The sequence below is a fragment of the Salmo salar genome, chromosome 06 (assembly GCF_965601325.2).
Source record: "Salmo salar chromosome 06, fSalSal1, whole genome shotgun sequence".
NCBI classification, from domain to species: Eukaryota; Metazoa; Chordata; class Actinopteri; order Salmoniformes; family Salmonidae; genus Salmo; species Salmo salar.
In genome coordinates this window covers 42428115-42572293 of record NC_138296.1, presented here as the reverse complement: position 1 = coordinate 42572293, position 144179 = coordinate 42428115, and the positions used below count along the sequence as shown (strand labels likewise).

Genomic DNA, 144179 nt, shown 5'->3' with positions numbered 1-144179 from the left:
GAATTGAAATGTATGCATTCACTACTGTAAGTCGCTCTGGATAAGAGCGTCTGCTAAATGACTAAAATGTAGACCTTACATTGAAATGCTTACTTATGACCCCCTAACCAACAATGCAGTTAAAAAAATACAAATAAGAATAAAAGTAACATGGAATTAAAGAGCAGCAGTAAAATAACAATAGCGAGACTATATACAGGGGGGTACTGGTACAGAGTCAATGTGCAGGAGCACCGGTTAGTTGAGGTGACTATGCATAGATGATAACAACAGAGAGTAGCAGTGGTGTAAAGGGGGGGGCAATGCAAATAGTCTGGGTAGCCATTTCATTAGATGTTCAGGAGTCTTATGGCTTGGGGTAGAAGCTGTTTAGAAGTCTCTTGGACCTAGATTTGGTGCTCCGGTACCGCTTGCCGTGCGGTAGCAGAGAGAACGGTCTATGACTAGGATGGCTGGAGTCTTTGACAATTTTTAGGGCCTTCCTCTGACACCGCCTGGTATAGAGGTCCTGGATGGCAGGAAGCTTGGCCCCAGTGATATACTGGGCCGTACGCACGACACTCTGTAGTGCCTTGCAGTCGGAGGCCGAGCAGTTGCCATACCAGGCAGTGATGCAACCAGTCAGGATGCTCTCGATGGTGCAACTGTAGAACCTTTTGAGGATCTGAGGACCCATGCCAAATATTTTCAGTCTCCTGAGGGGGAATAGGTTTTGTTGTGTCCTCTTCATGACTGTCTTGGTGTGCTTGGACCATGTTAGTTTGTTGGGGATGTGGACACCAAGGAACTTGAAGCTCTCAACCTGCTCCCCTACAGCCCCGTCGATGCAAATGGGGGCGTGCTCGGGTCCTCTTTTTCCTGTAGTCCACAATCATCTCCTTTGTCTTGATCACGTTGAGGGAGAAGTGGTTGTCCTGGCACCACACCGACAAGTCTCTGACCTCCTCCCTATAGGCTGTCTCGTCGTTGTCGGTGATCAGGCCTACCACTGTTGTGTCATCGCCATACTTAATGATGGTGTTGGAGTTGTGCCTGGCCGTGCAGTCATCAGTGAAGAGGGAGTACAGGAGGGGACTCACATCGGCTGCGGAGAGCCTGATCACACAGTCTTCCAGAACAGCTGGTGCTTCCATGCATGTTTCAGTGTTATTTGCCTCGAAGCGAGCATAGAAGTAGTTTAGCTCGTCTGGTAGGCTCGTGTCACTGGGCAGCTCTCGGCTGTGCTTCCCTTTGTAGTCTGTAATGGGTTGCAAGCCCTACCACATCCGACGAGCGTCAGAGCCGGTGTAGTACGATCTTAGTCCTTTATTGACGCTTTGGCTGTTTGATGGTTTGTCGGAGGGCATAGCGGGATTTCTTATCAGCTTCCAGGTTAGAGTCCCGCTCCTTGAAAGTGGCAGCTCTACCCTTTAACTCAGTGTGGATGTTGCCTGTAATCCATGGCTTCTGGTTGGGGTATGTACGTACGGTCACTGTGGGGACAATGTCATCAATGCACTTATTGATGAAGCCAATGACTGATGTGGTGTACTCCTCAATGCCATCGGAGGAATCCCGGAACATATTCCAGTCTGTCCTAGCGAACGGTCCTGTAGCTTAGCATCTGCTTCATCTGACCACCTTTTTATTGATCGAGTCACTGGTGCTTCCTGCTTTAATTTTTGCTTGTTAGCAGGAATCAGGAGGATAGAATTATGGTCAGATTTGCCGTATGGAGGGCGAGGCAGATTTTTGTATGTGTCTCTGTGTGTGGAGTAAAGGTGGTCCAGAGTTTTTTTTCCCTCTGGTTGCACATTTAACATGCTAATAGAAATTTGGTAAGGCAGATTTAAGTTTCCCTGCATTAAAGTCCTGTTTGCTTATGGCGGAATACAGCTCATTCAGTGCGGTCTTAGTGCCAGCGTCTGTCTGTGGTGGTATGTAGACAGCTACTGTATGGAAAATACAGATGAAAACTCTCTAGGTACATAGTGTGGACTACAGCTTATCATGAGATACTCTACCTCAGGCGAGCAAAATCTCGAGACTTCCTTAGATATTGTGCACCAGCTGTTATTTACAAAAATACATAGTCCACCGCCCCTTGTCTTACCAGAAGCCGCTCTTCTATCCTGCCGATACAGCGTATAACCAGCCAGCCACGACTCCATGAAACATAAGATATTACAGTTTTAAATGTCCCGTTGGTAGTTTAATCTTCCGCGTAGGTCATCGATTTTATTTTCCAAAGATTGCATGTTTGCGAGCAGAATGGAAGGAAGTGGGGGTTTATTCGATCGCCTACGAATTCTCAGAAGGCAGCCCGCCCCTTTTTCTTCGACTTCTCTTCACGCAAATGACGGGGATCTGGGCCTGTTCCCAGGAAAGCAGTATATCATTTACGTCAGGCTCGTTAATGGAAAAAAAAGGATTCTGACCGTCCGTAGTGAGTAATCGCAGTTCTGATGTCCAGAAGTTATTTTCGGTCATAAGAGATGGTAGCAGCAACATTATGTACAAAATAAGTCAAAATATAAGTTACAAACAACGCAAAATGACCAAAAAACACAATTGGTTAGGAATACGTAAAACGTCCGCCTTGTTCTCCGGCACCATCATGTACCAAGATATTAGCATAATACTTAGGTGCTGATACGTTATGTATTGCGATTCTCACGATTCTATATGTATTGCAATTCGTTGTTCCAAACATATTGTTCACCATATGTCTGCTGTAGAGGAACAAGTGAGAACCATGAGAAAACACGTTTTGATATCAGATATGGAAATTAAAGTGCTGAAAATTGCCCCCTATTTAAAAATAATATGCAGAACAAGCTATGAAGGAAAAATACTGGAGTTTTGATGCAGGTACAGCCAACTAGCACAAAAATAATACTGCGAAATTATCAAAACGATACCATATGATATATCGTCCCCAAAATAATATCCCGATATGTAACTATCTATTTTTTCCCCCCCATCACTAGTGCACAGCAGCCTTTCTAATGGCATCTTGATTAAAGGCATTCATCACTGGGTTTAATCAGATGCGTATCTACACTAAATAGAAAGCAGGAGGCTATGGGACCTAAGCTATGAGTCTGAGCTCTCTGAAATATATATCTTATACCATGTGTGGTTTGATCTAACATGAAAAATGAAGCCCCCCCCTGTGAAATGCTGTAAGCTATATTATGTTATTTACCTCATTGTCATCGTCATTTCATAACGTTCTGTATCTATATGTGTGGAAGCTAATCTTAAGCGGAGATGGTGAATTAAAAGGAGGTCTATTCTAATTTCATATAATAAAAGAGAAACAAAACAGACTATGCATGCACTGCTCCACATTCTGAATCTCATCCAACCCGGCCTCTTCAGGGCTTCGAGAATGTCTCAGAGTATTCAATTAAAAACCAAAAGTCATTAAAAATGTAGCCACCTTGAGACTGTTCAGTAGTGAACTGCTTTGGATTCGCTGGTCGTTTCAGGGTACTCCCAGGGCCGCAGATAACACTTGAATTGTCTACATTTGAAATTAAGATTTAGAGGTGCCATAAAACAAAACAATTCTGTGTGAATATTACGCTGAGGAAAATTGAGGAGAGAGATCAAAATGCTGGAGACACTGCCAAAGAAACGACGACACAATTGCCTTCAAACAGTTGCATATGGGTCAATGCTGACAACTGAAAGGACTGAAAGGGCAACATGAATCTAGTGAAAGTACATTATATAATTGTTGTGGTGAGTTGAGAAATATTAGATTCCCTTGGTAAAGGTTCCATTTTGATAAACATTTCACCTAGAATAATCATCTATTTTGATAAAACTGTATTTTTTTTACATTAAAACCACTTAAAAGGGGCAGGATTGGAATAAATTATGTTGTGTTTTTAATATTGCTGGAGTCAAATCTACCTTGCAATAATGCATCCTATGATAAATGTGCATACTTAAAAACAGGTATACTTGTACTTGACTGCTTTGTACGCAAAACAATAGCGAAGCTGTCCATCTTTGTAAATCATTTAACCTGTTGGGTCTAGGGGGCAGCATTTGCACGTCTGGATAAAAAAAATGTACCCGATTTAATCTGGTTACTAATCCTACCCAGTAACTAGAATATGCATATACTTATTATATATGGATAGAAAACACTCTAAAGTTTCCAAAACTGTTTGAATGGTGTCTGTGAGTATAACAGAACTCATTTGGCAGGCAAAACCCTGAGACATTTTCTGACAGGAAGTGGATACCTGATGTGTTGTATTGACTTTAAAGCTATCCCATTGAAAAACACAGGGGTTTAGGAATATTTTGGCACTTCCTATTGCTTCCACTAGATGTCACCAGCCTTTACAAAGTGTTTTGAGTCTTCTGGAGGGAGATCTGACCGAACAAGAGCCATGGAACGGTGATGTCCCATTAGACACCTGGCGCGCTACTTCATGTTGGGTACCCTCGTTCCAATACGTTATAAAAGGCTATGCATTCGTCCACCTTGAATATTATTCATGTTCTGGTTAAAAAAGGCCCTAATGATTTATGCTATACAACGTTTGACATGTTTGAACGAACGGAAATATATTTTTTCCCCTCGTTCATGACGAGAAGTCCGGCTGGCTTACATCATGTGCTAACGAGACGGAGATTTTTGGACATAAATGATGAGCTTTTTTGAACAAAACTACATTCGTTATGGACCTGTGATACCTGGAAGTGACATCTGATGAAGAGAATCAAAGGTAATGGATTATTTACATAGTATTTTCGATTTTAGATCTCCCCAACATGACGTCTAGTCTGTATCGCAACGCGTATTTTTCTGGGCACAGTGCTCAGATTATTGCAAAGTGTGATTTCCCAGTAAGGTTATTTTTAAATCTGGCAAGTTGATTGCGTTCAAAAGATGTAAATCTATAATTCTTTAAATGACAATATAATATTTTACCAATGTTTTCTAATTTTAATTATTTAATTTGTGACGCTGACTTGACTGCCGGTTATTGGAGGGAAACGATTTCCTCAACATCAATGCCATAGTAAAACGCTGTTTTTGTATATAAATATGAACTTGATAGAACTAAAAATGCATGCATTGTCTAACATAATGTCCTAGGAGTGTCATCTGATGGAGATTGTAAAAGGTTAGTGTATCATTTTAGCTGGTTTTATGGTTTTGGTGACCCTGTCTTTGACTTGACAAAACATTACACACAACTCTTGTAAATGTACTGTCCTAACATACTCTAAATTTATGCTTTCGCCGTAAAACCTTTTTGAAATCGTAAAACGTGGTTAGATTAAGGAGATGTTTATCTTTCAAATGGTGTAACATAGTTGTATTTTTGAAAAATTTGAATTTTGACATTTATTTGGATTCAAATTTGCCGCTCTTGAAATGCACCTGCTGTTGATGGAGTGCACCACAGGTGGCACGCTAGCGTCCCACCTAGCCCCAAGAGGTTTTAAACAGGTTATTAATGAATCAATAATGAACTATATAGAAGCTTTGCAGGTAACTTAATGTCTGATATTAATTGCTGTGAATAGTCAATGATATTTCAATGTATCAACTAAAGCATTAATAATTCCTTGGAGCAATTTGCATTTAATGAGGTGCTGCATCATAAACCAGAAAGACACTCAACGGCACAAACTAATAAAGTTATTCAAATTAATCAGGTATTACAGATATCTCCAAGACTTTAAACAATACCAAAGGGCATACTACTTTGGTGTAATTTACATACATATGTCAAGAGGTATTTGAAATACATTACAGTTAATGAACTCATCAACCAAATGTATTCAACTATTTAGGTCCTGTCATAGTAACTAATTAATTTCTCCTTACTGCGATGGAACTGACATTGATGCCATCTCATGGTAACTGTGTTTTCATAATTGCACAGGCTCTCACCCTGCAAAGCAAATAGAGGCAGCAGTTAACCGAGATAAGAGGTAGCAGAGGCCTGTTACGATGATTAACTGGGAGACACACAAGGTTGCAAACCCAGCTCTAATGCACAATGTGAGCAGTATGGAAATGTTCACGATATGTTCTGTAACAAGGAAATGGGCCTATGTGTACAATGATCCATTGAATAAATAGTAGCCTCGAAATATAAGCAAGTCAAAATAATGTGTGGAGCGAGGCTGGCTGTCACTTCACACTGGCAGAGCTGTTCCACATTGGAAACAGGATCTTGGTAATAGGGGTATTTCTCTTTGTCCAAATCAAGATGATGAGGGGTGTCATTACCAGCAGACAGTGCACTGAGGTGCACACACCTCAATAACTGGGCAACTAATGGGCCTAGACATCTGCATGGTGATCGGGGGCAAGACATTATTGCCCAGGAATACCGTGTGCAAGTCAAATACAGAATGTTAACCATTCAAATACAGAATGTTAATCATTCTCATTTTCATGGTAACACCATTGAAGAACATACTGTAAGTGCCTAGGGGATTGTAATTGCATAACAGCACACCAGGCAACCTGGCTTGCTGCACCGAAATGGAAAATATTTTATTCTCCATCCAAGCTGCAACCCTTTACATACAGTATACCTGTACTTGTGAGAATGTACAGTCTATCGCATGTCAACAGAAATTAATTTAGTTAAAAGAAAACACAATGACTTCATGTTTTGCCACCACTTAGCTCCTAAAGGGAAATAGACTATATTCCGGTACTGTCAGTAGTTAACATGTTCATTTGCCGAATCCCCTGGAATTTAACATTCTCTCTCCTTGGCTCTGAGGATGTATGGTCTGCAGTGAAACAATCTTGTATGTGCATTTTTGTGGGAAGAAGCACTTTATTTAAAAAGAAAACGGGACAGGCTAACCATCTGAGAGGGAGGGAGAGACTCAGCCTTCTCTCCTCTCCATCCTCCTCTCCTCTCCTCCCCTCCTCTCCTCTTCTCTTCTCCCTTTCTTAGTCAGCCCCTCCTCGGTGGGTCCACACAGCAACAGCAGAGAGAGACTGGCCAAACTCATGGCTGATTCACAAACCTCAGTTTAATTACTCAGTTAACGATAGAGCTCTATACACCAGAGACTTTAGGGCTGACACTGACATTGACACTAATTTTCCTTCATCACAAGTACAGTCCAACAAAGATGTGCGGTTTTGCAAATTGCGCATCAATTGTGGTGAAGCAGATTCGTTTTTTTGATTCTGCCAAGAAATATTACTATCCCTGACACCAAAACACCAGCCACAATTAGAATAAAAGTACTCAGTACCATGGCTCAGAATAACTACAACAAATAAATAATGGGGAATAAAATTTTACCCACTCTTAACCTACTGTATATTGATGAAGGTAATCCCAGTCCCTGCTCAGTAGTCCAGGTAATAGTGCTGTAAATAAGGCTAGTATATGTGCTAACCGGTGCTTAGAGGCTTATACAAACCAATGTACATGACAGAGGGCAGCCAATTAAAAAGAAGCCCATGCATTCCGCAGCAAAGTCCTCAAGAGTTTTGCTTTCAGCAATCATCCAGTCTGGTGTTACAAACACCATGCTCCAACCAACTGAGCTATTGGAATCACGTCTAAATGTATTTTTGTGTGAATTATTTGGAAACCCAGAATACCAGGTTTCATAGAATACAGACCATAGTCATTGAGTTTGGTCTATTGTTAAGATAGACAAGTAGCCTCAGGTCTATCAGCAATACAGCACAGCACTCTAGTGGTCACAAGGGGAATGTGTGTGTGTGTGAGAGAGAGAGAGAGAGAGAGAGAGGCGAGAGATTTATTCTATTGCTGTGTTTTTCAATACTGTGATGTGAAGGTACACTCCATTTCCACCCCATACATTTCCATGAATTAATCTTTGACGTTTGTCAATGGTGTGCGAACTGGGAGAGGAGTAAGGTGCAGGAGAGCAGAGAGTTGTGAACAGGCGCGCACTTTATTTAGGCAGGAGAAACCAACAGACGGACGTCACTGCGTCGAAACCTCCATCCAATATGAAAAGTGCAAAAACGCGCAAACAGTCACAATAATAAAGTACAAACAAATAAACATACCTCGTGAATAAAAACACGGAATAAACGCACACCAGAATTAGCGCGTCAAAAATGACACGTAACACGAAACAATCACACATAAAGACATGAGGCGGAACAGAGGAATAAATACGTGTAGTGTGATTGGGGAATGAAAACCAGGTGTGCAGGGAACAAGACAAAATGAATGGATAAATGAAAAATGGAGCGGTGATGGCTAGAAAGCCGGTGACGTCGACCGCCAAACGCCGCCCGAACAAGGAGAGGAGCCGACTTTGGCGGAAGTCGTGACAGTACCCTCCCCTCGACGCGCGGCTCCAGCAGTTCAGGGCGACGGTGGAATTCCCGCAGCAGTTCAGGGTCCAACACATCCGCCACCGGAACCCAGCACCTCTCCTCCAGACTGTACCCCTCCCACTCCACGAGGTTCTGAAGGCCCCTCGCCGACGCCTCGAATCCAGGATGGAACGGACGGAGTACGCCGGGGCCCCCTCGATGTCCAGAGGGGGCGGAGGAACCTCCCGCACCTCAGACTCCTGGAGCGGACCAGCCACCACCGGCCTGAGGAGAGACACATGGAACGAAGGGTTAGTATGGTAATCGGGGGAAAGCTGTAACTTGTAACATACCTCGTTCAGTCTCCACAGGACTTTAAATGGCCCCACAAACCGCGGGCGCAGCTTCCGGCAGGGCAGGCGGAGGGGCAGGTTTCGGGTTGAGAGCCAGACCCTGTCCCCCGGTGCAAACACCGGGGCCTCACTGTGGTGACGGTCCGCGCTGGTCTTTTGGCGCAGCTTGGCCTGCTGGAGGTGACCATGGGCGGCTTCCCATGTCTCCTCCGCGCGCCTGAACCAATCGTCCACCGCAGGAGCCTCGGTCTGATTCTGATGCCACAGTGCCAGAACCGGCTGGTACCCCAGTACACACTGAAAGGGGGAGAGGTTAGTGGAGGAGTGGCGGAGCGAGTTCTGCGCCATCTCTGCCCAGGGCACGAACGCCGCCCACACCCCCGGCCAGTCCTGGCAATAGGACCACAGAAACCTGCCCACATCCTGGTTCACTCTTTCCACCTGCCCATTACTCTCGGGGTGGAAACCTGAGGTGAGGCTGATCAAGACCCGCAGACGTTCCATGAACACCCTCCAAACTCTTGAAGTGAACTGGGGACCTCGATCAGACACTATATCCTCAGGCACCCCGTAGTGCAGGAAGACGTGTGTAAACAGGGCCTCCGCAGTTTGCAGGGCCGTAGGGAGAACGATGAGGGAGACAGGACTTAGAGAAATGATCCACAATAACCAGGATCGTGGCGTTTCCCTGTAAGGGAGGAAGATCCTTTAGAAAATCCACCGACAGGTGTGACCAAGGCCGTTGTGGAACGGGTAAGGGATGTAGCTTACCTCTGGGCAGGTGTCTAGGAGCATTACACTGGGCGTACACCGAGCAGGAGGAAACATAAACTCTCACGTCCCGAGCCAAGGTGGGCCACCAGTACTTCCCAGTCAGACAGCGCACCGTCCGACCGATCCCTGGATGACCAGAGAAGAGTGATGTGTGGGCCCAACAGATCAACTGGTCACGGACAGCAGACGGAACGTACTGACGCCCGACGGGACACTGGAGTGGAGTGGGCTCTGTACGCAACACCTGCTCAATGTCCGCATCCAGCTCCCACACGACCGGCGCTACCAGGCAGGAGGCCGGGAGAATGGGAGTCTGATCCATGGGCCGCTCCTCTGTGTCATACAGCGCGTCTGCCTTCACATTCTGGGAACCTGGTCTGTAGGACAGGGTAAACACAAAATGGGTAAAGAACATGGCCCACCTTGCCTGACGAGGATTCAGTCTCCTAGCTGCCCGGATGTACTCCAGGTTGTGGTGGTCAGTCCAGATGAGGAAAGGGTGTTTAGCCCCCTCAAGCCAATGTTGCCACGCCTTCAAAGCCTTAACCACAGCCAACAGCTCCCGGCCCCCACATCATAGTTCCGCTCCGCCAGGCTGAGCTTCTTCAAGAAGAAAGCACAGGGGCGGAGCTTCGGTGGCATGCCCGAGTACTGAGAGAGCACGGCTCCTATCCCAGCCTCGGATGCGTCCACCTCCACTATGAACGCCAAAGAGGGATCCGGATGGGCCAGCACGGGAGCCGAGGTAAGCAGAGCTCTTAGGTGCCCAAAAGCCTTGTCCGCCTCAACCGACTATGCAGACATACAGGACCCCCCTTCAGCAGTGAGGTAATGGCCAAAACCCCGGATAAATCTCCGGTAGTAATTGGCAAACCCTAAAAATCACTGGCACCGAGATGATGCAGCATTGCTGAGTGTTCCTGGACGCGCTCCTCGACTCCTCTGACCGGGGTACCTGCTCCTGCTGACCCATGGTGGGTGTGTGATTCTGTCAATGGTGTGCGTACTGGGAGCGGAGTCAGGTGCAGGAGAGCAGAGAGTTGTGAACAGGCACGCACTTTATTTAGGCAGGAGAAACCAACAGACGGACGTCACTGCGTCGAAACCTCCATCCAATATGCCAAAGTGCAAAAACGTGCAAACAGTCACAATAATAAAGTACAAACAAATAAACATACCTCGTGAATAAAAACATGGAATAAACACACACCAGAAATAGCGCGTCAAAAATGACACGTAACAATCACACACAAAGACATGAGGGGGAACAGAGGAATAAATACATGTAGTGTGATTGGGGAATGAAAACCAGGTGTGCAGGGAACAAGACAAAACAAATGGATAAATGAAAAATGGAGCGGCGATGGCTAGAAAGCCGGTAACGTCGACCGCCGAACGCCGCCGGAACAAGGAGAGGAGCCGACTTTGGCGGAAGTTGTGACAACGTTAGACTCCAGATGTTAGGACAGCAATTTCAATTAAACATATTGTTAAGCACCATATTACATTTTGAATCTGTGTTTTACAGATAATAGTAAATGAATCACACATCACATAATATTCAGGCAGGTGTCATTCAAAGATATGCAAAGAAAGAACACATAATATCCATTCATACAGTATCGAAGAGACTTGATGAGGCTATACATAGAAGAAACACATTTGAATACATTTGAAATGCAGTGTAGTGATGGGAGGGAAGGAAGTGACTTCTGCAATTAGGAGATAATTACTCACAGTTAAGATGACATTTTGACACTGCAAGCTTTTATCTGCATATGAGTGTGTGTGTGTGTGTGTGTGTGTAAGAGAGAGAGAGAGAGAGCCCTGTGTGTCCCTGAGCCCTGTGTATCCCTGAGCTCTACTGTATGTGTGGGTAGAAGGGTGTTTGCAATCTCAATCTCTATGTAATCTGTGAGGTAGGTGACCCATCAAGGCTCCTATTAACCCGAACAGAGCTCATTTTGCACCATGCCAAAACAAGGATGCCATGACCCCTCCATAGCCTTTGCTTATTGAATGAAAGAGTTACATCAGAGGGCCAAGTCACTTCTCTTAGTTACTGGGACGACTATTAGGTGTAAGGCTGTGCTTATTTAGCCAGCAGCCTGCATTAAAGTGAGAAAGATTATTGTGCCGGCTAGGGCACTAGCCAAATGATGAGGTGACAACCAGGTTTTAGCAATAGGGTGCTTTTCGGGTTCTCTATTAATATAATGGCAACAAACAACTTCCAGTTAATGTGAATATTTGATGTGTATTGTTTACCATCAATATACAGTACTTCATTAAATTGACCGGGAAGAGAGATAGGACCTCAATGATGTACTTAGATTGCACCAACAAAAATGTCTGCCGGAAGAACTTCAACGCTGGCTAACGGCTGAATAAATACTAGCAAAAAGTAACTTGCATTAGTGAGCAGTCCATGTTATGCAGTAGGCCTATCAAAACATGTCAGCTAAAAAAAGGAAATAGAACTCTGTTAAATATTTCATGACTTTTTATGAGTGCAGTAAAATGAATAGCCAACTCCTCTCTTCAATTAAATGATTCCTGACTCTGTCAGTAGGCCTAGTACAGTACACTATTGAATGTGAATAGCTGCTAAAAATGTCCAGCTATAGCAATTAAGAAAGACAATCACACTTTAATTACCCTGGTCTTAAGTATCCTCGCTATTAAAATGGAGTCATTCAATGGATTTAATACGTCAATCATGGCTATATAATCCCTGTCTCATTAGAAACCAGCTTTAAAATAAAATGAATATGAGAAAATGCAGTTGAGAATGGGAACAAAAGAGGGCTAGGTATGTGCTGAAATGTAGGAGTTAACACTGGGGATGAAATGTACTTTTAATTAAATCCTGCCAGAGTCACACAATCACGCTTATCTCCCCTATGTGGGGGCGCATAAAGAGTCAAAATTCCATACACAGTTTTACAAGAACATAAAACAGATATTAAAATGGTAGTGCTTTACCTCCAGAGGTATTCATGAACAATGAATGAGCTTGTTCTTTCTTTTTAATTTGCATGATCGGCCTCTCCTATGCTTTTCTCTCGCTGTCTTTCTGGCACAAAACTAAAATCTATAATGTCCTAATTGGAAAGGTTATGTACAGTATCTGTGCAGTGTGCAATGATTAATCATTTTTTCAGCAAGTCTACTGCATGAGTGCATGAATACAAATGGCTTTGCAATTTGTTAGAAGAAACATTTGGACTTAAAAGTAGACTCAGCGATATGACATAGAAGCAGAAAGTAAACAGCAAAGTGGCTTCATTTCCGCAACAACTAAGAATGTTGAAACGCGAGGCTCAACTTCTCCGCTGTTTTGGTCCCGTGGCTACCACGCTGTAACAGCGTGAAGCAAAACCGTGCACAATCAGACACTGTGTGTGAGTCATACGTCTCGTCATCTGTGGCGCTGTTCATGGCAACCCCATTTCGCGGAGTCTACCTTTAAAAAGCCTGTAATGTCAGTTTCACTGCATCTGTTTCATTTGCCATTCAGTACCATTCATTCAGTGTTACATATGAATCAGCCAGATTAGACGTGACATAGCAAATGTAGATCCAGGCCTTCAAATTATTAGGATATGTTAGGTTTGATTACATAAAACAAAAGGAGGTTGGAGGTTAGTTGGTTGGTTGGTTGGTCAGGGTGGATGGGTGGGCGTATAACACGAACGTCTAGCAACCCAAAGGTTGCGTATTCAAATCTCATCACGGACAATTTTAGATAGTTTGCAACTTTCTACTTTTTAGCTACAGTGGGGGGGAAAATTATTTGATCCCCTGCTGATTTTGTACATTTGCCCACTTACAAAGAAATTATCAGTCTATAATTTTAATGGTAGGTTTATATGAACAGTGAGAGACAGAATAACAACAACATAAAATCCAGAAAAACGCATGTCAAAAATATTATAAATTGATTTGCATTTTAATGAGGGAAATAAGTATTTGACCCCTCTGCAAAACATGACTTAGTACTTGGTGGAAAAACCCTTGTTGGCAATCACAGAGGTCAGACATTTCTTGTAGTTGGCCACCAGGTTTGCACACATCTCAGGAGGGATTTTGTCCCACTCCTCTTTGCAGATCTTCTCCAAGTCAATAAGGTTTCGAGGCTGACGTTTGGCAACTCGAAACTTCAGCTCCCTCCACAGATTTTCTATGGGATTAAGGTGTCTGGAGACTAGCTAGGCCACTCCAGGACCTTAATGTGCTTCTTCTTGAGCCACTCCTTTGTTGCCTTGGCTGTGTGTTTTGGGTCATTGTCATGCTGGAATACCCATCCACGACCCATTTTCAATGCCCTGGCTGAGGGAAGGAGGTTCTCACCCAAGATTTGACAGTACATGGCCCCGTCAAATGATGCGGTGAAGTTGTCCTGTCCCCTTAGCAGAAAAACAACCCCAAAGCATAATGTTTCCACCTCCATGTTTGATGGTGGAGATGGTGTTCTTGGGGTCATAGGCAGCATTCCTCCTCCTCTAAACACGGCGAGTTGAGTTGATGCCAAAGAGCTCCATTTTGGTCTCATCTGACCACAACACTTTCACCAGTTGTCCTCTGAATCATTCAGATGTTCATTGGCAAACTTCAGACCGGCATGTATATGTATTCTTCAGCAGGGGGACCTTGCGGGCGCTGCAGGATTTCAGTCCTTCACGGCGTAATGTGTTACCAATTGTTTTCTTGGTGACTATGATCCCAGCTGCCTTGAGATCATTGACAAGATCCTCCCGTGTAGTTCTGGGCTGATTCCTCACCGTTCTCATGATCATTGCAACTCCACGAGGTGAGATCTTGCATGGAGCCCCAGGCCGAGGGAGATTAACCGTTCTTTTGTGTTTCTTCCATTTGCGAATAATCGCACCAAATGTTGTCACCTTCTCACCAAGCTGCTTGGCGATGGTCTTGTAGCCCATTCCAGCCTTGTGTAGGTCTACAATCTTGTCCCTGACATCCTTGGAGAGCTCTTTGGTCTTGGCTATGGTGGAGAGTTTGGAATCTGATTGATTGATTGATTGCTTCTGTGGACAGGTGTCTTTTATACAGGTAACAAGCTGCGGTTAGGAGCACTCCCTTTTAGAGTGTGCTCCTAATCTCAGCTCGTTACCTGTATGAAAGTCACCTGGGAGCCAGAAATCTTTCTGATTGAGAGGGGGTCAAATACTTATTGCCCTCATTAAAATGGAAATCAATTTATAACATTTTTGACATGCGTTTTTCTCGATATTTTTGTTGTTATTCTGTCTCTCACTGTTCAAATAAACCTAACATTAAAATTATAGACTGATCATTTCTTTGTCAGTGGGCAAACATAGAAAATCAGCAGGGGATCAATACTTTTTTCCCCCAGTGTACTTTGCAACTACTTAGCATATTAGCTAACCCTTCCCCTAACTCTAACCCTAACCTTAACCCTTTTAGTTAACTCTAACCTTAACCCTTTTAGCTAACCCTAACCTTAACCCTTTAACCTAACTTCTAACCATAACCCTAACCTTAACCCTAACACCTAACTCCTAGCCCAGCAAACGTTAGCGTTAGCCATCTAGTTAATGTTAGCAACAATAAATTAGAATTCGCAACATATCATACGTTTTTCCAATTCGTAACATATTGTACGAATTGCAATTTGTAACATATCATACAAAATGGATGATGGAAATCCCTAAATTAATGCATACCATACTGTCACGTATACTCCCTCTCCGGCGCTCGAGGTCACCAGGCTGCTCATTATTACGCACAACTATCATCATTGTTACGCGCACTAGCGCCTCATCAGACTCATCTGGACTCCATCACCTGCCTGATTACCTTCCCAATATATGTCACTATATATGCCTGATTACCTTCCCTATATATGTCAACTTCCCTATAAATTTCACTCTTTTGCCTAGGTGTTATTGTTTCTGTTCCACTGTTCATGGCTGTACGCTACCTGTGTGTTTTGGTCTATGTTCATTTAGTTATTAAATACACTCCTTGAACTTGCTTCCCAACGTGCTCGTTACAGAATAACGCCTCACCAAAGGGAAGCATCAGGGAGTGTTTTTATTTTTTTTGTTAGTGTAAGTGACTGGCTCATCAGGCTCCCGCGCTTCAGCCTAGCTCGTCAGGCTCCCGCGCTTCAGCCTAGCTCGTCAGGCTCCCGCGCCTCAGCCTGGCTCGTCAGGCTCCCGCGCCTCAGCCTGGCTCGTCAGGCTCCCGCGCCTCAGCCTGGCTCGTCAGGCTCCCGCGCCTCAGCCTGGCTCGTCAGGCTCCCGCGCCTCAGCCTGGCTCGTCAGGCTCCCGCACCTCAGCCTGGCTCGTCAGGCTCCCGCGCCTCAGCTGGCTCGTCAGGCTCCCGCGCCTCAGCAGAAGTGACCGGCCCGTTCCTGGTCCCCTGGTCAACGTCCTGAGGCTGGAGCCACGCATCAGGGAGGGGATACTGTCAGGTATACTCCCTCTCCGGCAATCGAGGTCACCAGGCTGCTCATTATTATGCATACCTGTCACCATCGTTACGCCCACCAATGCCTCATCAGACTCACCTGGACTCCATCACCTGCCTGATTACCTTCCCTATATATGTCACTCCTTTGGTTCTTTCCCTAGGTGTTACTGTTCCAGTGTTCATGTCTGTACGCTACCCGTGTTTCTGCTTTTGTTCTATGTTCATTTAGTTATTAAATACACTCCCTGAACTTGGTTCCTGACTCCCAGCGTACACGTTACACATACGAAATTTAACATACAGTATCATATTCCAAATGAAGTGTGTCGGATTTATATACAGAATAATATGAAATGCTGTGAGAGGGGGTTGTGTGAATCTACGTCACACCTTGGAATGGAGATTGGAGATCCAACACAGCAGGGCTAGACTAATTCTGTTCTTGAAAACCAGACCAAACGTTGTAGGCTATAAAGTAGGCAAACATCTTAATTGTTGAGGGGATTTTAAAAAATGGCTCTGTCATGTAGCAACAGCTAATCATTAATATGCATCAACAGCAAGCAGAGCTACTACACCCCCAATATTTGCCACATCCATATGGTCTACAAGGTGACAGCTGCTCCTTCAGTCAGGAAGAGATGAGTGAAGAGAGGGGCCTGCCTATGTTAGTCAAATGAAAGGGAACGTAGTCCCGGTGACAAAAAATGCAAGCTTTGCAAATTTTTTCAGGTGGAAGCGATGCAGTGAGACTCCCCTGAAGTCTGCCAGTGCAGCGCCAGAATGATGCACAAAGAGTCATCTCTGTGAACATGACACAAAATGTCAAATAGACCAGGCTCAGCGGAATTGTTATGTGCTCTCCTGAGGGACGCTCAGACTGAGGACGAAGATAACATGAAAAGAGAGTTCTTCGTGGAGGTTTAACCTTATCAAGCACCCCTCAGTCGAGTGTCCTTGAGTCCCGCTACCTGGGGTTTCACTTTCAGATAGCAGGCCTTAGCAGAAAAAAAACACCTTGTTGTTTGAAAGGGAGAGGGTCCAACTCTGATGTAAATAAATAAAAACATAGGGTACAAAGGTGTATGGTGTGAGATTATCAGCATGGCTACCAAATTCTCCAAGTAGAAGTATTTCATCAAAGTTCACTAAGAATAAGAAATCAGAAAGGTCACACACAGACAGGGTTGGTTGTTAGTCTACAATTTCCATTTCAGGTTTATCTTTCTTTTTGTCTGTTTAAGACAGTCTTAGAAAGTTAGCTGGATAACTTTATATGCGATGTTGTCATATTTGATGACAGACCTTGACAAGAAGGATGGTTCCCTCCCTTGTGTTATGTAGCCTACACAACTGCACGAATGCGCAAGGTGCACAAGACCTAGATTAAACACTATATATGCAAATGTAGGTGGACACCCCTTCAAATTAGTGGATTTGACTATTTCAGCCACACCCATTGATGACAGGTGTATAAGCAATCTCCATAGACAAACATTGGCAGTGGAATGTCCTTACTGAAGTGCTCATTGACTTTCAACGTGGCACCGTCATAGGATGCCACCTTTCCAACAAGTCAGTTCATCAAATTTCTGCCTTGCTAGAGCTGCCATTGTCAAGAACAAGATCACAGAACTGGAGCGGGACCACCGAGTATGCTTGTAAAAACGATCTGTCCTCGGTTGCAACACTGACTACCGAGTTCCAAACTGCCTCTGGAAGCAAGATCAGCACAAGAGCTGTTCATGAACTGGGTTTCCATGGCCGAGCAGCCGCACACAAGCCTAAGATCACCATGCGCAATGCCAAGTATCTGGAATAATGAATCATGATTCATCATCTGGCAGTCTGATGGACGAATCTTGTTTTGGCGGATGGCAGGAGAACGCTACCTGCCCCAATCCATAGTGCCAAATGTAAAGTTGGATGGAGAAGGAATAACGGTCTTGGGCTGTTTTTCATGGTTCAGGCTGTGCTGCTGGACACTCCTGATATCCATCCAAATCCGACGCATTGTGAAAACTGAGTGCAAGTAGGTCTATGTCCGGCTTATTTTATGAAACATTTATAACAATGGCCACATCCCAACGGTACAACAGATTTTGCTATCAACTCAATGAATCAAATCAGACTCACCAAAATTAAAAACTCAGTTTTAGTTTCTTCTCCTTTATTTTGCAGTGACGTAGGCCTAGGATGTGGTCCAAACACTTAAAAGACACACCCTCGTCCACTTAACCTCCCTCGCCTTATGCCCTTGGGGGAATCCCTGTCGCCATCGTGGAGGGCAGTCCAAATTATTAGCCAAACAAGGGAAGTTTGCAACGTAAGCCTCACAGCCCTCGTTTTTAAGTCGGCTTTGCGAGTGTACAATTATATTCACTCCGTGGCCTAAAACTCCCCATAATTCAATTTGCGACGATTGTACATCCGCTAAGAAAAGTCTGCGAAAACTTAAAAACAACCTCAATTGAGAAGTCAACATACAAGTGTAAGTAAAAACAAATGCAAATAAGTTTGAAAATGTGCTACTAGTGCACATGATGGCACAAACACGTCTTGTAAATACTAAATATGTTTTTGTTTGGTTATCTTTTGGAAATTGTAGAAATAAAACATTTTCCTTCTTCAGAAGTTCCAGCTAGGCAGGCTAACGTTAGTTAGCTAATTAATTTGCTAGCTATCAAACAGTAGGCGTATATATTAATAATTATATATTTAATATAAGTACACATGCACTCATAGTTGACTGTAGCGCATATAAAGCACCTACAAGCTACCGGTGGCTGAAAACACAATCATCACGGGATGAACAAGTGACGAATTTCTGACCAAGGGTGGTCCATTTGAAAATCATTCCTTCCTCCATCACCCCTTGCCCTGCAAGTGTTAACTCAAATCAAATCAAATCAAATTGTATTTGTCACATACACATGGTTAGCAGGTGTTAATGCAAGTGTAGCGAAATGCTTGTGCTTCTAGTTCCGACCATGCAGTAATATCTAACAAGTAATATAACCTAACAATTCACAACAACTACTTTATACACACAAGTGTAAAGGAATGAATACGAATATGTACATAAAAATATATATGAGTGATGGCCGAACGGCATAGGCAAGATGCAGTAGATGGTATAGGGTACAGTATATACATATGAGATGAGTAATGTAGGGTATGAAAACATACAAAGCGGCATTGTCATGATACATCATCAGAAGTGTCCACTTAATTTGAGAGTTGAGGGAATAGGGTGTCTTTTAAGTGTTTGGACCGCACCCTAGGCTACTTTTCCTTTCCCCACCACAAGAGGAGCATTTGAGATTACCTTCTAAACATTGTGGCAGAGTGTAGTGCGGCCTAAACCGAAAACAATATGCTATGCTGGTTTAATATAAATACGCCTACTTTAACACACAAAATGAACGATTTTTCAAACTTTCAGTGGGAAAACAGGTAAACCCACAGCTGCAGCTGCTTCTCTATAGTATTTCCCACCCTTTGAATACAGGTAATTATCATTGTTTCCACTCCTTGTACTCCGTGTCATATGCCAGACTGGCCTTTCAGTAATTTCAACTTTCAATATGCAGTTTGACAATGTGGAAACAGACTGATACCCAGACTAGAATTCATACTCCGAAGATGGAATATGCCATTGCCATACCTTTAGTTTAGACACATCCAAAATCAGTTTTTATCACAATCATGATTGTGTTTACAAATGTAAAAACCAATGCACACAGGCTCAATATGGCTGATCTCAGATCTGCCCTTAGAAGCGACAGGACCTGTAGCGTGATTTCATTCTTCAGTGGCAGTGCGCATGTGCGAAATTTAGAGAGGGACGCTTGAGAAACTGAAGCTGCAGACGATATCTATGCTTATAATTAACAGCCTTCAATAAAGGTTAGTATTGAAGTTCACGGCAAACGGATCCCAAGAGGCACACGGTGTGAAATATTTCACCACTATTTAGAAAATCTATAGGTATCTGACTTTTTTAACGAACAACGGTAGCAATAGCAGAATCCTGTCGATGTTTCAGTGCGGCCGCGGCCTCGGCATATCCTAGATCTGCTTGCCGATATGAAATGCCACAGCAGCGGGGCGAAACTTTGGCTCTTCAGCCTGCATTAGCCCAATAGATGTCTGAGATTCTGGTTGTTGTAATAGAGAGCTTGGTCAAAATTGTCGAATTAAAGCTTGGTCAAAATGTTCTTGCACTTTCATTAGCGATATATGCTTGAGAATACTCTTTGAAAATTATGTTTATTTTGCAATAGAATAATCATGTGGCGTAATGTTTACTTTTCTCAATGTGTTGCTTACATGTCTTTTTTTTTGTTTCAGGACAGAAAGAAAACCATGTCAACTCAGCCTCTCATCAGATCAAAGCAGACCGAGAAATCAATCAATGGAATATCCACACAGGTTGTTTGCACAGAATTCAGTAACTACATATTTATAGTTCTCACACAGTATGGAAAGATTGGCACTTTAGTATCAATCACACCTGACTCCAGATCAGGTGATATCAGCACTGCCATGTTCACCACCAAAGTATTGCTGGGAAAAGAAGAGGTAAGCAGCTAGACACCACTGGAATTTTTCTTAATATTAGTAGCATTGTATTACCGTAATTGACTACTATGAGTATGAGTATGGCTGGCTACACTGTTCCTCACACACGGTCTTGTTTTATTTCTCTCTGCAGGCTTTGACACATGTCTGTGCCAAAAACTTGGCAACATTTGTGTCACAAGAGGCAGGCAACAGGCCTGTTCTACTGGGTTTGGCACTCAAGGACAGTTCCATAGAAGCAATAAAGGCCATGAAAGATGTCATCAAAAGTTGTCAAGTCTGGTAACTACTGGTACAGGGAACGAGCAACAGAATAGCTTACCTGGAAAGACAATTTAAGAATTTAATTTAACACGTTTTTTCCTCAATGTTTTCCCATCCTTTAAAAATGTATTTTGTTATCTGTTGTTACTTCTAAGCATGATGTGGTAATAAATGCCATATAAATGGGAAGGTTATGTATTATAAATGCCTATGGAATTTTGGGGATTGAGTGGGAGCCAATGGCCACAAACTGATTCTGTTTGAGACAACCATCTCGATTTTAAAGCCACACTCTAAATACTGTTAGTGCACAACTAACACAAATATAAATAAAGGAGCGAATGCATCTCATTCCCATGAAATTCACATGCAAAATAGCATTTGATTGCTATGATATAAAAGTTTGGGGTCACTTAGAAATGTCCTTCTTTTTGAGAGAAAAAAAAAGTGTCCATTAAAATAACATAAAATTAATCAGAAATACAGTATAGATATTGTTAATGTTGTAAATTACTATTGTAGCTGGAGATGGCAGATTTTTTATGGCATACAGAGGCCCATTATCAGCAACCATCACTCCTGTGTTCCAATGGCACGTTGTGTTAGCTATTCCAAGTTTATCATTTTAAAAGGCTAATTGATCATTAGAAAACCATTTTGCAATTATGTTAGCACAGCTGAAAACTGTTGTCAAAGACGCAATAAAACTGACCTTCTTTAGGCTTGTTGAGTATCTGTAGCATCAGCATTTGTGGGTTTGATTACAGGCTTAAAATGGCCAGAAACAAAGAACTTTCTTCTGAAACTCATTAGTCTATTCTTGTTCTGAGAAATGAAGGCTATTCCATGTGAGAAATTGCCAAGAAACTGCAGCTCTGGTACAACGCTGTGTACTACTCCCTTCACAGAACAGCGCAAACTGGCTCTAACCAGAATAGAAAGAGGAGTGTGAGGTGCACAACTGAGCAAGACGACAAGTACATTAGAGTGTCTAGGTTGAGAAACAGACGCCTCACAAGTCCTCAATTGGAAAACTTCATTAAATAGTACCCGCAAAACACCAGTCTCAACGTCAACAGTGAAGACGTGACTCCAGGATGCTGGCCTTCTAGGCAGAGTTCCTCTGTCCAGTGTCTGTGTTCTTTTGCCCATCTTAATCTTTTTCTTTTTATTGGCCAGTCTGAGATATGGCTTTTTCTTTGCAACTCTGCCTAGAAGGCCAGCATTCCGGATGTCCCCTCTTCACTGTTGAGACTGGTGTTTTGCAGGTACTATTTAATGAAGCTGCCAGTTGAGGACTCGTGAGGCATATATATATATATATATATATATATATATATATATACAGTTGAAGTTGGAAGTTTACATACACCTTAGCCAAATACATTTAAACTCCGTTTTTCCCAATTCCTGACATTTAATTATAGTAAAGAATTCCCTGTCTTAGGTCAGTTAGGATCCCCACTTTATTCTAAGAATGTGAAATGTCAGAATAATATTTGAGAGAATTGTTTATTTCAGCTTTTATTTCTTTCATCACAGTTGGGTGAATTTTGGCCCATTCCTCCTGACAGAGCTGGTGTAACTGAGTCGGGTTTCTAGGCCTCCTTGCTCGCACACTCTTTACCTTCAAACTCAGTGTCTCTGCTTGACATCATGGGAAAATCAAAGAAATCAGCCAAGACCTCAGAAAGAAAATGGTAGTCCTCCACAAGTCTGGTTCATCCTTGGGAGTAATTTCCAAATGCATGAAGGTACCACGTTCATCTGTACAAACAGTAGTACGCAAGCATAAACACCATGGGACCATGCAGCCATCATACCGCTCCGGAAGGAGACACGTTCTGTCTCCTAGAGATGAACGTACTTTGGTGCGAAAAGTGCAAATCAATCTCAGAACAACAGCATAGGACCTTGTGAAGATGCTGGAGGACACAGGTACAAAAGTATATCCACAGTAAAACGAGTCCTATATAGACAACCTGAAAGGCTGCTCAGCAAGGAAGAAGCCACTGCTCCAAAACCGCCACAAAAAAGCCAGACTACAGTTTGCAACTGCACATGGGGACAAAGATTGTACTTCTTGGAGAAATGTCCTCTGGTCTGATGAAACAAAAATAGAACTGTTTGGCCATAATGACCATCGTTATATTTGGAGGAAAAAGGGGGAGGCTTCCAAGCCGAAGAACACCATCCCAACCATGAAGCACGGGGGTGGCAGCATCATGTTGTTTGGGTGCTTTGCTGCAGGAGGGTCTGGTGCATTTCACAAAATAGATGGCATCATGTGGATATATTGAAGCAACATCTAAAGACATCAGTCAGGAACTTAAAGCTTGGTAGCAAATGGGTCTTCCAAATGGACAATGACCCCAAGCATACTTCCAAAGATGTGGAAAAATGGCTTAAGGACAACAAAGGTATTGGAGTGGCCATCACAAAGCCCTGACCTCAATCACATAGAAAATTTGTGGGCAGAACTGAAAAAGCGTGTGCGAGTACGGAGGCCTACAAACCTGACTCAGTTACACCAGCTCTGTCAGGAGTAATGGGCCAAAATTCACCCAACTTATTGTGGGAAGCTTGTGGAAGGCTACCCGAAACATTTGACCCAAGTTAAACAATTTAAATGCAATGCTACCAAATACTAATTGAGTGTATGTGAACTTCTGACCCACTGGGAATGTGATGAATGAAATAAAAGCTGAAATAAATAATTCTCTCTACTATTGTTCTGACATTTCACATTCTTAAAATGGAGTGGTGATCCTAACTGACCTAAAACTTTGGAATTGTTACTTGGATTAAATGTCAGGACTTGTGAAATACTGAGTTTAAATGTATTTGGCTAAGGTGTATTTAAACTTCCGACTTGAACTGTATGTAAATAAGGTATTTCTGTTTATTTTTAATACATTTGCAAAATTTCTAAACTGTTTTTGATTTGTCGTTATGGGGTATTGTGTGTAGATTGCGTGTAGAGGATTTTTTTATTTTTTTAATCCATTTTAGAATAAGGCTGTAATCTAACAAAATGTGGAAAAAGTCAAGGGGTCTGAATACTTTCCAAAGGCACTGTAAAAAAAAAAAAAAAAAGTTCATATTTTTATTTCATCCTTATTTAACTAGGTAAGTCAGTTAAGAATAAATTATTTTTCACAATGACATCCAAACCCGGGCTACGCTGGGCCAATTGTGCGCCACCCTATGGGACTCCCAATCACGGCTGGATGTGATACAACCTGGATTCAAACCAGGGACTGTAGTGTTGCCTCTTGCGCTGAGATGTGGTGCCTTAGACCCCTGTACCACTCGGGAGGCTCATTTACACTGATGTCCCCAATTCTGATCTTTTGCCCAATTATTGGCAAAATAATAATTGTTGCAAAGATCAGAATTGGCTAAGTGTGTAAACACAACCTAGCTGTAAGGAGTTCACACTTGACTTGATTCTACAGTGAAGGCTAATGCAACACTAGAATAAACACTATGCACATAATAAATATATATATATATATATATATATAATATATATATAGAACAAAAATATCAACACAACATTCAACAATTTCAAAGATTTTACTGAGTTACAGTTCATAGAAGGAAATCAGTCAATTGAAAGAAATGTATTAGGCCCTAATCTATGGATTTCACATGACTGGGCAGGGATGTAGCCATGTGTGGGCCTGGGAGGGCATAGGCCCACCCACTTGGGAGCCAGGCACAGCCAATAAAAATGAGTTTTTCCCCACAAAAGGCTTTATTACAGACAGAAATAGTCCTCAGCAACTCCCCCACCTCTCCTCAGACGATCCTGCAGGTGAAGGTCCTGGGCTGGCGTGGTTACACGTGGTCTGCGGTTGTGAGCCCAGTTGGACATACTGACAAATTCTCTAAAATGACATTGGAGGCAGTTTATAGTAGAGAAATTAACATTCAATTCTCTGGCAACATCTCTGGTGGACATTCCTGCTGTCAACATGCCAATTGCACACTCCCTCAACTTGAGACATCTGTTGCATTGTGTTGTGTGCACATTTTAAAGTGGCCTTTTATTGTCCCCGGCACAAGGTGCACCTGTGTAATGATTATATTGTTTAATCATCTTCTTGATTTGTCACACTTTGGCAAAGGAGAAATGCTCAATAACAGGGTTGTGCCCAAAATTTAAGAGAAATAAGCTTTTTGTGGGTATGGAGCATTTCTGGGATTTATTTTTTCACCTCCTTAAACATGGTACCAACACATTACATGTTGCGTTAATATATTCTTTCAGTGTAAAGTGTTGTTTCATGAGCTGAAATGTAAAAAAATCCAGAGAATTTGGTATGTCCAACTGGCCTCAAAACCACAGACCACGTAGTTCTCACTTATTACATACACACACGACTAGATGGACATGCAAAGGGTGTATATGCCACTAGGCCTATGGTTATGTCACATGACGATGACCGCGTCTACGTCCATGTTCCACCTGGGTGTTTACCTGGGGTGTATTCATTAGTCTGGTAACGGAAACCGTTTACCGTTTAAGAACCAAACTGAAGCAAACAGAGCGAACGGAACGAAACTGGGAGGGACCTATCTGAATTTGTCCAATTGAAACTCGTTTTCGTTGCAAAACCTTTTCCTTTGGCTTAAAACGGTTTATGTTGCGACGAAACGTTTTGAAACAGAAACAGCGCAATGAATAAATCCTTGATGTTGCAGTTTATTGAGAAGGGACAACAGTCCAAAGAGGATATATTCGGTATTATCTGTGTCGCTTTTATTAGAACATGAATTAAAACATAGGCCCATATCCTCCTTTATTCGAATAACCTACACTGACTGAGTCACCGGCTCTGTGGACTTCGAACTCGCATTACACCTGTCTTCACAACAAGGAAGTATTGAATCCTTCGTTCGTACCTTTTGAAAGGAAGCCATTTCTCATAGCAAGCTCACTGGTAATGGTATTCGATAACATCAGCTAAATCGTCTTTATTTCTTAATTGTTCCAGTCTAATTTATTTTTGAGAAACGGCACGATTTTCACCTACCCCGTTCCATTTGAAGTCTATTTCGCTCAATGTGGATATACCAGTAACGTTAGGTCAAGGCCATCGAGTCTACAGACCGCTAAGGTAAACCTCAGTATTTTACCTATGTAGCCTACATATAACTAAGTCATTACAAATATTTGTTTGGACAAAATGTGTGTAGGCTATGACTTGCCCATGCAACAGGTTTCTCAGACAGATTATTAAAGCTGTGGATGTTTTTGTCTTGATAATTCACATAGGCCTATCACAGGGATTATCAACTACTGTAGATTCAGCCGCGGGACGATTTTTTCCTTGAGCGGGTGTTCATGGGCGGGTGTTGTGCCGAAAATCCCCCCTCTGCCAGAACACCGGAACATAATTACAAATCATTTGTAGATAGCAAATAGACCGCAAGAAGACTAAAACATAATCATTTCAACCCTTGCCCACATTTTGTATACAATTCAATATATATCTCTATTATGCGTGGGAATATTTTGGAACAGAGTTCCCAAATTAAAATCACATGGAGCTGATCTGCTAGTGTTTTTAATGGTATTTTATACTGGAGTTGTGATCTTATAGTTTTTGTTTCGTTATTAAGAAGTTCGCAGCTCATAGAACCTGCGCTTTTTCATAAACCAGCAGCCCTGATTCAGTCATGCAAATGTTTAGGAAATGTAAAATATGTTTTCCTATATGTATGTAGCCTAGACAGTGGTGTAAAAATACTTTAAAGTACAATTTAAGTAGTGTTTTGGGGGGTGCCTTCTGGTTTGCTTAATAGAAGTAATTTGAAATGATTTATACTTTTATACTTTTACTCAAGTAGTATTTTACTGGGTGACTTTTACTTGAGTCATTTTTTATTGAGGTATATTTACTTTTACTCAAGTATGATAATCGCATACTTTTTCCACAACTGCGCCTAGAGCAGGGTTCCCCAACTGGCGACCTGCTGGCCAAATTATTTATTTGGCCCCCCACGTTTTCTGAGCTCTATCTGTCTACGCTGAACAAAAATATAAATGCAACAATTTCAGTTTATAAAAGGAAATCAGTCAGTTGAAATAAATTCATTAGGCCCTAATCTATTGGTCACAGATACCTTTAAAAAATGGTAGGGGCATGGATCAGAAAACCATACAGTGTGACACATCTCCTTTGCATAGAATTGATTGTGGCCTGTGGAATGTTGTCCCACTCCTCTTCAATGGCTGTGCGAAGTTGCTGGATATTGGCGGGAACTGGAACACGCTGTCGTGCACACCCATTCAGAGCATCCCAAACATGCTCAATGGGTGACATGTCTGGTGAGTATGCAGGCCATAGAAGAACTGGGGACATTTTCAGCTTCCAGGAGTTGTGTACAGATCTTTGCGACATGGGGCCGTGAATTATCATGCTGAAACATGAGGTGATGGCGGCGGATGAATGGCACGACAATGGGCCTCAGGATCTTGTCACGGTATCGCTTTGCATTCAAATTGCCATCGATAAAATGCAATTGTGTTCGTTGTCTGTATCAAAACCCCACCGCCACCATGGGGCACTCTGTTCACAACATTGACACCAGCAAACCACTCGCCCACACAACGCCATACACGCCGTTTGCCATCTGCCCGGTACAGTTGAAACCGGGATTCATCCGTGAAGAGCACACTTCTCCGGCGTGCCAGTGGCCATCAAAGGTGAGCATTTGCCAGCTGCAGTCAGGTCAAGACCCTGGTGAGGACGATGAGCATGCAGGTGAGCTTCCCTGAGAAAGTTTGACAGTTTGTGCATCAATTCTTCAGTTATGTAAACCCACAATTTCATCAGCTGTCCTGACAAATCCACAGGTGAAGAAGCAGGTTTCGGAGGTCCTGGGCTGGCGTGGTTACACGTGTTCTGCGTTTCTGAGGCCAAATTCTCGAAGACAATGTTAGAGTTGGCTTATGGTAGAGAAATTAACATTACATTGTCTGGCAACAGCACTAGTGGACATTTCTGCAGTCAGCATGCCAACTGCACGCTCCCTCAACTTGAGACATCTGTGGCCTTGTTTTGTGTGACAACTACATTTTGGGGCTTTTTATTGTCCCCAGCACAAGGTGCACCTGTGTAATTATCTTGCTGTTTAATCAGCTTCTTGATATGCCACACTGTCAGGTGGATGGATTATCTTGGCAAAGGAGAAATGCTCACTAACAGGGAAGGAAACAAATGTGCACACAATTTTAGAGAAATAAGCTTTTTGTGTGTATTGACATTTTTTGGGATCTTTTATTTCAGCTCATGAAATATGGGGCCAACACTTTACATGTTGCATTTATATTTCTGTTTATATATATATATATATATATATATATATATATATATATATATATATATATATATATATATTATATATATATATATACTCATTCCATTTTTTGTTAAAAAAAATTACATTGTAGAATAATAGTGAAGACATTAAAACTATGAAATAACACATATGGAATCATATAGTAACCAAAAAAGTGTTAAACAAATCAAAATATGTTTTAGATTCTTCAAAGTAGCCACCCTTTGCCTTGATGACAGCTTTGCAAACTCTTAGCATTGTTTCAACCAGCTTCATGGGGTAGTCACCTGGAATGCATTTCAATTAACAGGTGTGCCTTGTTAAACGTTCATTTGTGGAATTTCTTTCCTTCTTAATGCGTTTGAGCCAATCATTTGTGTTGTGACAAGGTAGGGGTGGTATACAGAAGATAGCCCTATTTGGAAAAAGACCAAGTCCATATTATGGCAAGAACAGCTCAAATAAGCAAAGAGAAACAACAGTCCATCATTACTTTAAGACATGAAGGTCAGTCAATCTGGAGAAAAAAAAATCTTCAAGTGCTGTCGCAAAAACCATAAAGCGATATGATGAAACTGGCTCTCATGAGGACCGCCACAGGAAAGGAAGACCCAGAGTTACCTCTGCTGCAGAGCATAAGTTCATTAGAGTTACCAGCCTCAGAAATTGCAGCCCAAATAAATGCTTCCCAGAGTTCAAGTAACAGACACATCTCAACATCAACTGTTCAGAGGAGGCTGCATGAATCAGGCCTTCATGGTCGAATTTCTGCAAAGAAAGCACTACTAATGGACACCAATAATAAGAAAAGACTTGCTTGGCCAAGTAACACGAGCAATGGACATTAGACCGTTGGAAATCTGTCCTTTGGTCTGATGAGTCCAAATTTGAGATTTTTGGTTCCAACCGCCGTGTCTTTGTGAGAGACAGAGTAGGTGAACAAATGATTTCCACATGTGTGGTTCCCACCGTGAAGCATGGAGGAGGTGGTGTGAGGGTGATTTTCTGGTGACACTGTCTGTGATTTATTTAGAATTTAAGGCACACTTAACCAGCATGGCTACCACAGCATTCTGCAGTGGTACGCCGTCCCATCTGGTTTTGGCTTAGTAGGACTATCATTTGTTTTTCAACAGGACAATGACCCAACACACATCAAGGCTGTGTAAGGTCTATTTGACCAAGAGGAACAGTGATGGAGTGCTGCATCACATGACCTGGCCTCCACAAGCACCCGACCTCAACCCAATTGAGATGGTTTGGGATGAGTTGGACCGCAGAGTGAATGAAAAGCAGCCAACAAGTGCTCAGCATATGTGGGAACTCCTTCAAGACTGTTGGAAAAGCATTCCAGGTGAAGCTGTTTGAGAGAATGCCAAGAGTGTGCAAAGATGTCATCAATGTAAAGGGTGGCTGTTTGAAGAATCTCAAATATAAAATATAGATATAGATAGATATAGATAGATAGATACAGACACATGCATACTGTACATTCGGAAAGTATTCAGACCCCTTGACCTTTTCCACATTTTTCCATATTCTTTTGTGTTACAGCTTTATTCTAAAATGTATGTGTTTTTTTCTTCTTCATCAATCTACACACAATACCCCATATTGCCAAAGCATTATAAATCACATTTACATAAGTATTCAGACTGTTTTCTCAGTGCTTTGTTTAAGCAATTTTGGCAGCAATTACAGCAAGTCTTCTTGGGTATGACACTCCAAGCTTAGCACACCTGTATTTGGGGAGTTTCTCCCATTTTTCTCTGCAGATCCTCTCCAGCTCTGTCAGGTTAGATGGGGAGAGTCGCTGCACAGCTATTTTCAGGTCTCTCCAGAGATGTTAGATTGGGTTCAAGTCCGGGCTCTGGCTGGGCCACTCAAGGACATTCATAGACTTGTCCCGAAGCCACTCCTGCGTTGTCTTGGCTGTGTACTTAGGGTTATTGTCCTGTTGGTAGGTAAATCTTCACCCCAGTCTCAGGTCCTGAGCGCTCTGGAGCAGGTTTTCATCAAGGATCTCACTGTAATTTTCTCTGTTCATCTTTCCCTCGATCCTGGTGCCAGGTTTCCTCCAGATGTGATGCTTGGCATTCAGGCCAAAGAGTTCAATCTTGGTTTCATCAAACCAGAGAATCTTGTTTCTCATGGTCTGAGAGCCTTTAGGTGCCTTTTGGCAAACTCCAAACGGGCTGTCATGTGCCTTTTACTGAGGAGTGGCTTCCATCTAGCTACTCTACCATAAAGGCCTGATTGGTGGAGAGCTGCAGAGATGGTTGTCCTTCTGGAAGGTTCTCCCCCAAGGCCTTTCTCCCCTGATTGCTCAGTTTGGCCGGCGGCCAGCTCTTCTTCTATTTAAGAATGATGGAGGCCATTGTGTTCTTAGGGATCTTCAATGCTGCAGAAATATTTTGGTACCCTTCCCCAGATCTGTGCCTCAACACAATCCTGTCTCGGCACTCTACGGAACATTCCTTCGACCTCATGGCTTTGTTATTGCTCTGACATGCACTGTCAACTGTGGGATTTTATATAGATAGATAGGTGTGCCTTTTTTCCAAATCATGTCCAATCAATTGAATTTACCACAGGTGGACTCCAATCAAGTTGTAGAAGCATTTCAAGGATGATCAATGGAATCAGGATGCACTTGAGTTCAATTTCTAGTCTCATAGGAGAGGGTCTGAATACTCACTTAAATAAGGTATTTCAGTTTTTAATTTTTAATACATTTGCAAACATAAAAAAAAAAAGTTTTCGCTTTGTCCTTATGGGGTTTTGTGTGTAGATTGATTTATTTCATTTTACATTACATTTTAGTAATTTAGCAGACGCTTTTATCCAGAGCGACTTACAGTAGTGAATGCATACATTTCATACATTCTTATTTTTTTTAAATATTTTTTTTGTGCTTTTAATCCATTTTAGAATATGGCTGTAACGTAACAAAATGGAAAAAGGAGAGGGTCGGAAGTGTGTGTGTGTGTGTGGAGTATGGGACATAAGACTGTAAAAACACCCCGCAAATCAGATCCAAGTGATATACAGTTGAAGTCGGAAGTTTACATACACCTTAGCCAAATACATTTAAACTCAGTTTTTCACAATTCCTGACATTTAATCCAAGTGAAAATTCCTGGTCTTAGGTCAGTTAGGATCACCACTATATTTTAAGAATGTGAAATGTCAGAATAATAGTGTAGAGAGTGATTTATTTCAGCTTGTATTTCTTTCATCACATTCCTAGTGGGTCAGAAGTTTGCATGCACTCAATTAGTATTTGGTAGCATTGCATTTAAATTGTTTAACTTGGGTCAAATGTTTGGGGTAGGCTTCCACATGCTTCCCACAGTAAGTTGGGTGAATTTTGGCCCATTTCTCCTGACAGAGCTGGTGTAACTGAGTCAGGTTTGTAGGCCTCCTTACTCGCACACGTTTTTTTCAGTTTTGCCCACAAATGTTCTATAGGATTGAGGTCAGGGCTTTGTGATGGCCACTCCAATACCTTGACTTTGTTGTCTTTAAGCCATTTTGCCACAACTTTGGAAGTATGCTTGGGGTCATTGTCCATTTGGAAGACCTATTTGCGACCAAGCTTTAACTTCTTGACTGATGTCTTTAGATGTTGCTTCAATATATCCACATAATTTTACTTCCTCATGATGCCATCTATTTTGTGAAGTGTAGCAGTCCCTCCTGCAGCAAAGCACCCCCACAACATGATGCTGCCACCCCCGTGCTTCACGGTTGGGATGGTGTTCTTCGGGTGGTGTTCTTGCAAGCCTCCCGCTTTTTCCTCCAAACATAACGATGGTCATTATGGCCAAACAGTTCTATTTTGGTTTCATCAGACCAGAGGACATTTCTCCAAAAAGTACAATCTTTGTCCCCATGTGCAGTTGCAAACCATGTGCAGTTGCAAGGTCCATTGCTGTTTTTCTGGGATTGATTTGCACTTTTCGCACCAAAGTACGTTCATCTCAAGGAGAAAGAACGTGTCTCCTTCCTGAGCGGTATGACGGCTGTGTGGTCCCATGGTGTTTATACTTGCGTACTATTGCTTGTACAGCTGAACATGGTTCTTTCAGGCCTTTGGAAATTGCTCCCAAGGATGAACCAGACTTGTGGAGGTCTACAATATTTTTTCTGAGGTCTTGGCTGATTTCTTTTGATTTTCCCATGATGTCAAGCAAAGAGGCACTGAGTTTGAAGGTAGGCCTTGAAATACATCCACAGGTACACCTCCAATTGACTCAAATGATGTCAATTAGCTTGTCAGAAGCTTCTAAAGCCATGACATAATTTTCGAGAATTATCCAAGCTGTTTAAAGGCAGTCAACTTAGTGTATGTAAACTTTTGACCCACTGGAATTGTGATACTCTGAATTATAAGTTAAATAATCTGTCTGTAAACAATTGTTGGAAAAATTACTTGTGTCATGCACAAACTATATGTCCTAACCAACTTGCGAAAACTATAGTTTGTTAACAAGAAATTTGTGGATTGGTTGAAAAACGAGTTTTAATGACTCCAACCTAAGTGTATGTAAACTTCCGACTTCAACTGTATGTGATTATTTTCAAATGTTAGCAAGGTTTGAAATGATTTATGTTTTAGTCAAATAATGTATCTGTTTGGGCTTCTTGCGGTCAATCTGAAGTCTAGAAATTATTTGTCATTATATTCCAGCCCCCTGACTATCCACTCAAGATAAAATGGGCCCGCTAGTTGTCGATCCCTGGCCTAAAGCTTCGTCATTTACCGAAACAACACTTTTTATTGTTTCAGATGAACAGCTCAGCAGAGGCGATGGCGATGGACTCGGAAGTCCCCCAAAATGAGTCTCTGATGCGTTTCGCATCTCCAATTCTTAACAAGTCAGACATATCCAACATGACAATAATTCAAACAGGGAATGGGACTATTGTGGCACACGATATCTTCTTGAATACGACCGCTGCTCAAGCTCTGTCGGGGATCTTCGTCTGGTCAGCGCTGCTCCTCACTTGCCATCAGGTAGGTTACATTATATCAGTTGTCTGCCTCTGTACTTGTTTTGATGTGAATCTAGAAAACAAAAAGCATGGCTCCAGGCGTTGTCAGTATCACTCAGCTTCTAGGCAAACAAATGCAAATATGTAATGGGAGCTAGGTAGGTGTTGTGGGTTGTCTACACCCTTACCAGAGGGCAAAGACTCCAGCCAGACAATACTTTTTGTTTTTCACTTCTACATTTGATCCAGTATCTATTGTTGACCAGACCTACTTTCTCCATCATTGAGAGGCACGACTGAGTGTGATAGTTAATTGGCCCCTATCTGTAAAGTGACGGTCTGTTCATAGTGTGTCATTGTTTCTTAATTGTTACTAGGTGATCCATTAGTGTTGCTGTTTGCGGGCACTTCCGTTGACCGTGACTACCACTGATAACGACACAATGCAAACAGAGCTGTCATCGATCAAATGGCCCGGGCAGAGCAGTCATATAACTTTAGTCAAGTATAGTAAGGCCTAACCATGATTATATTCACATTCAGTATAGGCTTACTGAAGGGTGTTTTTTTTTCTTCAGTTATTGCTATTTACTCTGTCTCTTGCTGTAATCCTTCAGTAGAGACAATGGTGATCCTTATCATCAGACTGGGGTTTCATCAACTCCAGAGAGGGTGTACATTTGAATGGCATGCATTATCAGCAGAGAGGTGACCTCGACAACACCTGCACATTTCCAGCGTCGCAATAAAAGGAGAGGATCACGTTTTGCGAAGGGCAATCAGCAGAGGCCCCGTGTGTTTTCTGCTGCTCTGCATTGGGGAGCGAGCCGTCTCTTCTCATATTGTGCTGATGAACCGATAAACCTGAGTGCTGCTGAGAATGGGTCCATCCAACCTTTAGCGGCTGTATAGACAGGAAGCCCCCAGGGAGTCCCACTGTGTTGGCTCTGGTTGGAGATTTAGATGATCACATATTTCTAGATAGGAATATGATGGTGTTATTGTCCCCAGGGTTCATGTGCTGACCTTTTCTATACGCTGGTTGCAACATTTCTGATACGTTTCACATTATCATCAGCTCATACTTTATTACTGAAAATACATCAGGCAGAAGTTGGCATACCTCTGGTATAGCAAGAATGCCCTTTTTTACTAGATTTAACATGTCTTTATAAAATTGAAATTGTTCATAAAAGGAGTTTTTAAATTAGATTTGTTTTTTTCACGACACGCAACATTTTTTTTGTCAATTTGGCATTCTATGGAGTCTCCCGTTCCGCCCATCTGTTTAGTTCTGGAGTAGTTTGTTTTCCCATCCATTCCCCATCGAAGCAGGCCAGACATTAACATATGTGGCCCGTGAGATAGTTGCAGGGTTGCATGAGGCAAGCATGCAGGGAGATTAAAAACAGCCTTCCCGACAGGATTGGTTTTATTTAGTATTCTGGTGTATCATCAGATTTTCCTCTGTAAGAATGTCTCTGGAGAGTTCTCCTCCTCTCCCAATCTGCATGCTAACACCGTATGCTGGTCGATGCTGACCTTAGATGTCCCTGTCTGCTCACTGTGGTCCAAAGCACCAGGTGTTACAGTGCTATGGAGTGTTACTGATGTTCTCTGACACACTACACTGTTCAGACCTCCCACTTCCCGGGGCAGCTTGTCAGGGAGAGAGGAGGGTCATGATATCACACTATAGTCAGTGTGATGTGTGGTTTTCTCATTCTGTCTGGGTGTTCTGTATAGAACCGTCATGCTCAGTGCGCGCCCCTCTCACTTTCTCACGGACACTGCTTGGTATAAACGCGAGGCACTCCACAGACTTTCTCATTCCAACATGGACGTTTGGTGTGTCACAGCTGTCAGTGCCAGGGGCGGGCTGGGGAGTGTTATGAGGTGGAGTTATACGCCTTTCACAGACTAACTGAAATTAGCTGGGGGTTGGACTTGGGCTACTGCTCAACTAAGACAGAAGGGTATTGAGTCAGGCTAGAGCAGAGTCATTACCCAGGGCACAGCTCTGTCTGTCTACCTGTCAGCTCAGCATTATGGAGCCTGGAGGACCGCAGTCTTTCCACCAGCCAGTCTGCAGCCTGCTTCACTTCACTTCTCAGGAGAGCCACATGCATCACGCCCTGGCACTGGCCAGCCTCTAATGTGCCACCTCTAATGGCCATTCAATCATATTGCATGAGTCTGTGTGAGTGGATCTGAAGTCAAGAAATGCCAGGGTGCACCACTTGAAATGGATCAAACTGCAATACTCAACTCTGACCATTGCTGGTGTACTGTATACGATGGATCACTAGATTATGAGCTTTTAGTTTCCTTTGGCATTTGCCCCTGAAAATATGTAGTTGATTATGTGCTTCACAACTTAATTACTCCTCATAGCTTGGTTCCTCTCTAGGTTTCTTCCTAGGTTCTGGCCTTTCTAGGGAGTTATTCCTAGCCACCGTGCTTCTACATCTGCATTGCTTGCTGTTTGGGCTTTTAGGCTGGGTTTCTGTATAAGCACTTTGTGACATCTGCTGATGTAAGAAGGGCTTTATAAATACATTTGATTTAATTTTGATTTGAATTATGTAATGGATGCTCTGAACTTTCCTTCACCCCATGGCCTTGACTCCAATTCTGAAAAATGTTGGTTCCTAGAATAGGGAGTCATGGCACACCATTTAGCATTCACATACTGCATTATGTTTTAAAATGATTCAGTGAAGTCGAAGAGTTCAATCAAATTCAACAGTCTGAGACACAGGTTTTGAAGCAGTGCACCCCTCTACTTCTTTCTGTTCTCCCTCCCAAGTGTAAAAACGTCAGTGTAACACATCTCTAGCGGAGTTGATCCTATAACACAGACATTCACTTTTCAGTCAAGCTTTTGTCTTGATCAGCAAAAATTCATCCCGCTCACCTTGTTACCCCAATTATGCAGTGTTATCTTTCTGGGTTTTCATTTTTACCCTCCTTTATCGTTTTCTTACCTCTCGACCCCAAATCTACAGACACGGTCCTTTTTTATATATATTTTAGTCAATGCTGTAATGCTGTCCTTCTAAAGCCTGTTGGGCCCTGTGTGATAGCCAAATCGTGCCTTGAGAGGGTTCCAAGGAAGTGCCGTTTATTCATAAGAACCCATCTCTGAAGCACTGGCCCCCTAATACTGCTCGTCCGGTTTAGCTCAATTATTCATAATGGTTGGTCTAGGGGCTGAAACTGGGATTTGAATACCTCAATGCATTTTTGCCTAGTCAGTGCTCTTGTTTTTTTAAATAACAATTTTTGTTTTGTTTCTGTGTTTTCCAGATCTACACACACCTGAGGTCCTACACAGTCCCTAACGAGCAGCGCTACATCATTCGCATTCTTTTCATCGTGCCAATCTATGCGTTCGACTCCTGGCTCAGCCTGCTCTTCATCAGCAACGACCAGTACTATGTCTACTTTGACTCCGTCCGAGACTGTTATGAAGGTACGGTAAACAAACCAACCCCACCCTTCTCCTCCCCTTCACTGTTGCCTCATATCTCAGCCAGCGCCCTGACAGCGGTTTACTCTATAAGCACCTGTACAGGCGGCAGTAGTCCGACACCGGGCGGGTTCTGTCTGGCCAGTAATGACATTTAGACTGGCGGTAGACCTATTATGAGTTGATTGAAGCTAAAACGGACTGGCCCAACCTGTTTTTCCTCACCTGTCAGTTCTTCCCATTGGGCAGAGAGGCCCTATTGTTCATGTTGTTCTGTTTCCAGGGCGTGTAGACTTTCAGACCTGTCTTTTTTTCCTCTTAGGCTTAGTGATTTTTGTATTCTATTCTTTGCAAAAGGTGGAAAAGGGATGTACTTTAGTTGAGATCATTCTAATCCGAACTAAACTAGTCAAGAGTTGTTTTTTAATTCAAAACACAAAGGAAATGTTAATCTTCCTCATTAGCTATTCTTCACATTAAATTATTAATGTCTCATGAATTTTACTCTGAAAAGCCTTTCTTTAATAGTCATTATGTACCGAAGCAATAAGAAAGGACTGTAGTACTTTAACAATATCAGAGGTGAATCACATGCAGAATTGTGTAATTTGATATATGGACAAAACTATTAGTATTTCACATACATTATTGACCAGACTCATTTAGTGTTTGAGACACGTTTATGATTGGTGGTGGAGATTGCTCTTTAAAAATAGCATCTGAAAGCAGGTTAACTGCATTGCATTGAGTCAGCATGGCCAGGGCTAAAGCACTGTGAAACTCTGTGCCCCTGATACTTGAGAGTGTAACCTGAATTCGCTTTTTTTTAAACCCCTCCTGAAATAGCATCCAAGGCTTAGGAAGGATTTGGAGGACAGAGAACCATCCTAAACCTCTTAGCGGTGGGGAGGTAAACATTGATTGGTGAAAAATATGATTATTGTTAAGTGAAACCCTCTCACCAAAGTCTAATTTCAGTTTCCACAGCTTCTAAATTAGGATGTAAGATCTCTACAGTGCTATCATCACAATCTGGCCCACAATATTACCTGCAGCACAGAATGCTCACAGGTTGACAAATTATCTTTAAAATCCATGTTTATCATGAATGATTTCTACAGACAGAACATGAATATTTACTGAGATTAGCTGGAATCGGTAGCCTTTACACTCGTACCCGTATACGGGTTGAAATGGCAGATTTGGGCACCAATAAACGGCTAAATTGGAAGGCATTGGCTGTACAGTAACATGTTAAAGATGCACTTCAGTGCTGTATGGGTTCTGACTGACATCCGTGCTGAACTTGAGCACCGCGCGTGACAAGATGTCACTCCCATCCCTCCCCCTAATTGGTTGACTTTAGCAATTTTTGTTGTTGTCTGAGTGAGGGAAGTGCTGTAAATTAAGAGAACTCTTATGTATTTTGAAAGATGAGAAATTGAGGATTATAATAAATACCGCTTTGATGTCATACAAGTAAGCCAAACACCCGTGAGTCCAAATGTGCACTTCACATTTCCATATCATAAAACTCATGTCATATACAGTGTCAACGTTTATGATCACTATGTTTAATGTACAGTTACATGATGACATACCCAGGGTTATTGTGAACAGAATGAGCCTATGTTTGTCTACCGTGAAGAAATCTCCCCCGTGGCACACGTACCTGAATGCAGTCACGACTCCTTTCTATGTGCACCAAAATGATCTGTTTCCCTGTATTGCATTGAGAAAGCCTGAAATTGTAAGATCGTATTTTATAACTTAGCTAGTCATGTTGGCAATAGAACAAGCTTTCAAATGATGCCCACCTGACCCAGATTGTGATTTGTAATGGTCTGTTTTTGAATTGCGTAAACGACAACAGTAATTAAGTGATAGCAGGTTTGTGTTCAAAACAACAAAAAATATGCTTGCTCTAATTCCTCAATGGAACAGCTAGGAGAGCGAAAAGCACCTTACAGTGGAAGACTCTTCTTGAGTCATAAAAATGCATTGAAATTACTTGTGCACACTTTGGAGAGGTGTGTAGCCACTTGGACCTCTCACTCAAACCCTTGTCTTTTTTTTTTCCTTATGTTGCGCCTACCCCACATTTTCCAGGAATATTCTCATCATGTTACTGAATGTATCAAGAGTATTTTCAGATTTCGTAATCAACAGATGCGGTGAAAAGTACAGTAAATGTAAAATGCACATAAAATCAACAGTGTAATGTTTTGGATTCAGTCTTGTCAGGTGAACTGTTGTGTCCTCACCTTTTGGTGTAATAATTTCCCCTTTATCTCTAAACTGTTCCCTTTCAGTTGCTACCATGGTTATGCATTTCATATTTCTTCTGAAAAAAATGTAGCCCTATCCATGTAGGCTAGTTCCCACGAGTGTAAAGAGTTAATGGTGAAACAGCCACACCCGTTTGTGATATTACAACATTATTGCACGCGCGGTAGAGCACAATATCTACTGCAAAAATGTTTTACCATGCTGCACGACGCTCCTCAGCTCAGCAACAAAAACAATAAACATGGTGGTAGAGCGGCCAGTGGTGCTGTTTCCCCCTACTACGGATTCCATCTTCAAACGGACTGACCCGTGACGTTGAATTATTGTTTTTGAAAATTACCCCACTTGCAAAACCTAGTATCAGTGTTGTAAACAACATTCCATCATTTACATTTACGTCATTTAGCAGACGCTCTTATCCAGAGCGACTTACAAATTGGTGCATTCACCTTATGATATCCAGTGGAACAACCACTTTACAATAGTACATCTATATCGTTTTTTTTGGGGGGGGAGGGTTAGAAGGATTACTTAATCCTATCCCAGGTATTCCTTAAAGAGCTGGGGTTTCAGGTGTCTCCGGAAGGTGGTGATTGACTCCGCTGTCCTGGCGTCGTGAGAGAGCTTTTTCCACCATTGGGGTGCCAGAGCAGCGAACAGTTTTGACTGGGCTGAGCGGGAACTGTGCTTCCGCAGAGGTAGGGAGGCGAACAGGCCAGAGGTGGATGAACGCAGTGCCCTTCTTTGGGTGTAGGGACTGATCAGAGCCTGAAGGTACGGAGGTGCCGTTCCCCTCACAACTCCGTAGGCAAGCACCATGGTCTTGTAGCAGATGCGAGCTTCAACTGGAAGCCAGTGGAGTGTGCGGAGGAGCGGGGTGACGTGAGAGAACTTGGTAAGGTTGAACACCAGATGGGCTGCGGCGTTCTGGATGAGTTGTAGGGGTTTAATGGCACAGGCAGGGAGCCCCGCCAACAGCGAGTTGCAGTAATCCAGACGGGAGATGACAAGTGCCTGGATTAGGACCTGCGCCGCTTCCTGTGTGAGGCAGGGTCGTACTCTGCGAATGTTGTGGAGCATGAACCTACAGGATCGGGTCACCGCCTTGATGCTAGCGGAGAACGACAGGGTGTTGTCCAGGGTCCCGCCAAGGCTCTTAGCACTCTGGGAAGAGGACACAATGGAGTTGTCAACCGTGATGGCGAGATCATGGAACGGGCAGTCCTTCCCCGGGAGGAAGAGCAGCTCCGTCTTGTCGAGGTTCAGCTTGAGGTGGTGATCCGTCATCCACACTGATATGTCTGCCAGACATGCAGAGATGCGATTCGCCACCTGGTTATCAGAAGGGGGAAAGGAGAGGATTAATTTTGTGTCGTCTCCGTAGCAATGATAGGAGAGACCATGTGAGGATATGACAGAGCCAAGTGACTTGGTGTATAGCGATAATAGGAGAGGGCCTAGAACTGAGCCCTGGGGACACCAGTGGTGAGAGCACGTGGTGCGGAGACGGATTCTCGCCACGCCACCTGGTAGGAGCGACCTGTCAGGTAGGACGCAATCCAAGAGTGAGCCGCGCCGGAGATGCCCAACTCGGAGAGGGTGGAGAGGAGGATCTGATGGTTCACAGTATCAAAGGCAGCAGATAGGTCTAGAAGGATGAGAGCAGAGGCGAGAGAGTTAGCTTTAGCAGTGCGGAGAGCCTCCGTGACACAGAGAAGAGCAGTCTCAGTTGAATGACCAGTCTTGAAGCCTGACTGATTTGGATCAAGAAGGTCATTCTGAGAGAGATAGCATGAGAGCTGGCCAAGGACGGCACGCTCAAGAGTTTTGGAGAGAAAAGAAAGAAGGGATACTGGTCTGTAGTTGTTGATATCGGAGGGATCGAGTGTAGGGTTTTTGAGAAGGGGTGCAACTCTCGCTCTCTTGAAGACGGAAGGGACGTAGCCAGCGGTCAAGGATGAGTTGATGAGTGAGGTGAGGTAAGGGAGAAGGTCTCCGGAAATGGTCTGGAGACGAGAGGAGGGGATAGGGTCAAGCGGGCAGGTTGTTGGGCGGCCGGCCGTCACAAGTCGCAAGATTTCATCTGGAGAGAGAGGGGAGAAAGAGGTCAAAGCATAGGGTAGGGCAATGTGAGCAGGACCAGCGGTGTCGTTTGACTTAACAAACGAGGATCGGATGTCGTCAACCTTCTTTTCAAAATGGTTGACAAAGTCATCCGCAGATAGGGAGGAGGGGGGAGGGGGAGGAGGATTCAGGAGGGAGGAGAAGGTGGCAAAGAGCTTCCTAGGGTTAGAGGCAGATGCTTGGAATTTAGAGTGGTAGAAAGTGGCTTTAGCAGCAGAAACAGAGGAAGAAAATGTGGAGAGGAGGGAGTGAAAAGATGCCAGGTCTGCAGGGAGGCTAGTTTTCCTCCATTTCCGCTCGGCTGCCCGGAGCTCTGTTCTGTGAGCTCGCAATGAGTCGTCAAGCCACGGAGCAGGAGGGGAGGACCGAGCCGGCCGGTAGGATAGGGGACATAGAGAGTCAAAGGATGCAGAAAGGGAGGAGAGGAGGGTTGAGGAGGCAGAATCAGGAGATTGGTTGGAGAAGGATTGAGCAGAGGGAAGAGATGATAGGATGGAAGAGGAGAGAGTAGCAGGAGAGAGAGAGTGAAGGTTGCGACGGCGCAATACCATCTGAGTAGGGGCAGAGTGAGTAGTGTTGGAGGAGAGCGAGAGGGAAAAGGATACAAGGTAGTGGTCGGAGACTTGGAGGGGAGTTGCAGTGAGATTACTAGAAGAACAGCATCTAGTAAAGATGAGGTCAAGCGTATTGCCTGCCTTGTGAGTAGGGGGGACGGTGAGAGGGTGAGGTCAAAAGAGGAGAGGAGTGGAAAGGAGGCAGAGAGAAATGAGTCAAAGGTAGACGTAGGGAGGTTAAAGTCACCCACAATTGTGAGGGGTGAGCCATCCTCAGGAAAGGAACTTATCAAGGCGTCAAGCTCATTGATGAACTCTCCAAGGGAACCTGGAGGGCGATAAATGATAAGGATGTTAAGCTTGAATGGGCTAGTGACTGTGACAGCATGGAATTCAAAGGAGGAGATGGACAGATGGGTCAGGTGAGAAAGAGAGAATGTCCACTTGGGAGAGATGAGGATTCCAGTGCCACCACCCCGCTGACCAGATGCTCTCGGTGTATGCGAGAACACGTGGTCAGACGAGAGAGCAGTAGGAGTAGCAGTGTTTTCTGTGGTAATCCATGTTTCCGTCAGCGCCAAGAAGTCGAGGGACTGGAGGGTAGCATAGGCTGAGATGAACTCTGCCTTGTTGGCCGCAGACCGGCAGTTCCAGAGGCTGCCGGAGACCTGGAATTCCACGTGGGTCGTGCGCGCTGGGACCACTAGGTTAGAGTGGCAGCGGCCATGCGGTGTGAAGCGTTTGTGTGGTCTGTGCAGAGAGGAGAGAACAGGGCTAGACAGACACATAGTTGACAGGCTACAGGAGAGGCTACGCTAATGCAAAGGAGATTGGAATGAAAATTAACTAAACAACTGGGGAAGCGAGAGAGCAGGGCCCCCCTCACTAACCATTCACTGAAACACTCAAATATAACTTTTCCAACTTCCACTATAGAAATTATAATTGATGTAAACTACAGTGGTTCAATGTTTCCAGGAATAGGCTCAAACTTAGTTTATTCAGCTAGATAACTTGGTAGAGTATTCTTCCGTGAAACCCACCCAGTGCACCGTGTCCTATGACGCCGTAGCTAACTAGCATGCTAGCATCCAATAACACACGGTTAGCACCAATACTTGGTTACAACCAACTACCAATGGATCATTCGTGTCCGTGTCTAGTTCCTTTCATAACGCAGAAGTGATTAAACGTTGACTAGCTAACACAAAGTCAGTCCTGCTAGCTACACAAGTGGACTACACAACTCGAAAGTTCAGAAAGTTAAGCTTACGTTGCAAAAATCTTATTGACTAAAAATGATACAGTACTGCTAGCTGCTAGAGTTGGCTAGCTAGCAGTGGCTGCGTTTACCTTTGTCTTTTATCTTTGATACGTAGACAACTATGTAAATGTAGCTAGCTAACATTACACTAATCAAATCGTTCCGTTGTAATGTATTTAGTTTCTACAGTACTGCTAGTTGGTAAAGTTGGCTAGCTAGCAGTGGCTGTGGTGTCATAATGTACAGAAATGTATGTGAGTGACTTTGTCCCTTCTCTCCATGACAGCATTTGTGATTTACAACTTCCTAAGCCTGTCCTTTGAGTACCTCGGGGGAGAGAGTGCCATCATGTCCGAGATCCGAGGGAAGTCCATTGAGTGAGTGCTCCCAGTCCCATCCCCCATACCATGGTCTCATTCTACACTCTATGCAAGTAGCTTTCAAACAACCCACCCAGAATGTTGGGGATTTTCAGTTTGTATTGCAAGTCTTGCAGTCACCCAGGGTCAGGCTGTAATTTCTGTGAATTAACGTCTTGATCTTGTTTTAAGGTAGTCTGACTTCAAGGATAGTGCTGTCTTGTATTTTGGACACTAGAATGTCTTTAAATCTGGTACACATTCACAGCATACAGTTGTGACCACACATTTTCTATCATTCCCAGGTCGAGCTGTATATATGGTACCTGCTGCTTAGGTGGAATAAGCTACTCTATTGGCTTTTTAAGATTCTGTAAACAGGTGAGTTTCCATCTCCCTCCTTGCTTGGGTGATGAAAGCACTCTGAAAATATGGAAATGGGAAATTGTGATTTTGTTATTTTAATGTCACCTCGTTTAACTTTTTTATCAAGATCGCGCCTCTATTGCGAAATGACAGCCATTATAATTGGCTGTCCACTTTTTAGAGGATAAGGTTGACTGGTTAAAAAGGAAAATAAAAGCAATCTGAGAACAGGTGAAAGCAGCTTTGTAATAAGCACAGAGAAATAACATGAGCTGTCAGCTTTACTGTCCCCATAGTGTCTTGGGGATGCAGTCTGTGCTCTGAGTCTTACCCTGATGTCAATTGGATCTGAAAGGTATGTCCTCAGAACAGTCAATAGACGTCCAGAAAAGGGAGCTGATTAACACTCGGCATGTTCTGGCTGGACTCCTATGTTGGCTGGTTTCAAAGCACAACCTTGCTGTTCTCTTCCCTCTGGTAGCAGAGTTGGAAGGGATAGAAATGTATCTGCTCTGGCTCTGTGAGACGACAAGTTGGAGGGAATGGGATCAATAACTGCATTTAGAGATTACTCCGGGTTTCAAGAGGAGGACGTCTAATCCAAAAGCACCGGCCTGTCCTAAAGTTGCTATATCATTTCCCATTTAAAGGTCTGCAGGTGGCCCCAGTAAGGAAAACTACTGACCCTTGAAACTCAATCACATGTCCCTTAGTGTACTTTAACATTACTTCAGACAGTACATTGTTTTGGCATAATGTCAATACATGCATTTTTTTAACATAGTATATCATACATTGCAAATTGATAGACACACAATTTCCACAAAATGTTCATTCATTTTATAGATTACTCAGTGTTTGAAGACGTACAGTACAGTTGGCTACCTTTCAAACCCAATAAACAGCACCAAGTAGTTGGCACCTGCATTGTTCCTTGTTTTGTGTCTGTGTTCAATGCATGTCCCATCCTGTATTGATGTCATGCAGGCCACTCTTCAGTTCTGTGTCGTCAAACCCATCATGGCCGTCATCACCATCCTCCTGCAGGCCTTTGGCAAATATCATGATGGAGACTTTAAGTGAGCACAACCTTTCATTCCATTCCATTTCACCCATTCAACTTCACTTCACATGCTTGCACTACTCGGTGTGTGTTTTTGCTTTTTACATTTCACATGAAAGTATTAGACATTGATATTTACAATACGAGTATTGAGTAATACATCAATTTGGATGGAAATTCAGAAAGTGAATGTACAAAGATCCCCACTAACACGTCTGTATTGATCCTGTTCCCCTCTGCAGTGTGAATGGAGGATACCTCTACATCACCATCATCTACAACATCTCTGTCAGCCTGGCCCTGTACGCTCTCTTCCTCTTCTTCTTCGCTACCAGTGACCTGCTGAGGCCTTATGAACCCGTGCTCAAATTCCTCACCATCAAATCTGTCATCTTCCTGTCCTTCTGGCAGGGTGCGTTGGTCCCTTTACTTACCTTGACTTAATATCAACAGATTCAAACCCCGATGGGGTTGGAAAAGTCTACAAAATACATTGTAATTGATACATTAGACTGGAGTAGCACATGAAGGTGTTGTCTTTTGTTGTTTAGGTATGGTGCTGGCCATCCTGGAGCGCTGTGGGGTCATCCCTAACGCCCTGTTTATCGACGGCCAGGAGGTGGGGGCCGGCACAGTGGCAGCAGGCTGGCAGAACTTCATCACCTGCATCGAGATGTTCTTCGCTGCTATCGCCCTGCGCTACGCCTTCACCTGCACCGTGTACCAGGAGAAGAAGAACGAACTTCCAGGGACACACGGTAACTGCACTTCTACACGTCCAGGGGGGGGTCGTGAAGTCGGAAGTTTACATGCACTTAGGTTGGAGTCATTAAAACCCGTTTTTTTCAACCACTCCACAAATTTCTTGTTAACAAACTATAGTTTTGGCAAGTCGGTTAGGACATCTTCTTTGTGCATGACACAAGTAATTTTTCCAACAATTGTTTACAGACAGATTATTTCACTGTATCAAATCCAGTGGGTCAGGAGTTTACAAACACTATGTTGACTGTGCCTTTAAACAGCTTGGAAAATTCCAGAAAATGATGGCATGGCTTTAGAAGATTCTGATAGGCTAATTGGCATAATTTGAGTCAATTGGAGGTGTACCTGTGGATGTATTTCAAGGCCTACCTTCAAACTCAGTGCCTCTTTGCATGACATCATGGGAAAATCAACGCATTCTTTCTCCTAGAGATGTACATACTTTGGTGCGAAAAGTGCAAATCAATCCCAGAACAACCGCAAAGGACCTTGTGAAGATGCTGGAGGAAATGGGTGCAAAAGTATTTATATCCACAGTAAAACGAGTCCTATATCGACATAACCTGAAAGGCCGCTCAGCAAGGAAGAAGCCACTGCTCCAAAACCGCCACAAAAAAGCCATACGGTTTGCAACTGCACATGGGGACAAAGATCGTACTTTTTGGAGAAAGGTCCTCTGGTCTGATGAAACCAAAATAGAACTGTTTGGCCATAATGACCATCGTTATGTTTGGAGGAAAAAGGGGGAGGCTTGCAAGCCGAAGAACACAATCCCAACCGTGAAGCACGGGGGTGGCAGCATCATGTTGTAGGGGTGCTTTGCTGCAGGAGGGACTGGTGCACTTCACAAAATAGATGGCATCATGAGGAAGTAAAAATAATGTGGATATATTGAAGCAACATCTCAAGACATCAGTCAGGAAGTTAAAGCTTGGTCGCAAATGGGTCTTCCAAATGGACAATGACCCCAAGCATACTTCCAAAGTTGTGGCAAAATGGCTTAAGGACAACAAAGTCAAGGTATTGGCGTGGCCATCACAAAGCCCTGACCTCAATCCGATAGAAATTTTGTTTGCAGAAGTGAAAAATGTGTGCGAGCAAGGAGGCCTACAAACCTGACTCAGTTACACCAGCTCTGTCAGGAGGAATGGGCCAAACTTATTGTGGGAAGCTTGTGGAAGGTTACCTGAAGCGTTTGACCCAAGTTAAACAATTTAAAGGCAATGCTACCAAATACTAATTGAGTGTATGTAAACTTCTGACCCACTGGGAATGTGATGAAAGAAATAAAAGCTGAAATAAATCATTATCTCTGCTATTATTCTGACATTTCACATTCTTAAAATAAAGTGGTGATGCTAACTGACCTAAGACAGGGAATTGTTACTAGGATTAAATATCAGGAATTGTGAAAAACGGAGTTTTTAAATGTATTTGGCTAAGGTGTATGTAAACTTCCGACTTGAACTGTATCTGTTGGGAGCTGATGAAGTGGTCATTTAGAGGGCTGGAAATTGGCAGATACGATATTATCAACCTACTTGGGTGCGGATACGATATGTATTGCAATTCTCACGATTCTGTATGTATTGTGATTTGATACTGTGATTTCTTTGCAATTCGATGTTCCAGACATATGGCTCACCATATGTCTGCTGCAGAATTTCCCTTAAGTGTTCAATTGGGTAGGCGATATAGTGACCCCACACACTTTAAACCCTTTACGCTCCTTTGAGACCCCTTTTTCAAAGTCACCGAGCCATGGTAGACAAAATAATGAGATGTTAAGTTATTAATTATCTCAGGAACCACACCTGTGTGGAAGCAACTGCTTTTAATATACTTTGTATCCCCCATTAACTCAAGTGTTTCCTTTATTTTTGGAAGTTACCTGTGACAATGCAGTTTCAGTCCCATTCCCTGGCTGTAAACATGGAATGGGAAACACATCAGAGAGTAAATGCCAGTGTGAACCACGCAGGCTTGAGGTCAGCAGAGGAACGGTCTTCAGGGTGTTCATCATTACTCATGGCTCACAGGAAAGTTGCTAGCCCAGCACACTATAGAAAGAGCATTTCATAGCCTCAATACGCTTAATCGCAGGAACTAGCGGTACCACTCTGATGTCAATACCTTTCACGAGCAGAAGACAAATGGAGACCAAGGGAAAAGACTTCTGCGAAGATATCAATCATCTCGGCTCGTTCCCTCCTGCAACAGCAATCCTGCTGAGGCCTTGGGCTATAGGAGACAGACATGCAGAAAGAAACGGAATCGCTAAATGCTGATTAAGTGTGAAGTGTTACCATATCCATTTCATTTGACTGGTAAAAGTTTTCTCTTCATCTTGCCGAGTGATCAAAATGAATTGAGGATGTCTCCCATGTTCGGCGTTCATGCTCGTGCACAAAATGTATTATTCATTTGCTATATTTGATATTCATTTAACTAATGATAATGTAGCTGCAGAAAGTTAAGCAGCAAATTAGATTTTTATTGTGGTCTAAACTTGTAAATGAAATGCAGCTGAAGCCAAACTATTCACTGAGGAGTTTCCAAAAGTATGGTTTTGAAAGTAAATTTTCCCTCTCAAAGGGATGCATGGTGTTGGGGATACATTTCTTATATGCCCCACGGAGTTGTTCTTTCTTACCAAAGCATCAATTCAAAGGTCATAATTCAGTGCTATAGTATGTGACTGGACTGCATAAACATTACCTGAACCAGAAGGATTCCCATTAAGACTAGTCTAGCCTTTTGATATAGCTGCTGAGCGTTGTAGAGTCACAGCCCCATCCAACCCTCCCTGTGCTGGGAAGTGTCAGAAGGTCATCCATGTGTAAAGGTGTTTTCAGTGTCTGTGGAGGTTTGGGAGGTTTATATACCTCCAGGCTGTCCTCCTCCAACCCTGACTGAGGCCAGCCCCAGCCCTAGTTGCAAAACAGGCCAGCTGTGATGGAAAAGCTCAGGAGAGCATGCCTAACCACGACTCTGACCCTGAAGCACAGCGGAACCCTCCGCCGTGCCGCCTTCCCTCCAGAGACCTGGCCTAGACTGCACTGTCGCTGACCCTGAAACAGAAGGCTGCGTTGGTTCTGTCTGTACCGGACCACTCCCGGGGCGTTGGATGAGACATCCTGGTATTATAGGGTCAAGTATCAGCCTGGCCCACAGCTGGAGGAGCTCAGCCGGGGAAGTGACTGGGAAGGTAGACAGAGGAGAGGAAGCATCTTCCTCACTCCCACTGAATTGCTGCAGACTCCCTGTCATCTCTCTCTATGCTCTCATCCATCAACACTGAGAATAGAGGAACACTAACAAGAGGTTCTCATGTGGTGGAACACTGGGCACAAGGACTGAGTACAGGCTTAAAACCAATTAATTTGCATTAGTGAGATTTGTATCAACTGTGGTTCTGGACTAGGGAGTTTTTCCTAATGAGTCTCTGTCAGCACCTTGTCTTTAAAAATGCATGAATTTAATTTGCATAAGCGTAACTACTCTTGTATTTCTCATGTTGTATCTTGTATTTTCTGTGGTTTGATATTCAGATCAAAGTTATGTCCTATAAACAAGTTAAATGACCATGTCAAAATGTGTCTTATATTCTTCTAGACAACATCGCCCCCATGCAGAGCATCTCCAGTGGTCTGAAGGAGACGATGAACCCTGGGGACATGGTCCAGGATGCCATCCACAACTTCTCCCCAGCCTACCAGCAGTACACCCAGCAGTCCACCCAGGAGGTGGTACAGCCCAGCCAGAACAACGGCAAGGCAGGCACAGGTGGCAGCAGCAAGAGCTCCAAGAAATCTGACAAAGTCCTGCTGATTATCTCTGATGACGAATTCTAAGGAGCCGCCCACCACCACGAGTATCCATGTCTTTGTTTCCTCACCACACCCAGGACAACACTGGCACCGCATATCCCACTGTCAGACCTGGCATCCATCCGTGTGGTTCATTTTCATCTTCTTTCATTTTATTTTTTTAAGATGAACTCTTTACTTTAGTCCTGGTTTTAAAGTAACTGTCCAGTGTTTCCAGATTTCTATGAAATATGATCTATATATAATTAATTACAACATTTGGGAAAGTTTTCCTTCCAAAAATGTTTAAGTATGCAGTTTTTCTCTGTTGGAATGGTGTCAGCGTACCCCAACAATAGAATGGTGAGGTAAAAATATTAATGCGAGTAGATAGCTGAGGAGGATGACATCATCCTCTATGAGGAAATGGCAAGCATGTTTTAAGCGGTCTGTTTGAAATACAAGTTTGAGGTGAGGTTTCTGAAGTGTTTTTCTCCAACTGATGCTTTCACCACAACATTATTTGGGTACGAGTTAACAGATGATGAACTTTTAAAAGTGAGATTTTCACTGGACAGTTAATTTAATGACTAATTCCTGCCGGTACGATCAAGAAGGGGACAGAATGAAGATTTGAATAACCTTATGTGATGAGATGATTTTTGTTTCTGCCTTGCTAGTCATGATACTATGGGAAAATAGACTGTCTGCTGAACCGTATCAGACAAGGCAGGTAGTGATGCAATTTTTATTTAGGTAATTTCTCTGATCCTGATTCGGTCTCTATCGTAGCAGTGACTGAGCTCTTCTCTGGCCGCTGAAGTATGTACTCCGCTCTCTCTGATTCATGTGAGTTTCAAATAGGAGCTGATTAATGTACGACTTCAGGAGGGAACCCAGGAATCGTGCCTGTCATGGCTGGCTCTGACACTTCAAGGACCATTTCTTGCATTTGCGTGTTTGAAGTATTTGCTCAGCAGTCCTCTGTTGGGTCTCCTGACGAACTGAATTATTTTTTTCAAAGACACAACTGACTTTGGAGTAGGAACTTCAAACTCTAGACTTTGGCGCTTTGAAATCCTTTGTATCTAACATGCCACAGACAAATTGGAGGATAAGGCCGACTCCCACAAACTTGGAGGGTTGTGGTATTCTCGTGAATTTTCTCAGCATGGATTAGAGTGTATAATTCAGCAGAGCTCTACAATGTTAACCCTAAAAAAAAACATTTGCAGTATTGTAAATAGTTTGAGTAGAACCTTTATAGTTTCTGATGTTCCTGTTATTGTTCCTTTCAACTCACTGAAGATAACATTTGTACAGCAATTGTTTGATTGGTTTAAATGTTGAATTATGTAGTGTAATTTGGGCTCAATGTTCTAATTTTTAAGACATGTCTGCTGTTATGTTTAGCTTAATGACAAAGTTTGATAAATTGCTATATTGTATATAAGCTATGTAGTATTAACAATGTGTTTTCAGTGATTTCTGCAGATCAGTTTGATATTTCATGATATTTAAGTTGGTTTCATGTCATTAGAAAATATATAATATATTTTGTTTGTGGGAAATTGTGATAGGGTAGATGGTGTCCCTCTATCATTTTGAACTGCATTTAAGTCAGGGAAATGAAGTGCAGTGTAATCACTTTTTCCATACCTTCATGTGCCAATTATTGCTGCCTTACTGGGAAAGCAGAAACAGATGTAGAGTTGGGTATAATGTGATCACTGAGATGTAGTGTAACTATAGTGTCTATTACTGAATCCTGGTTTATTTGGTTGCTTGACACATTTTGCACTCATGTAAAATAAACGACTAAAGAGATGTTTCGGAACTTTGGCCACTGCGTAAGTATTTTTTTAAACCTCCTGTTTTGGGCTGGATGTGTCAATGTGTAGTTCATATATGCAAGAAAATGGAATGTCCGCAACTGGGGTCAATCTGACGAAGATCCAACTCTGATTGAAACTTTGTCTTTATTGTGCATCTGATTTAAATCACCATGGGAGCATACCAGAGTTGCGCACATTCCTTTGTCTTTGATATGTTCTTCTGTCCTGCACCTGATAAGTTGGATGTGCATATATATATTTTCTATAGTTTATATACAGTTGAAGTCGGAAGTTTACATACACTTATGTTGGAGTCATTAAAACTCGTTTTTCAACCACTCCACAAATTTCTTGTTAAACCTGTTGAGGACAGACGTTCCACTAGCGCCTCACCAATATCCAATGGTAGCGCGAAATACAAATACCTAAAAAATGCTATAACTTCAATTTCTCAAACATATGACTATTTTACACCATTTTAAAGACAAGACTCTCGTTAATCTAACCACATTGTCCGATTTCAAAAAGGCTTTACAGCGAAAGCAAAATATTAGATTATGTTAGGAGAGTACCCTGCCAAAAATAATCACACAGCCATTTTCAAAGCAAGCGTCTATGTCACAAAAACCAAAACCACAGCTAAATGCAGCACTAACCTTTGATGATCTTCATCAGATGACACTCCTAGGACATTATGTTATACAATACATGCATGTTTTGTTCAATCAAGTTCATATTTATATCAAAAACCAACTTTTTACATTAGCATGTGATGTTCAGAACTAGCATACCCACCGCAAACTTCCGGCGAATTTACTAAATTACTCATGATAAACGTTCACAAAAAAACATTAAAATTATTTTAAGAATTATAGATACAGAACTCCTTTATGCAATCGCGGTGTCAGATTTTAAAATAGCTTTTCGGCGAAAGCACATTTTGCAATATTCTGAGTAGATAGCTCGGCCATCACAGGCTAGCTAATTTGACACCCACCAAGTTTGGTGCTCACTAAATTCAGAATTACTATAAGAAAAATTGGATTACCTTTGCTGTTCTTCGTCAGAATGCACTCCCAGGAATTCTACTTCAACAACAAATGTTGTTTTGGTTCCAAATAATCCATAGTTATATTCAAATAGCTCTGTTTTGTTCGTGCGTTCAGGTCACTACCCAAAGGGTGACGCGCGAGCGCATTTCGTGACAAAAGATTTCAAAATATTCCATTACCGTACTTCGAAGCATGTCAAACGCTGTTTAAAATCCATTTTTATGCTATTTTTCTCGTAAAATAGCGATAATATTCCAACCAGGCGACGTTGTATTCATTCAAAGACTGAAAGAAAAAAATGGAGTAGTCTCGTGGACGCGCATCTCTAGTGTCACTGTTCCCAGGCTGACCACTAACAAATTATCCTGCTGTTCTTCGCCCAGAGACAGCAGACACCCCATTACACTTTCTGGCGCCTTCTGAGAGCCAATGGAAGCCTTAGAAAATGTCACATTACAGCACAGATGCTGTATTTTCGATAGAGATGCTACAGAAGGACAACAAATTGTCAGACAGGGCACTTCCTGTGTGGAATCTTCTCAGGTTTTGGCCTGCCATATGAGTTCTGTTATACTCACAGACACCATTCAAACAGTTTTAGAAACTTAAGAGTGTTTTCTATCCAAATCTACTAATTATATGCATATTCTAGTTTCTGGGCAGGAGTAGTAACCAGATTAAATCGGTACGTTTTTTATCCGGCCGTGAAAATACTGCCCCCTATCCCAAACAGGTTAAGGACAACAAAGTCAAGGTATTGGAGTGGCCATCACAAAGCCCTGACCTCAAACCTATAGAAATGTTGTGGACAGAACTGAAAAAGCATGTGCAACCAAGGAGGCCTACAAACCTGACTCAGTTACACCAGCTCTGTCAGAAGGAATTGGTCAAAATTCACCCAACTTATTGTGGGAAGCTTGTGGAAGGCTACCCAAAATGTTTGACCCAAGTTAAACAATTTAAAGGCAATGCTATCAAATACTAACTGAGTGTATGTAAACTTCTGACCCACTGGGAATGTGATGAAAGTTGAAAAAAGTTGAAATAAATCATTCTCTCTACTATTATTCAGACATTTCACATTCTTAAAACAAAGTGGTGATCCTAACTGACCTTAGACAGGGAATTTTTACTAGGATTAAATATCAGGAATTGTGAAAACCTGAGTTTAAATGTATTTGGCTAAGGTGTATGCAAACTTCCGACTTCAACTGTATGAACAATGTATATTTAACAAAAGTATAAACACAACATGTAACAATTTCAAAGATTTTACTGAGTTACAGTTCATATAAGGAAATCAGTCAATTGAAATAAACAATATTAGGCCCTAATCCATGGATTTCACATGACTGGGCAGGGATGCAGCCATGGGGAGCCAGGCGAGGCCAATCAAAATTAGTTTTTCTCCCACGAAAGGGCTTAATTACAGACAGAAATACTCCTCAGCACCCCCACCCCCGGATGTGAAGGTCCTGGGCTAGCGTGGTTACACGTGGTTGTGAGGCCAGTTTGGCACACTGCCAAATTCTATAAAACGACAAGGGGGCAGCTTATGGTAAAGACATAAACATTAAATTCTCTGGAAACAGCTATGGTGGACATTCCTGCAGTCAGCATGCCAATTGCACTCTCCCTCAAAACTACTTGAGACATCTGTGGCATTGTGTTGTGTGCAAAACGGCGCATTTTAAAATGGCCTTTTATTGTCCCTAGCACAAGGTGCACCTGTGTAATGATCATGCTGTTTAATCAGCTTCTTGATATTATCCACACCTGTCAGGTGGATGGATTATCTTGGCAAAGGAGAAGTGCTCGCTAACAGGGATGTAAACAAATTTGTGCACCAGATTTGAGAGAAATAAGCTTTTTGTGCATATGGAAAATTTCTGGGATTGTTTATTTCAGCTCACGAAACATGGGACTAACACTTTACATGTTTCATTTATACAGTGCATTTGGAAAGTATTCAGACCCCTTGACTTTTTCCACATTTTGTTACATTACAGCCTTATTTTAAAATGGATTAAATCGTTTTATTCTCCCAATTCTCTCAATCTACACACAATAGCCCATAATGAAAAAGCAAAAACCTTTTTTTTTATACGACAAATATATATCACGTTTACATAAATATTCAGACCCTTTATTCAGTACTTTGTTGAAGCAACTTTTGAAGCGATTACAGCCTCGAGTATGATGCTACAAGCTTGGCACACCTGTATTTGGAGTGTTTCTCACATTCTTCTCTGCAGATCCTCTCAAGCTCTGTCAGGTTGGATGGAGAGCGTCGCTGCACAGCTATTTTCAGGTCTCTCCAGAGATGTTCAATCGGGTTCAAGTCCAGGATCTGGCTGGGCCACTCTAGGACATTCAGAGACTTGTCCCAAAGCCACTCTTGAATTGTCTTGGCTGTGTGCTTATGTAACAGTATAGCTTCCATCCCTCTCCTCGCCCCTACCTGGGCTCAAACCAGGGACCTTCTGCACACATCAACAACAGCCACCCTCGAAGCATCGTTACCCATCGCTCCACAAAAGCCGCGGGGGGGAACAACTACTTCAAGGTCTCAGAGCGAGTGATGTCACCGATTGAAACACTATTAGCGTGCACCCCGCTAACTAGCTAGCCATTTCACATCGGTTACACTTAGGGTTGTTGTCCTAATGAAAGGAGAACCTTTGTCCCAGTCTGAGGTCCTGAGCGCTCGGGAGCAGGTTTTCATCAAGGATCTCTCTGTACTTTGCTCCATTCATCTTTCCCTCGATCCTTACTAGTATCTCAGTCCGTGCCACTGAAAAACATCCCCACAGCATGATGCTGCCACCACCATGCTTCACCGTAGGGATGGTGCCAGGTTTTCTCCAGACTTGACACTTGGCATTCATGCCAAAGAGTTCAATCTTAGTTTCATCAGACCAGAGAATCTTCTTTTTCATGGTCTGAGTCATTTAGGTGACTTTTGGCAAACACCAAGCGGGCTGTCATGTGCCTTTTACTGAGGAGTGGCTTCCATCTGGCCACTCTACCATAAAGGCCTGATTGGTGGAGTGCTGCAGAGATGGTTGTCCTTCTGGAAGGTTCTCCCATCTCCACAGATTAACTCTCAGGTTCTTGATCACCTCCCGGACTAAGGTCCTTCTCCCCCGATTGCTCAGTTTGGCCGGGTGGCCAGCTCTAGGAAGAGTCTTGGTGGTTCCAAACTTCTTCCATTTAAGAATGATGGAGGCCACTGTGTTCTTGGGGACCTTCAATGCTGTAGACACTTTTTGTTACCCTTCCCCAGACCTTTGCCTCACAATCCTGTTCCAACAATTCCTTCGACCTCATTCATGGCTTGGTTTTTGCTCTGACATGTGGGACCTTGAATAGACAGGTGTGTGCCTTTCCAAATCATATCTAATCAATTTAATTTACCACAGGTGGACTCCAATCAAGTTGTAGAAACATCTCAAGGATGATTAATAGAAACAGGATGCACCTGAGCTCAATTTCAAGTCTCATAGCAAAGGGTCTGAATACTCACGTAAATAATGTATTTCAGTTTTTTATTTTTAATACATTTGCAAACATTTCAAAATAACTTTTTTGCTTTGTCATTACTGGGTATTTTGTGTAGATTGATGCTTTTAGTTTTTTTAATCCATTTTAGAATAAAGCTTTAATGTAAAAAAAAATGGAAAAGGGAAGAGGTCTGAATACTTTCCGAATGCACTGTTTTTGTTGAGTGTATGAGCCGAAAAACAAAGGTCATGTGGTTTGGTAAGAAGAATGACCCTCTCCCCACAGGTGTGATTACAACCTCTGAGGGTTTAGAGCTTGAGGTAGTCACCTCATACAAGTACTTGGGAGAATGGCTAGACGGTACACTGTCCTTCTCTCAGCACCTCACTGTAGACTAAAGGGTGATTTATCATTTAACCAATACATTTTTTTAATTTTTAATTTTAAATCAGGAAATCTAAACTATAGTATGGTCCTTTGGGTGAAGGATTGTTGACATTTATTTGACATTTGTATCTGAAAGCGTAATTGAGAAATAATACCAACTCCATAAAGCAAATATTTGTGTCATATGAAGCTTCACTGCTTACTCTGAAATATGGGTAGTATTTTGATTTTTCTTACATTATTTTATTAATATTAAAAAATATAAAGATGAATATAGAAAACATGCAAATATTTCTATATATCGTTGAGCATAATATACTTTATGGGCATATCAATTTTCCAGAGTGGGATCTCTGCTAGTTTTAAAGTTATGGCCCTTTTTCTACAGAGAAATTGGTACAGTAGGCAATGTAACCAATCACAGCCCTGCTTTTACTTGTATCATTGCACATCCTGAAAATCACCAACAGAAGGTGACCATTTTTGTCCATTTTCACATTCACTCAGTTGGTAACGCTTACAACACTTACTGAAATTCAGCGAAACGTGTTTAATATTTGTAACCAGGATTTGACAGTGACTTCTACATTGGACACTTATATTATTGACATTTTCAAAAATTACAATGAAAAAAATTCTAAAAAAACAAAACTCCTATGTGTAGCACCTTTAAAGGAGGCCTGGGTAAGGCCAAATTGTTATTAATATGCCAACATTGATTCATTATTTCTCTATTATGCTTTGATTAAAAAATCAATATTTGTCAACAATCCTTCCCACACAGGATCTTTCTATGGATTAAAGTTTGTGAAAATCCCCCAAACTCTGGGCCTTTTTTTGTCCTGGTTTCCTGAGGAATCACCCTATAGTGTTTGAAATCATTCAAGGAGTTAGACAAAAAAAATGAGAAAAAAAGCTTTATTTAAAAGTACAAAAACAGACACAGCAGACGTCTATTTACAGGAAAAATGTACCTCCTTGTTTTCAATCGAAAAAGAAACAAATTATTTTATTTGTACAGGAGGGTATTTCATTAAACGCAAAAAGTAAATAAATGAATGTAAATAAAATAATTTAGATGTTGAAAATACAATTTACAGAAAATCAATCAAATAAATATTGAAGTTCAAATAAAATACATACTAGTTAGCAGAGTAATGAAAGGTCACGCATGGTACGGTTTCTCTTCAAAGTGCTGCCTCATTATTATTTTATTTACTCACCATCAGCTAGAAAGCGGAATAATAGAATTATCATCATGCCTCATTAACTACCACAAACTAGACAAATTAGCATCTAATCTAGTGTCGTTGTGGCTGTGCATTAAAACTTGAGATCCCATTCATTGTGAAAGTCCAAACGATAACATTTTTTATAGTTAACATACAATTGTGTGATACAAAGTGGAAGATGGTGAGTGAAAGCATAACATCCATTGTATTACAACTGTTATTCTTTCACCCACCACCACCTTGTTTACTCATTTGAATGTTGACGTATACAAAGTACTAATTTGGAGCAGCATACTTTATATGTCATGGAACTGTTTTACCAATTTATAAGTACATCTGCTGAACATAGGACATTTAACATGCATGTTCTGTGTGCGTTTATGGAAAATAGCTTGTAGGACTGACTGACAGAGCAAATATAGGAAAGATGTGTAGGCCTACATAAAACATAGTGTAGATATAATCAGGTGAAGAATATACAATCATTTAACCACGGCAGCCTAAAAGGCAACATATAGCAAAACGTACAAGATAAACATTTAAAAGTGCCCACTTGGTTTTTGAACTATCCAATTTCCTTACCGTTGCATTATAATGGCTCATATCAGAAAAGATGCAATCAACCATGGCAGAAAAACATGTTATCTACATTGCCCTCTAGTTGCTAGCAGTTTCATTCATTACAGTGCCCTGTGCATATGAATTTGCCATCTTCAATGTTCAATCCAACTCTAGGAGCAAAGTTCTTTATTTCTAGATCGAGGGTACTGAGGGATAACACAGCCACCTGCTGTGCAGGAAGAGCATAACTACTAGTGCTTCCATACTCCATCTTCAGCTGGCAGAGCTATGTGTAGATGTGCATCAAGCCTTAGTGAGTTTCAATACAACTAGGGAGGAAAATGCAGCTTGGGTTACATAGAAATTAATCTTTGTTGGATGTTTATTTTGACACAAAAGTATATGTTTTGCACTCAAATTTGAGTCAGACAGTATTGTGGCTTTGTTTAGAACAAAATTGAATGAAATTGAAAGCAATAACTAATGGATAAAAGTCATAAATTGATATGCAATTGGACTGCAAAAGTCTCCAAAACAATTTGATCAATAATAATGTGCTTATTCACAGCATTTATAAAGACTACCAGCAGAGGTCAGTGTAAAGCTCAGAAAAGGGTGCTAAATAATTCAAGTGTTTTCACTTCAACTTTAATTTCATAACTTGCATTCTGCGGTATATTCTCCTCCAAATTGTAATACTTGTATCTGTTTCATAGCTGTCACAAAAGCATCAACTCAAACTTCAAAAGTCTTGGAGTTTAGCAATGTGATACAAACGTAACTTCCTTATAATAGCATGTGGGCATATGGCAATTAGTTACCAAAGTAAGTCTTTTCTATCAAAATATACCCAATCCAGCTACTCTAAAACAGTCGTGACTGTAAACACAGACAACCTAATTTGCAGAATAGCCGAGGGTAGTTTCCAAGTAATAATTATGAACTGACCTTCAAAGACAAATACAACTATAAAGTCAGCAGAATAGATTCCTTATGATTTAATTGATGCTATAGATAATTGAACTATCCTGCTGAGATAGGCCAGAAAATAGGAGACAATTACAAGATCACACCACTCCCAGGTATTTAATATCCCTATAATAAAGCAACAATTATAGAAAAACACACATATATAAAAACATGGGAATTAAAGTGTAATAACAAATATACCAAATGAAAACACAACATGAGAATGATAAGAGCACAGCAATGGCCCTGCCTGAAATAGCAGAGGGCCATGCAGCAGCAAAGTCCCCCTTAGTGCTCTTTACAGCTAAGAAACAGGGGAAGAGGAAAAGTCATGTCCACTGGGGTAAGAGAAAACCTTGACAAGAGCCAACTCTAGACTTCACTCGTGACTAACTGTGATAAGTGCTGAAATGCAAAAACTATAGATTCTAGATAATTATCCAGAACTGGCACTTATAAACTTCAAAAAGCATACTCAATCTGTGCTTGTTTACGGGTAACATTTGAAGCTAACGTGCCATTGGATTTGGTCATGACACCATTCCTAGAGTTTTTTTTCTTGAGTTTTATGCCGGGATTCCTCTTACCCAAGAGTCTGTGTCGAAAGCATTTATGTTCAATGTCTACTGTTTCAGAGAGTTACCAACACCGGCAGCAGCACTTTCAGACGACCCAACAGTAGGAATGATTTGTAAGAGGACGGCGTTCTCAATGTAAAGTGACAGGAGGCAGTTGAGAGCTTCAATTTTCCTTATCTTGCATTGAAACTAAAATAGAGGCTCTAGCTTAAGTCTGTAATATACAGGAATTCATTGAATTGCATTTCATTTGTCAAGGCAGCTCCCATTATCACTATATCCAATATGGATTACCTACCATGAAATATGGCATAGCATGGAGAGGGAAGTTCAGAGGCAAAATATCATAGGTAAGTGCTTGTCTTAATAACATAAAATAAATATGCCACCCTTGGCAATAGTTATAAACTAGCTGCAACTTTAGCAATTCTGGGATAGACCACAAACTATGATCAGCATCATACAATCTCCCATTGCTAAAGTAATACACGAATGGACTGCGGTATTTCCCAAAAAGATGCTTCAGGTGTCCTATGATTTTAGATGTAAATGTGCAGCTATATGATTTTTAACATTTGCAAACCGTGATCTAACAGTTTCATAGTAAGTGCCGTTCAATGATCTGTCATTTGCCTAATTTGTGTTTTACTTGTACTGTAGATTTAGTTCCTCACAGCTGCATGGAGGATAACCTATGAGTATGTTTGTATTCTTATATGTAGGCTATGCTATATACCTGCAAGTCTAATCTACAGTCTAAACCAGATAAAAGTTGTCCAATGTCAAAAGGGCCTGGTTCATCCAGCTAAACATGCTTGGTCAGTTATCAAATATATATATCCTTACTTTTATTTTTTTTACAGTTGTCAAGCTGCCTTTGAAATTGGAAATATAAAAGCTTAAAATATTGAACATACTGTATGAGTGACAAAAAAATTGAATATTATTGAGAGATCATTCCGAGATCAGTTTAAGGCAAAAGCTTCAATGCCTCAATTTTCATTGAGATAGTATATGCTTTCATATACAGAAGAAAGAAGGCTTTTAGGCTTAGATCAGCGTTTTTTTGTTTGTTATTTTAAATATTTATAATGTATTAATACTGTATTTATGAAAATAATATATTACTTTATACTCTGTAAATGCAAGATACCACAGGCATCAGAGCTGTCTCAGACCAGTGCTGCCATCGCGGGGTATAATATCAAGTATCCACTCACACTGTAGTATGAGCTAATCTCTGTCATCAGTCAAGGAGAGAGGGTCAGAGGCCCAATGCCCTGCCGGTGCTGGGGAGGTTGTAGCACAGTGCACAGACAATGTAGATTATGTACAGTATGTGAGAGAAAGAGAAAGAGAGTAGAGAATAAATGCAGCATCATGTTATCATCACACAGAGCTAGTGGCCACCCCACCCCCTTCCCTCAGTCTAATTACTGAGCTTCCTCTCAGCATGGGTCAGGTGCCATTGGTTTCAGGCTGGATCGGGTCGTAACCGGTAAGGACCAGGCAGGACGGTGAGACGAGAGCGTAGTCCTGTCGACACTAGGAGGGAGCTGAGAAGGAGGTTGGGCTGGAGTTGTGGTTGTTTGTAGACTTGATGATGGTGATGACGCTGGTGGTGGCCACCTTGCCTGGTGAGAGAGGCCCGCAGGTGACAGTCCGGGCAAAGCACTGCAGGGCCTCATACTTGGCGCGCAGGGCGTCCAGCTCCAGCCTCATGCTGGCGTTCTCCCGGGCCAGCTTGTCTACCTCGTGCTGCAGCTCCTGCTTCTGCCTCTCCAGCTCCTCCTTCTGGGTGACCCGCTTGATGCGGCAGCTGGCGGCGTAGCCGCGGTTCTTCAGGGTCCTCCGCCGCTGCTTCAGCCGCACCACATCCTCCTTGGTCAGCCCGCGCAGGTGTGTGTTGAGCTCGCGCACCGACATGGCCACCAGCTCGTCATCACAGAGGGCCGGAGCATTCTCACCCACTTCCTTCTTAACCTGCAACAGAGACAACCGTTGATGAGATTCTGGACCTTTCCTGAACTCATCATTTACATTAAAGATGGTGTACGAATACAAATTTACCTTTAAAGTCTTGTTTGCTTTAAACTGAGTCGTCATACCCTGCATGCATAAACTGGCCAGAATCCCACAGATGTCACACTGCAAAACAAAGAAGGGAAAATTGGAATTGGAATAAAAAAAAGGTATATATTTGTATGCATAATGTAGTGTATTCGTTGTGAAATTAAAGTGTCGGGTTTGAGTGTAGCCAAGTTCAGATACAGCCATCCTAAGAAGCCACTCCCCTTTCCCAAGAAATCTATTGAAGAGATCCCACAACAACATTCCTGAGTTAGTTACATCATCTGTAACCAGCTCAGTAGATTCTCTAGTAACAGAGACTGCCAGCAGAGGTCAGCATCACACTGGAAGATGATGAATACACAGACTGCTGGGCAAACCTGTTTACTTGCTGCTGTAGGGAGGGCCCTCACAATGTAGTTCACTAGACCGTAGCAAGACAGCAAGAATAGAAACAGGTCAGCTCTCACCACACAGCTTGTCTGAGCCCTCTGCTTAGAAACTGGGCATGGCCTATTTTGGTCAAAATTGTTTTTAGAAAAAGGCCTATCTGAACACTATAGTGAAACGCATGCCTTTGAGACTGCCACCATGGCCAAAAAGAGAGAGAGACTGCTGTGTACCTGACTGTGAATAAAGGCCCACATTCTCCCAAGGCTCCATTTCAGCACCCTGACTTGCTCTCTAGGCAACAGCTGCCATGGAAATGCCCTGAAAATGGGTTTGGGAGTATAGTCACATGGTCAGCCAAAGGGTAAACAAGTCTCATTCATAACCCTGTCATACACATGGTAGACATTACAAGGGCAGGTCAGTTTGAAGAACTTTAAGTGAGGATCACCAATAGTTTAGGGAGTGTGTACAATAACAGTCTCAAACTCTGAACATCGGCCCCTATTTTTAATTTCCCTCAGACCTAATGCATAGTCTCTTTTTAGATACAGTACTATTTAACCTAACATGGCCTACATTGACCCGTATGGGTCTCCTCTTTATAACACAGAACAAATGCCTACGTCAACAGTAAAACTACCCAACAAACACAAGCCTACATTTATGGTCATACTGAACTTCATACTGAAGTCATGTAGATATGTGGGAAATTCCTGAAGATCGTGTGTCACAGAGGAATAGTTTCCCTTATGGTCAGGGGTGTATTTTTGTAGTGAGACAATGTACTCTATTTGGTTTAGGACTTGTGTCTGCCTGTCTGGCTCGTATTACACTGGGCTTTCCTGAGCTGCTACATGCCCTTATTTAACGCTGCTGGATATATTTAGCTCACTGTGCTGCTGACGCAAAATTCTGCCAGCTAAACAATTTAGGTGAACATGTGATACCTCATTAAGAGGCCAAATATTCCATCCGGCGCTTTGAGCTGCACTTTCTCGAACAAGATACAACAACCCAAAGGGTGAGGTTTTAATGACTATTCCTTTAGGGAAGTTCATCTCATGCCCCCTCATGCTGATCACAGCAGTTTCTGACAGCTGTTGCTGGGTTGACCTTGTGTTGAAGAGCTGAAGTGGTTTCACTGTATCTACAATAGAAATACTGTTCTTGCATCGAAAGTCTTAGTCAGAGGTCCTAAGTGGAAAGGGGCAGAATGCTAAATGATTGGTCTGATGATAATGGAAAGTTCACTGGCTTTGGCACTGAATCTGAACATATCACTTATAAGTTCTTAGTCAGCCATCTGTTTTGTCTTTTGTAAAACCACATCGGAGGTACAGCCTGTGCCTGGCCGCATGTTTCTGTAATGAAGGGATACATGAATGTAGAGAGGGGACACACACAATCCTAACTTGGAAAATGAACCAATAGATTCTTCTGTTTTGTGTGGATTTAAGAACCACATGAAAACTTGTTTGGTGAACCATCACGTCTGATACTTGTTTTGGCCATCCCCTTTGAACCTCATTTGAAATTCACTTGGGTTTTCAACTTAACTATAGGAAAAAGAGTAGAGAAAAGCATACACATTGCCTTATTTTGGCACATGTATGCATCTTTGAATCAAGCACTGCACGGCCAGCCAAAAATGTAAGACAACGTTCCAGCAAGTTGGCTGAAAGAGCCTGTTTTGAATTGTTGCATCAGGGGGGAGACCCTGGGTAATATTCCATGAGACGCGAATATCATGAAATGGGATGGAAAGGCCTCCCTCTCCGTACACGGGGTGCTCAAGCTTTACAGCTCAGAGGCCACGTTGTTTCCTTCAAATTCCTTCTGCATGTGCTCCTCTCTGTTTTTGCAAATGACACTAAGTCGAGCTCCACTTTGCTGCTTTCCTTCTTCCAGAGAGGAAAAGAGCAGTAATGTCCAAAGACCAAATCCCTGTTTTGATCATCTTTCAGGACGAGCAAGAGGCACATTTTACAATTCAGTACCGCTTTTGACTGTGCACATTTCACGGTCCTCCAGAAAACCATTTCCCTTTTCACCTTTTTGAGTGCTTCAGCTCGTGTCAGAGAAGACCTTAAAGTAAAGCCATAGAAGGTGGCTGAAGTGTGGATAACAGAACCACCTTTCTGACTGAGCACACACACAAACACAAAGGAAAGAGGCCCCAAGTTTCAATTGGGAGGATAAATGTACTCAGAATAGATCCTGTGTAATGCACCCATCTCTGAGAGGAGGGCTTAGTCTACTCAGATGTAAAGACGTCGCTGTAAAATCTTACAAATGTCTGGACTTCAGATGCGTCTCATATCTAAGTCTAACAACAGCCAGAATTAATCAAGTGTTTACGACTAACAGGGATACAGAGTAGGACTATCCCTAATTTGCATCCTGTAGCACAAACTCCAAAAGGTTCTGGGACACTAAAGTCCATGGAGAATAAGAACACCTCTTCCCAGTTGCCCACTTCACTGAGGCTAGCAAACACCGTCACCACCGATAAATCCACGATAATTAAGTATTTTTCTACGGCTGGCCATGCTTTGCACCTGGCTACCCTTACCCCAGTCAACAGCCCTGCACCCCCCACAGCAACTTGCCCAAACCTCCCCCATTTCTCCTTCACCCAAATCCAGATAGCTGATGTTCTGAAAGTTGCAAAATCTGGACCTCTACAAATCAGCTGGGCTAGACAATCTGGACCATCTCTTTCTAAAATTATCCGCCGCAATTGTTGCAACCCCTATTACTAGCCTGTTCAACCTCTCTTTCGTATCATCTGAGATCCACAAAGATTGGAAAGCTGCCGCGGTCATCCCCCTCTTCAAATGGGGGAGACACTCTAGACCCAAACTGTTACAGACCTATATCTATCCCACCCTGCCTTTCTAAGGTCTTTGAAAGCCAAGTTAACAAACAGATCACAGATCATTTCGAATCCCAATCTGGGAATCCCGAATCTCCGCTATGCAATCTGGTTTCCGAGCTGGTCATGGGTGCACCTCGGCCACACTCAAGGTCCTAAATGATATCATAACCACCATCGATAAAAGACAATACTGTGCAGCCGTATTCGTCGACCTGGCCAAGGCTTTCGACTATCAATCACCACATTCTTATCGGCAGACTCAACAGCCTTGGTTTCTCAAATGACTGCCTCGCCTGGTTCACCAACTACTTCTCAGACAGAGTTCAGTGTGTCAAAATCACAAGGCCTGTTGTCCGGACCTCTGACAGTCTATGGGGGCGTCACAGGGTTCAATTCTCGGGCCAACTCTTTTCTCTGTATACATCAATGATGTCGCTCTTGCTGCGGGTGATTCTCTGATCCACCTCTACGCAGACGACACCATTCTGTATACTTCTGGCCCTTCTTTGGACACTGTGTTAACTAACCTCCAGACGAGCTTCAATGCCATACAACTCTCCTTCCGTGGCCTCCAACTGCTCTTAAATGCAAGTAAAACTAAATGCATGCTCTTCAACCGATCGCTGCCCGCACCTGCCCGCCCGTTCAGCATCACTACTCTGGACGGTTCGGACTTAGAATATGTGGACAATTACAAATACCTAGGTGTCTGGTTAGACTGTAAACTCTCCTTCCAGACTCACATTAAGCATCTCCAATCCAAAATTAAATCTAGAATCGGCTTCCTATTTTGCAACAAAGCATCCTTCACTCATGCTGCCAAACATACCCTCGTAAAACTGACTATCCTACTGATCCTTGACTTCGGCTATGTCATTTACAAAATAGCCTCCAACACTCTACTCAGCAAGTTGGATGCAGTCTATCACAGTGCCATCCGTTTTGTCACAAAAGCCCCATATACTACCCACCACTGCGACCTGTATGCTCTCGTTGGCTGGCCCTCGCTTCATATTCATCACCAAACCCACTGGCTCCAGGTCATCTATAAGTCTTTGCTAGGTAAAGCCCCGCCATATCTCAGCTCACTGGTCACCATAGCAGCATGCGCTCCAGCAGGTATATTTCACTGGTCACCCCCAAAACCTATTCCTCCTTTGGCTGCCTTTCCTTCCAGTTCTCTGCTGCCAATGACTGGAAAAAAATGCTAAAATCCCTGAAGCTGGAGACTCATATCTCCCTCACTAACTTTAAACATCAGCTGTCAGAGCAACTCACAGAGCATTGTATCTGTAAATAGCCCATCCAACTACCTCATCCATGTTTTGTTTTTTTCTCCTTTGGACCCCAGTATCTCTACTTGCACATTCATCTTCTGCACATCTATCACTCCAGTTTTTAATTGCTAAATTGTAATTACTTCGCCACTACGGCCTATTTATTGCGTTACCTCCCTAATCTTACCTCATTTGCACACACTGTATATAGATTTTTTCTATTGTGTTATTGACTGTACGTTTGTTTATTCCATGTGTAACTCTGTTGTTTGTGTCGCACTGCTTTGCTTTATCTTGGCCAGGTCGCAGTTGTAAATGAGAACTTGTTCTCAACTGGCCTACCTGATTAAATAAAAGGTCAAATAAAAAAAATAAAATAAAAATAAATAACTTAGTTAGACAACACTTAAGTTTCCATGATGAGAGAGGGAGCATTTACACACAAGGTGGTGGCTAAACAGATGGAAAATAGAAACCATTTTCTGGCCACAGGAAAAGCCTGATGATTTCAGCACCATATTTCATCAGCTCACGTAGTCCAGATCATGAGGAAATGACTCATCGTATCAAAGCACACAAGTCCAGCTGACAACATTACTGTAGGCTCCAGATGCAGCCCACTGCTAATAATCACTGTTCTCTGCCCAATTGAACTCTGTTGGAAAAAGTGAACATAACCTTTGTCATAGTTTGTTGTTTAGTCATTCAGTGTAATTGACATTAATGACTTACTCAAAGCTTGAGCCAAGAACTAGGGCTATAGCTTTGCTAAAATACTCTAGAATGAGTTTTACTTAGGTGCATATTAAATCAGCACCACAGTATCAGCCCAGGCAGTAACCATTAATAATGGACGAATAACTGCCTTTTAAGCACTGATCGTGACCTGGCTAGAAAAACAAACCAATAAGCTGCAGGCCTGTTATGGTATTAGTCCAGAGACAATGTGTGAAATGTGACTCCGTTTCGTTTTTGTCATTCAGACATCAGCTCAAATTCAAATCTGTGTGCTTGGTTTATGACAGGTACTGTTCTGGGGCCTGACGTTTCGCTAAAATAAACAGCACATCAAAGTGCTGAGTGCTCAGGTCCTAGTGATAGATGAAGTGTTGGCTTGTCTTGGCTGCTTGTTTTCCTTCTCTTTTCGATTCGTTTTGGAGTTTGGGTTTGGTGGAAAACAGACACGCTACGTTCCTCTGAGAGAGCAGAGCGAGCTTGATGGAGCTCCCTTCTGTTCAGAATGTCTCCTCTGTTTTCTCAGGGAGTTGGGGAGGAGAGAGCCTTCCTCCAGACTATGCTGTGGTGGTGCACTCTGCTCTGCACTCCAGCGCAGCACATTTGGAGAGATGTTATGTAAAGGAAATGGAGAGCATAGCCGAGCCATGAGTCATGCTGTTTACTGGTAAGAACTAGGACGAGCGGCAGGGAATCACACCCTCCCAAACTGACGTTTCCTGGAAATGAACGTTGTTTCTCAGGGCAGAAGGAAAAGTACAGGAAACGGCTGGCATAACCGCCGGAACTTTTTTACAGAAAAGGGAGGAGGTAGATATCTGAGCGAAGCAAACTTTCCAGCTGGGGACATAGGAATTCAAAAGAATGTCAAGTACGCACACAGCAAGGACAAATCTGTCCAGTTATTACCTAACTAAAGCCATTCCATAGTACACATTGAATAACAATGAAGATCAATGAGAAAACAAATGACCATTACATTTTCCAACTTCAAATAACAAAGGAGTTCAGTACTTGTTAACACAAGAGAGTTGAGATTACATCAGCAGGAGAAAAACGACAGTCATTAATCCAATCCCGGCTCTCCATTAAGTTGTTAATATTCTTATTTCAGTCTGAGTACCCAGGTTCTCAGATGTAAAAGTGAGAAAGTTCAGGACATTTCTCCTTGTTTACTGTATACCACCTAATACCATAATTACAAAAACAAGGCACTTTACTCGAGACTATCCCTCCACACCCCAGACCACAATGTGGCGGGAGCATTGGTCTGAGATCCAGGAAGTCATCCAGGAATGGGCTGGGTGCAGATCCTGGTGGTTGGTACAACACAGGCACCTAAGGGGCCCTTGTTGAGAGATGCCAGTGTATATCTCTCCATGCTTCAGTGTAAACTTGTTAATGGGACTGTTAATCTGTACATGTAATACAGTACTGTAAATATGTGTCATCTGTCATAGCTGTGTAATTCTTATGACATGGTCTTTGCCTCTAGAAATAAATTATTAGAACATATAGTAAGGAAATTAAGTTACACATTTCACAGTTAAAAAGGAAGTTTACACACAAAAATATCTGACTTGGGTTTCCTTTTGAGTCATACCTTTTCACTAACCACAGAAATTTCACAATACACTGCAAAACCCACAATGAGTACAGGGGGTGGAGGAGAACACGCAGAACACTCAATACTATGAAAACTGTGGCCATCATTAACCATTATGAGTATGTATACATCATATTGTCATGCTGAAATATTGGGTAGGGAAGTGAGAGAGCAGAAGATGATAAACCCTCTCTCTCCTCCAGACATCACATTGGGAACCAAGCCACATGTTAACCTCATGACAGAGCATGGATATGATGCACTTGGTGTGGGAGCTCACCACCACCACATATACCTCATTAACAGTGACTCAGGACATTGGCAGCCTCTTAGACAAGGTTTCAAGGCCCTCATACAGTGTGGAAAGTTTTGGATGAGAAAGGACTCCTCTCATATTTTCCATATAAATCACAATGACAGTAAAGTGTCCAAGAATATGATCCCAGTCTGGAGACATGCAGTCAGCACCAAAATATGAAATTGCTAAGGATTTCTCTTTGTTTATTCTATAAAGCTGGGCAACGGGACAGAGGCAGAGACAAAAGTCAGCGTAGCAGGCCCGTAGATTCAATTTCATATTGGCCTGTGACACTGCGGTTTCCAAAAGAGATTCTGCTGAACCAGGGCCGACTATGGCACTCTCTCCACTCTCTACTGTCAAACCAGGGTATAGGATAAAAGAACGAAATCACTGATACAGCACTAACAATTTGTCTTTGGGAATGTCTACAGTAGTATTCAATAGGACACGGCACCACACTAGACACTAGCCTTCATAAAGTATTCATACCCCTTGACTTAGTCTACAAATATTGTTGCCTTACAGCCTGAATTCAAAATGAATTAGATTTTTCTCAACCATTTACACACAATAGCCCACAATGGCAAAGTGAAAACGTGTTTTTAGACATTTTTGCTAATTAATTGAAAATCAAATACAGAAATATCTCATATACATACAGTACCAGTCAAAAGTTGGGACACACCTACTCATTCAAGGGTTTTTCTTCCTTGAATGAGTAGATGTGTCCCAACTTTTGACTGGTACTGTAAGTATTCACACCCCTGAGTAAATACTTTGTCAAATCACCTTAGGCAGCGATTACAGCTGTGTCTTTCTGGGTAAGTCTCTAAAGCCTTGTTCACACGGCAGGCTTTAATGCTCAAATCAGTTGTGTTCAGACAGCAGTCATTTGCTGACATGGCTACGCTTGTTGTCATACTCCCGACAGGTGTGTGCATGGGGGTGTAGGCTGATTGATGGTGGCGTTCGTGCTTCCCATCACTCTGAAGTTATGTAGTAAGCTAAGGTGACAATGCCTGCCATGGATATTTCCCAGTTGCTTGAATGTTAAAAATCATTGTAAGAACACTTAAATCCTAAAAGGATAGGATGACCCATCTTTCAAAATAAGTCCTTTTTTGCTAGCCAAGGCAGTCAACTAGCTAGCTAGGTAGCTGTTTAGCTTTCTAGCACATTCACTAATTTGTTTGTAAACAATTAACAAGCTAATTAGCTACCACATTTTCTTGTCAAACAGTCAACAGAGTAGCTTGCAAGCAACATGATATGACCATTCAGACAAGTCACATGGCCACAAATCAGATTTGTATCAGACTTCAAACCACCTACGAAGGTGGCTTGAAATATCCGACTCCATGTGGCGTTCAGACTGCAGGAAGAATAACAGATTTGAATCAGATATGCAAATAAATAGGATTTGAGACTTCAAACTGCCAATGTGAACACGGCTTAAGAGCTTTGCACACCGGAATTGTGCAACATTTCCCTATTATTCTTTTCCAAATGCTTCAAGCTCTGGCAAATTGATAGATAACCATTTTCAGTTCTTGCCATAGACTTTCAAGTAGATTCAAGTCAAATTGTAACTCTGCTACTCAGGAACATTCACCGTCTTCTTGGTAAGCAACTCCAGTGTAGATTTGGCCCTGTGTTTTAGCAGCGGTAAGAAGGACATCTGTATCTTTGTAGTGACTGGGTGTATTGATACACCATCAAACATGTATTTAATAACTTCACTATGCTCAAAGTTATTTTCAACATCAACTTTTTATTTTTTTCCCCCCATCTACAAATAGGTGCTCTACAAATTGCAAAACCTCCCTGGTCTTGTATGTGTGGGGTGCAGTGATTAAGTAGTCATTCAAAAATCATGTTAAACACTATAGAGTACCACAGCATGAGTCATAATACCCATAAAGGCTAGCGGTCAAACAGGGAAATGGTTCCAATCCTTTTTTCACCATACATTTTTCCCCATATGGGATTTTAGAAACACTTAAAATAAGGGCTGTGTTTCATTTAGGCTTACCCTGGCATGACATTTTGATAACCGTGTAAATCTCTAGGACATATTTACCCACCAAAAATGAAATGCTAATTCCAGTCTCAGCATGACAATGCCCCCGTGCACAAAGTGAAGGCCATACAGAAATGATTTGTTGAGATCGGTGTGGCCTGCACAGAGCCCTGACCTCAACCCCATCGAACACCTTTGTTACCATTTACCATTTTACATTTTAGCAGACGCTCTTATCCAGAGCGACTTACAGTAGTGAATGCATACATTTCATACATTTTTTTCTCCGTACTGGTCCCCCTGTGGGAATCGAACCCGCAAACACCATGCTCTACCAACTGAGCCACACGGGACCACTGGGATGTTGAACGCTGACTGCGAGCCAGGCCTAATCGCCCAACATCAGTGCCCGACCTCACTAATGCTCTTGTGGCTGAATGGAAGCAAACCTTCCCATTTTACATTTTAGTCATTTAGCAGACGCTCTTATCCAGAGCGACTTACAGTTGCATACATTTAATTTCATGCATTTTCGTACTGGCCCCCCGTGGGAATCGAACCCACAACCCTGGCGTTGCGCACACCATGCTGGCGTTGCAAACACCATGCTCTACCAACTGAGCCACAGGGAGTGGAGACGGTTATAGCACCAAAAGGGGGACCAACTCCATATTAATGCCCACAATTTTGGAATGAGATGTTCTTAAAGCAAATGTCCACAAACTTTTGGTCATGTAGTGTATTTAGGCATGCCAGAACAAGACAGTTCAGATTTTCATAACTTGTAAACATAAAAAAACAACTAATTCCAATGTACCCCTTTTACCAAAGAGTACCATCTGTCTACCACAATATACTATTGCTTAACTTAGCAGAGCAAACATAATTCCACTTTGACATTAAGGGGCATTGTGTTTAATTTAATTCATTTTAAATTCAGGCTGTAACAACAAAATGTGGAAAAAGTCAAAGGTGTGAATACTTTCTGAAGGCACTGTATATTGCAAATTATATATAATAAACTGAACATAAACCTAACTCCTACAGTATATACTACATTTAAGGAAAATAAACACTGCCATATTTGCTGATAATTACAGTAGCCCACACACTTTTAAGGGCCTTGATATAGTAAAACAAGCAAATCGTAGAATTACTCACGTCTGAATCAGGGGCAACGTTTTATAACTCGGCTCCGTCTTCATTATTTTTATCCGCTTTACTAGCCTCCTGGTGGTCTATCCCCACACCGTGCACTTTGACTCAGAATTCTAAAACCCAAACCACGTGTTGTTTCCTTCAGTCGTAAATATAGATGTGGACAACGATATGGATACAGTAATAGATCTCTGAAAATATTACACATTTTCAAGTTATTAAGAGGCAGAAGTAAAACATTATCCTTCAAAATATTACGATGGGTAAATAGATGGAATAAAAAAATAAAAACTATTCAGAAAATCACGATTGTTAAATTGGTGAAAAAAGTTCATTTCTGGCGTTACGCTACTCCAACACGTGTCCATATATAGCAGAACAATATTTGCAAATAACCATAAAAGTTTGCAAACTATTTCAAATTGTTAAGATGGGCCTAAAAATTACCAAGTACGTTGATAACATGTAAATTAAATGTTTGGTTAAACCTGATCTTACTTGTTGATACATGCGTAAAATCGAATCTGTCACCGTGATAGCATCAGCAATTTTAGAGAGGAATGTCAAAACATCTCCCAGAAAAGCGCTCGTACCCTCACCTTATGAAAGCGGATATTCTCCTTCGGGAAAGCGTAAAGCTTGTGAAGTTTCCGTCCTATACGGGTTGAAGGTACTTGTCGCAATTCTGAAAGGCGTCCAGCAGTCGAACCGAAATGTATCCCCGTACTAAATTAACTACAAAACAACAACAATGTATCAACATTCCACTCCGTGCTTCCGCAAGCACTCTCGTCACCAATTCCTCGTGACCGCCCCCTCCATTCATGAAAATAACTTTCTGCTGACGTGAACGAGGCGGGAAACTAGGCGAAGCTAGAAATAGACGCAGTTTGCGAATACTTTAGGGGAAATTAGCGAGATAATGTGTAGATTAAATCATTATTATACTAATGATGGGTATCCAAATATAAATAGACTGTTAATACTTCACAAACAATGTCAGCACGTTTTAGCTTTTTATAGGCCGATTCAATAATTCCATGCGCACCTGATTGCACAATGTTTGTTTTTATGTAACTATTAGTGAATCCCTATCCCACATACCTTCCCATAATTTTACATTACAGAATTATCTTTTTTTTAGGTAATCTGACCCTAAAGTTACTGCCTCACTGGTTAATAGAAGAAACAGCGCCATCTGTCTTTTCCAATGTCCTGTCCTTCCAACCTTTCTTTTAAGTTTTGGATTAATTATAGGCTGCATAATGTTGAAGGCTCTGAGCCCAACTATAAACTTGCTTATTCCGCCTTCTTACTAACCACTTACATTACTGCCCCAAGACCATTCTCATGCATGACAATATATAGTCTGAGAAGGGTGACAGACATTCTCTTAGGTGAAATGCTTTAGAAAAAAAACGCTGCATTTTTTATTTAAACAGACAGATAAAATATTCTTCCAAAAACGATTTACTAATTTTAATACTGCATGTTTAAAATGTGTATGTACATGATACACATTAACAGCCTAACTCTAGGGCTCATCTCATTGAACATCCTCAAACTGAGCACAGAGGTTGATAAGCAATGCTGACACACCTTAAGGCTATGGACTATTTGGCTTCAACAGTATTCACCTGCCACATCAATTTAGATGCACCAATAGAACCATTGAAACAATGAACACGCATTTACACGGGCATTCCAATTCTGGTCTTTTGCCCAATTATTGGCAAAAGATCCGATCTGATTAGTCAAAAGACCATTTAGTGGCAAAAGATCCGAATTGGGCTGCCTGTGTAAACGCAACCATAGACTGCGCTGCAGAGGTTTGAGAATGGAAAAGGTCAAATTTATATGGAAGGGTTGTAAATTACTAAATGATATTCATATAATAATCAACTTGCTCCTTACAATATGCATTAATACATTGATTCAAATCAGGATGTCTTTAGTGAGGACCTCTCCATTACACTGGAAATAATAAGAAAAAAGATTCCCACAAATTTCCTCGCAAAGGAACTGACTAACTCCCGTGGAGTTCACCCACTGTAGCTGGGCCTAGAGCCAGGAGGTTGGTGTATGGTTGTATTTCTGTGGATGACCATTGCCATGGGTGATTCAACACATGAGCGTTTTCCTCAGTAGAGGCATATGGACTAAATTGTACATTGATGTGCTGGGATCTGTACATTTAAAGTTGATAGCAAATGCAGCTTATGAGATGAGTATTTACTCAAGTTTCTGTTATGGGTGGTTCTCATTCTAAAGCAATGCCCAAACCTGCATTATTAGAGCACATCTTGTCAACAGAATTAACATCAGGTTATGTTCGCAATAGTTTATATGCGTCTGTAATCCCCCCCTGAGCATTCTTGTAATTAAAAATATAATTGAATGTGCACTGTGGCATGGGATTGTTTGGTTTGGTGTATAGTTGGGCTGTCGGCAATTCATTATTTTATTGATCATGTGGACGATTTATTAGAAAAATGTGTCACCCATGTTCCACTCCAGCAGTGTCGAAGCCTTTACCTGAGGCAGGACTTGTCTGTTCATGTCTTTGTTTTGACTAAATCAATATTACACAGTAGTGTACTGGGACATGAAACAATAAAGATCAGAGGAGGTGTTATCTTTTATGCCCACGATATCCCACCGATGATGCTGAGCTCGGATAAAATTATCTGAGACAAAAACCTCCAATACCCCAACGGACTGTTGATGATTAACATATACATGATGACTTCACTAACTTCTTCAGTCTAGTTATTAGCAGGGTTTGGGAGTAACTGTTTACATGTAAACAGATTACCAAAAAAAACGAATCAGTTACGTTACCAGCAATTTTTTTTGTTGAAAAACTAGATGATTACTTCTTGAATTACTTTTATTTTCAGAAAGGATGTTTTCTCAATGACATTCAATTCCTCTTTGTAGTCTTCTAATGCCTCTTGAAGCGAAAGTAATCCAAACATAACTGGAAGTCATCAGATTAGGTTACTGAGTTTGGGTAATACAAAAATTAAGTTACTGACTACAATTTTGGACAGATAACTCGTAACTAACAGATTACATTTAGAAAGTAACCTATTCAACCCTGGGTACTAAGCAAAACAAATTAAAAGGGTTGCAATTGTCACAGCAATATGACTACCACATTGACTTTAGCTTCCTGAGGTGCATACAAAATGGGAGATTCTGTTTTGGGTGGATTTCTCCTTAAAAACATTGACTCATAGTTGCCCGTGAGCTGTTTCTGAAGAAACAGAATACTCACAAATTGGTTTTGCAGGTTTGTGGACTTCCCATGTGACACAGGATTTATATTTGGAACATGACTAAGCATTCCACTGATTTATCCAAAATATGGTTAATATGAAAAACACTTTATGTAACACACTGTCAGGTTACAGGGCTATGGAAACATGTGGTGAAGCAGTTTCAGTTTGTCTTAGTAGTCTGTTATGAAAGACTGGTATTCAGCAATATTGTCTCTGAATAAGATGTAGGCTAGTTTGTTGCTATTAGAGAAAGTGTCAAACATGTCTGATGTAATAGCATGGAGAATACTGTAACAGTGTCGAAAGTAGGATAGATGGCTCATCTTATGTTTTGGGAATAGTACGGCAGCTATGTTATGCACTGTAATGATGTCATCAGATAAATGGAATGTGTATCATCAAAGGAGAGCACAGTTGACATGCTGTTTTCATAAGCAGTAACTGTAACCAAATACAAGAACTAAAGCATTTTCACTAACAAGGCTAGATTACAAGCACATGTTTTTTTTTTTCAATGTGTGCTTTACAGTGTGTGTTTTGTGGTGTGCCTTTCTGGGTGACAGTACTGTTTTCTTATGTCTGGCACAAGCAGTAATGTATGTTTCCATGCCTGACATCATTGTTAGGATTATTGGAAACCTTATTCCTTTTCCAAAGCTTTTAGGCAAATAGTGCCACCCATAACAACACCCACTGCCATATATTATTACACTTGGCCTATGCCTACTTGTGAAACCGGAGAAATTACATTATAGGATAAATACAATTACAATGGGAACATTAGTCATACATTATTTGAATGAAAAATATTTAAATACATTTTTATTAATAACAAAATGCATATGTTTCTATACTTAATAACCTATAGCCTAATCTTCATTTAGTTTGTGATCTGCACAGCACGAGCACATTTTTTATGTTCTTTAACGCTCACCCTTTCACGGGCGGGACTTCCGTTCGAGACGCGGGAACTTCCGTTCAGGAAAACAATATGGAAGTGAGAACGAATCTGTTTCTTTTTGATATTCAATAGTTTTCAATTGCAACAGTCAGTCATACGTTCCATGCATATTGGAAACGAACTAACACTTAGTTGTTAATCTAACTAGCTTTTTGCCGATGTAATTGCTTGTAGCTAGCTACTAGCTAGATCACATACCGGTAAACGTAGGTAGCCGCTTTCTATAATGCTTCACAATAACATTAGATAGATAGGCTAGTAGCTACTACTTAGCCCTGTCAGTTTGACAAATGCCAAAGGTTTTAAGCACTTTTCGAGGATAAATCCGTTATCTTGATGTGAAAATGCTTTACAAATAGGCAGCCTCGATGTTGAGATGAGGAATTATTTACCGACCAGTTTCCAGGTAGCTATGCTAACTAGCTATCTGTGTGTCTGATGTTGAAATCACTGCACCCACACAGTACATGATCTGGCAGTGAGTGTACATGATGAATCGTCCCAAGCCTACAACGATTAGGCGGCCTAGTGCTGCGAAACCCTCCGGTATGTACAGTATCTAGCTATGTGTACCCACTTTACCTAACTTTTGTCAAACATACAATACTATTACAAGTCTTTCTCTTCAAAATGTTTGCATATAGGTCACCCTCCTCCTGGAGATTTCATAGCACTGGGGTCAAAGAGTGGCGGAGAGTCCAAAGCACCTGCAGTTCTCCTTAAGCCAGCGTCCACCTTACCCGCTGACCGTAAACGAGAGACTTCCTCGTCACTTCCATCCTCCTCTGGCCTGTCCGGCCTCGTGAAGCGCCCCAAGATCTCCTCTACCCCTCCTGTCAGCGCCCTAGGACGACTGGCTGATGTGGCAGCAGTGGACAAAAGGGCTATATCGCCTTCGATCAAGGAGCCCTCAGTGGTGCCCATAGAAGGTAGGAAACAGTATCAATTCAAATGTTGTTTTTTTCAGAGGAATAGGTAGTGGTGAATCCTGATGCTGTGACTGTGCATATTACTAACACAATGGTTCTCATGCAGTCCCCCCAGCAGTGCTCCTGGATGAGATTGAGAATGCAGAGCAGGATGGAAATGATGATCGCATTGAAGGGGTGCTCTGTGGAGCTGTCAAACAGCTGAAGATGAACCGGGCCAAACCTGACATAACACTATACCTCAGCCTCATGTTCCTGGCCAAGATTAAGCCCAATCTCTTTGCCACTGAAGGCATTATTGAGGTGAGATTTGAAACGCAACATTTTACAATCAGTTCCATACAATTGTTATACAGATTGGTTCATTACTTTTTCTATCTGTACGTGGACAGGCCTTGTGCAGTCTCCTTCGCCGGGATGCCTCCATCAACTTCAAAGCAAAGGGCAACAGTCTGGTGTCTGTGCTAGCCTGCAACCTGCTGATGGCAGCCTATGAGGAGGATGAGAACTGGCCAGAGATCTTTGTCAAAGTGAGAACCACTCATCATTCCTGTTGGATTTCTGTTTTTATTCTAGCTGCATTGTTACCACTCTTGTGCGCTCTTTAACACGTTCATCTTCTTTTCAGGTGTACATTGAGGACTCTTTGGGGGAGCGAATTTGGGTAGACAGTTCCCATTGTAAGAATTTTGTGGACAATATCCAGACTGCCTTCAGTACCAAAATGCCCCCAAAGAGTATGCTGCTGCAGTTGCAGACTGACACTGGCCGCTCCGGTGGAGATATCAGTGCAGGTATAGTACTGTATGTATGTACCTACCGGTTTGTTCAGGTGTGAATCCAGGGACATTGGATTTGACTCTTAATCATTACTACGTCATTTAACATTTGGCGGTAGCCTAGCGGTTAAGAGCGTTGGGACAGTAACCGGAAGGTTGCTGGTTCGAATCCCCAAGCCGACTAGGTGAAACATCTGTCTGTGCCCTTGAGCAAGGCACTTAACCTTAATTACTCTTCTGAGTCGCTCTGGTTATGAGCGTCTGCTAAATGACTAAAATGTCAACTTTCCAGGGAGCAGTCCTCACCCCTCCACCCCAGATGAGGATGACAGCCAGACTGAATTGCTGATTGCTGAGGAGAAACTTAGCCCTGAAGATGATGGACAAGTTATGCCAAGGTATTTAGGCATAGGTTACTACGTATACAGTAGCAGTAATATATCGATTGCCTGTCTGTATTGTCTGTCTGCTTCTACTTAGACCGATCAGTTTATTGGACAGTTTGTGTTCATTCACTCTTCATCTCATCGTAGGTACGAGGAGCTGTCTGAGAGTGTGGAGGACTATGTTCTAGATGTCCTGAAGGACCAGTTGAACCGCAGGCAGCCCATGGACAATGTGTCCCGTAACCTGCTCCGTCTGCTCACTGCCACCTGTGGCTACAAGGAGGTGCGGCTTATGGCTGTGCAGAGGCTAGAGATGTGGCTGCAGAATCCAAAGGTGAGAGGAGGAGTAACACTCGGCTACACACATCACCTTCACTAGTTAACAGGAATCATCATTTCATTGGCAATCGTGGTCTAAAGTGAACATTAGAGCCATCTCCTTCCAGCCTCAAATCCAGAATGTAAATGCATCTGTTTGCATGAAATGAAATCTGATAGTGAACTAGTGTTCCGTTATGTATAATGAAGCCTTTTGTCTCTGCAGCTGACCCGTCCAGCTCAGGACCTTCTCATGTCTCTCTGTATGAACTGCAACTCCCATGGAGCGGATGACATGGAGGTGATCTCCAACCTCATCAAGATCCGTCTGAAACCTAAAGTCATCCTCAATCACTACATGCTCTGTGTCAGGTCTGCAGGTCCTCTCTTATGGCCATATGATTGTTTAGTTTGGATAGTCCCCTACACATGCTTTATAGATGTTCAACTAAGTACCCAGGGGCCTCAACCACAAACCCTTACCCAAACCCTAGCTTCATGTCCTCATCCTGGTTCAAACCAAACCTCAACCCGAACAAGTTGTTGCATATCAACATAGTTGATGTGTTCAATGTTGTTAGTTTGAACATCCTATAGGGGACCATTTATATTTCAAAAGCCTTGGTGCAGAACGCTTTATTCATACACTTAACTGTGCTGTCTGGCCTTTGTTAACCAGGGAGCTACTGAATGCACACAAAGACAACCTGGGAACTATGGTGAAGCTGGTGATCTTCAACGAGCTGTCCAATGCCAGGAACCCCAACAACATGCAAGTCCTTCACACACTGCTCCAGCACAGCCCAGAGCAGGCCCCTAAGGTGAGGGAGTATTCCATGCTGACAAGACAGCTGGGGAAAATAACAAAATGTGTTACTGTGGGGAAAGTAAATATATGTGGCTCACAGTGCTCGAAATTAAGGCTTGTCCGGGGCAAATAATAAAAATATATAAAAAATGAATGTCGGACAACCAGAATATAGATTTTAATTTTCCGAATGGACAAGTAAAAAAAATCACAATATCAAACAATTGACATTCTGAGTAAATTGCCTATATTCCTATTTGCTAAAGCCTATTTCAATCAATATGTAATATTTACACAAAGCAAGAGAACACTGTAGACAGTGCTAACGCCTCGATCACACCAACAGTGTCATTGTGCAAAATGGTACGCTGCAGCATCTGGATATGTGTGCAACAAAAGTTAAACATTCACCTTGTGGTACCATTTCTGTCAAGCCGTCTACGCATACAATTTGTTGCATACGTTCGATGAATCCAACATATGCACCACACAGAACACACCGCAACTGCCTCTACAACTCAATGCTGCAAAGGCAAACGCAGCGGTCCATTGGAAAGGAATGTACTTCTGCTGTACTTAAACGCAATGATGCTGTCGGTGTGATCGAGTTGTAAGAGTCTGACTAAAGCAGCACAAAATATCCAGTCAGAATATATATATTCTTCTTTCTCTCTCGAATGTCGGATGATCTGGGCCAATAGCCAGTCTATTTATATAGAGGACACTCCGGTGTCTTATTGTTATAGAAGCCCACATTTTTCATTTCATATTAATGACTTGGCCTATTAAGCCACTCTCAGTTTAATGCATGCTAGATTTCTCCTGCCGTGCTATTTCATCATCTCAAAGTTTAAGTTGCTTTTAAATAACTCCAAAACAGGGGAGGCCTAAGGTAATAATGAGAGAGATAGAAACAATAGCAAGATATAAAGATCAAATGAGACATTTGAACAAATCTTAGTTGAGCAAAGAATTATAAGACAGAAATGCTGCATGCATGTGAGGTTGGAAACTAACTTGAAAATATCATAAAGCATTAAGTCCGATTAAAGTTATGAAGACTGTTTTCCAAACTATTCTAATAAACTATTTATATGTCCTAAAGTTGCAGATTTTAAATGGGAATAATAATGAAAGTCAGAGTCTTTGCTATTCTCAAACACAGATTTATTTTAGGCCACGGGGTGAAATTGAGCAAACAATCCCAAGATGATGAGTCAAAAGAGAACTTATACTACAGCTGATGAAAGCTTCTGAAAGAAATGATGCAGTGTGTGCAACCTACCTACAATGCATATAGTAGCCTAATAAGAGAGGAAGATGAGGGAATATATGCGAATCAGTTTGTAATTATCCAGTTCTGAGGTAAGCAGAGTTGCTCTGGAGCCCATGAGGATCACATGACCCCACATGACGCAACAAGAGCACAGCCAGCATGGCTCGTTGACTGTGTGTCACTCGCTCCATCTGCCTGCTCACAGACACACAGATGACCAGCTAGGCCTAGGCTACTACACATTTCTTTCGTGCCACAGCTCCACCTGAATGGAATAGGCTATTCGAAAAAGATTTGTCTCCCTAAATGTCTTTTGTCTATGTCACGATTTTGCTCGTCCTTCATGTAGCATGCGATCCAAATGCTTAGCAGTCTTCAAACCAGTATTAACCGTGCGACACACAGCTGTACCTGTCCTCTAATACAGAACTAGTAAAGGCCCACTACACTACATTCTGATTTTTCACAGTGACTTCAGTTTTCGGACAATTAAAACATTTAATGTCAAGCCCGGGTTCCGGGTTCCCGGGTTCCGAAATGGACCAGGATAAGCTTTATTGGCTTTGGATTGAAGTGCACGTTTTTTTTTTTCTCGGATTGATCGCACTTTTACTTTATTTTTAATAACTGAAACACAAGAAGGAGATGTTGTTTGGAAACCGCTTGTCTTAAAGCTGTTCTCTCCCTTCTGGTCCTCTCCTTAGTTCCTGGCCATGGTATTCCAGGACCTGCTGACCAATAAGGATGATTACCTGCGTGCCTCTCGAGCCTTGCTGAGAGAGATCATCAAACAGACCAAGCACGAGATCAACTTCCAGTCCTTCTGCCTGGGTCTGATGCAGGAAAGGAAGGAGGCCACCTACGTCGACATGGAGTTCAAAGTGAGCTCATGATCTTTATATTACTCCCACCTTGCCTCGGTCTCCTGTACCATTAAATAACTCACCCCCTACATAGTTATATGCCCTTCTGTGCCTCTTCACCGATGAATAACTTCTATGTGTTCTCTGTGGATCTGAGCTCATGCTCTCTGTCTGTTTTCCACAGGAACGCTTTGTGATCCAGGTGACAGACCTGCTCACATGCTCCATGATGCTGGGCATCACAGCTCAGGTCAAGGAGGCTGGCGTTGCATGGGACAAAGGAGAGAAGAAGAGTAAGTTCGTGTAGTTCTCTGGTTGTCGTCGATGTGGGCATTTTGAACATCCCTTTTGTCTGTTTCAGATCTGGATGGTCTGAGATCCTTTCAGAATAATATCGCTGCCATTCAGAGGGATGCTGTGTGGTGGCTTCACACTGTTGTTCCCACTATTGCCAAAGTGCCCTCCAAGGACTATATACACTGGTATGTGTTTGGGAGTTTTCGTGCCACTTTGGTTGTTCAAAAGGATAAACATAGGAGGAGCTAATAAACCTCCTACAGTAGTTTCTTAAGATTATTTTCATTACATGGGAAGAAGAATTTACTTGTTACTTTTCCACAGTCTTCACAAGGTGCTTTTCACAGAGCAACCGGAGACCTACTACAAGTGGGATAACTGGCCCCCTGAGAGCGACAGAAAGTGAGCATCTCTTCCCAACCTTTGTTTTAGATTTGTTTTGTCCCTGCTGTCTGTCCCTGCTGTCTGTCCCTGCTGTCTGTCCCTGCTGTCTGTCCCTGCTGTCTGTCCCTGCTGTCTGTCCCTGCTGTCTGTCCCTGCTGTCTCTCCCTGCTCCGTTGGCATCACTTATTTGTTTTGCCTCCGCCAGTTTCTTCCTGCGGCTGTGCTCTGAAGTGCCTCTGCTGGAGGACACTCTGATGCGTATCCTGGTCATCGGACTGTCCCGTGACCTGCCCCTGGGCCCGGCCGACGCCATGGAGCTGGCGGACCACCTGGTGAAGAGGGCAGCCGGGGTCCAGTCCGATGGTACAACAACTGCAACAGCAATGGGTAAGTGGAGTTGACTTACTTACAGTAGTTAACATTTTCATGAAAAGAGATGATGTTTAGGGAACTTTGTTTATTTGGCTTTACACGGAGAGGGATATTTACCTTGTTTCCTGGTTTTGCTTTTGTAGATCTGGATGTGTTGAGAGTGGAGCGGATCCAGCTGATTGACGCAGTGCTGAACCTGTGCACCTACCACCACCCAGAGAACATCCAGCTGCCTGCGGGGTACGCTGCTCTCTTTTACTGTAGTTAATCAACTTGCCAGCCAGCTTTGAGTCGATGTTCATGTTGTTTTCTGTAAATAACACGTTTGATATTTTTCAAGCTATACTCCTCCGAACCTGGCGATAGCCACACTCTACTGGAAAGCGTGGCTCCTGCTACTTGTGGTGGCCGCTTTCAATCCACAGCAAATAGGTATGAGTCTCAATCACGTTTCCCTACAAATCACCAGAGTATATATTAGAACCTTAGCCACAGGTTTTACCTTTTGTTACAATCAACCATTTATTTCTCTCCAGGCTTGGCTGCCTGGGACGGCTATCCCACACTGAAAATGCTCATGGAGATGGTTATGACAAAGTAAGTCACAAGTATGAAACGTTTATCAGTTTAAACCCAACACATACCAGACTAACTACTCAACGAACCTTATCTTTCTCCTCCCCCTTTCCCGTTACTGCTTGGCAGTAACTACTCCTACCCTCCATGCACGGTGGCCGATGAGGAGACCAAGACCGAGATGATCAACAGGGAGCTGCAGGTGTCCCAGAGAGAGAAGCAGGAGATCCTGGCCTTCGAGAGCCACCTGGCGGCTGCCTCCACCAAGCAGACCATCACAGAGAGCAACAGCCTGCTGCTGTCCCAGCTCACCAGTCTGGACCCACAGTAAGACTCCTGCTTCATACCTGCACCTTGTAGACTACTTTTAGGGACTGTTCCTAGATGCAGATTAAGTCTAGTCCTAAACTAAAAGAAGCATACTAAATGGAGAATCTCCATTGAATGGTCTTTTTAAGGCCACGGCTAGGCTTAATCTGAGTCTGGGAAACCGACCCATTTTCATTCATTTGATAATAAGTGGTAATCTTACTTGTTTCTCTTTTCTAGGGGCCCCCCTCGCAAACCCCCACCCGCAGTCCAGGAGCAGGTGAAGAGCCTTAACCAGTCCCTTCGCCTGGGTCACCTCCTCTGTCGCTCTCGCAACCCTGACTTCCTGCTCAACATCATCCAGAGACAGGTAAACAAGAGCACATCCTCTCTCGCCAATAGAAAGTATTCTCTCTGGAAGGAACTTTACAACTGTGTTCTATGTTTTCCCCAGGCCTCCTCTCAGTCAATGCCCTGGCTGGCTGACCTGGTGCAGTCCAGTGAGGGGTCCTTGGATGTGCTGCCCGTGCAGTGCCTGTGTGAATTCCTGCTTCACGATGCTGCAGATGACAACTTGCCCATCGAGGATGATGAGGAAGGAGAGAGCAAAGAGCAGAGAGCCAAGAAAAGACAAGTATGCTGCCGTTTCTCAACAGCTATCATATTTTTGTTTGTTTTGAATGGCTTTTGTGGCTAGAGAAATCACTGACCCCAGCATCTCAAAGGATACGCTTGTTACGTTTTATTTCATCCACACAAACCAACAAATGCCATTTTTTCTGTTGTCGCTCTCGCTACACCAGAGGCAACAAAAGCAGAGGCAACTCCTTGGACGGCTGCAGGATCTGCTGTTGGGTCCTAAAGCTGACGAACAGACCACGTGTGAGGTGTTGGACTACTTCCTGCGCCGCCTCAGCTCTTCTCAAGTGGCATCAAGAGTCCTGGCTATGAAGGTGCATTATAAGAGACAGGACACGCACTAATATGAGTGTTTCATTGATTTACTGAGGAGATGTATTCATCTACTTTGGCTGCTGCTGTTCAGGGTCTGTCTCTGGTGCTGACTGAGGGGGGTCTGAAGGATGGAGAGGAGAGGGACCAGCCCATGGAGGAGGACTCCAGAGATGCTGAGCTCCTGCCAGGGTACCAGTGGCTCCTGCAGGACCTCCCCAAGCTGCCCCTGTTCGACAGCGTCCGGGGCATGACCTCCACCGCTCTGCAGCAGGTCAGTGGGGATCTGGTCTAGATCGTTCGTACCAATGTGAGCCGTATTTGGCCTCATTGTCAGGTTGTAGATGACACCGAGTTTTTTGTTGTTGCTGAAGGGATGTGGTAAGAATGTGTGTTGTGTTTGTGTTTCTTCCCCAGGCCATCCACATGGAGACAGACCCACAGACCATCAGCGCCTACCTCATCTACCTGTCCCAGCATGCACCAGTGGAGGAGCAGGCGTCTCACAATGACCTCGCTCTGGTAGCCCTGACACCTCTTATCCTCAGTCATACCTCCTATTATTTACCTGGGCTGTGTGTTCAGTCGAGCACCCCGTAGCAAAACGTTTTGCACAGAGAACTAAAGTCTGTGTTCTTATTGAACAAGTTCAGGGAGTTTCAAAACGTTTTCTTCCCCACTGAACACGACCCTGTATTGCCTTCATAGTTAGATACTGAGGTGGGTTTGATTTGTGATCCTCTAGGATGTGGCCCGTCTGATTGTCGAGCGCTCCACCATCATGAACAGCCTGTTCTCCAAGTACTCCTGCCGGCCCGAGTCAGACGCTGTGCTCTCAGCCCTCATCTCCATCTTCTCCAGCTACATCAGGAGGATGAGGAAGACCAAAGAGGGAGAGGACCTCTACAGCTGGGTGAGGATTGGATCATTACGGGGAGGGGGTGGGGGTGTAACCTTAAGTTTTCTACATCTAAATGAAAGATGGTTTCAGACTGATCGTTTCATATTGGTAGACCCTTATCGATCATTTCAACTAGAGGTGCTTGCTGTTAATACAGTTGTCACTGAAATTACATTACTCCTTTGACCCTTTCTATTGAACTCTATAGTCAGAATCTCAGGACCAGGTGTTTCTGCGTTGGACCACAGGGGAGACGGCCACCATGCACATTCTGGTGGTCCATGCCATGGTCATTCTCCTGACGCTCGGGCCACCCAAAGGTATGCATCTCTGAATACCACACTTGTTACAAACATGGCCTGTCTACTGTACCTCAGTGTCTGTTTTCAGTGTATAATATGATTCATGTGTGTCTGTTTTCAGAGGAGAGTGACTTCTTCAACCTCCTGGACATCTGGTTCCCCGACAAGAAACCCCTCCCCACCGCCTTCCTGGTGGACACCTCCGAGGAGGCCCTGCTGCTTCCTGATTGGTTGAAGCTGAGGATGATCCGGTCAGAGGTCGCACGATTGGTGGATGCAGGTACGAGTCCAAACACATTTTAAATACACGCAGGTAGAAGTGTACATGGTGTAGGCCTAACGGAGTAAAATACGACCGTATATAAAAAATATCATTCTGGTATTTATGACGCAATGTCTGTCCTCTGCAGCGCTGCAGGATCTGGAGCCCCAGCAGCTGCTGCTGTTTGTCCAGTCGTTTGGCATCCCCGTGTCCAGTATGAGTAAACTGCTGCAGTACCTGGACCAGGCCGTGTCCCACGACTCACAGACACTGGAACAGAACATCATGGACAAGAGTGCGAGAGCTTGACCACAAACTATCCTACTACACTATATCTATTCCACGTGAATAATGTTTGCCTCAGTCATGTAGCTAGTGCTCATATAATTTATTCCTGAAGATTTTGTGTCTAAGTCTGACTATTTAGTGCTGACGGTATATTGTCTATTCCTGATGTTTCTGTATGTCCTGTGCTACAGACTACATGGCTCATCTGGTGGAGGTGCAGCATGAACGAGGCGCCACAGGGGGGCACACTTTCCACAGGTTGCTCAGCTCCTCTCTTCCTCCTCGCAGAGGTCAGTCAGGGAAAGGGGGACACCTAGTCAGGGGTACAAATGAATGGATTCAACTGAAATGTGTCTTCCGCATTTAACCCAATCCGAGAGGTGCGGGCGGGCTGCCTTAATCGACATCCACGTCTTCAGCGCCCAGGGAACAGTGGGTTAACTGCCTTGCTCAGGGGAAGAACGATAGATTTGTACTTTGTCAGCTCGGGATTCGATCCAGCAACCTTTCGGTTACTGGCCCAACGCTCCTACCCGCAAGGCTACCTGCCACCCCATACAGTCTCTTACTACTACTACTACTACTACGTGATTATATTTGTTTATGCCTCTCTGGGTTACATTTCTTATAAAAGTTTTGGAACAGCCCAGTAAAAACAGTTTTGGTATTTTGGGTCCATACCTGTCAATAACCCGAAGACTATGATGTTTAACCTTACAGATAGTACTGAGGTGAACAGAGCCAAAGTTACCGTGGAAACTCCTAGTGGCTCCTTGAAGATGAGAGCCAATCAGATCCCAGTGATTGGGCCTGAGGATGACCTCACCGGCATGTTGCTTCAGGTAGGAATGTATCTCTGCCTGGAGATGGATGACACATTAATACCTGTCTGAAGTCATTTTTGAAGTTTATGGAGAAAATCATTTTTCCAAAAAGTTTTCTCTCCGATTTAATCAACCATTTTCTTGAAGTTTGTCTGATAAAACAGACACCGAGGCTTTTTTTTAATCATACCTCCACAAGTAGCCTACAGTGAAGTGATTGATTATCCTAGCTGACAGAGTTGTTTGGTTAGTACTGTAGTCAGATCTACCACCTGTTTTCAGAGTGCTGACTGAGGGTCTAATACTTTTGGCAGATGTTCCCTCTGAAGGTGGACCTCCGCAGGCCCAGCCCCCCTCCCCGGCCCCTCTCCCTGGCCCTGCAGCAGGCTCTGGCTCAAGAGCTGGTGCGTGCCAGACACGGGGGGCACCCCCAGCAGGGTGGGGTGGCAGTGCATCTCCTACAGGCCCTGGCTGCCCTGCTCAGCTCTGCCCACGCCGGGGCCCTCGTCATGGCCATGAACCGCAGCCACGCCCTGTCCTGCCCCATGCTGCGCCAGCTGCACCTCTACCAGGTAGGATTGATTTACTTTGCTGTCCTTCTAAACAGTGTAACAGTGCTGCATCTCTGTCTCTCTCTGTAGCCTATATATGTGTGTGTGTTTCATCAGTCACCACTACGACAGAATGTCTGTCTTTACACCAAACAGATGTGATTGTATTGGGTTGTATTTTTAACGTGTTTTTTCTCCTTCTCTCGGTCTTCTTCCGTCTCTTCTACTCAGCGGCTGGTGTCGCAGGACGTGGCCTTCTCCTCTCTCTTCTTCAAGGCTGTCATGGAGATGATGACATGGTTGGAGAACCCGGCCGTGGAGGCGGGGCCGCTGCGGGCCCTGCTCAAGTCCTTTGCTGGACAGTATTCCCAGAAGCACCAGCTCACTGATGGTGCGTGCTCCTTATCATGTCCTTGGCTGCGTACAAAATGATACCCAATTACACATATATATATATATATATATATATATATATATTTATGATACAGACGCACACATACTTGGGCCTAGTCACAGATAGTCAAGTAATCCACTGTTAACGGTGTGACGATAACTGACTATGCCTATCCTCTGCAGTTCGTACAGGCTTCCTCCACCTGGCTGAGGCCCTGGCTTATCGGAGGGACTCCGAGGTGGCCGTGAGGGCCATAATCGCCACACTGAAGGCAGGGGAGAGATGTAACGCAGAGCCGGAACTGATAGGCAAAGGTATGGTACTTTAGTGCGTCGTTCACTCTCCCTCTCAGGCTGGAACATCAACTATCCTCACTATTTCTGCCCCAGTTTTGATGTGGTGGCTGACGTTACGCAATTTCCCCAGATCTGTTTGTTTCATTGTTTCATTGTTTCTCTGTTTTTCCTTTTGTTAACCTGTTCCTTTATGAGTTTATAAGCTCTTCTCTGAAACCAAACCAGACCAGCCGCTTCCAGTTTGTTTATGTCCAATATGGGCTCAGGTCTCCATCAAGCCCAGATGAAGGATTTTTTTTTTTTTTTTTACTTTAAACTGGTTGCGGCCAAGCTGGTGATTGAGGTTACGCAGAAATGCGATAATGGTAGTTGGTAGTTCATAGTTTTGGTGGTTTTTGGCTTGCCTCTACCATGTTTTATTTTTCCTCTGAATCACAAGATTTTTCCTGAGCTCAGCATCATGGCCAGGTTTGTTTTTGGTTTTTAACTTCTGAATTTTCCGCCGTAGCTGAGGGAACGGCACAACCATCACATGACAGCTCGTAACACTCAGTACTGTTTGTTGTTTCCAGTGTTACAGGGGCTAGTGGAGGGGAAGTCTCCGTATTTGGAGGAACTGCTGGCCTTGCTAATGACTATTGGAACAGAGACGGGGACCGGCTCTACCACCGCAGGCCCTGTTGCCATGGTGATGGCGCTGCTTCTCCAGGAGACTGAAGAGCAAGCCGTGAAAATGGAGGTGGATACAAACAAGTAAGCGTGTAAATTCTATCACGCCTAAATTCATTCAAGACATGTATTTTTGCCCTTACTCAAACAACAACATACAAATCTGGTTAACTGTGGCATTGATCTCATAGAGAACATTTTGTTTATCTCTTTATGACTTTGTGTTTTGTAATGCCTTAGAAATATTACTATTGTATGTTTAATAATCAGCACTTTGTTTGACTGAGGGATTGTATAGATTCATCGTTCATGTAGCCCGACCTTGAGCCTGTCAATCTATTCACTTCCCTTTCAGCAGCAGCTCTGAGGTGACAAAGACCTGGTCCAGCTCAGGGCTGCTTGTTGATTGGCTGGGACTTCTTGACCCTGAGGTCACATCTGTGTGTCCAGACCTTCAGCGGAAGCTGCTCTTTGCTCTCAACAAGGTAATCTCAGCAAATATTTGTGTGTGTGTGTGTGTGTGTGTGTGTGTGTGTGTGTGTGTACTCCACCACCTTACTTCATGTGGTTTATTCCAGGGTAAAGGAACTCCCTCCTACAGACCATACCTTCTGGCATTGCTGACCCATCAGTCCAACTGGACAACTCTTCATCAGTGCATCAGTGCTCTTCTCAGCAAGCAGCAAGACCAGCGGTCAGTCAGTATATCAATCCCAAATCATTACCTTCAGCAGTAGTAGTCACACGGACAGTGTTTTCCAAATAGTGAAAGTTGTATTGTAATATTCTGTAATGGTGTTGTGTATGCTGTTCTCCAGACTGGACCCATCTTCTGCTCTGGACTTCCTGTGGGCCTGCAGTCACATCCCTCGTATCTGGCAGGGCCGGGACCAGAAGACCCCACAGGTAGCACAGTACACCGGTCTAGCCCTCAAATGAGGACTTCAATTAATCCAGTCACATAACACAAAGCAGAGAACCTTGTTCCCCCTTAGCCTGACTGCTTTCAACACTTCTCTCTTGTGCTCTTGCTCCCTCTCTCCAGAAACAGACAGATACATTTGTCCTGCGGTTGAACCCGGAGGAGCTTATCAGTCTGGTGGACCTCATCATGTCAGAGTCTGAGCTCAACAGCCGTGGCGACTCCTCGCCCCCTGCCAACGCCCCCGGCAACGCCAAGAGCACCCTGGACCACACCTCCTGCTCCCTCATCCAGTCACGGCTGCCCCTGCTCCACAGCTGTTGCCATGGCGACCTGGAGAGAGTGAAGAAAGTCTCGGAATACCTCATCAACTGTACAAAGAAATGGGAAGACGGGTATGGGTGGAGTGTTGGCTCTCGGACTGACATACTTAGTCAGGCTTGTACAATGGGAATTTTATACTATTTACAGGGTGATCTGTTGCTATGTGATCTACTTTAGACAGAGACGCCCTCTCTCTGTGTCTCTCTGTGTCTCTCTGTGTCTCTCTGTGTCTCTCTGTGTCTCTCTGTGTCTCTCTGTGTCTCTCTGTCTGTCTCTGTCTGTCTCTCTCTGTGTCTCTGTCTCTCTCTCTGTCTCTGGCTCTCAACTGTCTCTGTCTCTTTCTTTCTTTCCCCCCCCACCCCATCTGTTCCTTCAGCAGCAGACATGACACTCCACAATATTTTGGTCCCATAAGGTTCAATAAAGTGCCCACAGTTCATTTAGTTAGACATATTTTTCACCCTCCCTAATTAGCCCCAGTATTGAACTTGGTCTTTGGCCTCTTTAAACCGAGCTGATAAACTTGGGGCCATATCACTAGATTACCCCCGGACGGAACAGTTGAAATTCACAGACTGAGTGTTCTGTCAGACACAACGCTGTGTGGACCAGGGAAAAGGCGATAATTAGGTCTATTGGTGTGAAATGAAAAGGAGCAGAAGTCGTGTGTTCTGTGATCTCTTTAAAGGCTCAGTGTATTATAATAAAGCCAAGAGGATTAGGGCTGCTGCTCTACACGTGCTGCCTGTGTTGTGGATTCCTGCTCCGACTTAGCTGCCTGTCAGAGATCAGGGTGCAACTTCTCTTTGCAGAAGCCAAACCTTCTTTCATGAGTCTGCCTCTGGTTATTAAACCAATTGTAATGGGGAAACTCTGGCCAAGGTCAAGCAGAAAAATTATCTATCCAATTACAATATTTTTAAGCACAGCTAAGCTGTCTTGTTCAAATAGTTGCCACTGAAAACATGGGTTGCTTAAAACCCGTCTTACAAAGCAGACTGTGTTTGTCCTTGTGTGGGATAAACATTCCCTGTGTGATAGGCATTCTCCTCACAGCCTCTTCTTTTAAGGCTCATCGCTAGATTAGCTGGTGTTTATCCCAATTACATGATGGTTGTTGAAGAGACATTGGAATCTGACTCTTGGTCAAGGTTGTTGCTGTTTATGGAAAACACCGCCAGTGATGACCAGTGAACACAGATCCTGTTGATTCGTAGACGGTCTGACGTGTAACTTTGCCTCCATCAGACGAGAGCATTGTAGTAGGAGACCATTGTGACTGTCTGCTGTGTGGAAACTGTTGTCGGATGTTTGCTAGCTGACTCCATTGTGTGTTCCTTAGTGTGATGAGTAAGCGGTGCCAGAACCTCCTGCTCCAGCTCTACCTGCACTTCCCAGAGGTCATCCAGCACGTGACCTTACCTGACGCCACCCTGAGCAGCGAGGGGGCCGCCGACGGCACCACATGCAAGGTAGACCTGACCTTCAGCTGGCTCAGTCGCTTAACTGTTTCTCAAAGCCGTTGGCTGGCACAGAAGCCATCGTGGAGGTCTTAAGGACTGATGTGTGATCCCTCCCTCTCAGCACGACGTCCTGGTTCACCGTCTGGTCACGTTGCTAGGCGATACGGGAGACACAAAGTCGGCTGAGAACCGGATGTCAGACGCTAACCTGGCCTGCAGGAAGCTGGCTGTGTCCCACCCTGTCCTCCTCCTCAGGTGAACTCCATGTTCATTAGAAACTTAGTGTTGGACATATGAATTCAATGCACCTCTTATGGTAGATTGTAGCGCCATAGCTACCTTCACTGACGTGATTTATAATCACCCTGTGAATGTTTTTGTTCTCACCTTTGCTGTAGTAAGGTGGAACGTCTGGGGAATGATCACAGCTTACCTTTCTAAACTTTCCAGACACTTGCCGATGATCGGAGCGCTTCTCCACGGACGCGTCCACCTCAACTTCCAGGAGTTCCGGAGCCAGAACCACCTGACGTTCTTCAGCAACGTGCTGGCCATCCTGGAGCTGCTGCAGCCGTTGGTGTTCCACAGTGAACACCAGAGGGCGCTGCAGGACTGCCTGCTCTCCTTCATGAAGATCCTGCAGGTGAGGGAATGAACACGGAACGCAGTCACAGATCAGCCTCAGGGTTTTCCAGTTGGTTTGGTGACATTTGCTTGTGTTTTTCTTTTTAGTGTTTGAGGTATTTGACTTCTCATAGGTGGGGAAAGAATAGATTGTTGCCACTGTTACAGCTGTGGTTGGCTGGATATCTTGACTAGATCTAATGTTTTTTCACAGAACAGTAGTAGTTCCACAAGGTCAGCTGCTTTGTGCATTAAAATAAATATCTTATTGATGATGGAGTTATTAATGTTGTGGTCCATATTCCCTGCAGAACCTCAGGAGACCTCGTATGCATCCGTTGGCCGTCTTCAGTAAATATGTGCAGTTCATTCAGAAGTACATTACCCACGATGCAGCAACAGCCATTCCCTATCTACAGAAGCATTCCGATATCCTACAGTAAGTCATTGAGCTGAGTTTAAAAAAAAATGATTATTGAGACGTTAGGATTGGCAAGACCGTTGCATTAATGTCAGTTGTTATTTCACATTGTGTGGAGCAGCGAAGGAGTGACTTGTTTTTCTCTGTTTGTCCCACTAGGGGCCTCTCATCAGAGCACCCTGACCTGCTGCTCAAGTCCCTACTGGCTGGCCTCACCCTGCCTGTGAAGACTGGCTCCTCTGACAGCTCTGCTGAGGACAGAGATGGTAAGCTTATCCGCTCGTGAAAACTTTGCCTTGAATGAAAAAACATAAGTGAATCAGAACACATCAACAATTTGGCAAAAAAAAAAAAAAAAGAGAATATATTAATTACACATTTTGACTGCGTACAGATACATACAAATCAACCATCTCGCTAATTGTGGTGTTTTTGACATGTCTCTGGGTTTCCTCCGATCAGATGAGTCGTCCTCTGGTTCCCTGCCCCTGGTCAGTATCTCAGCCTCCGTTCCACTGACTGCAGCTGACATGACCAAGTACCTGAAGAAGATCTCCAGGGGAGAAGCCATCGAAGGTCATTAACGTTTAATACGCTCTCAGGTCAGTTTAACACGTAACTTCAGGGATTTTGCTGAACTTTACCAACATTTTGCTCCCCTCTGTTTCAGATGTACTGGAAGTTCTGACCGAGGTGGAGGACAAGTCCAAGAGGAATCCTGAGATCATCCAGTACTTCACTGTAAGTTTGCCTTCTAATAACAGACCTTTATTATGGACAAATAATCCCCCAACACACTCTGCTTTGCACCACTCTGTACAGTATAAGTAAACAGGTTTTCATTGCCTTCCCTGCCCACAGAATGACCTGCGGAGACTGATGAGTTCTACTGAGGACTTGTGTCGTAACATGGCCTTCAGCCTGGCCCTGCGCTGCATCCAGAACAGCCCGTGGTAAGATCAGAATGCTGACAGGATTTCTCTGCTTATTTTTATAGGGATCTAGTTGCGCTCTAGTTGTCTGGCTGGATATTAATTTATTGATGCGTTGTCTAGGAATGTGTGGCTGCAAATGTTGCTGTAGTGGTACCTGTGAGGTGTTAACTTTAAGGAAACATTATTTTACATGAAAGACGTGTCCTAAGTAAGATGTGTGTTTTTTCGGTACTGCTGCAGTACTGCAGCAGACTTCCTGCCCACCTTCATGTACTGTATGGGCAGCGGGAACTTTGATGTGGTGCAGACAGCGCTTAGGAACCTGCCAGAATACGTGCTGCTCTGTCAAGGTATGATTGTCCCATCTTCTCAGCACTACACAGCTTCTGTGCTTGGTCTTTATTATGGAGCTAAACTCGCAAGTTGGAAAGTAAACTGTTCTGTGTTTTCAAGATGTACAAGGATTCATGCTCAAAGCAAACATTTTCTCCACAGAGCATGCAGACATCTTACTCCACAAGGCCTTCTTGGTGGGGATCTATGGGCAGATTGACACCAGCTCTATGATCTCTGAGTCCATGAAGGTCCTGCACATGGAGGCAACAACATGAGGACCCGGAGGTACAAGTCCTTCTCCTCTGACGGGAGGCAGTGTCACCATAACGTTTTTGTACTGTAGATTTAGACTCAAGTCATACACAACTGCTCTGTGCGTTTTATCCATTTGGTCATTTCATCAGGATTTATGGATTGATACGAACTGATTATTTGATTCGAAGGTAATATCAAAGTGTTCAAAAGATGGTGATAATGATTATTGTAAAAAACAAAATAGAAATAAAAATGTCACTCATGCTTGTTTTGCAGTGGTAGTGCTTCTGTTATTTTTGAAATAATGAATACTGTCTATCTCTCTCAAAAAAAAAGAGGAAAACGTTTGGATTTTTGTCTCAAATATAATAGGATTAACATCACATAAAACCAGGGTGCCATATGTCGTCATTTCTGTTGCTTCTAACCTCAGAGTTCATACTATAATGGTGTCTGTGCTGCATATTTAAACATTTTCAAAGAGAAGTCAGTTACCAGCTGAAATTGTGTAGCATAATCTTTGGAATTTCAGCAGAACTAATTATTGCTTTTGGGCATCAACATTTCACCACCTCAAACAAGAGAAACGGAGCAACAGTTAATGGAGCAAGACCCTGGTGCCTTCATATTTCATTCTATGCGTTCTCTGAGACAGATCATGTTTGAAATGGCTGTCATAGTTATGCACTCTTTTCACTGGGGTGTAGAAGACAAATTAAAGGCATGCGATGGAAACCAATTTGCCATGAAAGTGTGAGTTGTTTTGCCCAGTGCCACTGACTTCCTCAGAAACCCTCTCGATGGAGTCAAAGATGTAGACGAAACAACATGCAGGCATGCAGGTAACCCAGCTAAGTGTTCCTTCCTCACCCATTTATGGGAAATTAACCAAGGCAGTAATTGTTCAATCACACAGACCAAAGCGCTGTTTTGAAGGCTGCATGTGGGCAGGCTGTTTTGGCCAGCACTGAAATGTACTTTGCTGGTGTTGGATTACATGGTGGGACATGGGGAGGAAGCAGTTGGTTAGTGAAGGTGGAACATGCCCACACTGGTGGGTCAGGGGACGCTGTTGTCCGTTGGGACTGACAGTCACTCTACATACGGCACACATGGGGCTGATGAAAGCAGCCTCCTTCAATGAGGTCCACACATGTCCAATGATCTGCTCCCCGCTACCCTTTTAACATGTCATAATCGATGGTAAGCTAGGGGTGGAAATGTCTTCAAATGTTCAAGTGATTCTGCCACCATTATGGTTTTCACCGTTATACGTGCTGCTGTGCATAATCAATTGGATACAAATTGGAATGAAAAAGACTCTTGGATGGGTTGACTAATTGTCCAAATATGTTTCTTATTGCCTGTAGTGCAAACAATTGTGCTACAATTTGTTCACAAAAAAGCCTCTTGTATTATTTAGTTTGTATTTGAAAACATGTTACCTCACGTTTGTTTTGAGTGTATTTTTATCTCTATACTTTTCCAATTTTGTTAGAGTTAAAAAGCAATAGATTTCTATGTAGTGCAATTATTCTACTTGTCTGTGGTCTCCCCACTGCTTGTTTTTTGGTTAATGAGTTAACTGCACCTGTAAGGTGTTCTATAGTACACACTGAGTCTGGAGTTGAAAGTGTTTGTGGTTATCCATCAGCTAGCAACAGATGCCGTAGCTGCCTGGGCTCTTGGTGAGGCGCCAGCATCCCATTGGCTTGGTGGCAGTGAGGCGGAACAGAGATGAGTGACAGCCAGTGAGGAGGAGGAGATGGAAAGAGAGGGCTGTCATTAAGTAGCCTGATGGGCCACTGACATGCTAATAACCTCTGCCTTGATTCATCATCACATCAGACTAGCGTTTGATGCCCTCAGAAGCACCTGGTGCTGTGGTCTACTAAAACCGTCTCAATGTGCCATGCTCCAAGTTAAGCTTCATGAACTACCTTATATCAATCATTTTTACTGCTGCACATGAGGTATTTTGTAACAGCCCTCTCATGGCTTTATGAAAAGTCACAGATTGTTAAAGAGTTGTTTTAATGTTAAATTTGTTGATTTGCTAGTTCATGTGAAAGTGGACAGTGCAGGAAGGTGGGGGTGAGTCCTTGTCTCTCACTCAACCCTGGGAGGGGCCCCGATGTGCCTCTACCTGCCCAGCACACCTGTCTTCCTCTCCTTAGATCATCTCGTCTTCCTCCACGCATGAGTTGCACTTGGCCGACGTGGAAGAAATGTGGACCGGCTATCGCCTCTCTTTTCCCCTGGCACTTTGAAGCCTAAAGTGTGATTGCTCTTGGATCGTGGCCGCTTTCCCTTGAACGTTTTGTCATGAAAAGCAGGTTGGGCTCTCAGCTTTATCCCATAGCCAGTGATCCAGGACTAAACCAATCAGCCTGCTCTCTGCAGGATACTCTTAGCAAGCAGAGAGAGTGAGGCATCGAGCAGATAGGGGCTTACACTGCTCTAAAACACATGTCCCTTTGTCTTCCCTGGATGTGACAAACACATCCATCACAATAATTTAATAACAGACGGAATTCAATTGTACTGCCATGCTTTGATTTAAAGTTCAAGTTGGTCAATAAGAGTAAGTGCAACCAAAAGCAACCGATGATGAGATAAAATCGCAGCAAGGTTATGTTGTTTTTGTTGGAGTTTTTTACAATTTGCAATGAATCAGAAATAAAAATTTGGAGTTTAGTTAGACCCTGTCTGAAAAATCTGCCTGACAATCTGAAAAGTCATTAGCAGCAGAGACAGTTAAGTGACAACCCTTAAGCTTCACTTATGCTCTCATTAAAAGTTGATCTTATCAGTGTTCATTGCTGCTATTACGGACTGCAAATTACACCGGCCGTAAGCACAGTCCCGTGACACCAACGAACATCATCCATCTTCACAAGACATGTGGCAGAACTTTAGTCGGATGTTTTGAAGTGTCACTCTAATGGGTGAGTATTAATGATATTGTGCGTTGTTCCCAATCTCTGTCATCTAAGGTCCTGTACTAATACGTCCACAGTTACATTTGATAGTGGAGCCAGTTTCAAATGTCCTTTAACAAGAACATTGAAGGCTTTTGTTATGTATGGTACATGTATTGCCTAGCACCGCACTAACCTAAATAGCTGCTCTTTATGTTGGTCTTATACTGCAGAGTATTGGCATTTCTCATTCCAACATTCCTAGCATTGCTTCTCTTGTCCTCTTTGGAACTATCCCTTTACATTTACATTTGTAAGCCGTAAATACGAGCTCAAACAAGCCCATTTCAAACTAAAGTCAGTAATGGAAAAAGAGGCACAACAACGTTGGTGGGTTTTTTAAATCCATGGAGAATGTGCATTTTGCCCCCCAAATGTTGAAGGCCCACTAATGATGCTGTGATTTTTATTTAAGTCTGCTGTGGATTTCACAGGCTGCCATGTGATCCAGGGACCTGGGAATACCTGAGAGACCAGTGAAGACTGGTGTGAGCCACTGCCATTGTTGTCCTAATGCCTCCTTCAATTATCCACAAGCAGCTCATTTGTACACGAGCCCCTTACTGATGGCTAAACCACCCCTGCTGGTTTCCACCAATTTCTCCCCTGATTAGGTGGATCAATGGGCATTAGAGGAACCCGGGAAAGACCAAAAACAGCGGGGGGGGGGGATATACTTTCAGACATCCCAGAAATCCCTCTGTCTACCTGTGTGCCAAGGACAAATGGAACGGAGATGGCCATTCAGTATTCAGTGCTAACCCACACACAATGTTTATTTACCCACCCTTCAAACTAGACACTTTTAATCTATTTTCCTTTTTGCTTTAGAAACGGCGAAGCCAAGAAATGACTGGGGGCTGCTGGAACAGAGTGAACATTGATGCCTCGCTGTCGCACGCATACACACGCACCAATAAACATGCTCACAGATTCAGCTTAACATAGAGATTGTCCAGGTATTTCTGATGTTTGTCTATTGACCTCTATACCTGTGCGTAGGCTTTATTTAGTGTTTGAACAGGTGTGGATGAAAGCCCCACTGGAGAGGAGAGAGAGGTGCTGTCCTCTGACTAGACAGTGATTCACCTTCCCCTGGTGTTGGGAGCATGGCTTTGGCCAGATGTCTCCTGCTGATGTTCTGGAACTGATCAAAGGTATGCAGTTCAAGCCGCCAGTCTGTGGTGACAACCATGACAGTGGCGTGTTCTAGCCGCCGTCTGATCCGATAAGCAGTTAGCGGGGTGTGTCAGGTGATGCGTATCTCCGGATTAATTGACACACCTGTGTTTCATTCACATCATAGACAGTCAGTCCTCATCATGATCAACTCATCAGAGATCCTTCAACACCGGGGCCACAGCTGGGCTGCTTGGGAAAGGTGGGATGATCTTTAAGAGTATGCACAGCAACGTGAGTTGACTATGTGAGAGAAAGAGTGTGTGTGTGTCTGTCTGCGTGCGTGCGTGTGTGTGTGTGAAGGTGTGAGACCTAATTATTGTCTATAAGTTTTGTAGTGGATACGTGTAGTGGATACGTGTAGCTCTTATGTGAGAGAATGCTCTCTCTCTGTCACGGTCTGTTGGAGTACAGTGCTGTATTACCTTCCTTCCAGCATGTGTGGAGATTTACTTTGAGGCCCCGTACTAAGCTGTGATTTGGGACAGTTTACCTGATGACATGAAAGAGGGATTGAGTAAGACTTTAACTTATTACATAGTAACAAAACCTGCTTGCATTTGTGTATAACACTGGTAATACCTGTTTATAGGTTTATTAGATTTTATTTAAATGTATTTAAACTTGAAAAATCCCATTGAACCCAAGGCCACTTTTACAAGGGAGCCCTGCACACAATCATACAAATTCACAATATTTACAATTCCAACACTTGCGGTGATCATTATTCCCATTAAATCCCTATCGATTGGAATCTCTAGCTCAATGTAATTGTTACAGTCTTTATGTTAGGATTGTGTATATTACTTGGAGAGAAAGAGGAGACGTTTTAATACAAATACAAATCTGGGTGACATGAAATCGGTGCAAATTCCAGTTGAAGCTTAGCTGTGAAAGTTATCTGTTTTCAAAGGCCAAGGAGCCCTGACCCACAGCCATTGTCAGTGAACTCTGTCTTCAGCCGAAGACCAAACAAAACCTTCTATTTGAGCAGGTGAGCCTATTTTAGATAGAAGACTAGATGGGACAACTTTAGTCATTTAATGACAGCATTTCCATTGTTTTTGTTGAACGTTTCATTTGAAAGATTAGACCTAGCTATTAGGAAAGCGTTTATTTGTAATTGTATAAACTTTTGGGGTGTATAATGACTGCAATTAGTGTATCTAACATCCAAAATGAACATCAGATCAGGAAATAAGTGTTAGGTAAACGTTTTCGATCCAGCTAATTGTCATCATTCAACGTCATGTCAATTAGGTGGTGTAATTAGCGTGAACTTGTTTACCTTGGCAACAGTGGCTCTGTGCTTGGCACCTCTGAGCTTGTTTTGATAATCTCCGAAGGGCTGTACCAGTTTGTCATCGGAATCGTTTCTTCTTCTTCTGCTTGACAACTATTTATTGAAAGACGAGCGATATTCTCAAATATTTGTGGTGTACGTGTTCAACTGAACGTTCAAGCTTTTGTTTTTTAATGTCATTTTCACACCTTGACGTCTGATCCATCACTTTGATTGAAATTTCCAAAGCTAAAAGATGTCTTAACTTGTTCAAAGTAAACCTCAGACACCAAATCCATGCAGAGTGCAACATGAAATAGAGGGTGGAAGCTGCTGCTATAATGTAAGTTGAATGCAGAACCTTGTATGGGATTGGTGTGCTGAAGAGGATAAAGTGTACATTGTGGTTTTAAATGGACTTGGATTGAATGATACCATGGTGTGAAAATCTACCTGGAGATGGATCATGGGTCAGATTCACATTCCTGTCTCCATTTCTCTGAAGCCCAGCCCTCTCTCTCACACCCAGGAGTCAGTCTGGGCCCACTGTGAGTCATGTGACTGCTGAGGAAGGAGGGGGAACAGCAGGATAGGAGAGAGAACCTCACCAGACTAAGGTGAGACCCCCTTACCTGCTGAGTGCAGTCCTCTCTCGCCTCCCCACCCATCACCTGCATCTCACCTGAGCTCCTCCTGAGTCTCCATGTCAACCTTCATCTTAGGTAGCCTTCTGGATCGAGAGTCAATGTATGGCTGATGACTGCAATTCATCCCGCAGAATTGATGGTGGAAGATTCTGTGATTTCTTTCATTCTGGATCTGGTGATGTACTTCATTAACAGCCCTATTTGATTTCACTGTGGTAAAAAAGCCTCAAAACTTGACTCTGCTCAATTTTGTGCCAACCTCAACAAGAATGTTTACTCTGATGTTGTGAAGTGCTGCTGAGATACGTCCAATTGTTTTGGTATCAGACTGTCCCCTTTATACCAGTGGATTGACACTTAAGACTCTGGACTCCTCTAAGAGCTTTTGGATAATGTTTGGCCCTGGGCAGTTGGTCTCCACTCTTCTACCTGCGGTCTTCCACTCCTCCGCAGCTCACTTCTTCCCTGCGTTCCCCACCAGACTGGGCTCCCCTCCACAGATCCTGATCCCTGGGCCACTGATCAGCTATGAGTCCCTGCGGAGTTACTTGCAACCAGAGCCCTGCAAAGAGGCTCTGTTCCTGGCCACACAGGCAGCTGGGATGGGGCAGTTCACGGCCAGCATGGGTGAGTTCCAACCAACAGTCTGCCTTAGAATGTCAGAATTACTGTAACTTTGGAGAACACATGGATATTTACATTCATGTGTGACAATTTATTACAGATACGTGTTGGCTTATTAGTTGGTGGAATGTATTTTCTCATAGAGACTCATTGAGCACTATCTAATGGCAGTGTAAATGTTTACAAAAGATTTTCCTAACAGCTCCTAACTAACAATCAATTATCAAGCACGGTTAAAGAGGGCCTAATGAACGGCGGCGCTAATTATCCAATCTAGAGCCATTAGTTCCTTGTCAACCGTTGGCGATTGTGTAATTGGCGGTTGTGCTGTGCTTTCCAGATGAACAGAGGCCAGTGAAGCAGCGTCGTGCGCGGGCCAACTACAGCAGCTGGCAGCTGGAGGAGCTGGAGAAGACCTTTGAGACCACCCACTACCCTGACGTCTTCATGAGGGAAGCCCTGGCCCTCAGACTGGACCTCATCGAGGCCAGAGTGCAGGTACGGTCCCAACACCCTCTTCCTTCCAAACCATTTTTACTAATGCATGAACTCTGATTTCTAGAAGCCATCTTTGCTTCTATCAGCTTTCATGCCACAATGTTACTGTATTTTCTATATATAAAAAATATTATTTGTTTATGAATACGTCAAAAAACTGTTAAATCTAGTGGATACTGATTTTTTTTCCCGAAACTGCATTGTAAGAGATTTCACTCTCTCATATTCTACATATTACATTGGTTCTATTTTCACCAGGTGTGGTTTCAGAACCGCCGAGCTAAGATGCGGAGGCAGCTGAAGTTGCAGGGTCAGCTAGGAGAGCCATTTCCCAGGAAGAACAAAGCTGAGGACACAACAACAGACAAACCCAACAAGAGCTTACCGGAGCTAGAGAGCTCTGAAGGTGAGCACTGGGAGAGGAGGCAGGAGAAAGGAAGCTATCCCTGGACTAAAGTACCTCGTTCTGCTGTGGTGACCACCCCCATACAGGGTTTGATTCAGGGGCCAGCAGGGGAATGGGAGGGGATGGAGGGGCCCAGTCCAGAAGAGTTCCGCTGCTGTAGCATTGCCAAGCTAAGGGCCAAGGCCAGGGAGCACGAGGCTGAGATCCACAGCACTGTGGCCAGGTCAGGAGGAGAGACATCAGCACTGCAGACACAAACACAGAACACTGACGACAGAGAGAGCAACTGATATGGCTCTTTCTCTCTGCATGGCTTTGCAAACAGGTCCTTAAGACCTCATTATGGTTGAGGCAACTTGCCTAAGTACCCCATCCTTGGTTTTATTCATTCTGTTATTCAATGAGGATATGAACTAACATTTACAAAAGGTGCTGATTTTTTGTTTAATATTATATGAATGTATTGTGTTTTGAAATGCCATTATTTTTCTGTACTGGACAACTTTCTCTATCAACAATCACGCTAAACGTGTATTTGAAATGCTCAGACTAGGAAGAGGTGAATGCTTTCCAAAATATATAGTATATCCATAGTAACATCTTATAAATATATAGTATATCCATAGTAACATCTTATAAATACATAGTAACTCCACAGCAACTTCTTATAAATATATAGTATATCCATAGTAACATCTTATAAATATATAGTATATCCATAGTAACATCTTATAAATATATAGTATATCCATAGTAACATCTTATAAATATATAGTATATCCATAGTAACATCTTATAAATATATAGTATATCCATAGTAACATCTTATAAATACATAGTAACTCCACAGCAACTTCTTATAAATATATAGTATATCCACAGCAACATCTTATAAATATATAGTATATCCATAGTAACATCTTATACATATATAGTATATCCATAGCATCATCTTATAAATATATAGTATATCCATAGTAACATCTTATACATATATAGTATATCCATAGCATCATCTTATAAATATATAGTATATTCATAGCAACATCTTATAAATATATAGTATATCCACAGCAACATCTTATAAATATATAGCATATCCACAGTAACATCTTATAAATATATAGTATATCCATAGTAACATCTTGAAATATTATCCTTAATGTTTCTTTACACTTTGGCTGAACAATTCCAGTTTCTATCATGAACTATCTTGAACTCTTGAACACATGAAACAAAGATGACATTGTTATCGTTTCACATTCCCCGCTGAGGTGGTTCATTTTATTGAACCTTTATTTATCCAGGTGAGTCAATTCAGAATAAATTCTTTATTTAATAAATTCATGATTTTTCACACCTAAATAAATCTTTCCATAATACATGTAAAACTCCGATATACAGTCCTGACCTTCATCCATCACCTCAGGGTCTTTAGATATTCTGCTGTATTACTGGTGACTAAATGCTCTTACATTAGCCATCAGATTAGGGTAAAATCAAAAGAGGAAACGCTCTGATGACTTCTCAATGATCTCATCGATGACAAGCCCAACCCTGGCCGGGGCTATCCTGTTACCTTCACTGCAGACCGAGAGGCAGGATGTCTGCGTGCTGCCACAGGCCCTCGCAGGAAACAATGGAAGTGGCTGAAAAATGACTGCCCCCAAATGACAGGAACGCTTTCTGAAGATTACGAGGCAAATACATGTTGTTTTTTGCTGAGAAAGATAAACTTTTTACAACAGTGCTGTCATTTAAATACATCAGTTTGTATATTTTATCGGTATTGTCGAAATGTATATCAAGACGACTCACATATTGTATCGTCTTGAGCTATACTGTATATCGATGTTTTAAAAAGGTACAGTTGGCTAAAACATATTTACATGATGGGACTATAAGAATAGCCTGTATCATCATTAACACTACTTTTCCAGAGGTGGCACTATTTGTCCTACTGAACCGTATTATGTTGATTTTCAGAGCATGGAAAGAGCAGCTGTTCCAAGTCTAAAGGATTTTCAGCCTCACAGTCAGAGCACTTCCTTCGGGCTTAGACATTGGCCTTTTTTGTATGGCCAATCTCCTGTATGACATGAACAGCTTTTAGTTCTGTGGAAGAAACATGGGATATGACACCACTTGGCCAAGGTCACTGCAAATTCCAATCCAGAATCTGGGGATATGAATAGGGAGTTGGAAGGATTGTAATGAAAGGAGAATGTAAATCTTGAGTGTAGGGCCGGCCCTAGCATTTTGGGGGCCCCTTTGACAACGGAGAGAAACATTTTAAGATTTAAAGTTAATTTCCTGCAATTCTACACATTTTGACATGGGGCAGAGAGAAAAATGTGCAGTTTTACAGATCATTTACTGAAATTATACATATTTTGCCATGACTTATAGCATGTTAATATGATATCTGATTGAGAGTGACTAACAAAATCAAAGGGGGGCCCCTGGAGGTAAAGGCCCCTGCACACATGCCCTTTGTGCCCGGTCGGTAATTATTTTGCCCATGACTACTACATGTTTAGATAGCTGGGTAGACTAACTTCAGAATCTAAAAAATTCTAGCTGACGAGCTAATTGAGTGACTGACACAGCAAGAGGAAAACTGCCAACGCACAACGCACGACATTGCATCTTGTGTATTCTACTATTCTAAAGCTCAACATTAAGTTGAGTCCTCGACAATTTTTTTTTTAGTTTGGGGCCCCATAAAGGCCGGGGGTCGAGTGCCTATGTCACTTATGCCCAGGGCCGGCTCTGCTTGAGTGTTAGTTTGAGTCTTCTGTATGTTTTCAAAAGTCTCTCTGTAGTCTAACAGTGCCCCCCTCTGGTAATGAAATCTCATCTCCTTTTATGGGCCTTTTATCAGTTAGATTTGCTCACCTCCTCCGTCCTCTCTTGCCTCCTTTGAAAAAGGAAAAAGTTAATCGAGGACAGTCGGCGAGGAGAGTGAACGTGGATGGAAATGCGCTTACTTGAAATGATACGGTCCTTCTCCACTCACTCGTCATTAGGCAAATTACGTTTACTGGGGTGGATCCCAAAATAAGTGTAAAGTGATCAAAACAAATTAAGTTAGTTGTGCAAGAGATTTTATAGATAAAACAAACAATAAGTAGAATATTGTTTTTAAACGTGTGCATGTTTTTCTCCTCTGACAAAACAAAAGCTGATTCAAAGGGTGTGTGGAAGATTTCAAAACTCTTCCGCGGTAAGATGCACATGAATATCCTTGATGAAAATTGCTATCGAGAAGGGGAGGACACTCTTTCGTTTGCCTACTAATGACTTGACACACTCTTGATCAGTTGTCGGTTTCCTGGTCATGGAGGAGAGAGGACAGAGGACGGTCTTTTGCCCAAATGAGAAAACCCCATAGGTATTATTATAACTGTATGTATATTCATTGTCAGCAGGATATTTATTGCCCGTGTGCATTTGCTTCAGTAATAATTAAACGATCCATATCTTTATATTCTGTAGATTTCAAGGTCTGGTAACACATATTTAGCTAATATGTTAAAACAATTCATATAAAAAAAAATGTTAATACAACGTTTTAGTGTAATTAGTGTTACTACACACGTTTTTCCCAATGTATTTTGTTTTCTTTGTTGTTCCTACTTTGTATTAGGCTACTTGTATTATTTACACAAAGTAAATGTTTTTTTGTTGCTGTTTGTAAATATATCAATGTCCATCTAATCTCTTTGTAGACTATGCATCTTGTTGAGGTTGTCGAGTTCTTGGTGGGTCAGTTTCTCCTATGTTGGGTCATACTCAGACACACTCAAGTTGTTCTTGATTGTTGTCCAATCTCAATTAGAGAGTATCCCCCAGTCACTAAATCTTCATTTGGGCCCATCTCATTTGGGTCAAATTTGAAACCACCATTGGTGACCCAAAATGGGTCAGTGGGTCTGGATTCTGGGTTAATTCGTTTCATGGAGACTTTAAGCCTCTTCCGAGTTTGCAACATGTAACTTAAAATATGTATCATTGGTTTTTCGAATGAAAATGCCCCATATGCAAATGAGCAAACAAGGGCTCAGCCGAATCCTTTGTATTCATAGCCTAATTGAGTTGCTCATTAAGGCCTCAACACTAATGTCTGCTCATTAGTGCGTTATTGTAGGCCTATAGCCTATTTTGTCCATGAAAATGATAATGAATTTAAAACCACAATGACTTCAACAATAGGGTTAACATTGATTTTATATATATATGAATATTTGATAACCGGACAGACACTAAAAGGATCGATTAACTGCCAACACTGTGATTATTAAAAAGTGCAATTATGTCACGGTGTAAAGTGATAATTAACAGCGTTAATTAGGATACTGAACCAAAGCCTCGCCCCCTTGCGTCACGCCAATATACTTTTTCATGAGGTATGCAATGGTAGCGTATCAGTCGCGAGCATCAGCTGATGATTGAACACTGAATAGTTTGAACTGGCTTTTCTTTCTTGGTAATCGGTATCTTGCTTTCTACTACCTGTACATCACCTGAAATAAGACATAACACCCACTGGTTGCATACTTTTCTTTTGTATAGATCTTTTTTCGGAAGTAATTTATTTGTCAGGACGCGCTCCGGGAAGGATGGCTGCCATCAAGGCGCTTCAACAGTGGTGCAAACTTCAATGCGATGGGTACCGAGATGTGGCTATCATCAACATGACAACTTCTTTTAGGGACGGGTTGGCGTTCTGTGCGCTTATCCATAAGTACAGACCGGACCTAATGTAAGAATTATAATGACTTAAAATACAGATTTGGGTGAAGAATTGATGTTCAACGTAATGGTTAATCAGGTGCAACAAATCATCAGCAGCAGCAAACAATCAATACGTCCAAACACTTCGATGGGCATTCGCTTTTAAAGCTACAGTTAAAACTTGTAATATTTTTTGAATCATATGAATAACCGACCTCGGCGTTTTCCAAACTCGGTGACCGTTTTATTTTTGCCATAACACCACACAGCTGATTTCAAATGATCAAAGCTTGATTAGTTGATTTGAATCAGCTGAGTAATGTTAGGGCAAAAAACCAGAACGTGTAACGTTACCGAGTTTGGGAAACCTTAGCCTCCTGTCGACGTACCTTACCACAACCAAACAACATTTTAATGTTTTTGTCATGTAGTCTTCTACTTTGCGAACACATTTTGTAGCTTAGACTATAGCTTCGAATCATGATTTAGAAAAGTAATGTTCTCATGTAACGTTAGGCCTAATGTAATCCTTGTAACACTACATACAGTAGAAACGAAGCGCTATTTGCTATCATGTTCTATTTATTTAGAACTAAAGTATTCCCAGTGGCTTCCTGTCTAACAATGGTGGCGGGAATCCCCCCTCGCCAGCGTCCTTTTAGTCAGAGGATGGACAAACTTTTGGTTGCAATTTTTATTTAATTTTACCTATATTTATCTAGGCATGTTCATAAATTAGGCTAGATTAGCATAGGCAAATATTCATAAGTGAATTTTGAACTACGAGTAAGGAATCTTTGTTTTTTTTTAACCATAGTTTCATGTAGGTTTGCATGTGATCCTTTATTTTTAATCAATACGTTGCATAATGTCACATGAATGGCAATAAAATATGCCCTAGTCAAACTTCTTAGAGTTTCCAGGTTAGGTCAAACATCATTCTTGTTTAACAAGAGAACACATTCGATTTTATGTACTAAATGTCTGAAATAGAAAGAAACCTCACAGCATAACCATTCCCACAAGATTTCTTGCTGTACTAGTGGACTACAATATTATCTTTGATGAAACCTGGGTATTTTCCATGAACAGGGCAGTTACTCACCCAAATTCACGAGAATAACCTTTGATCAACCTCCCCAATGTGAATTACTAATTTCCCTGTGTTCTATATTCAGAGACTACGACTCCCTGAATAAAGAGGATGTTTTTGACAACAACAACTTGGTAAGATGTACTGTCTATTTATGCATGTAACATCAGCACAGTTGAAGGATGTACATTGACATGCCCATACTGAACTGTTTGGCCATCTTATCAGGAAGTCAGTTGGTTTGTGATTGAGGTGATTGCATTGTTAGAAATGCATCAAGTCCTTTGTAACATTCAGGCCTATTTTTATTAGTGAAGTCTCCAAAGGACTGGAATTGTGCACAAGTCAATTCATGGTTATTTTTGATATATACCTCAGAAGTGTTTCTATTGAACCGGGGCAAACACATTTTGCTTTGAAGGGTGATGTTGAATGCAACTCATGAAAAGAATGTGATGGCTCACCATAAATGTGACCTATTGCTTGTAGCATGCATAGTATGTAAACGCAGTGGCCAAATGCAGAACGTCTTTCCCAGTTGATAACTGAACATGTATTCCTAGGATTTCATGTCCCAGGCAAGGTTATTCATATACCAACTGTAGTTTGGGAAACCATCTCTGCTTGGGGTGCTATACGAGGTCTGTCCCATGTTGCTGTTTTAATGTGAGGAGAATATCATCTGCGAGTTGTACGGAACGTGTCAAGTCAGTGAGTGTTACACTGCCTAACAATTCACTTGGTAGTGACTTTGGCTAGTTACACATTTCTATTGATACTTCGACAGATGCCGACTTGACTATTAACACCTGAAGAACATCAGATACTATGTTGGACTTGGTTGTATTTAACTTGTTTTTAACTCCTTTGGAATTATTTCACCAACTGTTTTGTCGTTGTCCCCCCCCTCTCTATTTCCTTCATAGCAGGAAGTGTGTTAGGATAAGAATGAGTTAAACAGCAGCGCAGCTGGGACTTGTCCATAATTTAGTCATTCTCTCTGTGCTGGTTTCCTCTGATTTGAGGATTACAGACCTCATAGTGTTCTATGCTCTCCAGGATCTGTTGCTAAACACTAGCTGCTAGTTGTGCCGATCCCCCACAGCGTCTGTTAAGAACCTGAGTACCAGAAGAGGCTCCCTGGGTTATTCATTATGAATGAGGCTTACTGTTATCCGTGGGCCACTCGATCCGCACGATAAAGGTCCATTTACAAATGTTAGACAGTATGGTGAGACAACACTGCTTGGGGGGTTGCATAAGAAAAATGTGTTTTTAAGCCACAAAGAAGAATATCGTTTTTTTTCCTTCTCAGTTTTAGTAACGCTAGTCTATTTGACCAACCAACTAGGAAGGAATTCCCCCATGGTGGAGTCCAAACACCAATGTTGTGTAGCTACTTCTTTTTAGTATGAGGTAATCCCATACACATTGACAGTAGTCCTCTCTATTTCATGACAAGGAGGTCCCAGTCCTTCGTGTGTGTGTCAGGTTTCTCTGTGGTGGTTCTGTCACTACAGACTCAAATATGCATTTGTCTTGTCCAGACTCTGTTTCGTTACAGTACAGCAACAATGGGCAGTTACGTTTCTGTTATACAGAGAATCTCACAAATGTAGAAGTTGTTTGGCCTTTCTCCTCCTGCTCCAACGCGAACGGATATGCCGTTCTGCAAGGCTGTACTTTAACATTTTAATGAGCACATCCAGGTTGAGCCTAAACAATGCCCCGTTGTCCTTCTCCCTCCTTGTTCCCAGGGCTGAGTGTGCACAGAAAATGTGCTATTCATTATTCACCCCCTGTCCAGACCTCCCCGGCATGGGGCCACAAACAGCTGCTGGCTGGACTTCACTATTTCCTATTTCTGAAGAGACCATTTTGTCTGGCTTTTGTTTACAGTTAAATTAAGTAGCTGCTTTGTATATTAAGAAACACTCAAGAACATTGGGAAAGTGTTATTCAAATGATGTAAGATTTTTCCTTATTACCTCTGCTTTGTAAATGTAAAAAAAAGTTAACATTGTACATTTTTACAAACTGTTATGTGTTCTGCTTGCTAGGGGGAACTCCAATACACCTGACCCCTCTTGTCTCTCTATGGCTTTAGGGTTGGTTAATAAAACAAGTGTTAATTTCTAACTTCAGGCTTTCCGGGTTGCGGAGGACAAGCTGGGGATCGCTGCTCTGCTGGATGCAGAGGACATGGTGGCCCTGAGGATCCCAGACCGACTGAGCATCCTCACCTACGTCTCCCAGTACTACAACTACTTCCACGGACGCAACCCTAGTAAGACTGTCTGACTTGAGGCAGCTTTGTTACATTGGAGCACTAGCCTATATGTTGCACTAAATGCTTCCTTTCCTGGTGAGGTTTACTTAAGGTGATTGTGGGAAAAACACAGGTGTTGTGTTAAATTTGGTGAAAACATTACTTCAAACCCGTTTAGTGTAATGTGCCTGTCCTTACAATCAGTAGTATATTTAAAACTTGTCAAATGTTTGTTTTTCAAATTGTTTATGGTTATTGGTTTATAAGATGGTTTGGATATACAATTTCAGTTTCACATGCACAAAGCATCTCTACTGAGCTATTGGTTCAGGTACTGTAGACTAGAGTATTGTGGCTCAACCCTCTGATTTTCTGATGGCCAATGTTGTCTTCCAGTTGGAGGCGTGGGTGCTGTGAAAAGACCAGCAGAGGGCTCCAAGGAGGAGCCGTGTGGAAAGAAGAATCTCCCGGTGGTTGCCAAAACCATAGTGTCTAAAATGGCCATAGAGAATCGCCCACCTCCCTCCTCTCTCATGGTGAAAACCTCCCCCAAAGCAACCAGAGCTGCTGTTCAGGTTAGAGGAGTACAAATGGCTCTTTAATGTCTAATTAAAAAAATAATGGTAAAATGTTCGACAGGCATACATTTAGGGGAACTACTTTTGTATATATAGTGTACATTCAGTATGTGGACACCCCTTCAAATTAGTGGATTTGGCTATTTCAGCCACACCCATTGCTGACAGGTGTATAAATTCAAGCACACAGGCATGCAATCTCCGTAGACAAACATTGGCAGTGGAATGGCCTTACTGCAGAGCTGTGACTTTCAATGTGGCACTGTCATAAGATGCCACCTTTCCAACAAGTCAGTTTGTAAAATGTCTGCCCTGCTAGAGCTGCCCCAGAAAACTGTAAGTGCTGTTATTGTGAAGTAAAAACGTCAAGGAGCAACAATGGCTCAGCTGCGATGTGGTCAGTCACACAAGCTCACAGAACAGGACTGCCGAGTGCTGTAGCGTGTAAAAATCATCTATCCTCGGTTGTAACACTCACTATAGAGTTCCAAACTGCCTCTGGAAGCAACGTCAGCACAAGAACTATTCATAGGGAGCTTCATGAAATGGGTTTCCATGGCCGAGCAGCCACACACAAGCTTAAGATGGTAATGCCAAGCGTTGGCTAGAGTGGTGTAATGCTCGCCGCCATTGGACTCTGGAGCAGTGGAAATGCTTTCTCTGGAGTGACCAATCACGCTTCACCATTTGGCAGTCCAACGGATGAATCTGAGTTTGGCCAGGAATGCTACCTGCCCCAAAGCCTAGTGCCAACTGTAAAGTTTGGAGAAATAATGGTCTGGGGCTGTTTTTCATGGTTTGGGCTAGGCCCTTTAGTTCCACTGAAGGGAAATCTTAAAGTTGGTTTGTCAAGCTCGGTGTGGAAGAACTTGACTGGCCTGCACAGACCCCTGACCTTAACCCCATCGAACACCTTTGGGATGAATTGGGACGCCGACTGCGAGCCAGACCTCATCGTCCAACATCAGTGCCCGATCTCACTAATGCTTTTGTGGCTGAATGGAAGCAAGTTCCTGCAGCAATGTTCCAACAGGGAGTGGAAAGCCTTCCCAGAAGAGTGTAGGCTGTTATAGTAGTAAAGGGGGACCAACTACATATTAATGCCCATGATTTTTGGAATGACATGTTTGACGAGCAGGTGTCCACATACTTTTGGTCATGTAGTGTATCTAAACTCCCTTTTTCAGGACCCTGTCTTTCAAAGATAATTCGTAAAAATCAAAATAACTTGACAGTTCTTCATTGTAAATGGTTTAAACAATGTTTAATTAATGAACGTGCACCTGTGGAACGGTAGTTATGACAATAACAGCTTAAGGTCACAGTTATGAAAACTTAGGGCTTTTTAGTGTTCTTTCTACTGACTCTGAAATGCACCAAAAGAAAGATGCCCAGGGTCTCTGCTCATTTGCGTGAACGTGCCTTAGGCATGCTGCAAGGAGGCATGAGGACTGCAGATGTGGCCAGGGCAATAAATTGCTATGTCCGTACTGTGAGACGCCTAAGACAAGACGGACAGCCCATCGTCCTCGCAGTGGAAGACCACGTGTAACAACACCTGCACAGGATCTGTACATCTGAACATCACACCTGCGGGATAGGTACAGGATGGCAACAACAACTGCCTGAGTTACACCAGAAACGCACAATCCCACCATCAGTGCTCAGACTGTCTGCAGTAGGCTGAGAGGCTGGACTGAGGGCTTGTAGGCCTGTTGTAAGGCAGGTCCTCACCAGACATCAACGGCAACAACGTCGCCTATGGGCACAAACCCACCATCGCTGGACCAGACAAGACTGGCAAAAAGTGCTCTTCGCTGACGAGTCGCGGTTTGGTCTCACCAGGGGTGATGGTCAGATTTGCGTTTCTTGTCGACGGAATGAGCGTTAAACCAAGGCCTGTACTCTGGAGAGGGATCGATTTGGAGATGGAGGGTCTGTCATGGTCTGGGGCGGTGTGCCACAGCATCATCGGACTGAACTTGTCATTGCAGGCAAATTCAATGCTGTGTGTTACAGGGAAGACATACTCCTCCCTCTTGTGGTACCCTTCCTGCAGGCTCATCCTGACATGACACTCCAGCATGACAATGCCACCCGCCATAATGCTTGTTCTGTGCGTGATTTCCTGCAAGACAGGAATGTCAGTGTTCTGCCATGGCCAGTGAAGAGCCTGAATCTCAATCCCATTGAGCACGTCTGGGACCTGTTGGATCGGAGGGTTAGGGCCATTTCCCCCCAGAAATGTCCGGGAACTTGCAGGTGCCTTGGAAGTGTTGGGTTACATCTCACAGCAAGAACTGGCATATCTGGTGTAGTCTGAGGAGGAGATGCACTGCAGTAATTAATGCAGCTGGTGGCTACGCCAGATACTGACTGTTTTGATTTTGATCCCCCAGTTTGTTCAGGGACACATTATTCCATTTCTGTTAGTCACATGTCTGGAACTTGTTCAGTTTATGTCTCAGTTGTTGAATCTTATGTTCATACAAATATTTACACATGTTAAGTTTGCTGAAAATAAACGCAGTTGACAGTGAGAGGACGTTTTTTTTTTTTTTTCTTTTTTGCTGAGTTTACATGACAAACACTTTTTTTATTTTATTTTTTTATTTTTCCTCTCTCCTTCACAGAAGCCTGAAGTTTTGGTGGAGAGCTCCAATAAGACGGGCACTCTGAGCAGTAAATGTGTTGTGTGCAAATGCCACGTTCATCTGGTCCAACGGCACTTCATCGAGGGGAAGCTTTACCACAGGAGCTGCTTCACGTAAATGTCCACTTTTAAAATAGATAGCAGCTCCATCATTATGGTTAAAATGTGTTGATACCTTTGTTGCACCTTTCACTAGGTGCAGTGAATGCTCCATCGTCCTCCTGGCTGGGGCCTATAAACCAGGGAAGGAGCCAGGTATCTTCATCTGTAACAATGACCAGAACACTAAGAATGGCTGCAACAAGCCTCCCTCTGGGGTTGTCATCCAAACCGGATGCCCAAGCGCCAATGTTGAATCCAGAAGTGACACCAGCAGAGTCCAGTCTGTCTCCCGCTCCACCTCTGTACCTTCGATCCCCATCAAGGTGGTCTTGCAGCCTGTGGAGACCACCACCCCAGCTCCCCAACCCTGGACCAGCTCGGCCCAGAGAACCCAGGCAGCACGGCAGAGGTTCTTCCAGTCATCTACCTCAGCCCCAGAGGGCCCCTCCAGCAGCCAGAAGCCCCCAGCCCCCTCAGGACTGCCGAGGGTACCCCTGAGTCCTGAGGAAGAGAAGAACCGAGCCAGGGCTGTCATTACCCAGAAACTAGTTGAAGCGAACTGCAACAACAATAACACCAGATACTTTGTTATCCGACCAGCAGAAAGGAGGTGAGAAAAGGCCTTTGGGTTTACCTACAGGCTTTTAGTGTTGTTCCAGTGTGCACAGCCACAGTTCCTATCATTTTGTGGATGTCAGCTAATACTAAATGTACATTTCCAAACCTAATGGTGATGGTATTGCTTCCCAGGTTTGGAGACGTGCTTAGTTCAGCTGACCTCCCCAGCTGGAAGCAGGCTAAATGTGGGCCAGGCACAGCAGGACAACTCTTCACCAGCCCCACAAGCAATAAGGAATTGCTTAACACTGTCAACAAAGCCAGCGTCAGACCAACAACTGTATCCTCCACCACCAAAGGCAAGCTTTTTCAATTCCACTTAATTTTCAGTACTTTTTTTTATCATGATCATGTTTTTACAATGGGTCATAGGGGAAACTTCAAAAGCTGGAACGCTTTCGATTACCTTGTTAATACAAGGGTGTAGCCGAGAACAGCATTTCCATACAGTTTAACAAAAGTCTGTTTTTAAGTGCATGAAAATAAGATGCGCTGCTAGTGCATTAGCAGTCTTCACTAACAGCCATTTTTAATTTGGTCATCCCAGCTTGTTTAGCCCTTTATTTTAAATGTAAAAAAAAAAAAATGTACATTGAATTTGATAATGAGCTTGAATCATCCACTCTCCTTTGAAAATGTATTTCTCTTTGGCAGTAAGTGCAGGCTGTGCAGAGGCTCCTGTTAACTGGCGATCAAAGCTCAAGCCTGTTAAAAATGGACCAGGACTGAAGTAAGTCTGGACAGCTCATCAGTTATCTGTTAATCAACCACTTTCTCTTTCTAATCCTGTACATCCACGCAAATGGAAGGCGGGTATGGTCACCCGGGTGAGAGATTAAATTATATATCTGATCTGGAGAGCTAACCAGTTGGGCATCTCATGTATCCACTCCTCCAGCCTCCAGATTCATCCTGCCTCGCCTTGCTCTGTTATGGCTGATTGGCTGAAATTGCTGCCACTCTCCTCCCCCATCCTCACAAGTCCCAAGGAGTGCTATGCCTGAAATGAACCCTAGTGCAACACTAACTAGCTTCCCAGAGTTCCCTCTGACCCCCTCCACTGTTTTTTCACCTCCATTATTTCTAAATATTTAAGGTGAGGCTGAATGTTCTGTTTGTACTTACTGTATGTTCAATCCAAAATGGTTGATTTCAGGGGAAAGTCCAATATTTTCCTGTTCCTTACATGCACCCTCTTTCCCCAGCACCTCTGACTCTAAGGACCAAGCGATCATTGTTGAGCAACCCAAACCTGAAGCCATCTCGAAGTCTTTTGCTACTAGTATCATCGTCAACATCAGCTCTACCTCTCCTCCGATTCCCCCAGCAGCCTTCAACCCTCCTCCACCTGTCTCTGTGTCTCACAGAGCTCCGTCTCCCAAGCAGCCCCGTTGCGGCTCTGGAGGCTTGGGTACATGCTTTTTATTATCCTCTAAAGTTGGCAGAGTAGTGATTAGTGTCTCATAAGTGATTGAGTAAACATTTTCGATGACTTGTTGGGATTTTAAATTATCGCGCCTCACCTTCTAGGTACTAAAAATGGGAATTATTCTACTCTGTTGTCCACTCCTCCCCTGGTTCCTGTCTGGCACAGGGTTCCCACTCCCAATAAGCCTCACCTCAGCTCTTCGGGATCGGGTAAAGACAAGAACTCCATTCAGTGATTGCATCGCAACAATGTATTTGGAGTCTATATATTGCAGTTTATTAATCGGTTACATTCTGTTTGATTTTTTTTTTTTAGGCTCAACGGATGGCGATTATTCTCCCCCTATGTCTCCTAAACGGCCTCGCCATGGCTCCACCGGTTAGACGGAGCCTTCACTTTCTATTACCAGACATTGTCTCAACCATTGATGTTTGAATCTTTTTTTTGTTATGTCTTAGCCTGTTTATTTTCAGAAGTTAAGTCTTATGTGACAATGGCTCCCTGAGTGTCAGCCATTAAATATGTAATAAAATAGGATTATCTACCTCTTAGGCTCCAAAAATGGAAAGTATTTGTCACCCACAAACACCTCTCAGTCTGAAACGAGGTCCCCCTCGGTAAGTTGTCAGTTTTGTCTCCTACTTAAATAGTGGCATGTTACTAGAGGCAATAACTATCCTATGTGACAATATGTAATATTCTTATGAAAATCAGGTTATAGTTAAATCATTACACAGGATTAGCAATTGGTGGTGACACAATGGGGTTTTTCTTTGTTTTGTTCAATGCAAGTCCCATCACATCCCCATGGACCAGATAGTGAAGGAGCTGCGTGAGATTGAAGACAGCCTGGGCGACTTGGAGAGGAAGGGAGTGGAGATGGAGAAGAGGCTTCGCAGCTGTGAGGAAGGTACTTTCCAAGGGACTTCCCTTTACTCCCAGTGTCTCTCCTTCCTTTGTTGATGTTGACTAATAGCGATTGTTCATTTGCCAAAGCAAGTGGGGGAGAGGTCCTCTGCATACACTTTCTCCCTTTGACGTTTTAGTTAAGTTATTGGTTTTGGCATTTGTCTGGCTTTTGAAGGACTTAACTGTGTGCAGAATCGCTTGTCGTTTATGTTAAAGAACACGGACCATGTTTCAACCCTAACTGGATCTTTTTTCAGGACAAGATTTTGAAGGACATGGGAGAATCTCAATTGCGTACTCCTCGCCTCAACCATTGGATGAGGAAGCCCTTCTCCTCCAATGGGTTTTGAGAAGGGGAGAGGATGCGAGGAGTATGCAATTGAGATTCTCCCCCTCTATCAAAGTTTATTTCCAAGTTAACTTCCAAATAGACCAACCAGCCTTTATGATTAGATATTTCTTAATGTACTTCAATTGAAATGGCCCAGTCCCTCCACTTCTCAGTTTTGAGTTGTGCTCTGATGGTGAGCATGTTATCCCTGCTAGCCCACCTGGGACTCTACACAGGAATCCAAACCCACACAGCCTGGAGGGGAGAGGTGACTGCCGAACAGGTTCCATTTCCCTCCTCCACGGCCCAATGAGGCGAGAGGCGGGCATTGTCCGCATGGGAGCGCCTTCTCCCTCTCTGATACTATCCATCCCCCTTGAGTGATAGCGAGGTGGTGGTGAAGAGCTGACCAGCCCCAGAGACTGGCTGTGGCTGCAGACAGAGCAGGAGCAGTAGGGGGGCCTGATTGCTCTGCTCAAGGTCACCATCTGGGCACGGTTATATTAATATTATTATCTGGTTCACTGCTTTACTCCCTCCCTCACTCCTTACATGCTCCTGTCTGTCCTGCTGATAGGAGGCAGGGGGAGTTAATGGGACTCTTCTCTCTGTCCCAGGCCAATTTGTACTATTGGTTGTGGCTGGTGTGTTTGTATACCCACAGCCCTTAGGCACTGGCAAAGGCTCAATGTGCATGTTGGACTGGAACAATGTGATTCATTTTGTTCATAAGTCTTGCACAAATAAATGTCATTTATTTTATGTATTGCCAATGAACTTCCTTGACACTGGCCTTTTGCAGAGGGTGAGGGGGACATTTTGATGGACCCTCTGATGGTTGACTGGTTCAACCTGATCCGAAAGAAGCAGACCTACATTAGGAGGGAGTCGGAGCTTGTGTACATGTGAGTACTTGTCAAGTTAAATGTTACCCAAATGTATATGCACCATTTTGGAATTACAATGGTTTAAACATCACTTATTGCATTTGTCAGAGCTAAGACTCAAGACCTGGAGGAGCAGCAGCCTGGAGTGGAGGGTGAGCTGCGTAGACTGTTGGAGAAACCAGGTAGGAGGCACAATGTTCACACAGCAACTCAACTGTTTACTTTACAATCCCCTAACAGATCAGCAGCTACCGTTTTGTAGTGCCCTTATGTCTAACACAGGTCGTCTTATCCCTGGTGTCACAGATCATCTGAAGTCTACAGAGGAGCGTCGGCGAGAGAACAGGCTGATGGAGAGGTTGATGGAGATTGTGAACGGTAGAAACGCCATTGTAGAAGGACTGGATGAAGACAGGCTCAGGTAGGGAAGTAGTGCAACTTTATTGCTTGTACAATTTCAGTTGACCTTTTTTAAAATGTGAGGAGCATTTGAGTATCTGCACTGGTCTCAAGCAGTGACTGGAATGTCACTGAGGTCAAGCTGGATGTGTAACTTGAAAAACCTAAACATGTTCTCCATTTTTAGGGAAGACAAAGAGGATCAGCAGTTGAATGAAATGATGCAGACTCTTGGTGAGTATTTAAAATGCCCCTGTCTTTAAACCCTGGGATGTTCCTTGCTTAATGTCTTTTCCTCTCTTTGTTCTGGTGGACAGGACTTAAACAATCCAAAATCAAGAGGAAGTCTTCCTTCAAAATGCTGTTCAGACAAAAAAGTAGTAAAAAGGTCACTGTGAGGGATCCAGGGACTGCGTTTTGATCTGCTCTGGGGGGTTGAGGTATGCGTTTTCCCATGTCTGGATTGTTTTTAATTGGGTTTATATTTTCAAGTGATACGGAGTGTGTGCACCAACTTTTGTTCATGGCGGTATTGGAACTCGGCTAATAAGTAACAAGATTGTATGTTGCTGAGTCTAAAAGATCTTAAGGTCCAAGACCAACTTCTTTTTTTTCCCCAGCAACATATCACATCAAGTTGGTGTTTTGTCACAAAGGTTTGTTTAGAAATGTTTTTTGTTTGAGAAGACTCCAGGCTTTCACTCTTCATTTAGTGTTGTTCTTGAGATGGGTCTCATGACACTTGACTGATCATAATGTGATGTTTTGTTCCTTGTGAGTTATGGTGTATATCTAAGAGAACACAATTTAGCTCATGGTTTGCTTAACTTTGTTAGTTTTTTTCCCCCCACAGTCTAGGTTTGGATTGTTGTGAAGAGGTGTTCAAGAGTCACTGTTAGAATGAGTCCAATGCAAAATAATGTAACAGGTATTGTTGCACCAGATAATGGTGAAGGAGAATCCATATCACTGTTAAGTTGTTAGTATCAAAAGAAGAGCTTGCCTTTGAGTGACGTTTTTGCTCCAGGATGTCTATTTTAATACCAATGTCTTTTATTTTACTTCCAAAAAGTATGTCATTACAAAGAAACATCGAGTAACATTTCTAGTGGAATCTGTCTGTAGACCAGTGAAGTGGTGAGCAGCGTGTTCTACGCTACCTCATTTTTAAAGGCTGTAATTCTCCTGTCGTGCTGTAGGTGGCACCATGGTTTTACCGTATACGTACCGGGCAGGAACCTGAATCCAATTCACCACAGTACACAGTTAATTTATTTGCAAATTTTATACATGCTGCAAAAAGTTCCAACTCTGCTGATGCAATAACATTGTGAAAGCTTACGTAGAACAGTAGCTTATAAACTAATGGTTGTATTGAGCTTTTAATCTTAAACCTGTTTTAATTAAACATATATTAGTATAGAATTATCTACTGAAGCATTGTTTATGCCTGGTCCATTATTGCAATGTTTTAAGTAAACATTGTTGTCTTTTGGAGTCATCTGTGAAAATGCTGTTTGAGGTATGCACAGGTCCCAATGTCTGACTTTTTAAAATTTGGAAGGAATGTTAAATTAATGTGTTTTTTATTTTTTATTGAAATGAGTTGGCTGTCCAATAAATAATTTGAGCATACTTGGTTTTGAAAGCACTCATATCTAACTTAAGGTCTTGTAGAATTTAACTGTAGGCCTTTTTTATTTTACTTTAAGCAATTATTGGCCATGATATTTTATAGTTTCAATTAACATGTTCCTTGATAAACTGTAGGGGATGTATTTTCAATATAATTTGAATTCTTCACATGTGAGACTGTTCAGTTCCTAATGAGAAATCTAAACCGATCCTTGAGTTCTATCTCATAGAAGCACAAAGTTACAGACCACAGTCCTCATCCAACATGTTTTGGTTCTGGACCAGCTATGCCGGGGCCCTACTTAAGCTCAGAAGTGATCATTCAGAGCTATGTACTTTTCTGCATTTAATATGGGTTTTAGGGACGGCATCAAGATGATTTTGTTCACGTCAATATATTTGCAGCTACTTATAAATGATATATCCCCAATTGAAGATGCATGAAATTGTGATCACAAACTTGGAACGGCATCTTTCTAGCTGAGAGGAGCTGGGGTGATATTGGTGCAGTACGCCATGTGTGATGTAGGTGACAGTCAAGACAGAATACGCGTGATCGAGGTAATTAAAGCTTTGCGCCCCATCTACTGCAAATGCTTGCGCTTCTGCAATTAAGAATCAAAGGCGAGGGCTTAGTGTCAGGGGGGTGTCTAATACATGGTTTTAACAGGAATGGGACCTGATTTGCCAGGCTCCTAGCGACAAGCATTAACAACGGCCTCAAATTAGAGGGCCATTAATATTCATAAGTAAAACAATTCGTCCTGTGAATGTGCTGAAATGAAATCCTCTGAGGTGAGCTCTTGTGTCCGCGCTGTCCATCAAAATATGCCATTACTGATGGAGTGGTTAATCTTTATGAAAGGGTGGCAATAATGTGTTGTACTGGCTCTGACAAAATACACGTTATCTTGACTTATTCAGGGTTTTACGTTCAATTCGTTTAAATTATTTGTTACAAGGACTTGTGCCGTACTCTACATTGTATTGCATCCTTACGCATGTTTTACAATGAAATCCACTACCCATCTATAGTGTAATTTATATTTGATAGTTTTAGCCATAATTGCTATAGTAACAAGACACCAGTAAGCATTTTTGAGGGCATATGGGTTAACCCCTCTGTATAAAATGTGTGTGTGCGCATGTTGTACTCATTCAGTCTGCCACTAGCCTGTAATTATGATCCTCGAGGTAATTTTATCAGGCTCATTAGCTCTGATGAGTAAACGAGAAGCGTGCCTCTAATTTATTGGCCATCCAGGCTGGAGACTTAATTCTCATCAGAGATCTTAATATTTGTACAGGGAGACGGACATGTTCTATGAGTTGCTAGGCTGTAAGACCAACACTAAGTGAAAGGGAAAGACTTTATGACTTATAAATCATACAGTAGTTACAACACTTTTAGTGGACTAACACACTAGACACAATTGAGCATGTGCTAAAAGTTGTCATTAGATGTGCTAAAACCAGGGTCTAACCCGCATCACATTCATTTCATCTTAAAGCATTATTTCAAATGAAAGTTGTTTGTCTAGTCATTTGATTGTAAATGGATGTGTAAAATTAGTTTCTCAATATGGCAAACCAGAATCGCATTGTTTTGTTCACAGCTTTACTTCAATGGAGTAATTTTTTTTATTTTTTTTATTTTTTTAGTGACGATACTTTTTCTGTGTCAGAACGTTTTGAGAGAGCCGAGGTAAATACGCTCACAATTCCAGTGTGTAGAAATTTGCATTGAGGAGAAATTATGTATGCTGGCTAGTGGAAATTAAATATATAAAGTACATGACTGGTAGATTTGACAAGTGCAGCTTTCATCCATCTCAAATGAATAATTTTCACTTCCCTTAAACATCCCTAATCCAACCATGTTATCAGTGGGCATGCAGGATTCTGCCTGACTTTCTGCTCAATGCCACAGCAACTTTTAACTTAACAGAGATTCTGCAATGCAGTTGCTTTACCACAAGGTCTTATAACTCTCACACTTATCCTTTTCCTGCTGGTTTTGTGGATCAGTAAAATTCCCCTCACAACACAATACATAACATAAGTCTTAATAGATGCCAGAATGTCTCACTCTCCTCAGACTATGGGCTGGCTCGGTGGATGACTGACTTCACTGTATTTTACCTGTGATTCACATTTGGCTGAAAACCAAGAGAGGATGGTCTCCAAAGAAACCTAGGAACAGAATCTGGCCTTTGGTCCTTTTTGATATCAGAAAGTGTGCTAATCATAAGTGAGATGCCACTGTGGACATATTTGGCATTTCAGATGTTCAGTAAAGGGATGTGTTAAGTGATTTAATGTTGAATTCCAGTCTGCTATGCAAGAACAGTTTGGTTGGTGTAATATTTTAGTAATACCCCCATATGAAGACAGTGACGTCTTCTCCACAATATTTAATTTCTTTGAAATATGCCGGTGTATTCCATTATCTAAAGACTATGATAAACAATTCAATGAGTAATTGCTGTTTACATTGCATAAGTCCTGTTTGATACCCTCTAATATGAAGGGTTATGGTGCCGTCTACCTTTTTTCAATATCCACTTTCACAGAACCCCTCAGTTTGCGATAAGAATATTAACCTCATCAATTTCAGGTAACTTTCAACGCTTTACCATCTTGTCTTAAAGACCTACATGTTAGCAGGAGTCTCAGCCCTGGCATTTAGTGACATTTTAAGCCTTTTAACAGAATCCAGACAGGGATTTGCAGTTTCCTCCTAAGGAAAATAATTTTTTCAGAAATTGTGGGCAGGGCGATTTAAGTAAAACAAACATGTAGTATAAATAGAAGTCTTGTAAATGATATTTGTATTATGTTGCTACAGTAATTATTGCTGTCAGGCAATTACTTAATTTGGTAATAGTTATTTTCCACTGCCTTTTCCATCAATCATTCCTTTCATGTCCATGCCTCTAAGGTCAGAGGTCAATGCAACATCAACAGTGTTTCTGTGTAACTGAGCAGTCTTTACAGTATGGTACCATATGTTCCCTTCAGACTCCTGGTTATGTTCTGGACAGTGGTCCAATTGTGGACAGTGCAATGGGGGAAGTTCACCTTGCTTTCAAACAAAAAACACACTTCTCACTCAATACTGTTTAAAACATAACGGATATATAGTTGTTCGTTTCTCAGACAGCCTATGAGTGACACAGTTTAGAACACACGCTCCTGAGTTTCGCATAAGTCTGTGGAGTGTCTCTGCTTGGGTGTGTGACTGCTGCTGTGTAGTGGAGAGACTGGGCTCTGTTCTCTCTCTCTGTGGGCAGACTGCTTTGATGCAATGCCTGTCTTATCTCTCGCTTGGCAAGGTTAATGAAGTGGTGGCGTTTTCGGAAGGAAGTCGGAATGGGATGAGTAGCAAAGACCAGAGGAAGCTCCGAGATGAAACGTACAACTCTGAGCGGCTATAAGTGGCAATTTTGGTGAATTACTTAGACAATAAGAGGGAGGTTGTCATCCTCTTAAACACAACGGAAGTGGGTATCAGCGAATGGTCGATTGGATCTATTTAAGCCCAGTTCATGTGGAATTACATTAGCATTTAGGCTCTGGTTGTAATATGATCTGTCACATCTCCCATATAAGCCCATGTTGGTGTTGCCATGTGGCGTTTTAGTAAAGGTAGTTGTATTCAACTTGCACTGTAGTGCTAAGCAAGTGTAACAGAGTTGCTTTGAGACACTAAGTTTGACTGCCCCCCCTGAAAAGAAACCTTTGCTACATATTAAGACAGGCTTTGGACCCGTTTCCATATGACATTGTCTCGGCTTAGGTACATTTGAAACCTCATTATGGTTTGTCAGGTGCACCAGGTCCCACTTAACTAAAGGGATGGCTCATTTTATTTACGAAACCTCACTTGGAGCCTGGCTCTTGGGTGCAGCTTAAACAAAGGCCAACAATGGCACCCTAATACGACTACAATAACAGGTGATGTACTGCTAATGCTTTGTAGCCCTCAGCTTTTTGGTTTTTAATATTCCAATTTCCTTTTGCATCTATAACAGCTAATAGGTAAACAGGAATGAATCAGAGAAATGAAGCAGGTCTACATGCCAATGAATTAGCATATAGATGAGTTCATCCTATACAAATAGTGCTCTTTTACCCAGACCTCCCTGCGCTGTGCAAGAGATCATACAGGATATGTAAAGTATGCAAGGAGAAAATGTAAATTAATCCATTTCAACCTAATAAGAAAATTATTTTTATGTTTAACCCTCATGCTCCATTGTCCAGAATTATTGCGAGTGCAGTGAAATCATTCCCAGATTCAACTTAATTGTTTCAACGGGAACACACCGACACTGACGCATAGCGGACGTAAAGTAGCTGTGCATATCAAGTAGTCTGAGCATTCTAATCATGAATATGTGATGGACTGGAAATGTTTTACATGATCACATGTTATTTTACAGAACTTTCATGAAAGGAGCATTATTGACCATAACGTTTTGTATTTCACCCTCATAATTGTAAACCCCGTAAATAAACCCAGTCGTCATGAATCACAGCTATGTATTACGTAGCTCTTGTTAATATGCTAAAAGAAGCTTATCGAATTGGGTCAGCTAATTAAGCAATTAGCTTATTGCAGATCTGTGGTGACACTGTACTAATCTTTGATATTGTGAGCACAGATATGCCCAAAACTGAGAGGAAGACATGGCTCTCTCTCTGTCGGGCTTGGCTCTCTTCTCCTTTCCTCTCACTCACAGGATAATGTTTGAAGTCAGTCTTCTTCTGAAAGTAGATATTGAGGATGTCTGTGTTCACTAATACTCCCATTTCTCATGCAAATCCCTGGAATTGAATAGGTTGTTTATTGTCTGGTTGTTTAATATATCGAGACATTTATGCACTTGTTGTCGACGTGTTTGCTCTCTGCGTTTGTAGCTGTGTTAACACACGTGAAATCCCCGACAGATTAGACTTTGATAGGGTAAAAGCCATGATGAACGTCTGTGGCTTTAGTTGAGCCTCTTCACATGGCTTTTTACCAGCCGTCTGATGCTGGTACACTTTAGCATGACTTTGGAGCATTAAACCCAAACTATGTTGTATGGTTATTGTACGCTTTCATTTATCTAACATGTTGAGGATATGCATGAAAGAGAGCCTGCTTTGGGCCCATTAGAAAAAGCTGTTGACTCTCCATCACACTATAACACTGCATTATGCGCTGTAAGGTTGAGTGCAGTGCAGTGCAGTCTTTGCCCCCGGGCTATACTTAACCTAGGGCAGTAATTAGCCCAGGGCTAACATGTTTGATGTCAGCTCTTATTAAAGGAACTTGCGACAGCAGTTCCACTTTAAATAATGTACAACTTAATTCTGACTTAAGTTATTTGGAATGCTTCTCCTCTTACACCGGTTGAAGCTAGAAACTCCATTCAAACTTTAAAACGTGCAGACTGGTCTGCAATAGGTTTCTTGTAAAATAAGAATTTTGTCCTCCTAAAAAGACTTTAATTGGATTTCTTCAACATTCTAAAGCTCCCATTGTTAACTCCCATGACTTCCAACCTTTTATTTACTGTTAACAATGTCACTTTTGACACAAATCAGCTATGACCACTTTCCCAACAACTCAGTCAAAAACTTAGTTTGCTTCTCTGCTAGTCAAATCTGAAATCAGAACAGCTATCTTCTACCAATCACATTATACAGCTGATTTAGTAACCAAATCAACTACATTTTCTATAAACTTCGACAAACTTAGTGGGTATGAAATCTTGGTCTGTTTCCATGCTATTCAAATGTGAAATCAGAACAGAAATAACCAATCATCTACCAATCAAGAGGTACAGCTGTTTTAATAACTACATCAGCTACTTTCATTAAGCTAACTTCCCACTGTTAAATTAACTGCAATGGGCCTTTCACATTTTTTAATAATTATAGCACTGGGGGAACACATTCCAAGACAGATTATGCCCCACAGCTCACTCCAACCCACTAAATTAACCCACTCTAACAACCTAACACAGGAAGGCGGTGTCAGAGGATGGCCTGAAAGATTGCCAGAGACTCCAGCCACCCCAGCCATGGACTGTTCTCTCTGCCACCCTCCAGCAGGCGATACCTTAGCACCGAGACTCAAACCAACAGACTCCGAGACAGCTTCTATCCCAAGCAATAAGACTCTTGAACAGCTGACAATGACTGCCCACCCTCATCCACAGACTATCTGCACTGACTCTATGCACACACTCTGGTCTCTACCCACATGTCACACCACCTACACTGACACTCTTGCGTGCACACTCTCTCAACATGTACACACATTCACGTCACCATTCACACACCCATCAACCACTAACACTGCTGCTATATTAATGACTGTTTTTGGGCCATGGGCCACACCCTCTCATGCCAAGCCAATTGGCAAAATGGTGGCACTATAACAAGCGATTGAAAAGCTTTTAAAGGCCACACCCCTCACCCTGTTTGCGCTAGAAATGTGGTATGCAGATCCCTCTCCTCACATGAAACAAATTTGCCTCAAGGACCCATAAAGTCTGCCATGATGGATTTTCCGGCATTTAGAATTTTATTGAAAAACGACGCTACTCTTCTGGCGGGGATTGACCGATCTGCACTAAACTTGATATCTGGCCTCTATGGACCAAGGTATGTCAAACAACATGGCCGCTACTGACCAATAAACATTCACTCGGGCGTGGTCTGGCACATAAGTCAGTCACGGATATTTGTATTTTAGCACATCTTGGTACACGCGTTGCAAACACTGTCAAGACTCAACATATGCGGGTACCTTCATATCGACTACACATTGACGCTATAACAGGCACATTTTTGTATCTCTTCATCTGACTCAATGATGAAATTTGGCGCACATGCTCAAGGATATGAGTCTAGCTAACCTGTATAGTAGGGTTGAGTTTGGCCACATTGTGGCGCTGTTGGACAGGAAAAAACATTCGTGCAAGCCATCGGCTCATAGCGGCCATATTGTTTTAGCTAGAGTCTTAGAATATATTTGAAGATGTGCATCCGTAGATGCTGTATTCCAAATTAGGTGCCGATCGGTCCAGCGGTTCTGGAGAAGACGTTTAAAGAAGTCAACATCATTAAAAATGGTCAAATACATCAAAGCATATTATATTGCATGAGCAGTTTGATTTTGAGTCTGATTTGGCAAGCATGGTAAATATTACAAAAGTAGCTCATCCTAAGGCAATGTGTAAAATGGTGGCACAGTGGGCACACAGCTGAACCCCGGCAATGATGCTTCCTGATGGGCAGCCCCCAGGTGGTGAGGGTAGGCAAAAACACATCTGCCATGCTGACCCTAAACACGGGGCCCCTCAGGGGTACTTGCTTAATTCCCTCCTGTAATCCCTGCACACGACTCCAACACCTTCATAAAGTTTGCTGACAACACAACGGTGTTAGGCCTGATCACCGATGACGATGAAACTGCCTAGAGGGAGGAGGTCCGAGACCTGGCAGTGTGGTGCCAGGACAACAACCTCTCCCTCAATGTCAGCAAGACAAAGGAGCTGATTGTGGACTACAGGAACCGGAGGGCTGAGCACACCCCCATCCACATCGATGGGGCTGTATTGGAGCGTGTTGAGAGCTTCAAGTTCCTCGGTGTCCACATCATTAAGGAATTGTCATGGTCCACACACACCAACACAGTCGTAAATAGGGCACGACAACGCCTCTTCCCTTTCAGGAGGTTGAAAAGATTTGGCATGGGCCCTCAGATCCTCAAAGTTCTACAGCTGCACCATTGAGAGCATATTGACTGGCTGCATCACGTTTGGTATGGCAACTGCTTGGCATCCGACCGCAAGGCGCTACAGAGGGTAGTACGCACGGCCCAGTACATTCCTGGGGCCGAGCTCCCTGCCATCCATGACCTCTATACCAGTCAGTTGTCCTGGTTGTTGTCCAGTGTCAGATGAAGGCCCTAAAAATCAGCCACCCTAAGTCATAGACTGTTCTCCCTGATACCTCATGGCAAGTCTGGAACCAACAGGACCCTGAACAGCTTCTACCCCCAAGCTGTACAAATGCTAAATAGTTAGTCAGGGTAGGTAATGGTTAACTATTTAACTATCTGCATTGGCCCTCTTGACTCATCACATACGCTGTTACTGTTCGTCTGTCCTGTTGACATATAGGTATCCCTACCTATATGTACATACTGTATCTACCTCAATTCCATCGCTCCCCTGCACATCGATGCCGTACTACCCCATGTATATAGCCAAGCTATCATTGCTCATTGTGTATTTATTCCTCGTGTTATCTTTTTCTATAATTATTAGATATATTTTTTATTATATTCTGTATTGTTGGGGAAGAACTTGCAAGTATGCATTTCACTGTACTATTTTACACCTGCTGTATCCTGTGCACGTGACAAACTTTGAAACTAGAAACTCACTAAACACGACAATAGCTACCCTACTTAGCATTGCTAAACCTACCAATCTACATCTATTACTATTAGGCTACTTTTACACAGTCACTGTACAACTACCACCAAGGTTATTATAATTTAGTGTTTTTATGATCGTTTTTATTTCTATTAGTTTAAAGAATTGTATTTGAAATTCAGTTTAGTTTCAGTAAGTTTTCAGATCTGATTCATTCATTTTTATTTACTTTAAGTTTCATTAAAAAAAAATCGATTTGCTTTTGATATGATTTGAGTTTCAGTTTTAGTGTTATGGACATAAAGTAGCCTATGTGTGGAAGGTTAGGAGCCATTTACGTGTTGTGTAGTTTCAGTATTTTTTTGCGATGTCACTTCTTGCCACTGTGGGGCAGTAATCTATAAGGAGATGGGTCAGGTCATCCAGTGTGTTTATGTTAGGTTCGGTCAGGTTTTAAAGGTAGACTCAGCGAGATGACGTAGAAGCACCAAGTTAACAGTAGCAGTGGGTCAATTTCCTCAACAACCCTGGAGCGTTGAAGCGCGAGGCTAAACTTCTCTACTGTTTTGGTCCTGTAGCTACCACTTTGTAGCAGTGTGAAGTGCAATCGTGCACATGCACAGATACTCTGTGTGACTGTGTGAGAGCAAAGTGTTGCATCGCTCTCATCTCAATGGGCACGTTCCTCTGCTCAAACATTGCAGACGCCTGCCAGATCTTACAACACCTGGATAGGTATTTTACCAATCAGCTAACCACATCATGGTCGCATTCCCCTGCTCAGACGTTGCATGGCTCAACCAATGGTTTAATGTCACGTCATTGACTATGCAGTCAGGCATAGTACTGCTATACCATATGTGGTTAGCTGATACGTATAATACCTATCTACTCAAGCATTTCCTTTATTTAGGCAGTTACCTGTATGTTTATGCTGACATTCAAGGTGCTGTAATTCACTCCAGATTTCATTGGTAAGGCCTTTTGTGCCCATCACTTTGCATTATTAAAGACGCATGTTACCATGCAATCTCCGATGTGTGGGACTTGTGGCTCTGGACTCTGTTTCAGAATGCTTGTCGGTCACCTTTATTGACAGTGCGCAAGTAACAGTCTGCTGCCAAATTAATATCTGCATCGCATTTCTTCACATCATGGAGTCAAATGTTGGGAATGTGAGTGTTGAGAAATGCCAAAGATTTCTATGGGAAGTTTCCTTTTGGAGTGTCTATACACCTCAGTGAAGGCCCGTTATCAAATATACATATCTAGATATCTATTAGGTGAGATTTTTAGTTTACACAACACAAAAAGGCTTGATGCTCAACGTTTACTCTATTACCCGATGCTAACGTTTCTTCTGTGCATTGTTCATTTAAGCTGGAGCCCATATTTGGCTCAGGGGGCATGGTCTCAGACCTGGAGACGGTGACCGGCGTTGAGTGGTGGTGGCAGAGTAAAGCTACTGGCTCCTGAAGGAACGCTATACATAATGTAGGTCATTGCTCTCAGGTGATATTGCTCACTCGCTGTGCCATAATCTCCTATTTGAATATGAGAACGCCTTTGCCACACAAGCATGGCAATGCCTAAAGTATGATCCACTTGCTCCTAAATGCAGAACCGAGTGAAATATGACTGACTTCTCCACGACTCGAAAGCATTGATTTGACATGGCAAAGCACCCCAGGCTCTGCTGGATACAGCACACTTAAACACATGACTTAAAAGACTTTTGGCTTGGGTGGAAAATGGGCTATATAGCATTTCAGACATAGGAGTCAGGGGTATGGTTGTTACAAGCATGATAATAGGCCTGGAGCTTTTCCTGTCGTCTTTTTATGCATTCTATGTTTTTTTTATTAAGAAGAAGAATCCCAGTCTGTCCGGCAGCACATTGACATTATTTGAAAACAAATGTGATCCAGATGATTTGAACCATTTAAATGTAATATTTATTGTTTATTGTGTAGGAAATAGCTACAATTGTTCGATATCCATTCTTTTCTTCCATGTTCAGCTGAATGGTCCAAATTGCTGAAATAAAGAAATTATACTTTGCAATTTATGAAGGGAATCAGGATATCATTTCTGGAAATTGACTTCCTGAAAGTATGCCAGATTATTTCCCTGCAGGGAACCATTGGTACTTGTGGGACGGTGCTCTACAAGTCTCAAATAATGTCACTAGAGGAATATTGAAAAGATTACTACTTTGCTACACTTAACCCCTACACGAAGCTAGTGCACAGATGGTCACGGGACTTCCCAAAATAGCCTACATGTTGAAGTTGGTCTATTTAATAATAATTTGCCAAGTAAGACGTGCGGAGGTGCTCAGGTCTATAAAAGGTTAATAAGCCTCAGCTGCAGTGTGGTTATCCAAGGTAAATGTCACTTAGATGCAGGCCACCATGGGTCAAGATCTCCCCCCAGATCTAAATGTAATCACATGGCCGTCGTCTGGCCCCAGCCTCACCCTCATTAGTGCTTGGCTTGTGTTGGAGTGTGATCTGCTTCAGCCCTGGCACTCCCCTTTACCCCTGCCTCTCCCCTGCCCCAGGCACGTGACCAGCCAGCAACTAAATAGCTGGAAAGTCGTGCTCAAAGCTGCCCAGAAATGAGGCCTTGGTTGAACTAAGGTTTTCACTGTAACTGTAGGGGGTTGTACCAGGGGGAACCACAGTGAGCTGACCGCTATCATGTGATCTGATCTGCTGCGCAGGCTGTGAGCTGTCACCTGACAGAGCGCTGTGCCACCTGCCAGGCCCGTCCCCCAAATAATGGCAGACTGACCAGTGATCCACACAGTCGTCTCATCTTAATTATCTCCTCTGTGTTTAATTAACTAACCGCTTCTAGCAGCCAACAATGCTGCTTTAGATTAGTCCAAATCATAAGCAACTCAAGCAGAATGTGTCATTGTCAGACTACTTAATCTCATATCGTGGGTTGGCTCCTCTGACATTTAAGTAGAGTGAATGGATCGTTGGCCCAATATAATTATTGTTTAGTAGTCTAAGGCAATTAAAATGTATGACCTATATCATAATCACTCCAGGCTGTGCAATTGCATGTGATTCCAGTTTTTGCATGGCCATATTGTTTGTGAGAACACTTAAGGGAGAATGTTTGACACATGCATTATGTCTATGTGTTCCCACTTATTCTACTCTGCTGAAGAGATGCTATGGTGCACAGGGTCCATATGGACCCAGAATACAGAATTATTTCATTCTGAATATTAATATGAATTATACACAAAATGGGTAATAATTTTCCTGCCCTACAGAAATGATTAACATAATTCTGATAAATAACCAGATGGCAGAATGTGTGAATTGAGTTAGATTTATCTTAATTAATATCTTGAACCTACTTGGAGAAAGGTAAATGGCTCCACCGGGGCCAGGGATGTGTCTCTGTGTGTGTGTGTGTGTGTGTGTGTGTGTGTGTGTGTGTGTGTGTGTGTGTGTATCTTTCTCCTGGCCTGCCATGTAGAGGCAGCCCGAGGATATTAAGCTGCTCTCCAGGTATGCATCAAACCTAGGCAGCCTGCTGATAACACACATACACACAGACAGGCCCACAGAAGCACTCACACTAACATGCTTACGCACAAGAACACTTTTCCCATATCCAATCCAACATAGAGTTTGTACTGCTGCATATGCAGCAGGGTCACATGTGTATTTGTGGAATGTATGCATGACGTTTATAACAGATGACAATCAATTGACTGAGTTTCTTTCTTTTTCACATTTTACCTCAGACTGAGGAGATCTATTTGTGGCCATGACAACTTTCTCCTCCATTTTACAGTGAACACATCTCAGCTCTAATTTCCCAGCTTTATTGCTAATTAAAAATAAAGTATACATTTATTTTACGCTGTCACAAATTAAGCCAATTAAAATGTTAATCATGACAAGTAGAAAAGGGACAAAGGAATTGATGATATTGACGTTTCTTTAATTAATTCATCTGGGGTCCTACTGTGTTGCATAATTATGCTTAAGTGTTTAATTACATATTTTGATGGGATCCTCAATTACTCTGACTTAATAAAATATCATTAGCCTGTCTCTCAGGTTCTAAGCTGTAGAGACATTTATTAGTCTATCTATTTAAATAAAATATTAGATTACCGACTGGCTAGGATATTTGGCAGGTATCCAGGCCTCAATCTACAGTAAATCTCAACCTGGAAGCCGCTCCCTCCTCACATCAAAGTTTGACATAGCAGCTAACAAACAATGTGAAATTTACATATTAATTAGTGTCAGGGAATCAGAAGCAGTGATGAATTCAAATGACTACTGGCCCCTCTCTCCGGTGTCTCCCCAGCCCGTCCCCTACCAGTCTGCAGTCACACTGCCGCCATGCGGAGAATAGAGTCCTCATAACAATGGAAAATGCCAAGACCCAAAGGGTACCTAGACCTCCATCACAGACTGGATCTCTTTTATTACTTGGTGAGTGCAAATATTCTATACCCTTTCACCATCCTGTATCTGTACAAAGCGCTTTGCAGTGTTGTGACACCTACAATATGCAAAAGACCGAAACTAGTCTGCACAGATAGTCTGACAAAAATTAATTTAATTTGCCAATTTTGACTTATACCGGAAAACCATGAGTGAGCCACCATACTGTAGCCATTACACAATGCAATTATTAGCATGTGAGAAATCACTAAAGGTTATCATTCCACTGAAGCTGAAGTGTCAGGCTCACAGCAGCTTTTCACACAGCGTGAGTCCATACACACACACACACACTCGCAATGTGTTTAAACTCTGTCTTCTTCAGGCCGTTCGTTACCACGTCTCCGTGTATCTGAACATGTTTCACATCTTCCACCACAGGAACGAGAATCCTTGGCAATGGCTCTGAGGCGTATGCCTATAATTAGAAGGCAGTTCAATTGGGTAGCAGGTAATTTACCTTTAGGGGGAGACGACTAATTATTGTCTTTGAAAACCTAATTTAGCGTCAAACACTTCAGGTGTTTTTTCCCCTCTCTTTAGCAAAGGGAAAGGTGTCCTGGAGCAGTCTTGGGTTGGGGCGGAGGACCCAACCCCCGTGTCTCCTGTCTCTGGTGTTATAATGTTTACATGGATGACTTCTAAAGAGAAACTAAGAGCCCGTGTCGCTGTGCAGAAACAGTGCAAAACAGAACAAAGCGTTTTTGTTGTCCTCCTTTTGTCCGTCTCTGCAGGTTCTAGTGGAGGAAGGCATCACTCTCTGCAGGTGTATGGGGTTTCTTCTAGAGTGGAAGGCACCACTCTTAGGCCCTCTGTTAAATGTTCCTAGCAGGTGAACCTGTTCCTGGCAGATGGTGTTTGTGTGAGTGACGCCCGTTCCCAGCAGAGGCAGGCCCAGGGAAACGATCACGGAGCACAGTCTCTGCAGAGAAGCCCCATCCAACCTGATGGCATATGCTCTGCTGTGGCCTACACCTGCTGAAGGATGGCGTTTACACCGCCATCCCTGGGCTCCACCGCCAAGTGGGGTGTTAATCACAGCTCACTGCTCACTCTGCTCACACACACTTTTTAAAACCAGTAAATAACTGAATACACAACTGCAGGGGCTCTGTCACTATGGACGTAATGTGATCATTTCCCCTGTAAGGCATTGGAACCTCTTTTGTTAAGCTATGTCTATCGTAGCACAATGTAGGCTAATGTGTGTAGTTTGAAACGGCAGAACATTAAAACTGATTCCACTCGACTATAATGTGTCCTTTCCCAGACATGATGTATCTATTGGATGGAGCAAACGTGACAAAGTCATCACAAATGGACAGTTGAGAGTACAGGCCTGCATTCTATTTAACTCTATGACCTATACAACCTCTTAGCAAACAAAAACATGAAAGTTACTCCAAGCACAATAGTCAAGCGAAGCCATATTCAAGCAATTTTATGGCTCATCCATACTATCATAGGTGTATGAAATGATTTACTGGCTGATGCTTCTCATCACTAGAGCTATAGAAAATATCACTTTATGAGAGTGTTTTCCCAGGCCCTTTGACTAACCAGTGCTAACTGGAGTAGAGCAGTGTCCAGTGTCGTTGTCGGACTAGATTGGAGGTCAGTAACAGGTCCACTGTTGAAATATGTAGACAGCTAATAGCCTGGAACTGCCCTGTCCAACTGGAAACCAGTGAGCTGCTTACACTAAAACTGGGGATTAGGACACAGTCGCCCAAGTCACTGCCAATTCAGATGGCTCGGAGACCCTGTGCAAAGCAGTTTGATCTGGCGAGCTGTCATCGATTCACACAGCTTCCAGCTGGAGCACAGGAACCCCATTGAAGCACGGGATGGAACCCTCTCCATCTTGGCACATCTTGGCTGGCTCAATCCCCCGCAGGCCATTAGGGACAAAATATGTTTTGTTTTTCTATTTTCTTTTTTTTCTCCTCCCGAAGAAAAATACAGTCTGTCTTCATGCTATAACAGCCATTACTTAATTGTGCCGGATTTTCCGAGCAGAGTGTTGCTTTAATTAAGCAGCTAATTGCAATGTAGCTCTTGATTAGCTTTGGGGGATGGGAATGTTCAGACAGGCTGATATGTTGTGCACACTTCAGAATCATTTACAGAAATTGAAGCTAATTTCACTCTCTGTGTCTATTGCTGCATTAATTTAATTTGGTTTGCTTTTAGCTCATTAACACTTCTAATTAATACGTTGACATCACTATTAAGATGTCTCTTTGAAATTGGCGTCTCCTGATAATCAGGATGGAGGAGGCTGACGGATCGAGTGAGAAGCAGACTGTAGGGAGACGGAGACGGAGAGAGAGAGCTCCTCCAGACTGAAGGAGAGGAGAGGAAGATAGTGGCCTCGTTTCATAAACCACAGCTAGTTTATCATAGTGGACACTAATAGGGTTTTGTGGGTAAATTGGAAATGAAAGGAATGTTGATTGTTTTAAATTGGATAGAGGTTACAGTTAATGTGCGTGTGCATGTGTAGTACGTGTGCGTGTGTGTGTGTGTTGCTCTTGAAGAGGGGTGGGGGTGGTGGCGAGGGCTGGGACGTCAGGGCCAGATGCCGTACACAGCTGAAGATCACGCCTGACTAACTATGTGTTTGGGTTTGTCACTTTAATGAGGAGGATTTAGTGACTATGGGTTAGTAATCCTCAGTGTGAAGCCTCATCACACCACCGTCAGTTTAGCCAACTTTTACCACCACACACTGCCATCTCCTAGAGCTGGCTGGAGGATTTTACTGATAGGATCTTCTTTATTAAACATAAACCAATCATGTTATTTACATTTCTTATGTATTTCATTCAACCTGTTAAATATCTTTGCACATGTCTGTTATTTGGATTTCTGAAATATTCAAGCATGATTGTACTTTCTTATAAAATATTGCATTGAAATGACAAAAAATTACCTATATCCTTCTACAAAGTGTTTATTAAATGTGTGGCAATTGGATAATGACTGAAAGAGGAGATTATCTAACAGAGGAGCAGTCAAGATGCTGGTTCCAAACCAAGATTCTCTCTCATTGGACAAGTTTCAGAGTCAAAATAGTGGCTCTCCAATTGACTTTCTCTCACTTTGTCTTTCATTAGGGCATACAAGTCAAGAAATCAGCATTGATGCAAAAATGATTGTTATTCGACAGGCAAATCAATGGTAAACCTTGTTTTTTTTTTCAGTGAAGTGCTTTGTTTGCTGGTAGTATTCTCCCACTGAAGGGAAAGCCTTCTGTTTAGTACTTCATTAAAAGTCTCTCAAATAGGAGCCACTGGGGAGCGGATCTCTGCGTCACATGTAGAAGCTATCAACATCTGCATCAATTAACCCTTTCCTCCCCAGGGACCCATTAGAACGAGGAACACCCTTTAAAATTGTGTATGGTTCAGATTAGGCTCTGCAATGGTGAGTGGGAGCGATGGTATGGGCTTCTTTTTTTTTTTTACTTATAGATTTGTGTATGTGAGACATCTCAAATGTCTTGGCTTTGTTTAGAAGCTTTGCATCTGTGCTCTTGGAATACGCTCGGGTTAACAGTTATAGTACAAAGCCGTCAGCAGCTAATGTATGGTTAACGTTGTTGATATAAGCTATTGAAAAGAACATGATACAGTATATTATATACTGAAAATAACATACATATTATGAAATAAACAATTAGAGACGTAAAATAGTTCTCAATACATCAAAATATGTGGAGTAGTTTCTCATCTTTTAATATTTAGATCGTTTTTAATTTACAGACTGTCTGGTGTTGTTGCGTGGAGTCCTGTTGGCTCTAGGCGAGATGTAAAATCTTGAGAGATCTTGCATAGGATTAATGGATCCCGTTTACAGATCCTCTGTTTCCATCCTCACTAGGGGGAATCAAAGACGGGCTCAATTAAAGAATCTTTTCAAGCAGCAGCAACAGTAGGGAACGCAGTGATCAGTATTGGCAAGAGGCAAGAGAAACACTTGTGTTTAAGACCTATTTCCAGCCAAACACTGTGCCCAAACAATCTGAAGGAACGTTATTAAGATTGTAAATACCGCTTGGCTATATCTTAGATCCTTAGGGACCAAGAATTTACACTTTTATATAGCTACTGCTCTCTTTCCTTGAAGCATGAAAGCAAGATGTAGCACCGACTCTAGTTCAATAGTGCTGCAGTTAGACCATTTACGGGAATACGATATTTAGCATTATTTCCAAGAAATAAAGGAGACCATGTGAGCCCTTTTACATGACAAGAAAAAATATATAAATCAGGCCATTACATGAAAAGCATTCATTTAGTTCATTTGTAATGCTGTAATTTAATCAGAATGAATATTTGAGACATAATGTAATTAACACGAAGCCATTTTCATTTAATGGCCTCAGAAGTGATTATGTTAGCTTACAATTTGAATTATGAGAATTATTATTTCTTTTGAAAGTGATTTTGTGTGAGGAGAATCCACTTAATTAGATGCACATTTATGTATTTTAAGTACAATCTTCATAATATACATTTTGAACTCTGACATGGTTGGTGTCACCAAGTTTTCCTTCTCAGTCAAGATACTTTCAATAGAAATAACATCAAGTATGATAATGCGCCCTAGGACATGTCATACTTTAGTCAGTATATGATTAACAAGCATCATCTGCTAACAGTGCGGTGAATTTCAATATCAATCTGGAAATGTAATTTGTGAGCAGTGTGATGTTTATGGTTGAATTGGGACACAGCTTTAAAAATATTAAACAAGATAAGCTGCAAAGCAGAGACCCGCTGCAGCATGACATGAGCCAGCACTGTTTATCCTTCAATAAGCAATGACAACTGAGCTCTGATGCATTTAACAAACCCCTAACCAAATCAAGAGTAATAAAATCATTCATTTTGGTTAATGAGGATATTAACAGCAGCAGTAGTGTTTGAGCACAAACAAGAACAACAACATTAATAATTGCAACTCTCTGGCGCTTGGCTGATGTAAGCTTTTAATAATTAACAAGTCTTTGTCTCATCCCCTCGAGGGTACACTCCTATTATCCAACTAAGTTACAAACGGGTAATTACGCTACCACTGGATGGTCAAAACAGTCGCTTCCGTACATCTCCGGGCCTAAACTTTAAGACCCAATTTCAATCAATCCAGCTTACATACGACATCCGCCTCAGTTAAAAGGAAGACATGGCATTTCCACTTATTTATTTAAAAAATGTTCTCTTCTCATTAGAGGATTACTCCTCTTACCTCCTGTGTTTACATATTAGTGCTAATCCAATTGAATCAACAAGGGCACTTAGTACTGGCTAAGAACTGAGTCTGGGGGACTTAACATGGGAGGGAGTGGTTATTCATTTACTTCTTCCGATTTTTAGGCTTGAAGGGGGAAATAGTTTTTGGAACATCTGTTATGACAAATCAAGCATTGAGAGCATTTTGTCTTGTCTAAGATTGAGCTCAGCTGCAGTGAGTGAGGGCACTGTTGTGAGGTGAGTACAGTTCCAGAACCTTACTACAGAGGGAGCCCCTGGTTCTAAGTCTGTCCAGGAGGACCAACTTGTCCTGCTATACAAGACGCATGTCCAGGAACATGAGAGAGGTGGTGCATGACAAACAAACATCCAAAACAGTCTCTTCGAACATAATATCTACAAGAGATTATAATAGGAACTATAAGCACAAAGATACTTAGTCGGGGTGTTGACGAGCAGCGGTAGCCACGGTAATGAGAGAGGTTGAACCCTTGGCTCTTCCCTGGCCCTTTCTCCTCACCATCATCCCCATGACATCAGTCAGGATCTTTGACCTGAGGGGCACGCCCTGTCAGCTGAAACTAATTAGGGTTTGATCACTTGTGACTGTTACAACAACCAATAAAGCAATAGTCACACAGGAGAGGCAGTTTTAATAGGCCTATGGCTGTAAATTGGCATAAAAAAGCAAATAATTAGGTAAGAAAATGAAGACAAAGGGAAGCTTTAGTATATGTTTTATAAAGTGAAGTCTTTACAATTATGCTACACATTACACACAAATCTAACGCTGTACATTTCCCTTAAGAAATGATATCAAAACATGCTCTTTGATGATCAATTTCCCTCATCATACTGTACTATACCTTAACAAGGCCTGAAATACCTCTAGATATCCCTCCTAAAGCTCTCCTGAAATCCTCCAATACGGGAGAAATATATATGATACTCTATTGGCTCAGCAGAGGGGCAGTATGTGTGTAGTTAGACCGTTTATCTTCCCCTAATTAGTTATAGATCAATAAAGCAATTGATTTTGCAATTCACCCAGAGCTTTAGCCGAGGTGTCAAAACAAAAAATGCTATGCAATTCAACCATTAGACACAAAGAGAGACAGGGCTCTTCAAATTTCCCCATAGACTTCGGACACTCTTTTCCTTGGCTGACACCGCCATTAGCATATCTGCTCTGAATTTGGCTTTAGCATACAGGGGGAACCATATGGTTTAGGAAAGCAAACAAACAGTATCACATAGCTCCTATTGTGTTGAACCAACAGAGCTTGATAAACAAATCGGAGCTTAAATCAAGGTTTGATCTCATAAATAATCGACGTGGCTTTAAAGGAGGAGATAATACATCCATAGTTCACTCTGGAGCACGCACGGTGACATGTTGTGTTTTGTCAGAGGTTCTTTCCAAGCAGCTTCATCATTAATCATTTGTCCCTCTCCTCTCCTCTCCTCTCCTCTCCTCTCCTCTCCTCTTCTCCCCTCCCCTCCCTCCCCTCCCCTCCCCTCCCCTCCCCTCCCCTCCCCTCCCCTCCCTCCCCTCCCCTCCCCTCTCCTCCTGTCCTTACCTCTCCTCCGGGGCTGGTCTGATAGTTTCTAATTAAGTAGTGTCTGGTGTCAGGGATGCTGAGAGACATGTTATCATAACCAGGGTACCATGGACACAGACATACTGCATTAGGCACCAGAATAAAATCTCACCATCTTTTCCTTGACAGGGATACATCCTAACAATACACATGATACGCCTTTCCAAAGTAATAATCAAGTGATGTTTGGGTAGGGAATGAAGTAGAAAAAGGGTTCAAACAGCAGGAACCACAATATAACATATGGAATGGTTTGGCCTTGTTCCCGATAAACCAGTGTCCCACTCGGGGTAAAAGGATTTGCCACTTGAGCGATGTATTCCATCTTAGAGGAGAAAAGATTTCAGTTGAGTATCATGACATCCAAATGAATGTGCAATCTTATCTTAATAAGTAAAAAATGATGATGTTTTTGCATTTGATTTGGGCATTAGTGGAGTGGTCATAAACTGTAATTGGTTATTCTTGCAGAGGCAGAAAAAAATGGAGATTGTGAATGAGGGGTGCTTTGTGTGAGGTAGAGACGTCCCAGTAAAGTAACACCCATTAAAACCTAATTTGCACCTTTAGGCAGTTCATTAATACATTGAATGGTAGAATCACACCAATATAGCTTCTGCTCACCTCAGGGCATGTGCAGAACCAGGCTCTATTCACCAAAACACTCACCATAAAACCTAATTTTCACTATAGCATTAGTTACCAGCAGTGATGACATGTGCTAGCGCGAGATAAGAGGACACATGAGTACTATTGTACTGTGAACTGACTGTAGATCATCTATACTAGTGTCAAAAGCCATACACTGACTATACAAAACATTAAGAACAACTGCTCTTTCCATGAAAAGACTGACCAGGTGAATCCAGGTGAAAGCTATGATCCCTTATTGATGTCACTTGTTAAATCCACTTCAATCAGTTTTGATGAAAGGGAGGATTTTTAACCCTTGAGACAATTGAGACACGGATTGTGTATGTGTGCTTTTCAGAGCGTGAATGGGCAAGACAAAAGATTTAAGTGCCTTTGAACGGGGTATGGTAGTAGGTGCCAGGTTTGAGTGTGTCAAGAACTGCAGCGCTGCTTTTTCACACTCACCTGTTTCCCATGTGTATCAAGAATGGTCACAACTGTGGGAAGCATTGGAGTCAACATGGTCCAGCATCCATGTGGAATGCTTTCGACACCTTGTAGAGTCCATGCCCCAACAAATTGAGGCTATTCTGAGGGCAAAGTAGTGTGTGTGTGGGGGGGGTGCAACTCAATATTGGGAAGGTGTACCTAATGTTTGGTATACTCAGTGTATATAGTAGTAATTCTAGAGCAGTATACATCTCAGTGCACCTCAGTGAATGGGGACAGTGACACACAAAGGGGTAAGAGACCGCCCTGCTTCCTCTAGGTAGGCCTACATTGGTCCAATCACCCCCTCTGGCCTGGCTGTGGCTGCAGTTCTGCCCCCTGCCAGCAGGCGACCGATCCTCTCTGTCCCCAATGGGCCGTTGTGTCTGGGGTGACTCTGTGAATTTCCCTTTCTTTTCATCATCACTCTCTGATGTCCAGCTGGTCCTGTCAACACCTTCTTACAGCAGGCAATTCATCGCAACACACTGGCAGCTGAGACCCCCGTGATGAACTTCAATCTGCCGTTCGCAGAGGGGGCTGCACCCTGAGTTGGGCTAATCAAGGGAAACACCCCTTGAAAGGGGGAGGGCGCCCACAGACAGATTGAGCCCAAGTTACCCTATAATTATCCTCCCACTGCCCCCTCTGCCGCAAGCTGCTGCATCTGAACCCAGTACGCAGAGTAACAGACACTCGCGTGATTACTTTCCGATCTGTTTAACCTTAAACAACAACAACACACCGTCCGTTTCTATTACACCCGTAAACAATTAAGTTTTGGAACAAGCATTAAGAAGGCTCAGATCAAGAAGCATTTTCTATGCTCTCACACGATAACAGTGCAAATGTCTGTTGCCGCAGGTTTCGATTATTTCCAAGTTGGTAGAAAAGTCCCTGGGGGGGAAGTTCTCCGGGCTTCTGAATTTGATTAAAGCATCTGTACAGCTGATTACTTGGAGTGAGGCGCACAGGTTGGAGCATTTTGGGACTGGAGTGGAGACCTGACAGGGTCATGTTTAACATGTCCACAGGCAATCAATTCACCTTAACCCCTCCTGGTACTCCAGCCCTCTCCACCTAAGCTGTCCTTAATAACCAGGCAATGGTGAATTACTGATAAGGCGTGGACGTCTCTGACCTATATATCCTCCCCTCTATATATTGGAAAAATCCATCCCCAGAAAGAAATGTACCTTTTTCTAATGCATATAAATAGTGAAATTAAACAATCCGACGCATTGAAAGCCTGTGAAATTCAATTTTAAGTCTCACAGTCACCTAAATGTGTGTTTGCTATCCGATTTAAAACAAATGCATGCACCTATTTGGTCAATTTATTTTCTTATTAATATAGGTTATAGGTGTTTGTGTATAACCCCAGTATCTGAATTGAATTGCAATTTTGAATGTCATTGCATCCACTACTTTGATGTATTATTGAAATTAAGCAAATTCAGTACAAACCTGTTTCAGTATTGTTTTATATCAATACTAGCAAGAATAATTCATTAGATTTAATTTATTTTTTATCTGACATTATACATTGGAAAATGTTATGTAGCTATGTGCATTTTTCTTAATGTCACTGACCTCTATGTAGGTTTTACTTAACAAGCATGCAGAGGGTTCTACATATGCCCCCATTTGACAGTGACTAATTGCCCTAAGGACGCGAGCTGCTTGTTAGGCCAAAGGAAGATTCACTGGCTCCTCACCCAAGCTAAATTCATTATTTCTCCCTTTCTTTTCACCGCACCTTCTCCTAGGAAGGTTAGAATAACAGATTAAAAGATACTAGGAAACAGGCTATTTTGTTCATGCTCACTTCTGAATGTGTTTCTTATTTGTGTAATTATTTAAAAGACCTTATTGACATTTTACATTTTAGATATATTTTGTGAATGATGTAAAGATTGCAGTGCTTTACTGTTGGACTTGTTGTCCTCTATTTGGCTTTGCCACATCTCAAACGTGTTGTTTTCAGCTGTTTGTTTCTTTTTTCAGTGAGTCCTCTCTGAATGGAGCTCTTTGACTGAGGTACCTGTGCAGCTGTCAGGGTCATGGCTGTTTAGACAATTAGAAGTGTGAGACAGGATGGGTTAGAGAATCACTAGGAACATCAATCTGTCCCAGAAGTTGTGCTCTCACATTACCAGCCTGCTGTTTTGGTATTTATGCCCACTGTTTACCCAGAGCACACAGTGGGGTCCAGCAATCAATCCCGACAGGACTACATTAGATTTGTTGATACTGGTGGTGTGATGTGGTACATTTGTAGTGTAGTTAGGTATTCCACTTTTAAAATCAAAGTTGAAGTATCCACAAAAACAAATAGCAAAAGTGATTGGACCTAGGATGCACCCTTGTGGTACACCTACTTAAACCTGACCTGTATATGTGTATTTTGAAGGAAGATGTGAGCCTGCATTTTTCCTTTGAAAATAAAACACTCCCATCCTCTCCTCCCCTCCCCTCCCCCTTTTAATCTGCCTCCTTGACTGCCTTACTACATTGTCAACTTTACCTCGATCCACCTTCCCCCAACCAGCCGTCCAGCCAGCCCCTGTGCTGTAGCTGTCCCTGGACAGGTTTCAGCGTTTAAATTTGAAAATGATTTGTCCTGCCCTCTTAATAATAGATGAGAGAGCAGAGTCAGAGTCCCTTCAATAAACTCCCTCCTCGCTTTAATTAGTGAACAAAAAACCCCAGCCTGCTGAGGACTCGGGCTTTGGCTCCGTGTTGGTAATTAAAACTGAAACCACCAAAAGGAGAGGAGGAGAGGAGGAGAGGAGGAGAGAGGGAGGAGATGGAGGAGAGGAGGAGAGAAGGCTCTATTTTTAACGGGCCGGCTGTTTGGTGCTGAGTGCCCGTATAAGGTTGTGCAATAAAGAGTGATAATGAAGGTGTGAGACCTCTGGGGGCCAGCTGGGCGCTTGCTACAAAGGCTGCTCTCACACCAGACTGAAATACAGGGAGCAATTAGAGGCGGCAGTGCATAGACTGGCCACCAGAGATTAGTTAACACCTCACCAGCTTTGCTTCAGCTTCAGCTTCAGGACAGGCAAATGCTTGTTTTCTCTCCACCGCCACCGCTTTTTAAATATAACAGACCAGTGCCTTATTTGGAGATTTATTTCATTTAATTGTCATTTGAAGGTTGACAATGCGAAAAGGTTGTTTTGCCATAGGTGCTGTGCCCCGACAGAGGTATTCTCATCATCTTTCTCCTTTTCAGGATTTTAAGCACATCCAATATGAATCATTTTTTATTATTATTTTCAAAGCTTTTTTCACATATGGGTTTAAAGTCCATGACAAGCAGTAGCTGAGCTGTAGAAGACCTTAAGCCCAAGAACCAATCAAGAGGACATTGTTAATGGAGGCCACATATAAGCCGTTAAGCCAGTATATGCATAATGTTATTTAATTGGAGTCATAAAAAGCCAATTAACCCCACCCTTTCTCTCTCTCTCTCTCTCTCTCGCTCATGCTCTCTTCTCTCTCACACACACACACAAACACTCACACACACTCACTCACTCACTCACTCACTCACTCACTCACTCACTCACTCACACACACACACACACACACACACACACACACACACACACACACACACACACACACACACACACACACACACACACACACACACACACACACACACACACACACTCACACACTCACACAAACACAACACACACACACACACAGTGTGTATATTCTGTGTGATGTTAATTGAGTAATTGAAGATATGTTGTTTAATTTGCCAACAGGTTTGTTTCATCATGCAACAAAGCCAATGATCATACAAAATCATTTTCAAATTCCCACACTATGGAGTTGATGAGAATCAATAACTCCTGATGTGAATCAGTCTATCTATAAATAGGGCCAGTAAAAAATACTTGTGGCTCCCATTGATATCTGCAGAATAGAAGGAACGCCAGGAGAATGGACCCCCATGTGATCACCCTCTTTCTGACTCTTTATTCTCTGTGAATAAAGGGATTCTGACAATATATTTGCTCTCAGGAAAATAGCTACGGT

General features: G+C 42.6%; 6 protein-coding genes across 11 annotated transcripts; 5 read left to right on the top strand and 1 right to left on the bottom strand.

The window, feature by feature from the left end:
- Window positions 1–19691: 19691 nt before the first annotated feature.
- LOC106607335 (proteasome assembly chaperone 3) lies at window positions 19692–21464 on the top strand. Of its 2 annotated transcripts, none has more exons than XM_014204199.3 (3): window positions 19692–19786; window positions 20231–20461; window positions 20595–21464. In XM_014204199.3, exons 2-3 carry the CDS (start codon window positions 20246–20248, stop codon window positions 20745–20747), a joined length of 369 nt encoding a protein of 122 aa, XP_014059674.1. In that variant the 5' UTR covers window positions 19692–19786; window positions 20231–20245; the 3' UTR covers window positions 20748–21464. The 2 variants fall into 2 exon arrangements, with proteins under 2 accessions (XP_014059674.1, XP_082832735.1); XM_082976609.1 differs by having other exon boundaries at window positions 19714–19830.
- A 3852-nt stretch (window positions 21465–25316) lies between these two features.
- On the top strand, window positions 25317–50983 carry LOC106607336 (transmembrane protein 184B). Its single transcript, XM_014204203.3, has 9 exons — window positions 25317–25851; window positions 32871–33098; window positions 36386–36551; window positions 43066–43156; window positions 43444–43519; window positions 44492–44583; window positions 44810–44979; window positions 45119–45325; window positions 48948–50983. Exons 2-9 carry the CDS (start codon window positions 32871–32873, stop codon window positions 49184–49186), a joined length of 1269 nt encoding a protein of 422 aa, XP_014059678.1. The 5' UTR covers window positions 25317–25851; the 3' UTR covers window positions 49187–50983.
- A 5840-nt stretch (window positions 50984–56823) lies between these two features.
- Window positions 56824–72510, bottom strand: LOC106607337 (transcription factor MafK). 2 transcript variants are annotated; one of them, XM_014204205.3, is made up of 3 exons: window positions 72297–72510; window positions 61330–61407; window positions 56824–61242 (listed from the first exon to the last, which is right to left on the bottom strand). In XM_014204205.3, the coding sequence occupies exons 2-3, from the start codon at window positions 61372–61374 to the stop codon at window positions 60805–60807; spliced, it is 483 nt and encodes a 160-aa protein (XP_014059680.1). In that variant the 5' UTR covers window positions 61375–61407; window positions 72297–72510; the 3' UTR covers window positions 56824–60804. The 2 variants fall into 2 exon arrangements, with proteins under 2 accessions (XP_014059680.1, XP_082832734.1); XM_082976608.1 differs by lacking the exon at window positions 72297–72510 and adding an exon at window positions 71701–71948.
- Window positions 72511–75908: 3398 nt separating this feature from the next.
- On the top strand, window positions 75909–94224 carry LOC106607338 (integrator complex subunit 1). Of its 4 annotated transcripts, none has more exons than XM_045720542.2 (48): window positions 75909–75978; window positions 76407–76488; window positions 76587–76871; window positions 76978–77174; window positions 77264–77401; window positions 77500–77665; window positions 77943–78048; window positions 78184–78370; window positions 78581–78726; window positions 79034–79175; window positions 81143–81319; window positions 81486–81594; window positions 81663–81783; window positions 81923–82000; window positions 82188–82369; window positions 82498–82594; window positions 82695–82786; window positions 82891–82951; window positions 83060–83257; window positions 83480–83609; window positions 83694–83873; window positions 84043–84192; window positions 84285–84464; window positions 84608–84712; window positions 84936–85103; window positions 85300–85411; window positions 85515–85673; window positions 85804–85950; window positions 86135–86233; window positions 86664–86785; window positions 87082–87339; window positions 87550–87709; window positions 87895–88026; window positions 88581–88761; window positions 89033–89162; window positions 89256–89371; window positions 89496–89583; window positions 89723–89994; window positions 91266–91395; window positions 91508–91641; window positions 91837–92029; window positions 92322–92449; window positions 92591–92697; window positions 92894–93007; window positions 93102–93172; window positions 93293–93384; window positions 93607–93716; window positions 93862–94224. In XM_045720542.2, the coding sequence occupies exons 2-48, from the start codon at window positions 76431–76433 to the stop codon at window positions 93975–93977; spliced, it is 6624 nt and encodes a 2207-aa protein (XP_045576498.2). In that variant the 5' UTR covers window positions 75909–75978; window positions 76407–76430; the 3' UTR covers window positions 93978–94224. The 4 variants fall into 4 exon arrangements, with proteins under 4 accessions (XP_045576498.2, XP_045576499.2, XP_014059683.3 ...); XM_045720543.2 differs by having other exon boundaries at window positions 75948–76148; XM_014204208.3 differs by having other exon boundaries at window positions 75948–76488; window positions 89036–89162.
- A 5738-nt stretch (window positions 94225–99962) lies between these two features.
- On the top strand, window positions 99963–105257 carry LOC106607115 (paired mesoderm homeobox protein 2). Its single transcript, XM_014203719.3, has 3 exons — window positions 99963–100673; window positions 101011–101168; window positions 101427–105257. Exons 1-3 carry the CDS (start codon window positions 100439–100441, stop codon window positions 101862–101864), a joined length of 831 nt encoding a protein of 276 aa, XP_014059194.1. The 5' UTR covers window positions 99963–100438; the 3' UTR covers window positions 101865–105257.
- A 714-nt stretch (window positions 105258–105971) lies between these two features.
- Window positions 105972–119214, top strand: LOC106607233 (MICAL-like protein 2). Its single transcript, XM_082976607.1, has 18 exons — window positions 105972–106339; window positions 107490–107538; window positions 109550–109691; window positions 110070–110248; window positions 112885–113018; window positions 113101–113616; window positions 113757–113923; window positions 114279–114354; window positions 114830–115035; window positions 115155–115262; window positions 115369–115431; window positions 115606–115670; window positions 115846–115963; window positions 117096–117198; window positions 117289–117362; window positions 117487–117601; window positions 117767–117813; window positions 117897–119214. The coding sequence occupies exons 1-18, from the start codon at window positions 106197–106199 to the stop codon at window positions 117998–118000; spliced, it is 2409 nt and encodes an 802-aa protein (XP_082832733.1). The 5' UTR covers window positions 105972–106196; the 3' UTR covers window positions 118001–119214.
- Window positions 119215–144179: the final 24965 nt, after the last annotated feature.

Bases quoted from the DNA above. Each gene is read 5' to 3' on its own strand.
- LOC106607335 (XM_014204199.3), top strand. From the start codon at position 20,246: ATGTCAACTCAGCCTCTCATCAGATCAAAGCAGACCGAGAAATCAATC. The intron at 20,462-20,594 runs GTAAGCAGCTAG...TTCTCTCTGCAG, and splicing joins TATTGCTGGGAAAAGAAGAG to GCTTTGACACATGTCTGTGC.
- LOC106607336 (XM_014204203.3), top strand. From the start codon at position 32,871: ATGAACAGCTCAGCAGAGGCGATGGCGATGGACTCGGAAGTCCCCCAA. The intron at 44,584-44,809 runs GTGAGCACAACC...TCCCCTCTGCAG, and splicing joins TATCATGATGGAGACTTTAA to TGTGAATGGAGGATACCTCT. The intron at 45,326-48,947 runs GTAACTGCACTT...ATATTCTTCTAG, and splicing joins CGAACTTCCAGGGACACACG to ACAACATCGCCCCCATGCAG.
- LOC106607337 (XM_014204205.3), bottom strand. From the start codon at position 61,374: ATGCAGGGTATGACGACTCAGTTTAAAGCAAACAAGACTTTAAAG. The intron at 61,243-61,329 runs GTAAATTTGTAT...TCTCTGTTGCAG, and splicing joins AAGCAAACAAGACTTTAAAG to GTTAAGAAGGAAGTGGGTGA.
- LOC106607338 (XM_045720542.2), top strand. From the start codon at position 76,431: ATGATGAATCGTCCCAAGCCTACAACGATTAGGCGGCCTAGTGCTGCG. The intron at 84,465-84,607 runs GTCAGTGGGGAT...TTTCTTCCCCAG, and splicing joins CCTCCACCGCTCTGCAGCAG to GCCATCCACATGGAGACAGA. The intron at 85,674-85,803 runs GTACGAGTCCAA...TGTCCTCTGCAG, and splicing joins CGCACGATTGGTGGATGCAG to CGCTGCAGGATCTGGAGCCC.
- LOC106607115 (XM_014203719.3), top strand. From the start codon at position 100,439: ATGTTTGGCCCTGGGCAGTTGGTCTCCACTCTTCTACCTGCGGTCTTC. The intron at 100,674-101,010 runs GTGAGTTCCAAC...TGTGCTTTCCAG, and splicing joins GCAGTTCACGGCCAGCATGG to ATGAACAGAGGCCAGTGAAG. The intron at 101,169-101,426 runs GTACGGTCCCAA...TATTTTCACCAG, and splicing joins TCATCGAGGCCAGAGTGCAG to GTGTGGTTTCAGAACCGCCG.
- LOC106607233 (XM_082976607.1), top strand. From the start codon at position 106,197: ATGGCTGCCATCAAGGCGCTTCAACAGTGGTGCAAACTTCAATGCGAT. The intron at 115,671-115,845 runs GTAAGTTGTCAG...GTTCAATGCAAG, and splicing joins CTGAAACGAGGTCCCCCTCG to TCCCATCACATCCCCATGGA. The intron at 117,814-117,896 runs GTGAGTATTTAA...TCTGGTGGACAG, and splicing joins TGAAATGATGCAGACTCTTG to GACTTAAACAATCCAAAATC.